We start from the raw sequence: 129,471 nt of genomic DNA on the forward strand, positions 1-129,471 counted from the left end.
AATAAATTACTAGTTACTAATTACATATTCAACAGTGTAATTAGATTACTGTACAAATTACTCTCTCCAAAGAGTATTTAATTACTTATTACTTTCTATATCTACATCAACCTTGATTAGTTAACTGATTCAAGGATAGACATGAAACGGCTCTTTTAATTCAGTCAAATAAATATTATAAAACTTTACATAAAGTACTCTTATTAACTGACCAAAGTATTACAAATGTGAGAATTATACATTAAAGCACGGATTCTAAAGTTATACTTTGAATTTTTATGTCAATTTCACTATTGCACACACATATATTACACACAGTATTTAGTTTAATTATTTCAGAAGTAACTGTAATTAAATTACAGAAAAAACTAGAGTTAATCCCTTACTTTACTTTTTCAAGGGAAAAGTAATTAAATTACAGTAACTAATTACTTGGTAACTAGTTACACCCAACACTGGTGATATCTAATCTAATTGCTAACTGCTAATGTTCATGGGAATTTGTAGGGAAGGGAACACTAATCTGGATTGAGAGTTCAGGATCAGTGTTTTATGTTAAACAGCAGGAGGCCGGCACTCAATCGCTAGACTTTGTGGATTTGGTCAATATTAGCCCTTGGAATGTGCTTTTCCACATTAACTATATCCAGGATTTAACTCAGACCCTTGGAAATATGTACAAGAATCTCCAACTAAATCACATGGATTATCGAGAAAAAACACGTGTGGAGAAATTCCTTTTCATTCACACACAGGCTTGACTGAATATAAACACTTGCTTTGTGCTTCTGCTGTGATCCTCAGGAAGTCACAATGAAATGCCTTTATGTTCATTTATTCTATAGACATAAGGTTATTTTTGTAAATATACTTATTTGACCAGTTTATTCATACCAACTGAAACATGTAGTCTGTGAAGGTACCAAAACCATACTGTGGATGCATATACAAAACTGGTTACCAAAAATGGTTTTGAGAGTTATTTTTAGCTTCTTATCACCTAAACCATCTTAAGCTAGTGTGAACATAAAGCGAAAACCGCTTAGAATTGATCTTTCACATGTCTGAACAAAATACTTCAGGTTAATTTTATCAAGTAGCCTAGCTGCTAGTTCAAAGCACTGTATGTAGTAAGAATAATGTCAATGTGCTAGTAGTAGGCCTATAAAAGGCTACTTGTAGTGTCCTGTTTCAATTATACTCTGTCAGAAATAGTGTCAAAAAATTACCCTATAGCTTGTCACTGGGGTATCCTTAAGGGTCATTTTAAATATATCTAAAAGGTATAATGAAAGTATTAGCACACATCGTGTTTCTCATATGGTTTATTCTTTTCACAGGTCAAGAGCGTTTCGGGAACATGACACGAGTGTATTATCGAGAGGCTGTGGGAGCCTTCATCGTTTTTGACGTCACGCGACCGTCGACGTTCGAAGCGGTGAAGAAATGGAAGGAAGATCTCGATGCCAAGTTGAATTTATCTAACGGCAAACACGTGACTGCGGTTCTGCTCGCCAACAAATGCGACGAGGGCAGAGACGTTCTGACCAACAACGGCATCCGTATGGAGCAGTTCTGCCAGGAAAATGGCTTCGTTGGATGTTTCGAAACTTCAGCCAAAGTACGGAGTAAAAATCTGGAGGGTTTTAAGCATCCTATAGAGAAGTATACTGATGGTGATGCGAGAATCGATTTAATGATTGACAACCATGATCAAAATTATAAGGAATTCTTCATTTAAATGAATATGACTTAATTTCTTTAGTTGAACTCAAACAAATCATTTTATGTTTACATTTTTCCTGTAGTCATATCTTTCGTCTTGAGACAGGCAAGAACCAATGACCCCCATATGTAAGAAATGATCCATTTGTTTTCAACATTCATATACATGACAAGAGCATGAATAAATTATAGCGAAGAGATTTTTTATATTTAAGGAAATTTTAAATGTTTGCTATTATAAAAAAATCGACTACAGTAACATAGTGATACTACAGCTACTGTACAGCTTTTTAACTCACTTAAAGTGATAGCTCACCTTAAAATTAAATTTTCATTTTCATTCAAAATGTCTTTCTTCAGTGGAACAAACGAAGGTATTTTGAGAAATGTCTTAGTGGTTTTCATACAATGGAAGTCAATGGGGTTCAACATTCTTCAAAATATCTTATTTTGTGTTCTGAAGCAGAAAGACATACAGGTTAGGAAATGACATGAGGACGAGTAAATGTTCACAAAAATGGTTACATTCCTTTCAATGCGAAATACAATTCATTATTTCAAAAAGCTCAAAAACACAATACATCTAAAGGACAAGAAATAACAGACACACACAGATACTGTGTTTATTCTCTTTTGTTGTGTGAGTCTAGACTGTACATCATTACTGACCTTAGGCTTTTTCATAGATAATTATTTGTTGTGTGTGTGCATGACTTGACAGGACGTAAGACAAGCAGGAAATGTTTCAAACACTTTCCGCTGAGTCACAGTTCTTTGGCGAGTTCATGAATATTCAAGAGCTCATTAATTCAGTCACAGCTCGAAACAAGGTGTGTGAACATTGACAGTAACCTAACCATGTTTCTCTCTCTCTTTAGGAGAATATTAATATAGATGAAGCGGCACAGTGTCTGGTGAAGCACATAATAGCAAATGAGAAAGATCTGCAGTCGGAGGTTTCAGACACCATCTCACCACAGCAAGAGTCCAGCCACGGAGGAACCTGCTCCATGTGCTTCACGTCCTGATGGACACAAACACAGATAAACACACACTCATATCCAGCCACCGTGGGCCAGCATCAAGCCAAATGTGATGTCTCGAAACACATTTTCTGCTGTCATCTCATTTGCTGTCATCTCATTTTCTCTCAGCTCAGCTCTTCTCTTATTGTCTTATCTCATGTTGTCTCATTTTCTTGTCTTGTCTTGTCTTATTTGATCTCGTTTTCTCTTCTTTCTCGTCTCACGCCGAAGACACTGCTCCGTTTCCATGGTAACAGATTTATCGAATACTCTGCAGAGCGGAAAATATTTTAAAAGGAAAAAAAAAGTTGCAAGAATTCTGTCAATGGTAATTCTTTTTCAATTCTTTCTCTTCATATTGGCGTTCTGTGAGAATCTCTGTGTCTTTTTGCCAAATCATCAAAATGCAAACAGAGAAACGACTAGAAAACCCAAATGGCCAATCTTTGGCCAATTCAATCTTTCAAACATGCAGACGGTGCATTTTAGTGTTCTTTGACTTCATTAAAGTCCATGATGTTTATTCATATTCTCTATTCAGTTTTCTATGCAGAAATTATTTATGCACAACAGACTTAAAGAAGTTAACATATATACGTGTACAACAGGTTTTTTTTTTCAAATGCTGCCAAAAGTCATGCTGCTCATGAATTATACAAACCAGCCTTAAAATATGAATGCATTAAAAAAACATGAGCGGAATACATATCTCTCAGTGCAATTGCTTTTGTAATTCTAATGCGGATGTTTTCTATATTTTTCAGATTTTTAACTGTTAAACATTGTTTTGGATTGTTTGTTGTTTCTTCAACATCATGAACGGGCAACATTTTTATTTATCATGTGGCTGTAAGATGGTGAAATATTTTTTATTACAGAATATAAGAAGATCCTGTGAATACCCCTGTATTTACCCAGACTGATGAGTTAATAAACTTAATCTTTAATAAAGCCTTTTGTCTAAATGCATTTCTCACAGCTCAAACTGGATTTAAATCCAACAAAAAATTAAGTCGCTTCGGATAAAAGCGTCTGCTAAATGAATAAATGTAAATGTGAAATATTACTGCATCTTCTCAGAATTGTTGGTCTGCCGGTTGGTGGAGAGATTTGAGCATCACAACCATCCCAAAGTCAGTTTCCATTCGATAAACCGAGAGACCGCAACTTGTCATAAATACATCCAACCTGTGGAAGACAGAGGAAGAAAACATTTGCATACAGTTATAGCAGAAGAATGAACAATCTGTAGATTGTGTTAGTATAATTTGCCATTGAAATGATGAGTGTGTTACAGTGATTTGCAGAACATTTCAGCGTATGTGATCGCTGCTTCACACCTCTTAATAAAATACATTTGTTCCAAGATATTCCAGGTCAATTTAACTCTGACCTGACACACGGGGTGGAGGATTCATTTCATATGAGAACTAGAGCATGACCAACAGGTCAATGAATAAAACATTCCCATTAACTCTCTCTTTCACTCTCTCTGCCATGCGGTGAGTTGATATGATACATGCTGTGAAAAAGAGTATTTTATCTCATTCAATTAATGATCATGATCTGATGGTTATGATAGCAGAATTAATTTCTCTTTCTCTGTTTCTTCACATACTTTACCTCACCCTTTCTTCCAAATTTACACTGAACTCTGCAAATACACCTTTTATTGACCTTAATACACGTGGCAGACGTCTTAATCCAGAGCAATGTATCGCTATGCTTTCTGTCGTACTGTCAATCTTCTTGTTGTCTTCAGTCACTTTTGACCAGGAAGACTATGAGTGTAACCTTTAAATGAAGAGGGTTAAATCCATTCAATGTCACGAAACAACATAGAAAATGTGACTGTAAAGTGTGCAAATCTACTTATTAACTTGAAAATGATTTGTTATGACAAGAACCATGATGCTCATAGTACTTAAACAAACCTACAAGTTTACATATTATACGTTATATTAAATATTATGATTTGGATTTAGAATCAGCACAGATTGTCTTCTATTTTCTATCTGTAGCCTGTTCAGTATGAATGCATCAACAGCAGTATGTGCTTGAAAAGACATGAATTTCTCCAATTGGAAAAGAATGGATTCATTTCTATTCTCAATTATCCTGAGACGTCCATCACTCATTTCAAGGCCCTTCCCTCATCAAACCCCTCTCTCTCTCTTTCTCAGCAGTTTTAAATGAGGAGGTGAAGTGAATTGTGGGTATGGTTGACATCACCTCAGACCTGCTGTGCTTTCACAGTCCACGGAAGAATAAGGTCTGGCTGTCACTTAGAAACAGTCGTCTTATTTTCCTCTTCCAAAAGGTTTTGACCTATTTTCCCTGTCTTCTTGTTTCTCTTTTTTAATTAGCAGAAAGTTTTGAGTGGTTGAACAAGTCCCAGAAGTCCTGAAACATCAAGAACATTCAGACAGATGGATTAACATAATATATATTTTTTCTGGACATCATATTAATCTTCATTATGCTGGAAATTTTATGTCCTCAGTGTAAAAAGAATTTAACCTAAAAATGTAATTTCATAAGCTGCCTTGAATTTAAATCAAATTGGCTTTACAAGTCATTTGAATTAAAATGACTTTAAACTGACTTAAATCAATATATATACATTTAAGCAGGATTTATAAAATAAAGTTATACGGAATACATCTATTTGTTAAAATCACAATCATTTAAATTCAAGTGACTTGCAACGCCTATTTGAATTAACTTAAAATTTTAAGTCAGCTTTTGAACTAAAGATTTTAAGAAGTTTGTTTGTGTTGTCAGTTAAATGGCCCGTGAACTTCCACACAATACAAACTGCAAAAATAGTACAGGTTCATAGTATAATATATTTTCCAAGCAAAATCATCCTACCAAATCAGGCATTATAGAGTGCATTTTCCCTTACTGTTTCTTTACATCTTCATTGATTTAAATAATTTAATAAAAGGTGAGAAAAAGTGCAGTGTAATGAAGATAATACAGAGAAACAAAAAGACAAAATGGCTAAATGTTTAATCAGTACGGTCATTATGAAAGTAGCTGATCTATAGATACACTGTATTCGCTGAATGAAAAAAGTAGAAAACACAGAAAAATTGCAGTTCAGCTCAAAATCTGCATTGCTTGACATATAATTAAAACTCACATGCATGAAAAGAGGAAGAAAGTTAACTGCAAATGATAATGTAATGCTTTTACCACTGCTGTAAATAATGCACTTTAATCATTTACAACAACAAAATTAAGACATAATTGCGATGCATGTTTGACAACATTCAAGGGTCAAACTCTGTACATAAATCTGTGTGTGTAAACATACAATAATAATTGTGGCAGGCGCAGTGTGTGTCGCAGTGGATGATCACTCATCTGCACTTCAAACATCTCTGACACTTGCAGTAATGAGAAAAACCTGCATCCGTGTGTGACATCCGTGAGTAATGACACGCGTGTATAAGGGACATCAGGAAATATGAACGACCCCCTGCAGAAACAGACAAAAGGTGGGAAGGAGACGAATTAATCTCACATTTTGTCCAAACCACTACTAACAGCCAGATTATAGATCCACAAGCAGCAAAATGTCAGTTTAACAACACACTTTCACAACATACAGTGTGTGTGTGCGATTGAGATCAATAGCTGGACTCAGTGGGGTTACACAGATTTTACAGCACAATCATAAATATTATTACTCAAATATTGCTCTTTCATAGCTCAGGAGCACTTGATAGAGTTCTTAGTTGTGTTTCGTATAAGTATCAACTTAATGTCAGATGTTTCTCCTAAAATTGCTCAGGCGAAATAAAAAGAGAAACAAGTGAGAGTGTAATTCTTGAAACAAACGAAGTGTATGGAGATGTGAGATGAATGTAGAGGAAAATGTGATGAGAAATGTTTCATATTGTGATCTTCAATAATATTGACTTTTGATTGCAGACTTGACAAATCTGAGCTCAGTTTGAGACATGTTGATTGCATCCCTCTCTGGGTGTTGGGTGTACAATCTCGGGATAGGTTCCACATTTATGGAATGATCTGCCCGCTGCTACAAGATCAGCAGATTCTGTAGCCATCTTTAAGAACCGTCTGAAAACACATCTCTTCCGTCAACACCTGGCTGATCACCTGACTTCTATCTCTTTTCTACTCTCTAAAAAAAAAAAGAAAAACCTTAGCTCTGTAGGCCTACACTGTGACCAATTTTCTTTTGTTGCACTTATGCTTTTTGTTGTCCTTATGTTGTTCCAATTGCTTCCATTGTTTCCTTCATCTGTAAGTCGCTTTGGATAAAAGCGTCTGCTAAATGACTAAATGTAAATAGAAATGTAAATGTACAAGGCATGTGGGCTTGGGTGGGGTGATGGTCGCCATGGAAACTCTGATTGAGTTGAGTAAAGATCAGAGATAGATCAAAGAAAGATCAGAAATCTCATGTTCTTTGGACAAACAAAGATTAAAAAGTATAGATGTTATCTCTTCATATTATGTACAGTACATTAATACATACAAAAAAATGTTGGGTAATTTCAACTCAACATTGGGTCAAAAAAAGTTAGGCTAAATTAACTCATCAAATGGTTTATATTTGATCCAACAATGGGTTCTAAAACAACCCGGAATTTAGGGTTGAAACATAGTTTAATTCATAACCCAACGGTTGGGTTTGTCCATTTTTGACCCAACGCTGGGTTGAAAATACCCCAACATTTTTATAGTGTACAGTTCAGAAACCACAGGACTATTTACCCCACTGCACGTATACAACCAAATATTGTACCATTGTACCAACAACGTTACAGCTCTGAAACAATGAAGTGATATCACACAGTTAAGTTCAATAGGGGAGTTTCAGATGAACAGACTGACAGACGAGAGAGCTGATGAAGAAAAGATTTAAAATGATCAGTGGATTGCAACAGCAGCAAGTAATCAAGCTTAAAAAAATCCATTCTTGTCAATGGTGAAAAATGAATTCCTTATGGTTTATGTTTATATTCTGTAATGTCAAAAAGAATAAAAATAACAAGTAACAATTTCTCTAACCTACATGGAAAAGTCTTCAAAGAGAGAGAGAGAGAAATGTTTGAGTACTAAATGTCTTGTTATCTCACTAAGTCATCTTGTAATGTGAATTGAACAGCACTTGTTGTGTTTTATATCATAGATTGTCGTTTTAATGAGGAAGGTTTACAGGATCTCATTAAAATCTCACAGCTTGTTTGGCCTACATGGGGTTCAATCAGTTTGCTACATGTTAATGATACTTTCAAACATAACAGTTTACCCCCGAGGATTCTGGGTAGTTCCAGCGGCACTAATACGCGAAAGTCCCAATTCTCTTATGACCCATTCTAAATCTCATGCAATCAAAGTAACAGCACATCTCTGTGCAATAAGCCACACAATTGAAAAAAAGTCTTCACCCTCATGTGAAACCTGTATGAGTTTCTTTCTTCTTCAGAACACAAAAGAAGATATTTTGAAGAATGTTGGTGACCAAACAACACTGAAGCACATTGACTTCCATTGTATGAACACAAAACCACTTCTCAAAATATCTTTTTTTTGTGTGTGTGTTTCACTGAAGAAAGAGTCACATACAGGTTTTGAACCACATGAGGGGGAATACTGTTATATTTTTACATTAATGTATTTCATTAACTCAACTCAACTTTATTTATATAGCGCTTTTTACAATTTTCATTGTTACAAAGCAGCTGTACATAAGACATATTGACTATAAGCAAAACAATTAAAGTTGTACCTGCAAAAACAAGAAAAAGTTGAAAACACAGAAGACAGACATACCCACATCCAAAACACTCCACACACACAATATGCACACGTACTAACACACATAGACATAGACACACACACGGAGGCGCACGCACACACACACACACACACACACACGTACACAGACAAGTACGCACACACAGTAAGTAAAGTAAAACTTTAAAATTCTAAAGCAGCCCCCCAAGGCTAAATAAAATAAATAAACTTACTAATAAGGTAAATTATAGTTTAAGATTATCATTAATAATCTAATAGCATTTGAAATTTTGTGGTGACGACGTGTCAGGTGACCACATCCTTCTTTATCCAATTCTACCATCTCAGCTCTTGTCAGGTCGCCGCTTCCCATTCTCCGCTCTACCATCAGGTCAGGCCATGAACTGCATCCTGCTCGCTGTGGTAACCTTGGAACAATGAGACAAGACTGGCTGAGAGCAGAGTACTGTTCTGCACTCTTTGATGCAACAAGTACATCAGTTGTGTTTTTGGTTCCGGTTGATCTAACTAATGCAGCCTAAACCCTCAGAGGATTTATATTATGGAAGAGTAGTGTATGCAAGATTAAAAAGATGCGTCTTTAGTCTAGATTTAAACTGACAGAGTGTGTCTGCCTCCCGGACAGTGCAGGGAAGACTATTCCAAAGTTTAGGCTCTAGATAGGAAAAGTATCTACTACCTGCACTTGATTTTGAAATTCTAGGTATTACCAACTGACAGGACGCCTGAGAGCGTAATGCACGTGAAGGACTGTAATACAAAAGGAGTTCATTCAAGTATTGAGGAGCTAAACCATGTAGGGCTTCATAGGTAATGAGCAAGATTTTAAAGTTAATGTGATGCTTTATAGGTAACCAGTGCAAGGTTGACAGAACTGGGCTAATATGTTCATACTTTTTTGTACGTGTAAGAACTCGAGCTGCCGCGTTTTGGACCAGTTGGAGTTTTTGTAATAAGCCTGCAGGGCAACCACCTAACAGTGCATTACAGTAATCTAGTCTTGATGTCATGAATGCATGAATGAACTTCTCTACATCTGACATTGACAGCATATGACGTAGTTTAGATATATTCTTAAGATGGAAAAACGCAATTTTACAGGTGTTGGCGACGTGGCTCTCAAATGACAGACTACTATCGAATAGAACGCCAAGATTCTTTGCTGACGACGAGGGTTTTATGGAACATCCGTCAATAGTTAAACAGTATTCTTGGTTGTTACTTATAGCAGTTTTCGGTCCAATAAGTAACACTTCTGTTTTGTCCGAGTTCAGTAATAAAAAGTTGTTACTCATCCAGTTTTTATATTGACTATGCATTCCATTATTCGATGGAACTTCTGTGTTTCATGAGGCTGAGGAAATATAAAGTTGAGTATCATCATCAGCATAACAGTGAAAGCTAACTCCGTGTTGCTTTATTATATCTCCTAGAGGTAGCATGTATAATGCGAAGAGCAGAGGCCCTAAGACTGAGCCCTGTGGTACACTGTACTGGACTTGTGATTTGCGTGACACCTCATTGTTTATTGCTACAAATTGAAAACGGTCGGATAAATAAGATTTAAACCATTTCAAAGCTATTCCTTTAATGCCGATGTAATTTTCAAGTCTATGTAGGAGTGTGCTGTGGTCAATGGTGTCAAATGCAGCACTAAGGTCTAGCAGCACCAATAACGAGATACAACCTCGGTCAGATGCCAGTAGCAGATCATTTGTAACTCTGATCAAAGCAGTCTCTGTACTGTGACATGCTCTAAATCCAGACTGAAATTCTTCATTGATGTCATTCCTTTGGAGGAAGGAGCATAATTGAGTTGAAACTACTTTTTCCAGAACTTTAGATATGAAAGGTAGATTCGATATAGGCCTGTAGTTCGCTAGTTCTCTAGGGTCAAGTTGGGGTTTTTTGACAAGGGGCCTTATAACAGCCACTTTATATGCTTTAGGCACATGTCCTAATGTCAGAGATGAGTTAATAATACCAAGAAGAGGATCTATAATTTCTGGGAGCATCTCTTTCAGTAGATTTGTAGGTATAGGGTCTAGTATGCATGTTGTTGATTTAGATGATCTAATAATTTTAGACAGCTCATCTTGATCTACGGTATAAAATAATTGCATTTTCTCCTTAAGGGCGCTGTAGTTAGCTTGTTCAGTGGGTTTCACTTCTGATTGCATTGTTATAATTTTTTCTCTAATATCTTGGATTTTATATGTGAAATAGTTCATAAATTCATCACTGCTATGCTGATATACAGGATCAGAAGTCACTGACGATTTATTTTTTGTTAATTTAGCCACTGTGTTAAATAAAAACCTAGGGTTGTGCTGGTTTTCTTCTATTAGTGATGAAAAGTAGGTGGATCTAGAAGTTTTTAGGGCTTTCCTGTATTTTCGAATACTATCCTTCTATGCTGTACGAAATACCTTTAATTTAGTTTTCTTAAAGTTGCGCTCCATTTTTCGGGCCGCTTTCTTTAGAGCCTGAGTGTGTTCATTATACCACGGTGTGGGGCTGCCATTTTTAATCTTCTTTAAACGTAGAGGAGCAACTGTGTCTAGCATTACCGAGAAGGTGGAATTAAAATTTTCAGTGGTAATCTCAAGATCTTTGTTATTTCTCATGCTAGCGATTTGAGACAATTCGGGCAGATTATCGAGAAACGCATCTTTGGTAGTTACTGTTCTACCATATTTGTAACAATGAGTTTTATTTGTAGCCGTAGGCCAGTGAAGCAAACATAAAACCAGATAATGATCCGAAATGTCTTCACACGGCTGAAGGATTTTAACATCGTCCACATTTATACCGTAAGACAGTATTAAATCTAAAGTATGATTACGAAGGTGAGTGGGTCCTGACACATGTTGACTAACGCCCATGGAGTTAAGAGTGTCTTTGAAAGCCATTCCTAAGGCATCTGTAACGTTATCTACTTGGATGTTAAAGTCACCAACGACAAGCAGTCTATCTGCGGCCAGTACTAGTTCTGATAAGAACCCACCAAATTCTTTAATAAAATCTGTGTGGTGCCCTGGAGGCCTATATACAATAGCTAGAATCAATTTAAAAAGTGTTTTATCTTTAGTATTAGGTGTTGAAACATGAAGAACCATGACTTCAAAAGAATTATATTTAGAGTTCGACTTCTGGGAAATGCTAAGAGAGTTATTGTAAAGTGCTGCGACACCTCCCCCTCTTGCCTTTTAGACGAGGCTCATATTTATAATAATAATCTTGGGGGACAGATTCATTTAAAGTAATATAATCATCTGGTTTTAGCCATGTTTCTGTCAAACAGAGCATGTCTATTTTATGATCTGTTATCATATCATTAACAAAAAGTGCTTTATTAGAGAGAGATCTAATATTTAGCAATCCGAGTCGTAACAGTTGATTATCTGTATTTTGTTCATATTTAGTTTGTTTAACGTTTATTAAATTACTTTCAAGAGGTTTACGCATTATTTTATGTTTGCTAATCCGGGGGACAGACACAGTCTCTATTTTGTGATGTTTGGGAGAACGGATTATTACATGTTGTACATTTTGTGTATTCTGCGACGTGAGACGGCAAGCAGACAGTTGGTTAAGCCATTCTGTCTGCTCCCTGACCTGGGCCCCAGCGAGTCAAGCTTTAGCATTAGCATTATTAATACTTTTTGCCATATTTCTAGACAGGATGGAAGCCCCAGCCCAGGAGGGATGGAGACCATCTCGTTTCAACAGGTCAGGTCTGCCCTCAAAACTCTTCCAGTTATTTATAAAAACTATATCATTCTGCAGGCACCACTCAGACAACCAGCCATTTAGTGATGATAATCTGCTATAAATCTCATCACCACGATAAGCAGTGAGGGGGTCCGAGAATATTACAGTGTCTGACATCTTGCTTGCGAGCTCACACACCTCTTTAATTTTATCTTTTGTGATCTCCAATTGACAGAGTCGAACATCATTTGTGCCGACGTGAATAACAATCTTACTGAATTTACCATTAGCCTTAGCCGGCACATTTAAATTTGACTTGATGTCAGGCGCTCTGGCTCCCGGTAAACATTTGACTATGGTGGCTGGTGCCTCTATGTTAATGTTCCGAACAAAAGAATCACTGATAACTAGGGCACTTTCAGCAGGTTTCTCAGTCGGTGCGTCACTGAGCGGGGCAAACCTGTTCGAGACTGTAATCGGAATGGTTGAGTGATGTTTTGTCCTGCAACTATGCCGTCTCACAGTCACTAAGTTTCCCAGCTGCGGGGGATTTTAACCGGAACCGAGCTGTGTGCGCTAATGTTGCTCGCATCCAACGTGTTTTCTATCGTCGTTAAACTCTTACTATCCTCAGATAAAGATTGGATGCGAGACTCTAATTCTAAGATCTTCTCTGTCAGCCTAACTATTTCCCTGCATTTATCGCATATAAAACCCTCGCAGCTGACAGAGAAGACTAAGCTAAACATATGACATGAAGTGCTAGTAACAATAATAGGAATAGAAGCCATAACTCACCAGATTTGAAGTGCAATTCCAACTTACCAAGGTTGCTCGATGAATCGTAGTATACTCGCTTAAAAAGAGAAACAGTTAGCACACAAGACAAACCAGAGGCAAGATGATATTCCACAGTGTAAACAGAAAGCAAGCTAACACGCTATTGCTATGCTAACGGCGTTAAGTTAACTATCACTTTTGGTTTAGAATCTTCAAGTAAATGATAAGAACAGGGTTATTGAGATATCAGGATAAGTTAGCAATGACAATAATAATTAATTAACGATAATAAAATACACTAATATTATAGCGAAGTGTAAGTGCACTGATACAAACAAGCCGCCGGCAGGAAACAGGACCAAGGACCATTAAACTAAGACACATTAGATAAATCACAATCCTTAATCATATCTCTTTGACTTTCTTGAAAGAACATTCAGAATATTATCATCGGCTCTGACATTTGGTCCTGAAGGACAGATGTGCACAGACATCCAGCACCTGTGTCACACATCTGTCCCAGCGTTCCCATGGGAACATCAAACGAGATGACACTAGGAGAGAACAGGAAGAGTCCAGAGTATCTCCTCTAGTGTCAAACAGCTGTCTGATCTATAAGAGCCATATGCTGTTGAACAAGTCTCTTTGCATCAAATTTCTCTTTCATCTCTCTTGCTTGGAGGTTTGAGGTATGAGCGATTTTTAATCAAACACACAGACGTGCATTTGATATTTATTCTATCATCATACGTCACTGGCACCAGAGGGACATCTCCATGGGTCTTTCATAGACAGATTTTATTTATTTGACTATTAAAACACTTTAATTGACTTCACTGTGACCATTTATCTTTCACATCTCGTTGTGAGCACATTGATGATATCATGACCAACTCCAGTGATTTTATTGGTCAGCTACATCGGTGAGCTCACACATCACTAATAATGTCACATAAATACTGTGTGCACACTGTAAGAAGTATTTCAAATGATCAACGAGACAAACACTTCTCTGCCTCTCCTAGAACAGTCAACATAACAAGATACTAAGATTGAGCAAAGTACTATTTTGATAAACATAACATAATGTGAACATACTGAAAGACCAAACATGTTTCAACGTTCCCAGCACACGCTTAGATCGACTCTAGATTCAATAGAAAGACCTCCACAGATTCAGCAGAGAAGTGTTTTAATTAAGAAAGTGAATCAGCGGTGATAAAGAAACGCTCACAGACGAGGGAGAGATAGACAGAATGAATGAACAGTTAATAAACAGAGGCAAAGCACACCGGGCAGATGGAGAAATTAAACGGCAAATCTACATGTAGATAATCATCAGAATCCTGTTTCAATCCTCACTGGAGCTGCAAGAGCATCTGGATGTTCATGAGAAATGATTTAAATAGACAGACAGACAGTCGAAAAGACAGACAGGCAAACATTAAGACAGAAAGATAGACATGTAAACACATAGACAGAAAGATACACAGGTAGTCAGACAAACTTACAGACAGACAGATAAACAGGCAATCAGACAAAGAAACAGACAGATAGGCGGACGGACGGACAGACAAACTTTTAGACAGACAGACATGCAAACATATAAACAGATAGACAGGCAGGCAGGCAGACAAAGAAACAAACAGACAGATAGGTAGATAGACAGGCAGACAGACAGACAGGCAGGCAGGCAGACAGACCGACAGACGAAGTATGTCTATTTGACCTTGTGTTTTTCATCAGCGCAGTGAGATGAATTTGTGAGAGATGATGATGAATCCATGCAGTCCGTCTGGAGGTGAGGTGATGATGAGCTGGACACAGATGTGTTTCTCTATTCAGTAATATGCCTGTGATGTCAGGTGAAAAAATCTCTCCTCCATCCCATAAACCTGTGTGATTACATCAGTAAAAAGACTAAAGACATGTCCTTAGTAAATCAAGTTATTAAAAGTATTTGTAAGTCTGTGATTTAGTATATGCTGTGACAAACAGCATACACTGTATAATTTGCATGTGTCTATTATTGGTAAATGTGGTAAAGTGTTGAGTATGTGACATTAACAATAATCCATACCGCTAATGATTCTCATTAAATTCTCAACATTAAAGTGATAGTTCACCCAAAAATGAAAATTCTGTCATCATTTACATTTCTCTTGTCATTTCTAACCTGTATGACTTTCTTTGTTCCGCAGAACACAAAAGAAGATATTTTGACGAATGTTGCTAACCAAACAGTGGTGGCACCCATTGACTTCCATTGAATGGACAATTTTTTTTGACAAATTAGCAAATGATAAAACTGTAGTTGAGCGTGTGTACACACTTACTTAAAGGGATAGTTCACCTAAAAATGAAAATGTTGTCATCAATTACTCGCCCTCAGGTTGATATTTGGAAGAATGTCAGTAACCAAACCACTCTCATCCCCATTGACTCCCGTAGTATTTATTTTCCCTACTATGGCAGTAAATGGGGGATGAGATCAGTTTGCTTACTGACATTGTTCCAAATATCTTCATTTGTGTTCGGCAGAACAAAGAAATTGATACAGGTTTGGAACAATCTGAGGATGAGTAAATGACAGAATTTTCATTTTTGGGTGAACTATCCATTTAACCTTCATTGCTTGTGTGTGTGGGGGGGGGGGGGGGTTGTGTGTGTGTGTGTTTTGTTTATTGACTGTTTATTGCTAAAACCGGTCATGTTCTGATCTCAGATGAATTGTCTCTCCGGGTTGTTGGGTCACAGTGAAACTGAACATCTTGAAATCAATTTATTCCATTAGGAGCTCAGAATGAAGGAGAAGAAAACTGACAGCCAGTTTCATGTGCTGTGACCATTAAGACAACAGACAATTGATGAAAAATGAAGCCAGATGCTGGCACGTGCAAGCCCTCTCAACACATTCACGCCCCCTTGTGGCCAAAACAATGGCTCAGTAAGAATAATAAACTTATTGACACATGTCTCTCTCTCTCAATACGCCCTTTTCACGTGACGTCACGCATCTTCCGTGCTGCCGCGAAGCAGTGTATCATTACTTCCGCTAGCACTTCAGTTCATAAGGTGGCGGTAATGCACCTGTAAGCTGATTTGCCAACCGCCAGTAAAACTCAAGAAGAAGAAGTTACTTCCGCTAGCGTCTCAGAATGGAGTTTACCAAGTGGCTTGCACATCTGCCACAAATACATCTAGATGATGTACAACGTCTTGCACACAAATTTTCGCTAACGACAAGATCAAAGCTAGAGAAAGGATACAAATTCTTCGTTGAACAGTACAGGTAAGTGTTTTGTTTTCTTTGTGTTAGCGAAGGTGCTAGGATAAGTACTTGAATACGTGTTCTGTCAGTTTTTTTTCTCACTGTTGTTAAATTCCAGCGCGACGGCAAAACTGAAGTTCTTCTTCTTCTTCTTCTTGTTTGTTGCAAGACGGATGTTATGATACACTGCTTTGCAAACAGGCGGAAGTTAAGTGACGTCATTGTGAAAAGGGCGTACACCGAAGAGCTATTGACAAACATACATATTGACTGCAGTGCTTCATTCCTCTCAAACAAAGACAAACAGCTGTTCACTAATGCACACAAAACGTTCTTAAAGGCCTATTATTTCTTACCTTTTTATATTCTAAAGAACTTTTTTCCACAACAAAGAACCTATGTCTGTTGAAAGTTAAAAGTTCTCCTATGGCATCATGAATATATTTTTAGTATAGTTTACCTATGAGCTCATCAGGGTTAAATAATAAAAACAAAGCTTACATAACAATGTGGAAATGAATAGTGTCAACACATGGCAACAAAAAAATTGTTAGCCAATAGTATGACCAACAGTAAAAAGCAGGGGGATATTTGAAATGGTGTTATGCAACCTAACTCAGAACACACAGATGACAGTGAAAGTAGCCAAGGCCTTGGCTAATTCATGACATGCCTTCTCATCACAATAAAAACAACTGATTTGATTTTGAACATTTTATTTATTTGAGGTAGAAATATATACATACATACAAATACAGTGTGTGCAGAACTATTAGGAAAGTGGATAATCCAACTCCAAATCTCTATATCATTTTTGGTTCATATTGGTAGATTTTCAGATTTTAGTATATTTTGCTTGTGTAACATGTCTTCTTTAACAGTGACACTATAAAAATGACAGTAAGTTCACGATAAAATGTGTGTTTTGTTACTCCTATCCTCTATTTGTCCTCATCTAATTGCGTATCTTTAGCAGCCGTTTTTTCAAAAAGATTTTTTTCAACATTCTGAACCAAAAATGTCAACTTGTGTAGCACTCACCTAAGCCATACTTTCCATGTTCATTCTTAGTTATATTCTGAAGGTTATTACAGAAGGATTTGTTAATACAATGTTTTTTAGCTGATTTACATACCATTTTTATATGGTGATAATTACATTTTATTTGTGTTCATAGTATTTGGATATTTCAAAATAAAAAAAGAGATATGAAATCTGTTCTGTAAAAATGTGTAACACTGATATGTTGTGAAAATGAAACAAAGGTTACAGGTATAACTATTTTCAGTGTCTAGATTTTTGCTTTTTAAATAAATGTAAATATGAGCATTTTTAATGATATCAGCTAATTTCCATATCAAAACATGTTTTGTCAGAAAACTTGCAATGCAAAAAAAGTTACAAATAATGTATTTAATTTATTGGTAAAATTTCAAGGTAATGTTTAAATAAAAAAAAATCCTATTCACTTGTAGTGTCTCGCCTTAATGTGGCAAAAACATTTAATTCAGATGTGCAACATTGTGTAGAGTTTTACTATAAGTGGGCAAAAAATAAAGAAAGACTTACCCGATGCTAGAAAGTCAAACATGATAAAATGTTTACCAGAAGAATTGAATACTCTGTAACTTTCCAAACTGTTCAAGTGAGACTATTGTACAATCAAGTGTTTTTTGTTATTATAGCCTGTTTGGTTTACTAGAACAGGTTTCAAAGATGACAATGATGGCCTGATGTCCTTCCTCACCTGATTTAAATGTAACAGAACGTGTAGGAGGCAAGTAAGTTTGGGAGCCACTGATAGCATTGTGTCTATTCAACAGTACTGTATAATAATGATGCACACACACTAAATAAGGTTCATCCAAAGTGACTTCAGAGATTTCTCACACAGAGGAAATAACATGAAACATGCTTTAGTAAGTTACCAGCTTTCAACCATGTCAGACAATCTAAAGAGACAGAGAGAAGAGTTAGTTGTTTTTTTATTATTTAAAGGACCAATCAGTAAAATCTAGCGGTATCTAGCACTGAGGTTGTGAACTGCAACCAATGGCTCACTCCACCCCTCCCGTTCAGAGCACAACAGAGGCTAATACAAGATGGCAAATTACATGGTATGTAGATAGAAAAGTAACGAGCCGACTGGACAGAAACAATCATCTAAAAATGTTTGCATTTGCAGGGCACACTTCATATGATTTAGGATTAAACAAACTTTTGTAGGTGGTGTCATGATGAGCAGAGGGAAAACAAAGGTGTGTGTACACCTTTGTGTACTTCATGGATTTAACATTAAACATCAATTACTGCAAGTGGATCCGCTCTTTGTTTTCCCTCTGCTCATCATGACACCACCTACAAAAGTTTGTTTAATCCTAAATCATATGAATCAGGTGTACTGTAAAGCCAGGCAGAGGAAACATGGGGAAAACTTACAACAATATACCCCAGACAACTGAACACAAGGGCTATATTTTTTTTTTAGATTTAGATTCAATTTATTGTCATTGCACATGTACAAGTACAAGGCAACCTCTGCATTTAACCCATCCAGAGAGTAGTGAACACACGTACACCCGGAGCAGTGGGCAGCTATCACTGCAGCGCCCGGGGAGCAAGTAGGGGTAAGGTGCCTTGCTCAAGGGCACCTCAGTTGTTACCCGCCGGCTCTGGGAATCGAACCGGCAACCTTCTGATCATGAGTCCGACTCTCTAACCATTAGGCCACAACTGCCCTATATATACACAGATGAAGGGACAGACAGGTAATGAGACACAGGTGAAACCAATACATGATAACGATAAAGCATGATGGGAACTGGAGTCCTTATAAAACAGACAGAGTGGTATGGCGCCCTCAGGTGGCGAACAGAGGCACCAGCACCAGGGAGTGACAGGTGGGTATTATGATTTGGGTGTGTCTAAAAATATCTCATGTAAACTTATGCCCACTTAATACGAAACTGGTAAAGTTATTTTTCATGTAACGTTAACTTTTTAGCACATATGCTATGTTAGCTAACTTTGTTAGTTATACAACTAGCATTTAATTAGCTACTGGGGACTAAAAATAGGAAACTATTGTCATCTCTTTTCCTTTAGTTGCCATAAGTGCATTAATAGAAAGGGAGAGGGAACAATGAAAAGACTAATGTTATATGTCAGGTGTGTGTTCAAGTGCGAACGTTTGCCACTGTTACAGTAGTACATGGGCATCTCATCTCATCTCATCTCATCTCATCTCATCTCATCTCATCTCATCTCATCTCATCTCATCTCAACTCAACTCAACTCAACTCAACTCAACTCAACTCAACTCAACTCAACTTTATTTATATAGCGCTTTTTACAATTTTCATTGTTACAAAGCAGCTGTACGTGAGACATATTGACTATAAGCAAAACAATTAAAGTTGTACCTGTAAAAACAAGAAAAAGGTGAAAACACAGAAGACAGACATACCCACATAAAAAACACCCCACACACACAATATGCACACGTACTAACACACATAGACATAGACACACACACGGACGTGCAGACACATGGACGCGCACACACACACACACACACACACAGACAAGCACGCACACACACAGACACGCACGCACACACACACACACACACACACAGACATGCACACAGACACGCACGCACGCACACACATACACACACAGACACGCACGCACAGTCAAAGCACACATTTAAGATAAAGGAGAGAGAAGCACAGGTCAAATATTAAACAGACTATAAATTCCTATATGCAATATTAATTAAGTAAAACTTTAAAATTCTAAAGCACAAGGCCAGGCAAATAGTGCAAAACAGTATGCAAATGGTGGCAAGGAACCCAAAACTCAGGAGAACCCAGGCCCAACCAGGGGATTCCAGTTCCCCTCTGGCAAAAGCTGCTGCCTCTGCACAAGCTCGACAGAGCTTGCACAACAAGGCTAAATAAAAATAAATAAACTTACTAATAAGGTAAATTATAGTTTTAAGATTATCATTAATAATCTAATAGCATTTGAAATTTTGTGGTGAAGACGTGTCAAGTGACCGCGTCCTTCTTTATCCAGCTCTATCATCTCAGCTCTTGTCAGGTCGGCGCTTTCCATTCTCTGCTCTACTATCAGGCCTGGCCATGAAACTGACAGAGTGTGTCTGCCTCCCGTACAGTGCAGGGAAGACTATTCCAAAGTTTAGGCGCTAGATAGGAAAAGGATCTACCACCTGCCCTTGATTTTGAAATTCTAGGTATTACCAACTGACAGGACGCCCGAGAGCGTAATGCACATGAAGGACTGTAATACAAGAGGAGTTCACTTAAGTACTGAGGAGCTAAACCATGTAGGGCTTTATAGGTAATAAGCAAGATTTTAAAGTTAACGCGATGCTTTATAGGTAACCAGTGCAAGGTTGACAGAACCGGGCTAATATGTTCATACTTTTTTGTACGTGTAAGAACTCGAGCTGCCGCGTTTTGGACCAGTTGGAGTTTTTGTAATAAGCCTGCCTTGATGTCATGAATGCATGAATTAACTTCTCTGCATCTGACATTGACAGCATATGACGTAGTTTAGATATATTCTTAAAATGGAAAAATGCAATTTTACAGGCAAATGACAGATTACTATCGAATAGGTCACCAAGATTCTTAGCTGACGACGAGGGTTTTATGGAACATCCGTCAATAGTTAAACAGTATTCTTGGTTGTTACTTATAGCAGTTTTCGGTCCAATAAGTAACACTTCTGTTTTGTCCGAGTTCAGTAATAAAAAGTTGTTACTCAACCAGTTTTGTTACTTTGTCACTCCGTGTCACTTTATTATATCTCCTAGAGGTAGCATGTATAATGCGAAGAGCAGAGGCCCTAAGACTGAGCCCTGTGGTACACCGTACTGGACTTGCGATTTGCGTGACACCTCATTGTTTATTGCTACAAATTGATAATGGTCGGATAAATAAGATTTAAACCATTTTGAAGCTATTCCCTTAATGCCAACGTAATTTTCGAGTCTATGTAGGAGTGTGCTGTGGTCAATGGTGTCGAATGCAGCACTAAGGTCTAGCAGCACCAATAACGAGATACAACCTCGGTCAGACGCCAATAGCAGATCATTTGTAACTCTGATCAAAGCAGTCTCTGTACTGTGACATGCTCTAAATCCAGACTGGAATTCTTCATTGATGTCATTCCTTTGGAGGAAGGAGCATAATTGAGTTGAAACTACTTTTTCTAGAACTTTAGATATGAAAGGTGGATTCGATATAGGCCTGTAGTTCCCCAGTTCTCTAGGGTCGAGTTTTTTTTTTTTTTACAAGGGGCCTTATAACTGCCACCTTATATGCTTTAGGCACATGTCCTAATGTCAGAGATGAGTTAATAATACTAAGAAGAGGATCTATAATTTCTGGGAACATCTCTTTCAGTAGATTTGTAGGTATAGGGTCTAGCATGCATGTTGTTGATTTAGATGATCTAATGATTTTAGACAGCTCATCGTGATCTACGGTAGAAAATAATTGCAATTTCTCCTTAGGGGCGCAGTAGTCAGTTTATTCAGCAGGTTTCACTTCTGGTTGTATTGTTATAATTTTTCCTCTAATATCTTTATTTGTGAAGTAGTTCATAAATTCATCACTGTTATGCTGATATCCAGAATCTGAAGTCGCTGACGATTTATTTTTTGTTAATTTAGCCACTGTGTTAAATAAAAACCTAGGGTTGTGCTGGTTTTCTTCTATTAGTGATGAAAAGTAGGATCTAGACGTTTTTGGGGTCTTTCTTGTATTTTCGAATACTATTCTTCCATGCTGTACGAAATACCTCTAATTTAGTTTTCTTAAAGATGCGCTCCATTTTTCGGGCCGGTTTCTTTAGAGCCTAAGTGTGTTCATTATACCACTGTGTTGGGCTGCCATTTTTAATCTTCTTTAAACGTAAAGGAGCAACTGTGTCTAGCGTTTCCGAGAAGGTGGAATTAAAATTTTCAGTGGTAATGTCAAGATCTTCAACGTTATTTCTCATGCTAGAGATTTGAGACAATTCAGGCAGATTATCGAGAAACGCATCTTTGGTAGTTGAAGTTATTGTTCTACCATACAGTATTTGTAACAAGGAGTTTTATTTGCAGCCGTAGGCCAGTGAAGCAAACATAATACCAGATAATGATCCGAAATGTCTTCACTCTGCTGAAGGATTTTAACGTCATCCACATTTACAGCGTAAGACAGTATTAAATCTAAAGCATGATTACGAAGGTGGGTGGGTCCTGACACATGTTGACTAACGCCCATGGAGTGTCTTTGAAAGCCATTCCTAAGCAGAGGTGGGTGGTAACATTACTACATTTACTTCGTTACATTTACTTGAGTAACATTTTGGAAAATATGTACTTTTTAAGTAAAATTAAAAGTGTGTACTTTTACTCTTACTTGAGTAAATTTTTAATAGAAAATCTGTACTTTTACTTCGTTACATAACTTACATTGCGTGACGTTCCTTCGTTCCTTCATTTTAAAATATGCTTTTTAAAACGCGTTGTTGATTTCAAGGTTGTCGTCTCTTTTTACGGGCATTCCCGAGTGATCGATTCTTTTGAGTCGATTCTTTTGAAAGCATTAATTGAACAATGGTTCATTTGAATAGGCTAATGAATCAGTTCAAATGATTTGTTCAGTTCGCAGCACGATCTGAATCATCTGAAGCAGGATTACTCACTCCTCGTAGCGCGAAACGTAAGAACACGCAGAACACAAAGAGCGTTGGATGAAGTGGATATTAATCTATATATATAATCAAAACTGCAAATGTGTCATATTGTTTGCCAGCAATGATAAATGCCCGCCTTATGCGCGCTCCCGCGCGACCTGTTCGTCAGACACAGCAACATGCGCGTTACCTGTCAGACACAGAGACGTGGGCTTGCAGAAATATACATTTGAAGAACAGAAGGAAGAAAACTCGTTGATGGGCGTGTGGTTCACTGTTTACTGTTTGTTTACAAGTAAGAGCGTTTCACAACACACACGTGACACAACACGAGAAAACATGAGCTTTGTTCAAAAATGTGTATTTCATTTAAGAGAGCACTGCAGATGTTCTAGATCAGTGGTCTTCACTATTTTTTTCATGAGAGCCACAATAATAGGACAAAGTCAATAGGGGAGCCACGGTTTTTTCCCCCGAGCCAAAATCCACGCGATCTCAAAAGAAGCCTCGGTTAAACGTTCAGCTGTATAAGTTGTCACGTGTATGAGCCTTTTTGTCCATAAAGAGAGGAAGAAAGCTGTTCTATTTTTCTTTTCCTTATTTCACTTCCAGGCGGGTAACTTTTATAGAAATTTGGATGCGTTATTTGGAAATGGCGCTCCAAATTACTACTGCGCTTGAAACCAGAGCGGGTTTGTTTGCATAGTAAACACAAAGGGTTCGATCCGTGGAGAACAAATAAAAATTCATCTGTCCACTTTTCTTGAAATTTTCTATGCTCATCTTGTATGACTCGTACCTTTCTCTTTTTAGCAGGTGCTGACTCGCCACAAACTCCGTCTCCGTCATCTTTCTGTTGATTTGCGGTTGTTGCATGCTCCGAATCTTTAGTTCCCTCTTTTGTCACCGTCACATTGCTTTGTTGCTGTCTACTTGGTGCACGACATTGTTTGATAAGAAATCGATCCATTTGTAGTCCGTGTATAACACAAGCTAACTAGCATGAAATGTTGGAAATAGCAGTAGCTAACGTCAAGTGTTAAGAGCTGGAAAGAGCGCCAAAAACCGGCAGCTGCGCAGTCAGTCAGTGTAACGTTAATGGACGTAACGGGAGAGAGGGTATCTTTTTTGACTATATTTTCATATTTTATTCCGCTTTTTTTTGGTACTTTTATATAAATGATTTGTTATAGAGCAGACACAGAATTTTCTAATGGGTTATGTCTCGCTTATTTTTTATGTTTTTTTATGAATTAACTATTTTGACTGCGTGATCATTTCACCATATTATTTACTGCCATACGAGCCATGAATTAAAGCTTGGCGAGCCGCAGGAGGCTCGCGAGCCGCGCAATGAGTAACACTGTTCTAGATCATCTTAGGAAATGCTCTGAGTTTAGTTAATGCATCTTAAACGCAAAACTCTGCAGGTTCACTTTAGTTTGACATGGTCTATTATTCTAAATAAATTGTGTAAACTACATTGACATCAGGACTAGATGAAATTTACAGAAATGCTTGTCTCTTTGTATGTTTATTCTTTAGTCTCTCTAGTATATTGCAAATATATCTGCTTATGATAATTAAAAATATTGATTAAAATGTAATATTAAAATATTGGCGTTAATATTAATTTATGTAGTAGGCCTATATAATCAGATACAAAGTAACTAAGTAACTAGCTACTTGAGTAGTTTTTTCATTGCATACTTTTTTACTTTTACTCAAGTAATTTTTAAAATAGTGACTTTTACTTTTGTAACAATTTCTCTGGTTACTTGTACTTTTACTTGAATAAAGATTTTGGCTACTCTACCCACCTCTGTTCCTAAGGCATCTGTATCGTTATCTACATGGATGTTAAAGTCAGTGCGGCCAGTAATAGTTCTGATAAGAACCCACCAAATTCTTTAATAAAATCTGTGTGGTGCCCTGGAGGTCTATATACAATAGCCAGAATAAATTAAAAAAATGTTTTATCCTTAGTATTAGGTGTTGAAACATGAAGTACCATGACTTCAAAAGAATTGTATTTAGAGTTAGACTTCTGGGAAATGCTAATAGAGTTATTGTAAATTTGTCATGGACGAGAAGGAACACGAGAACAAGGACCCAATCGCAGACAGCGGTTAAGGGGTAACAAGGACTTTAATACATGAACAAATGAGAAACAAAAAACCCACGAGGGGGTAACAAAACATAACAGCTAGGGTAGGAACGTGAACATAAACAGGACCATTGACTCACTACCCTAACTAGACTAGACTATATATTACATAAGACATAACTGCAATTAACTAGACTAGACTTACATACACTTCATGACATGGCGGGTGAGAAAGACACATGGCAAAACACTCCAAACAAACGACAATGATCAAGCACAAGACAGAAGACACAGGGGCATTAAATAAGGGGACAAATCAACAGGGATCAGCTGTGGGGGATGAAATCATTACAAGCAATAACGAGGTAATGAGAGGGCGGGAACAGAGACGGAGAGAGCATATGGAAGGCCAACAGGAGTCTGGAGTCGAAGGTCAGTTCTTTGCCCTTTTAGGTCGTATATGGCTTGTGTCCGTGTATCAATCTATGCAGCAGACTTGCAAGTGACCAGACTGTTTTCAGCTCGGCATCGTATCTGATGCACTCAAGGTCAGCAAGATCCGTGTCTCGTCCTGTTTACATAAACAAAAGAGATTCTCACAGTTTAGCCCACAGTACGTAACGTGCACACAAGACACACAATTTCAGCGTTTGTGTCTGTGTCTATGAATAGTGTTTCTTCAATGCTTTTATGAATCGTCAGCCGCCTGTTTAAAAAAATCCCGTGCCACGGCTTCATCCAGACGACCATCATTCAGTTTGATGAACTGCTCTAAAGACATGCAGGAATGATATTCATAGACCAGGACGACTTTTTTTCGGTTCTTCAAACCAGCAATGCAGCTGTATAATGTGCTGGTTTCTCTGTTCTCCTGACACCAGCACATTCAGAGCCACTTCTCTGTCGATGCACCTCCAGAAGCCAGGCTAGAGAAATGTTCAACATATGTTAGCTGACTATACAGACAATCTTTCAGTTCTATGATGCATTTGTATTCACATACAGTGGGGTCCAAACATCTGACAACTAATAAAAATACTTTCTAAAAAAATACAATTTTTATAAATACTATTATTATCAATGTATCAATTTGAGATAAAAAGTGCATGAAATGGAGAATTTGTTTATCTAGTATGTGGCATGAAATCCACAAGTTTGTGCAATATATAATCTTGTTATTCCAGAAACACTCATATGTAATAATTGTCATCTATAATTACAGAATTACATGAATGTTGTTATAACTAGTATTTTCACAAACTAAATTCATTTCCAGGTCTTCTCCAGATTTTCAATGTGACTTTTGGACCCCACTGTACGTAGATTACGTATATTTAGATCCTGTAATGTCTTTTCAACTTACACATGGAATATATCTTCTCTTTGGCTTTCTGGGCACAACTCTAATGTAGACCTGCAGAAAGAAAAGGTCTGTAAGCATTTGTAATAAACCTATGCTGGTGTATATTTTATAAATTTGTGGTGAATGCCAACAGCAGCTCACACCGCGCACAATACATGTAAAACCATTGTGGAAAATCACACTTACTTTTTGGCCATCAGCTTAGCGAGTCCTCACAAATTCTCCTTCACACAGCTTCTTTCCATCAAGGTCGTAAAAGTACTCAATTGGGACTAGAAACCATACCAAATGAAAATGTTAATATTTTAGATGTTGATTGTCCTTCATGAATTCCAGTGACAGTGTTGATATATCAAATAAATAAAAATACAATGATAATGTATCATTGACAGTAGACTCACCTCTAGTTGGCCCGGTTAAATTAACCTCATGTGTCCCAGATGAGGTGGCCCTGCTGGGACGGGTGACACCTGAGGTTTGCGCTGCACCGGACGCACATAATAACAGACACGTTTGTCTCGGTTAATAAACCAATCAAAACTTCTGAAGCTAAGGGGTTGGTTACCCTCACTTTGACGCTCAGCCAGAGGTGCAATCGTCTGTTCATTACATATTGCTAAGGAACAACATTTACAGGAACAACATTCTTTATGTGGAGTCCTTCAAGTAACGTAAGTCATGCTGGAGAAAAGTTTAGGCTGCAATGGAGCAAACACAGCGGAATGTCAACATGTGATTTTTAAAACGTCTTACAATTAAAACCACGTAAAACAAGAGGTTCTGTCATGATTCTGCCACTAGGTCAAGAAAAGCAAGACAAGATGGGGCAGAACCATGACACACAGGGGTATAAATACACAAACTAATGAGGGCTAACAAGACACACCTGGGAAACAATCAACTGGGAGCCAATGAACAAAAAGAACTACAACATAACACAGGAACTAAGGAATACAAAGTCCACAACAACCAGTGGAAACAAGAGACAGATACATGACAGTGGGATGTTATATGGCAAATGGCAATCATTAAATCCTATTGGAATAATGTCCAAAACACTACAAAAAAGAATTGTAATGGTTTTGTTAGAAAAAGCTTTATTTAATGGAAACCATTAGAATTTCTGTGATGGTTTCTATTGGGTGCGTTTTTTTCAGTAGGGGAGAAAAAGGCAGTACTTTCATACTATTTTCAATATATTTAGTTTCAGTTTCGTATTTGAGATTTTGTGCATACTGTTCTCACAAATATGTTTTGTATAAATCTGCTTTGCAACAATTCACGCTCGCAAACATGCATAGAAATTCAACTGAATTTAACAAAGTGAAAATGTCTCCAAACGCAGTCTGGATGTGTGTTAACATTCATTCAACACATTCATTTTTGTCATGGCTCTGCTTCCTTAGTCATGTTTTTCTTGGTCCTGTAGCAGAGCCATGACAAAGTCTTTGGTTATGTGTGGAGAGAAACATATTATTGTCCTTTTGACAATAATATGCGTTCTCTCCAGTGTCTCGTCATTGGCCCCGCTCCTCTCGTTTCCTTGTGATCTTTCCCTGAGTGTTTGATTAACCACACCTGCCCCATGTCGTTATCCCTCATTTGTGTTCCCTATATATACCCTCTTGTTTCTTTGTCCTGTGCTCGTGTATTACGTTGTGTTTGTGGATGTACCGTGTCGTGTGCCTTTGACCTTGTGTGCTACGTTACACTGTGGATTACCTGTTGTGGATACCCTTGTCTTGTCTCGCATCGCTTTTCATTTAGACGTTGTGTCGCTAGTTTGTTTGGTTATTTTTTGCTCCCCTGTGAGAAGTGTTTTGTTTTAATTTATGTTTTGTTATCTTATCCGTTTTTCCTCATCGTGGGTTTTTGTTTCGTTTTTGTGTTTAAGTAAATATCCTTTTTTTGTTAACCCCTTCATTGCCTGCCTGTGCTTGGGTTCTTCTCTCCACACCTCCATCCCTGACAGAATACACGAGCCAGAACTGAACCCAGCAGGCAGCATGACCACCCAACGATCTCGCCAGACTCACCTCCTCTGCAGCCATCGTCAGGGAGATGACAGTATCACGGATTACGTTGACCGCTTCCTAACGGCTGCAGAGGAGGCACTTTTTTCTGAGCAGGTGGTTTTTGGGGAGGCGGAACTCGCGGTCCTGTTCAACGGTGGCCTCAGGGACCCTCTGTCGCGGGCGGAGATGAGGATGCTGAGACCACTGGACTTCGAGTGCACGGTGAGATACGCCATGAACCGCCCGGAGTCCAGGGTCTCAGCCCATCCCTGTTACCCATCTTCCCTGCCCGCGATCCCGGAGGGTTGCGTCATGGAGATCGGGGTCATCGGCATGGCCGCACCGTCCGCCTCTCCCCCGGCAGCTCTTTCTCTGCCCATCAGCATCCGTGGCCGGCGCAGACGAAGGGAGTCGTGGGACTCCCCGTCTGACTCCTCCAGTACGGAGCTAACCGGGCTCCCCATCGCTTCTCAGCAACCGGCCACATGTCCTGTGGGCCGGTCAAGGAAGAAGAAGCCGAGGAGGGGGAAGTCCAGTCCGGTGCAGCCGGCGTCCAGTCCTGCGATCCAGCCGGCGTCCAGTCCTGCGATCCAGCCGGCGTCCAGTCCTGCGATCCAGCCGGCGTCCAGTCCGGCGATCCAGCCGGCGTCCAGTCCGGCGATCCAGCCGGCGTCCAGTCCGGCGATCCAGCGGGCCTTCCAGCCGGCGTCAAGCCCTGTCCAGCCGGCCTTCCAGCCGGCGTCAAGCCCTGTCCAGCCGGCCTTCCAGCAGGCGTCAAGCCCTGTCCAGCCGGCCTTCCAGCCGGCGTCAAGCCCTGTCCAGCCGGCCTTCCAGCCGGCGTCCAGTCCAGTGATCCAGCCTGCGTCCCAGCCGGCCATCCAGCCGGCGTCAAGCCCTGTCCAGCCGGCCTCCCAGCCGGCGTCTGGCCCTTTCCAGCCGGCCTTCCAGCCGGCGTCAGGCCCTTTCCAGCCGGCCTTCCAGCCGGCGCCCAGCCCTTTCCAGCCGGTCCCTGGGGGACTCCCAGGGTCGGAGACTATTCTCCCCAGGACTTATCCTAGGTCCCCCAGGACTCCGCGCCCTCGAGCGCAGCCGGGGACTGGGACTATTCCCCCCAACCAGTTTGGACTGCCCCCTATGAACTCGTGTTTTGCCCCACCCCCCTCCCATGTTTGTTATTTTTATTGTCGCACCCCAATCCCATTGTTATTTTGTCTTGTCTTCCACTGATTTTGTTTTCCATGTTTTGTCTGTTCTTGTCTTTGTCTCAGTCTGCCTTGTCTTGTCCGTCTACCCCTTGGTGAGCACCTGTAGGTGCTCATTAAAGGGGGGGCTTCTGTCATGGCTCTGCTTCCTTAGTCATGTTTTTCTTGGTCCTGTAGCAGAGCCATGACAAAGTCTTTGGTTATGTGTGGAGAGAAACATATTATTGTCCTTTTGACAATAATATGCGTTCTCTCCAGTGTCTCGTCATTGGCCCCGCTCCTCTCGTTTCCTTGTGATCTTTCCCTGAGTGTTTGATTAACCACACCTGCCCCATGTCGTTATCCCTCGTTTGTGTTCCCTATATATACCCTCTTGTTTCTTTGTCCTGTGCTCGTGTATTACGTTGTGTTTGTGGATGTACCGTGTCGTGTGCCTTTGACCTTGTGTGCTACGTTACACTGTGGATTACCTGTTGTGGATACCCTTGTCTCGTCTCGCATCGCTTTTCATTTAGATGTTGTGTCGCTAGTTTGTTTGGTTATTTTTTGCTCCCCTGTGAGAAGTGTTTTGTTTTAATTTATGTTTTGTTATCGTATCCGTTTTTCCCCATCGTGGGTTTTTGTTTCGTTTTTGTGTTTAAATAAATATCCTTTTTTTGTTAACCCCTTCATTGCCTGCCTGTGCTTGGGTTCTTCTCTCCACACCTCCATCCCTGACACATTTTAATACAGTGCATTTCTTTACAACAATTATTCACTAAGTGACACAGCCGCTATTAAATAACTAACTCTTGTAGGATGTAACTTCTCTCTGGACATAATACAGAAGAAATGGTGCTGATGACAAACTACCAAATGAAAACCCACACTGGCTTTGTCTTATTCTGTTTGTTACACAAGTGTTAAAAAATAAACTTAGGCCTACGTTATACAGTATCTAATAAGATCTCTCAGTTGTTTTCATGGCTTATTCATTTTCACTTGTGATAACACATATGGTTGTGTTTCTATATTTGATCAAAGTGGATTTATTGAGCTGGATCTTTTCTCACAGTGCTTTTGCTATTTTGTGTATCTCAACAATTGAGACAAAACTTCATTCATGGATGACTTGAGATTTTATGGAACAATACGAAAATCCTTTTTACAGCCCTCACAGACAGCGTGTGAGACATCTCACAGAAAGAAGTCATTGAGGACGATCCTGATGACATGTGTCAACACAGTCATTACTGAGCTTTGACTCTCTTCTCATCCCCCACAAGCCCTGTTTTTCTTTTTTTTTTTGGTTTGAACAGCAATCACAGTGAAAAAAGAAATCACTTTTCAGAACAGCCTCCCTTATTGACTGTGACATAGAATAACAAAAATCAAATAACAACATTTCTCAAATGCGGCTGCAAGTTTAGGGCGAGTGTATATTTACAACAAAAAACAAATGGACGCCTATGGATAGAAGCTGAGTTCCTGAAGAGCGTTACCATGGCGACAGACAACACATCGACATCAAAATGTCATTAACATCTGACATCTTTCACGTGGCCAGACGTTTGATCATCTGCATGTCTGATCCAGTAAGCCAGGGCTTCAGTCGTGCTCCTGGAGGGCTATTGTTCTACTGAGGTTACCTCCAACACTAATAAAACACAGCTGCCTCTGTTTTCTCAACATCTTTATGAGCTTGTTATTGTTCGTTTAGGGTTGGCACTGTACTCTACAGTCCAGTGGCCCAGCAGAAGGGAGATTAGACACCCCTGCACTATCAATCTTACTCTGAACTGCCCCCCATAGACGGGAAGAGAGACAAGAAAAGCAACCAGCCAGAGTCTATATACTGGTGTTTGCTTTCCTCCACATCTTTGTGGTATATTTTAGTATTAATGAACCATAGGGGAATTCCTTTACAATAGTCTTTTTAGACCCTATAATAGTAAATATTGAAGTACTTTACATAATAGTAAAGTCTACAACACTACACTATAGTTATATATATATACTACAATGTACTACAGTTTACTCTAGCAAATACTATAATATAACAGCATTTACTTCAGTTTATCAATTTAATTAATGTAATACTAATGGAACTACTATACTACTAGAGTATCCTGTACTAGTTAGTTTACTATGGTAAATACCAAAGCATACTGCAGTACTATACTATAATTATTATGCACTAAACTATACTGCAGTTGACTACAATATAGCAATTTACTAAATGTAGCACTTCATAATTTTATACTATTAATACTATAATACCACATTTAGCTAGAGTTTCCTATAGTAAATACTAATGCATAATACAGTATTTACCACAGTTTACGAAAGGTAAGCCATAATATTATACTTAAGTGTAATTATTATAATATACAACAGTATACTGCAATTGACTAGTTTACTAAATGCTAAAGTATACTACCGTATTAACCAGCTGTTTCAAAAACGATTCACTTTCATCAGGGATTTAACCAAAACTCCCTGTGTAACTCACAAAACCTTTCAATATAACGCTGTAAGAACTGAGGTGCAGTTAATTTAATCCTTCAGCACTCTATTTCATCTGGAAATTGAATAGACGACTGATTCAGTCTTTAAAAATGAGGTAGATTTATGATTTATTCATGTCTAATTTCTCGCTGCCGCACACCTGCAGTATGGATCTGATAATGGAGATGAGGTTTTAGAAACACTGAGATGGATATTACGGTGTAGTTGAGCACAGAAAAGCTTTGATGATTCCGTAGATGATTGTAATGACTCTCTGAGTCTGACCAGCCAATACATACAGCATGTAATCATTACACATAAACATTAAAAGTGTTAGATTTATTGAGACAATCAGTGTTACTGTAGGTTTGCATCATGTACATGCAGTAAATGAACCATCTGCAGTGTTCAGACACATGAACTGAGTAACACTGTCATCTAGAGGTGACTTCTACTCTTACTGGATCATTCTCGTACACATCAGGGTTCTAAATATGTGATTTAGCCATTGTGATTCTTGTCTCAATTGTGATTCCAAACTAAACGATGCAAGACATAAATATGAGATATGGTAAATGATGTTTGATTTATTATTTTGGTATGATTTGACAGCAGCACTTAAACAAAACCCGATGATCATGTTCTTCTAAAGAGCAACTTTTATTCTTTAATAGAAATCTGAACTTTTGTACAAAAGTTATAAGGTCAATTAATAAAGGGAAAGTTCACCCAAAAATGTAAATTCTCTCATTTCAAACCTGTACGGATTTTATTGTACCACTAAACACAAAAGAAGATATTTGGAAGAATGTTTGTAACCAAACAGTTCTTGGGCACCATTCATAGTAGGTAATGAAACTACTATGGTGGTCAATAGTGCCCCAGAAAGCTTTGGTTTCCTATATTTTTCTAAATATCTTCTTTTGTGTTCAACAGAACATTTATACAGATTTGAAACAAAATGAGGGTGAGTAAATGATGAGAGAACTTTCATTTTTGGTTGAACTATCCCTTTAACCTAGAAAGTCTTTATTTAACCATTTAACTTCTTTAACATTTTTCGAAAGCATTGTTTACACGTCTAAGGGTGTCGCAATACACCAGTATAGACAATAAATGAGTTCATATCAGTAGTACAGTACAGTCGTATCTGGATGACACTTGAGTATAATAGTTGGCAGTTTTACATCCGTTTAACATTTTGCAATTTAAAAGTTCAAGTAAAAAGAAATCAATCTCATTGATATTTACATGTGCTCATGTGCTTTAAACAGAACCAATACCAGTCTATTATTTGAAAGGCAGAGTTTGGACTATAAAGGTCATGAGAGCTAAAAAAGATTGAAAAAAAACAGAGTGAAGCAATCGAATGCCACTCTGAGGCCACAAGCTCTGGAGAGATGAAGGTCAAACTAAAGTCTGCGACCATACCCAAAAGATCATTTATCATGCACAAGATTTATGGAGACTGCGGTCAAACTCCAAGAAAGGAGCTGAATTCTAAAGCGCTGAGATTGTGGTCGCAGAACTGCAGAAACGTCTTGGCACAGCGATGAGGACGTAACATCCTGCGGAGCACAAGATGCACCGGTCGAGCTTCCCGATCGCTGAGAACGGCGTTAGCATCGGCGTCCAGTCGCTTAAAATATACTGTGAGGAAAGTGAGCGAGGGATGGAGGAGGGGCGTGGTGGTTGACAGAATGAGACACGGTGGGCGGAGAGGTGGAGACATGAGGCGGCTCCTCACGCGTCCTGAAAGACAAGATGATAAATAAACTTTACAATGCTCACGTCAGATGAACGCAGTGTTTACAGACTTCTGGACATCAGCTTAGTTTTTATTTCAGTGAATAAAATGCACACATGACAGCTTATGAAAGCTGTTGCAAATGCAAAGCAATACAATTTGAAGAGGTTTTAAATGAATGTCATGACGTAATACCTGATAACTCAAATAATAAATATCTGATGACTAATTATTATCAATCTATGTCTCTGACCTGTAAGACAGATACACGCAAGCACACATGTACACAGTAAATAAAAAAATTATATCTTAAAGAGTAAATATTTCTTGTTTTTTTAAGGTCCTATTTTGGTTTATGTCTAACAACAAGTTTACGTACATACAGGGTGTAAAAACAACATTATTTTGTTATATTAGGCAGTTATTATTACCTTACTTCTTGACTGACTCTCAGATGATTAGTTCGGCGAATCATTCGTCTAATCCCCTCCTTTCCGCCAGCCTACACTGATCTGATTGGTCAGATGGTCTAGTCTGCTATGACTGGTCTAACGCGGACGAGGCGCACGAGCTACAGTGTTTGTGGGAGAAGAGTGAAGTTTTGGCGGGCAAAACGTAGGGGGGGACTATATGTAGTGACGTAAATCTGCCGCGGTTCGCGAATTGGAAAAGTGCACGACTCGTTTGCATGATTTCAGAGTCGACTCCCTTTTTGTAAACCAATAACTTTGTTATTCATTCACCTTCGGCTTTACAACTTGGCAGGCTGCTTACATTCACACACGGCAACATTACACACTGCATGAAATGTAATTTACATGATCTCGTAATATGTACTCTTTAAATCAAATGTTTTAGGGAATGAAACCGACCTGAAAGAGATGTTGGTGACAGCATGAGTTTCCTGATGGCTACAGTCTGGCAACTGGTTTCTGTACACAAAAAATAAAAAACGAGCTTCGGACAATACTAATCTACACAAAAACACACACAAACATTGGGTTTCTGTGTTTTATGGGACCTTTTCATATACATATTGACTTTTATACTATACGAATTTTAGGTGCTATCCCATAAGCTAAAAATCTTCTTTTTACACATTAGTAAAAAACACAATGGACCACACTTACTAAATAGTGTACATCACAAACTTCTGCCATTTTAAATGCAGGTAATTATAAAAAAAATCTTTTTAGTGTTTTGACATCCAAAATGTCCCCAAAGAAAAACTGTGATGTACTGTTTTCTACATAAAATCCTCCATTAAATTCTATTAAAATATAGCTTTGATATCGTCAGTATTGACTGAGTGAAGTCATATGATAAAAACTAAAATCAATATTTTGGAAACCAACTACCAGTATATCTTGTGCAAGATAATAAAACCTAGTTTCACTAAAATAATTTCAGTATTTATAAATGTAAATGTGAATACTGTGTCGAAATCTATCATATAATCATTTACAGCAATAAACACACATTACCTATTTACACATTATTTCTATAGGTATGACCACTTTGATGCTCCTAACCTCATAATTAGATTAATAGTAATTAACCTCATAATTGATAATTACTTTAGACTGGTTTCACAGACAGGGTCCCATTAAGGTGCACACTCCATACCTGACAAAGGTGCCTGGTACAGGCCGTACCGAGTCCATTCTCACAACAGGTTTGTACCATCCATCTGCACTGCATTCTGGGACAAAACTTTTCTATGACCACTGACGGGACACATCAGCCAACAGAGACGCTCGCTCATGTTCACAACCTGCAAACACAAGGCGCATGATGTGATCAAATATAGTGAGTATAGCGGAGAAGAAAGGACTAGAGCAGCCCTGGTAGACTATTCTTAATAGAAAATGACTTAAAGGGACACTTCACCAAAACTAAAAAGTTCTGTTTAATTTATTCTCCCTCATGTGGTTGTAAACATGTGTGTGACTCTTTCCACTCTTCAGTGGAACACAAAAGAAGATGTTTTGAGAAATGTCTCAGTGGTGTGTGTTCATACAATGCAAGTCAATGGAGTTCAATGTTGTTTGGTTATCAACATTCTTCAAAATATCTTCTTTTGTGTTCTGCAAAAGGTTTGGAATGACATGAGGGTGCGTAAGGAAGTAAGGAACATTGACAACATGAAGGTAAGCCCACCGCTCACCAGTGCAGTTAGGTCGCAGGTGTAGGACAAAGCTTCCGCTGACAGGAACTCCATCTGGAGTTGAACACCAGCAGTAACCCGTCTGACCATGACACTGCACCTCAAGGTTTAAGATAAAAATTATGATTTTAAAGCTCAAAGATACCATTAAAATATTATGAATGCATCTTAATCCTTGATTTTTTTAACCCAGACCTTGCACCCCTGCATACGTTCATGGCGAAGGATTCAGAGGGACCGGTAGGCCCTCAGAGCTTGAGAGCGAGCCAGCTGACATTTAGACCTCGACACATCTGCTGACAGACACGACACAAACATGAACGCACAATGATGAGCTTTCTGTTTGATGAAAAGTCTTTCCAATGATCAGTCTGGTGCCCAACATGAACAAAAAGCTTACAAGCACAGTCAATGAAATATATCTCTAAAATATGATCACATTAAATCATATTAAGAAATCACAGTCCATTAATCCACAGAAAAACACAAAAGAAGATATTTTAATAATCAAACAACATTGAACCCCATTTACTTCCATTGTGTGAACACAAAACCACTGAGACATTTCTCAAAATATCTTCCTTTGTGTTGCACAGAAGAAAGAGTTACATCAAGGTTTACAAACACATAAGGATGAATAAATAATGATGAGTTTGGGTTCACTGTCACTTAATCCTGCTCTGTATCATGTATTTTGTCTGCATTCAGTTTTAAGCATGTACACCTGAGCAGAAAGACCCTGTGTCTGTCGACGCACTTGGCACGTTGGAAAGCACACAGCGTCTTATACAGTCGTCCGTTGCTGCCACAGACGACTCGATAGTGTCCTCTAGTGCAGTCCAGCACACACGCCCGAGACCACCGGCTCTCAACAGCTATAATGAGGTAGAGAGAGGTCTGTTTTTAAAATCTGGCTAAATGTGAAAGGCCTAGTTTGTCTGAAACTCTGGCTGGAGAACAGTAGAGTTTACTGTTATGAGAAAGCTGATGGGACACAGATACGTTCACAGCAAAACACCACATCACTTATTGCACTGCAGTGAAAATCTTGGTATAAAGTCATAAACTGCACCTAAAACATTAATACATGTATAAAACATTTTAAACACATTTCAACTTATTTTACATTCACTTATAAATATCTAGTGTGAATCAGCATCTCTGTTGACTCCCTTTCTAACATTTTTAATAGTTTTTGCATTTATATGCAATAATGTCTATTGCATTACATTAGTTTAATGTGAATTACATTGAATTCATATTATTCTGATTGTATGTGTTATCTGTGTGGCCAGCACTGTTCACTATGTGATTATCGACAGTAAATTTAACAACAAATGTTGATCTTGTAAATAGAGGGTATGGACGTGTCGTCACTTTACCACGTGAGCACGCCGGAGCGCGCCCCCGTGGGTGGCAAAACACTCAGCAAAATGACTGCTTAGTACTTACAGTATCAGGAAACGCAATTCCGCGCAACATTTCAGTGTCCAGGAACACCCGATTCCTTTGTAAGTCGTAGTGAAGCCGTAAGGATCATCGTCGAGTCCAGCTGCTTGTAAATTCAGCAAATAATTGGGTGTTTTAGTCCCGGTTTCTTTGTTTCTCCTATTATTCTCAGTCATTTTGCTTGGTGTTTTGCCACCCAGGGGAGCGTGTCCCGACATGTTCACGTGGGAAAGTGACGTCAATGCATACCCTCTATATAACAACACTTCACAATGAAGGCAGAAGGTCTTTAATTCTCATTCTAGTAGTGTTGACGCCGCCGCCATGTCGTGGAGACGCTGTGTGTTTCGTTGTGAAAGCAAATCGACATTGTTTGCCCTTCCAAAGGATGACACAACTAAAAATAAGTGGTTGAAGTTTATTTACAACACTGTTCCATTACAGTACAATCCAAATATTCTAGTGTGTGCAGCGCATTTTGCAGACGATTGCTTCCTGAACCTGGGAGAGTACAAGGCCGGCTGTGCACAAAGGCTATTTTTAAAAAGTAAGCCATTTCTAACCATTCCAACTTTGCAAGGACAGTCTGGCACTTCAGACCCAAAGCCTGTAAGTATATTTTCATTGTTAAAGAGTTTGCTACGGACTAACAAGAGTGTGCTTGTATCGCGTGTTGTTTGTAGCGCATGTTGTTTGTCGTTTCTGCGATCACAAATGCAGAAATGTGCGCAACGTGGGGAAAAAGGAATACTTTATGTTTCTAGGCAGCAACCGAAACAGCTGTACTGTCAGTCAAGGAATATAGCGCGAGCTCTCTAGTTGCTGTTAACTGTCATATTCGCAGAAACTTTAAAACGGGTACATGCATAGGGTGCTAGCTAGCTCTGACCTTGCTGGGTTAACCCGCGACACCCACCACAAGTTTATCCTCCATCATTGCAGTCTGTCATGAAAAATTCGGCCCCGTGTGAATTGTGTCTGCTTGGGACCCAATCTAGTAGGTAGTTGTAATGCCTGATCACAAAGTTGTTATCTCGATATGTTGTTGTTGTTTCATACCTTCTTACAGAATTTTTGGGGTAAATTATATAAAAGTGACTCCAGCGTTACTGACCCGTTTCGTGTTCTAAATTCTATTTCTTTAAGGAGAACTGTTAGTAATGATTTAAATTCTATATGTTCTAAGAAAATTTCATTGGAGGAAGTTAAGAAGGCAATTAATAACTTAAAGCACCAGGTAGTAACGGGCTGACTTCAAAACAATATTAAACTTTTTGTGACCCTTTATCTACATTTTTGTTGGCGGTTTACGAAGAAGCAGTTCGGTAATGGATGCCTTACATCATCAATGAGTTATTACTCTAATAGCCTACCAAAATCTCAAAAAGATCCTCTTTTGGTTTACAATTGGGGCCCAATTACATTATTAAATAATGAATGACTATAAAATATTGGCATCTATTCTGGCATTAAATATGGTCTGGATGACATGATTGATGAATGCCAATCTGAGTTTATAAAAGGTCGCCACATATCTAATAATATTAGGTTAAATTAAATAAAACAATATATATTTTTTTTTAAACCAAGTTATCTAATTTTGGAACCAAACTCTTCATATGGAACAAGGGTTGCCCTGTTTCCCCCTTTCTTTTTCTATTAGCTACTCAAATTTTAAATTTAATTGTAAACCAAAACAATGTGATTAGAGGTATTAGAATTCATGATAAAGAAATAAGTCTCTTGCAGACAATACCACTCTGTTTCTAAAAGATCATTCAGAAGTTCCTAAAGCATTTGAAATCATTAAAGATTTTTCTCAGGTGTCTGGCATCTCTCTCAATATTTCAAAATGCAAGATATTGTCTTTAAAGAATATTGATAAAACAGCAATTTGTTGAATTCAGATTAAAGATGTAATTCATTATTTGGGTGTAAAAGTATCTTTAAATTCAAATATGATTCCTGCAGAACTTAATCTCAATCCCATAAAAGACATTATTAGAAAAAAGTTCAGTGCATGGATAGCAAGAGACTTTTCTCTCACTGGTCGAGTCTTATTGTCAAAAGCAGAGGGTCTATCAAGAGTTTCGTAGATCTTCTCTGTAATAGATTGTCCTAAGTCCTCATGTGTCGCGTTAGATAAATTATTATATAACTTTATATGGAAAAAGAAATCCTACAAAATCAAAAAGGAAGTTCTAAGAAATAAGATCAGTGATGGTGGTCTGGGAGTTGTTGACTTTACCCTCTTTGACAATGTGATGAAAGTAAATTGGTATAATTGGACTCTATATGGAATGTATTTCCTAACTTGGAGGTATTGAATTTTTGTTACAGTGTCCCTTCTCATTTGGTAAATTACCCATTAAATTAGAAAAATTCCACCAACAGGTTTTATTATCATGGTTACTCATCTATAAACATAATTTCTCACCTCACCATTGCTTTATTTGGAATTATCAGAGTATTGTTTACAGAAATAAATCATTATTTTTTGAGAGATGATATTTGAATAACATTTTTTTTGTTTAATCAGTTGATGGATGATAATGATCGATTTTATTCCTTTTTAGAATTTTCTAAGAAGTTTGATTTTGGATTTTTGTTAAAGGGGTCATATGGCGCGAATATATGTGTTTTTTTGTGTCTTTGGTGTGTTATAAGTTGCCCATGCATGTATTAGACACGTAAAATGGTGTCAGAACAAAAGATGCATTCTATCTAAAAGCGAATTCTCACCCAGACCTGCCTGAAATGCCTCGTGTAACCACACCCCGACAAATCTACGTCAGTTCGTGGTATGACTTGACTAAGACCCTCCAAATGTATACGCAAGTGAGGTGGGCGTACCTGTCAGTACAAGTGCTTTGGAACCTGATGTTCCAAATATGGTAAGAGGCGTTACAGTTCCGTCACACGCTTGCAGTATTCGACCAATCGATACGCACTGGTTAACTGGCCAATCATAGCACACCTCTCTTTTCAGAGCGATGAGCTTTGTAAAGAAATCTGTGCGTTTCAGAGAGGCGGGGCAAAGAGGAGATACAAACATGCATGGTATGTGGAAAATACAATGTTTTTTAAACTTTAAATGTTGTATACACATTGCGTTACATCTAAAACAAACAATAATATTTGTATTAGCCGTGCAATATGACTCCTTTAACAAAGTACTAGCAACATAAAGCCACGGTCACATTTGACTTTTCGCTCCATTGACTTCCATTATACGTATGCGACAGACCGGAAACGCAAGCCCTTCCGAAGATATTTCGCTGTGTAGCAAAGTTCAAGTTTGGTGAACTCTGACCTTGAATTCGCGTCACGTGGGTGCGTGAGACCAATAGAAGATCAAAACGTAACATCGTGACCTCTCGCTAAAGAAATGTAAAAGATTGAGGAATCGATCCCGCCCATTTTCACAGCACCGTCCGAACGAATTTCACATGGTCAAACTCTAATCGTTTAATTAATCATAGTGTAATTTTGTAAGAATTGCAATCATGCACTAAAAAGAGTACCTATAAGAAGTTATTTAGGCAACAGAATCACGCAGGGTCCTAAAGGGGACCGATTTCGGAGGAGACTCGCACCGTTACTCAATATGCATTCCTCAGCGGCCTTGTGTCCTTGTGTTCTCGCTCTACGTCATCAATAACCGTCAAAGTACGGTTCCAATCCTCAAGAACAGAGAATGCATGAAGGTACCCAGATGTGTTCTCGATATCAAGGATGCATCGAATGCAGCCTTGCACGACTACGGAATCCACTTGAAGTCCCAGAAGTCACTGCGGCGCGTCCATCCAAGTTCGTTTTTACGAGGCTGCCTAGCAAGACCGGTCTACACAAGAACACAAGTCTGTTCTTTGCTTTCGTGGAATTGAGAAATGGCCTCGATTTGTCATGACACCGGACATTTCAAGCAACTGTAAAGTTCCATCACTACAACGGCGGCCCAACCTCTCCATTAATTCAATTGGACAAGAGCGCACAAGAAAGGCCGAAGCATGCGTTCATAGTCCACTGTGTCACCATTTTCAGGGCTCTCACCTCCAGTGATTAATTATGAGCTTGTTTCTCTCCCACTCATGCTCCGTATGATGTAGCCTATATGTTTGTTTATGAGTCAGAAGTAATCGTAACGACACCATTATTTGGTTTTTATATACAGTACAATCATGTAACTACTTGTTTTGCATGTTTGTTTTAGAGTACATCTCAGCAGGGTTACGGTTTAAAACAATTATTCGCTTCATCTCGAAGTCATGATGTTGGTTCTCAGACGGACAGTATTGAAACAATGCCTGCAGCGTCTCCAAAGACACGTTCAATTGGCACACAGCTGTCTTGGGGTACAGTGATGGAAAGGCACGTTCAGAGCAAAGGTATTTCACACGCAATAATGTTCATGTTCATGAATTCAACTATAAATGCATTACTTAGAGTTGTTTATTATTGTAAGACCGAATGTAACCTTCTAGAAAATCCAGTAAAATTAAGGGTTGCATGCGTAACGGTAGATGTTATATTTTGTTTAAATTATCATAATACTTTGATTAAAAATACACACTTTTTCCTTTCGGCTACAGTTTTTTCTTTAGATGTAGGTTCTGAAACTACTCCCAGCTTCCCTGTAATGCCATTTTCTTCAACTCTCATCAAAGCCGCTTCTTTCACACCACGCAAAAGGGCTTGTCATGCGTTGGATGAAGAAGAGGAAGAAACAGTTTCCGACGATTCCACGAACAACCCAGATGAATCTGTTGTTACAGAGAAGTCAGACATATGGTAATTTTTTAACCTTTTCATTTTTATGTTAATTTATTTTGGCAATTTGTAAACGTGACTTAAAATAATAAATGTTTTTGTTTGTCTTACTTTAGGCAGCAGACCGCATACAATGTCTCCAAATACATTGTTTTTGAAAGCTGCCTCCGAGAGCTATTTGACACATGCCCAATTTGCAAAACAAAGTGCGATGTGCACTTACGACGAATGGGCACCTATGTGTCGTACACTCAGCTTTGCCCAAAGTGCAGTTATTACAGAAAGTGGGAGAGTCAGCCTGTCATTGGAAGTACCCCTGTTGGAAACCTACTGGTGTCTGCAGCTATTTACTTTAGTGGTGCATCCTACTTTAAATTTGAAAAGGTGCTTTTATTACCCTTCTGATCATATTTCCGTTTCAGTCACGCTTCTATTAATATGTAGTTTATTATGGTTTTTATCATTTTTTTTAGATTTGCAACTCCATGCAGCTTCGGATCATCCACTATGATGCATTTAGGAGACATGCTAGGAACTACCTAGAGCCTGCTATAATACACAAGTGGAACGTGGATCAGAACAATCTTTTCAGGAAGCTGCAAGAAGGAAGAAAAGTTGCAGTTGCTGGAGATATGAGGGCTGTTTCACCGGGTAAGTTTATATTTAGAACTAATTATATGTTTATCTGGAGTCTTCTGATTATTATTTGGATAACCAAAAACAGCACAACATAACATGAGATAGTATTGGTGTGGGCACTATGTGGGGGAGAAAATTCAGTCTTACTTTTTTTCAGTGGACACAGCAAAGTTCGGCAGCTATACCTTGATGCACCTGGACAGCAATACCATTCTTGACATGCAGCTTGTTCAGGTAAACTTATTTTATATCTTAAACTCCACAATGTAACCATATAAGAAGTATTACTTTGTATGTTTACGCCTTTAAAATTTTATTTACACCCAGTGCAGCAAGGTAGGTGGTAGCTACCACATAGAGAAGGAGGGCTTGAAGCGTTGTCTAGACCATCTGTACTCTAATGGTTTAGCTGTGGAATACATCATAACGGGTCGTCATCCAAAGATCCAGAAGTTTCTTAGAAAGTGCAACATCGTACAGTTCTACGATGTGTGGCACTTTGAAAGAGGTGACTACTAAGCTTTGTGTATTATGTGACCAACAGTGCTCTGTAATGACAAACACTTTTTTCTGTTGTTGTTATGATTATTTTGTGATGTCAATCTATGTACCACTCATACACCACAATAATACTTTGTTACAGGTTTGTCTAAAAAGTTGGACAAACTTTCGCAAAAAAAGGGGTGCGAGATATTGAAGAAGTGGTTACCCAGCATCAAGAATCACGTATATTGGAGTGCTATGTCGTCTACATCTGGTCCAGAGAAGGTGGCAAAATATACTTCGATGCTTAACCACATCCAAAATGTACACATTCATGAGAACCCTGTATTCCCGAAATGTGCACATGCAGACAAAGTGACTATAGATCCCAAAAAATGGTTCCAACCAGGTATGCATGTGAATTTTAGATTATTTTATAATGTGAACAAGTTTTAAAAAAGCTTTCTACTATTAATATGAATTAAATTATTAATATGGTCTCTCTTTCTCATTCAAGGGTCAATGCCTCTCTACAAAGTGGAAAAGATCATGAACAATAAGCGAGTCCTGAAGGATGTGGAAAAGCTCAATCACCATTACCAGACTTCTTCACTAGAAGCCTTTCACAGTGTGATCCTGCGTTTTGCCCCCAAGAATGTTGATTTTCCTTTTGTTGGAATGTTGTGCAGGTATAATATATCATAATATGATATTAAAATAATGAATTTGCATGATTATCTTTGTTTATGCATTTTTTTACGTATATTTCATTATTGTACTGCAGGTTGTACCTTGCAGCAATGCACTACAATGAAAATGGAGACCGTGAGCAGGCAGTAACAACGTCAGGACAAGCAATGTACAAGATTGTTTTCCCTAAGTCAAAGAAGGGTGAAGCCACTGCAAAGCCACTAAAAACAGCCCCTTCATATGGTATGTTATATAATGTGTTTTATTGTCATACACTTACAAATACAATCTACACTTAGTAATGCATTTGATTGTAACAACAGTAATATATATACAATGAAATTTCCTTCTGTACCGTATATTTACAGACTATGTAACTGACTTGATGAAGCTCGTCTTTGAGGAGGTGTTTGCAGACCCCACACCATTTGTGGAGAAGCTGAAAAAAATCCCCATTCCTGAACCCCTGTCCTCTCAGTTTGAAAGGCCTTCGAAGGAGGAAGTTGTTCACCGGCACGTGTCACGCTTCAGTCGAAAGCCAACAAACTGTCCATCCGGATCGGGGAACTCCTGCCGAATGCGAAGCACAACGCAGGACGGGAGAACAACTCTGATGTTCTGTCCTAAGTAGCCCCAGCACCAGTTTACAGAGCTTCGATAGGCGAGATATCTGTACCGCCTGTAAAGACCGATGTTAACATTATAACTTTTTTATTTTAATCAAAAAATGTGTACATATTTACATTTGTATGACTTATTTTTTATAAACAGATATTTTGATGAACAACCTTCAATTTGATTTTATTTAAAAGGAATATTGGTGTGTGAAAAGGAATATTGGTGTAGTACCCAAATACAAGAAAATGACTTATCCCTTTTGTATTTCCAAGCAGTATACATTTTCAACTTTTTTATTACAGTTTTCACATTTGCACCTACACAGTAACAGAACACCAGTATGTTTTAAAACTTACCTTTTACATCCTGCTCAAGTCGTGCTGGCAAAGTTGATGTATCAGCTTGCTCATCTGCATTTTCAGTGTCAGATTCGGGCTCAAATTGATACTACTGATGACATTTTATCACCTGATAGTATCAGTACAATTGCTCTCGAAGCTGATGTTCCAAATATGGGAAGGGGCGTTACATTTACGTCACACTCTTGAGGCATTCGGCCAATCACAATGCACTGGTTAACTAGTTAATCGGAGCACACCGTGCTTTTCAGAGCGATGAGCTTTGTAACGAAGCGTTTCAGAGAGGCGGGGCAAAGAGGAGCAACCTTCAACCATGTATACACATTGCATTACACCAAATATGCTAAATAATTATCAGAAAAGGAGCTACGTCATATAACACCTTTAAAGTTACTCCTCCTTTCTTTCCGTATACATTTGGGTGGAATTATTCAAATCTTACCACACACTGACATAGATTTGTGGGGGCGTGTTTAAACGAAGCATTTTGGGCAGGTCTGGATGAGCCTCCGCTTTTAGATCGAAAGTATACTTGGTTTTGAGACTTTTATTTTTGCAGTTTTACACGTTTTATTTATGCATAACCAGCTTATAACACACCAAAGACAAAGAAAAACATGAAATTGCATCATAGGACCCCTTTAATAACTCCTGGACACTAATGGGCAATTCATCCATATGGACACACCTTCACAGTGCTGTTGTACAACAGGACAAGTAAAACATTGAAAGTGACATGAACACATTTGCCCATAAACCTGTTTCTGCCAGGTATTCAGTAACAAAAGCAGGAGACTGTAAAACCTCAATGACACCAGCTCTGTCAGAGAACAAGGCAGTTATGCAGACCAGAGACCTATCTGACAATTTTAACTTCAACTAAATGAAAATAAATACACACTGAGTGGACTCATATGGTTGGTTTAATACCGGATGAGATGCATGCAACCAACTTGTTGAAGGGTGTGCATATTTGAAACGAACGCTATTTTTTTCCGTAGCCGCCTAACATATTAGGCTTGTGTTTTGATGTAAAGAGATGTAGAAACACATTATCATTCAACTATGTACATTAAAATACCAGTAAAACCAAAAGTCAAATAAACACTCTAAACACTACTTATTTTTATCATGCAGAATTAAACAATGTTAAGCATTTAAGGTGCATTACTATGGAAGCATATTGGTAACAATTTTCAAATTGAAATGCAATTTGCAAAATGGCAATGCAATATGTAATATGACAATGCATTTATGTCTTTAAATATACAGGTACATTTAAAATAACATAGCCTATGCGCAACATTAGGTGCAAAATGAAAATTCAATAATACAATTTACATTTGTCAGTTCCTACACAACTTTTAATATGTAATTTAAATGCATATTTTAACGCTCTTTAAGTTGCAAAATTAAAATGCATTCCCCAGATTGATTATATATGTTTAAGATAGCCAAGCCAAGATAGCGTCATTGCGAAAAGGCAGAGCCATGTGATTATTAAATCGCATGCACACGAATTGGAGCACAAAGACAGACATGGCTTAAGTGTTTCTTAAGATTATTAGGTGTCTGTACTGTAGATGATAGAACTAGTAGCTACATTGACATTGTTAGAACATCTCGCAGAAAATTCTCTGCCTTATTAGGCGGTGAGGTCGCTATGCTGAACGTCTCATGTTGACTTTCTCATACGCGTTTTCATCATGAACACATTCAGTATTTTCAGTCATAATATCTTCACACAATTATTCAGAAATACACAAATGTACAGCCCAAACATGTCCCATCCATGTGGAAAAACCCAAGTACACTTGTCTGTGGTACTTTCGTGCTGGAGGCAGCGTAAGAGAGATTATGCACAAATATACGAAACATTGCCAAAGTGAAGATCTTGGTTTCTTATTCATCCGGGTGCCGCCGTTTGGGCTGTGACAGATCCACTGTAACTCGATTCCTGAAGTTACGGAAACGTTGCGCCACAAAAACAATTTCTGAATGATTAAGATATTGACTAAGACAACAACAACTGAATGTGTTGTTGATGAAAAATGTGCATGCGATTTAACGTGTTTCCAACACCTCAAAACAGCACATAACGACAAGCGATGCCGCAATGAAATGCATTTTCAAGTCCACATGGAATTTTGCAACACTCAGCACACTGTGTAAATCAAAATGCAATCCAAAATGTTCAACCTGTAAATGTTAATGCATTTAGGGAAAATAACATTTGAATGAACATTTTGCTACAGTTTTGCTTGGCTATCTTAAGCATATATAGTCAAATCCAGGGAATGCATTTTCATTTTACATTTACATTTATGCATTTGGCAGATGCTTTTATCCAAAGCAAATTACATTGCATTGTACTAAATATATATATATATATATATATATATAAAGTATGTGCAATGGCTGGGATCGAACCCATGACCTTGGCGTTGCTAGTGCCATGCTCTAACCACTAAGTCACAGGAAAGCTGAAATTTTTCATTTTCAACTTCGTGTTAAAATATGCATGTAAATAACATATTAAAAGTAGTGTAGGAACTGACAAATGTAAATTATTTATTGAATTTTCATTTTGCACCTGTTGCACATATCGTCGCTGTCGGGCAGAATCCTCGTATCCCCAAAACCATTATTTTTCAGGAAGTTAAAAAAACTGCATATTTTTTGAGTTATTAAACATTGTAGCGTTAAAGTTGGTATTATACCTTATATTGCTATCATATACTGTTGTGTACCAACATTAACACAACATTTCCCCAAAACCATGTTTAATCGGAGATACAAGGTTTATTACTTGGGAGCAGGGAGATACGAGATTATGCTGTCATTGATAAGAATGGTACGGACACAGACGTTGCTGCTGCCAGCAGTGTTCATCAAAGTCTGCGGTCGCGTTGAGCCTTTAGACAAAAGACGAGGCTTTAAGAGCTAATGAAAGCTAATGACTGTGGTTACATACATCTTCTTAAACTCTACTTTAAACGTTAGAGCTATGAGTGATGCAATACCAAAATAAAACGTTAAACATGCGGTCTTAATATAGGCCGAAATTAATCTGCACGCAAATAAAGTCGGCGGTCGCGTTGAGCCTCTTGACAAGAGAAAAGGCTTCAATTGTCAACCAAAGCTAACGACTGTGCTTACACACATCTTCCTAAACTCTATTTTAAAGGTTTAAGAACTATAAGTGATGTAATACAAAAAACAATGAGCTGACTAGGCTGTCTAATAGTCGGAAATTAGCCGAATCTGCTCGCAAATTTACCTTCGTGGCTCACGGACTTCCTTCTGCACCGAAGCATTACAGCTATCAATTTTTAACAAAACAGACCTACTCAAATGTATCTAACCTAACTATTTTCACTCGTTATTGTCTAAAAAACTTTCAATCAGGAGACGTAATGCCGAGAAGCTCCCACGGAGTGAAGAAGAGGTGGAGTTACGAGACTTCTCAGACAGCTGAAGTGTTCAATGGAGTTAAGAGATTTGCTCTCAAGCTATTTTCAACACTTTAGATTGGTTAATAATTTGTAAAAATAACAGACCCACATGGGGACTGACCAATAGCATCGATTTGTGAAAAAATATGAAATTGACCAAATTTGGACATAAGAGGTTTCCGCCCGACAGCGACGATATGCTATTTTAAATGTATATTTAAGGACATAAATGCATTGTCATTTTAAATACTGCATTGCCATTTTGCAAATTGCATTTCAATTTGAAAATTGCTACCAATATGCTTCCATACTATTACTTTAGGTTTAACTAGCAAAAATAATAGTAGCTACATTAATGCTGAAATTCTGATTGTTTTCTGCACAAAAAAAGTAATTAAGGTATATTGCTTTAAATTTTAAGATGAAAATATTTAATTCTAATCGCGCTCACTCAACCGTACTGTACGCTGTCGAGAGTTGCTACACTAGCCTTTAAAACATTAAGAAACTTCCCGTCATGTTACATTCGTATTAAACAACACAGCCGACAGCATAAATGTTAAATTAACACCTATAGGAGGTTATCTGCGTAAATTATGCTAAATACTGGCTATTTAAAAAATATCTTATTATAATAGATGTATGAAATATTTTATTAACTATATAATTACTTAAATTTCAATTGTGAAGTAGACATTGAGCACTATAAACAGCATTTACCTCACTATATTATACAGATTCCCTTGAAATTATTTTTTATGACTGACATTGAAAATGGCCTAAAAGACAAAGTTAGTAATTTCTATCAGATTTGTCTTATGCTAACCCATTTAACGTTTGGACTACACTTTCAAAACAATCTATTATTAAAAACCTTCCAAAACGTAATTAAAAAAATGGGGGACTTGTAGTTATTTTCTGTGTCAACTACACTTTGCCATCAATGCTATTGATACGACATCGTTCTTTAACCCCATCATTTGTCATTTTTGTTCTAAATTTTAAGCTTTTGCTTAATTCCAAGCAAGCAGGGACACAGACAAATCATTCCAAGTTGTAATGTTTTATAAGGAAACTTTATGTGTGCATGTGAAATTCACTTTTCATTTCAAGACAGAAAGCCATTTTTGCAAATTTCCAGTACAGCAGATAAGGTTTGATATTAAAGAGTATAAAAAGAAAAGAAATCTGACTCCAAATGCTTTTTCAACTTCGCAGACGTTAAGAGCAGGCTTTTGGTCCAAGTCTGCGGAAACCATCTGTCCAACCTCTCCTTTACGTTTACTTTGTTCTCACTTGCAGAAATCGAACGCTTTTGATTGCAAATCACCCCTGCCATTCATTATCGGGCATGGTTGCTATCTGACATATGATTGCATAGATTTATTCAACAGTAATTTAATTTTAATTAAGACATAATGGAATGTTCATCAAGACTTCAGCTCCCCCACTCCTTCTCAACCTCCAGAGCTGTACATTGGGTCCCTGCCCTTTTCCTGTAGAAAGAGAAAAACGAGCGTACACGGAAAGGAAAAGAAAAACGTGTGGGAGAAAGCGTATCATGCACCTGACAGGCACATTGCTTATTTCTAACTCAATAAAAACATTTTTTTCATTCAATAGCCGTGTCGTCATTGTAGAGGGGTCAGTACAAGGCTATGTTGCTCACATCATCACCGAAGCTCTTACATGGACATTCAGTAATATCTAAGAAAAAATTAGAGATGGTTGCCATTATTAGTTACAGGTAGATAAATCCATAAGGAACACGACTGGGTCTAGAATCAATGAGAGGATGCTGTATGGTCGACTGTGGGGAAAAAATGACACTTTTGTAACTTCATTCTTCAACCCCAAAATAAAATCAAACCAGTTCTGCGCAGGGGTGAAACTGCACATTTTACGAAACCTCTATCCTTATGAAGCCCTATGTAACCGCATGACAGTTTTGTGTACTGGAAAACAAGTATGTACAGCGTGGAATCCTGCTAACTCAAAATTGCTGGAGAGGAGAGAAATAAAAATAGGAGGAAAAAGCTGAGGTTAGATTTTCGAAGAGTTCCACTGATCCAGTACAATGGGTTAAGAGGGCATGTCGCAAAAATCTATATCAAAACTCTTTGACTCATTCTCTTCACTTTCCTACGATATGCAGCTTTGCTATCTGCCAAACAACATATCCCGAACCAAATATCCCTCCCCACCAACCCTAGCAAGAAAACAACCAAATTAAAACAAAGAAAATAGCATGTTAACTGGAAAAGCTTGTGCCCTCCCCGCCAGGGGTAGAGGGTGCAGGTTAAGAGTGCAGGCATAGACTGCAGCCAATGCCAATTCTTTAAACTCACTTTTAGTAGAGTCAAATTCAAAAATATCCTTTTTTATTCAAGTGGCCTAAAGAGAAAACGTTAAGTGTCTTTACATTACTGCTGGTGTAAAAAATTTCCTTGGGCACCTTCAATTGTATTATATACATCATACAAGATAATGGGGGAAAATGAAACATGTTTAAAGAGCCTGAGCGCCGGCAGCAATCCAAACCCGCACACCCTCACCCTTGACACTCTGAACCTGCAATAATCGTCTCTTATTCCTTCTCGCCTATATCTTTCATCTCCATTCCTTAAGCTCTCTAAGACTGACATGAGTTACACTGAATCAAAAGGTGTGGCAAGCTTCATCAACAGTTATTAGCTCCTCCCATAATGCCATGGTAACCCCTTCCCCTAAATCAATCCCCCTTCCCCTACATCAATCCCCCCTTCCCTCAGATGTGCTATTAAGTCCCATTTCCAACACTCTTAAATATCTTCCTCAGGAGCGCTGATCTCTTTAAGGACTAGATGGGTGAGAAAAAGGCGGCATCATCCAGTGTTCTCATCTATTTAGTCTGTGAGAAGATCAGCACAGGAGAGAGAGAGAGAGAGAGAAGGAGAGAGCGCTGTTCCGGAGTTCTGGAGTTGGCCCTTAGAGGTCGCTCTCTCCGTACAGGGCGGTGGAGAAGGACATGTAGTCAAGTGCACCCGGGATGCCGTCTGGGCCTGTATACGGTGCCATTCGGGCAATGCAGTATTCCGCCTGGTCGGGAGGAAGCTCACGCCTCAACTCTTCTGCTGTGATGTAGTTCTGAAAGAAGAACGGGTTAATAATGGTTTTAAACTAGGGATGCACCTATATGTCAATTTTGGTCAATAACCAATAATTCTTTAACATTGGAAGCCGATAACCCATATATTGGCCGATATACAGTATCTAAATATTCATATAAAATTCCCTAAGACTGAAACAAAAGGCAAAAAGTGGACAACTGCTTTTATTTGAAAACATTCAATGCAGAAAACAAGGTAACCATTAGTTCTCTTTTTTCCCCTGAAAATCATGTACCAAGCCTACTTTAAACTAGTTAACAATTCTTTAACCTTCAAACTTTTCTGGTATATTTTTTATTTAGTAAACAAATTATAGATGTTCTTCCAGAGCAACCCAGAAAAATGTTCTTAATAGCCACGAGTCTAACAGGTCTTCAGACAAAAAGCATTCCGACAGCAGTCAACATACTGTACCTACATCAACAATGTTTTGCTAATAGCAGTAAGTGAACGATCATGACAGAACTGTGAGCAGCGTACAGTTGAAGTGGTTTAACGAGAGGAAATGATTAATGATTTATCGGCTATAATATCAGGAGATAAATTTATTATCTATAACATTAAAAATGACCATTTATCGGCCGAAACCTATATGGCCAATAATTTATCGTGCATCCCTATCCCTATTTTAAACGTTTTTCTTTACATTGGACACATACTTGTATACTGATATAAATATTCTTACCTTGTCTCCAGCTAGGATCTTAAATGAGGCGATGACCTGGTCTGCGGTGTCTGTATCAGTCGTTTCCCTCGACATGAAGTCAATAAACGCTTGGAAGGTCACTGCACCGCTGTTGTTGGGGTCAACGATGCCCATAATACGAGCAAATTCAGCATCACCCTGAACACCAAAGGTAAGAGGTTAACCCAGATAAACCACAGAGACCACGGGTACAAACTTTTGGGATATTATTTGTGGGCTTTGCTCACAGTAGACATTGTATTTTATGTAAATATTTGATAACATTGATAAACTATTTACAATAAACGCTGCAATATTTCATGAAAAAATAGGCATTGTAATTTTTTTTTCACTGGCACTTTAACCAATAGGATTAAACATTATATAAAACAATTGCTATACCTCTATGATACATATCCTAATATCTGGCATCACGATATGTCATGCCACAATATTTCTTTACACTCCTACAATGACACAACAATAAAAACTACTGAACAGACACATATCCATCTGATTTACACTTATAAAGATCAATAAACATTTTCAAATCAAACTAAGAGAAAAAAGCCTGGGCAACAAACATTTTGAGAAAACATAATAAACAAAAGCAAAAGTGGGGATTTTGGGTAAATTGCATAGCAATAAATAAAAGAGGTAGCAGTACCAGGCTGTTCCCAGTGGAAATAAGCAGAGCGCGGAAATCGTCGCTGTCCATTATCCCTGTGCGCTTCTATGGAACGCAAGGTGTAGGATAAGCAGATAGGAAAAGAACAGGTGGACAGCAGAGAAATTGAGGATAAAGAATCAGAGGAAGTTTGAAAAGTCAAAATTGTGTGAAGTTATGTCAGGGAAAGTGAAAAAAGAAAAGGGAAGCATTGAAAATAGTTAAAACCAAGCAATAACCTCAGCTGACCTGCAGAGGGCACCCTTTGCCAAGCAATAGCACAGGTGAGTGAGCGAGCGAGTTCGTGAATGATAGAACTAATTAGCGACACAAACACACACAACATGCACCCTAAAGCTTCTCCTCTTCGTGTGTTCATACCTGCTTGTTGTTTTCTACGTCGTAACCAAGACTGATCAAACAAGCCTTGAACTCCTCAGCTGCTAAGACGCCACTGTGGTCCTGTATAGCACGCAATGAACGGCAGTGGACGGAAGAATCAGAGCATGCAGATGAAGATCGGTGGTAGCGAAACACATTGACATGACGGCATGTTTGGGATGGAGGTGGATGCATAACATAAAGAGATGGAGACAAAACATTGACGATGTCAGACAATGACGTGGACTGATGGCAAACAAAGATCTAACATAACTGAACAGAAATGTCTACTTTAATATTCTGAGAGCACTACATTTGCTGTTCCTTCTCTTAACTAAACCTATGTCTAACGCCTCACTTTTTTATGCATTTGGCAGACGCTTAAAAACAACTTGCATTGCATTGTACTATACATCTGTTTCGGACTATGTCCAATCCCCTGGGATCGAACCCATGACCTTGGCGTTGTTAAAGCCATGCTCTAACCACTGAGCCACAGGAAAGCATTAACTCACTTCCACCAGACTATACAGGTGATACATTTCAGGTCAGAGGTGTTTGACGCTATGTATATTTCAAGAGATGTTTTCCTTCCCATTAGTGTCAGAACAAATAGAGAAAATGAAGCAAGGGAGAAGGTATTAAAACAAGTCCAACCAAAACTTTAAACAGATCTATTTTTATCATGCATCAATCATGCTGAAATTAAACACAACCTTGACATGAGCAGTATGCGCTACATTTACTGCGTTCATCTTTATATGAACATCCTTTTGTCTGTCTCGACAGTCTAAAATTACTCTGTTCTAATGGTATTAAAGGAAAAGTTAAGCAAAACTTCTCGGGTTTCACAAAAGAACTCCCAACTAAACAAAAATTTAAATATCACAGTGAAACTCCAGAAATTGTATATTTTTACTCAAATATTCTTTTAATACACTGACGGTAAATGACTTTAACTGTCTTAGAAAATAAATGGTTTTGAGTCCCTGACCTTGTCGAAGTGATTGAAGGATGTGCGGTACTCGTGAAGCTGCTCCTGACTGATGCCTTTAGCGTCACGAGTGAGAATCTGGTTCTCGATCTCGTTGATGGTGCGAGCGATCGTAGTGAGGAGTTGCTCCCAGCCAACACGCAGGTGCTAGAGAAACAAAGTAAAGTAGATGAAGTTGGTCTTACAACAGTAATTTTCTCTGTGAAAATGTTGGCGTTTCTTGGAGATACATACCTCCATTGTATAAGTGGTGTATTTGTTGTCAAATATAAGGGCTTCCTGAATGAGCTGATGGTCTCCCTCCAGTTGATCAATGTTGGGTTTGTATTCAATGATACTTTGCTCATACTGACGCAGATGGGTTAGCTGATCCTCCAACGTTCCGTTCATTTCGATTGATATCCGGCCGATCTCCTACACAAACACCAAGACACAATATGAATTATCGAGCATTTATTCTTTCCAAAAACAAAAAAAATCAGAGAGACTTGAAGAGTAACTATACCTCCATCTTGTTTTGTACCCATGGTCCGATCATGTTGGCCTGGTTGGCGAACTGGCGTCTGAGATGGTCATTAGACTGCTGGCGAGAGAGTTCTTCCTGAAGAGCCTGATCACGCTGTGGTACCAGTTTCTGCACCTATGTGTGGATAAAAGGGAGACCAGCACTACATCAATATCTGCAAACTCAACTGTGCTGGAAGGGCAGAAGTGCAGGCAGCTATTCGCAATCTTACCTTGTCCCACTTGCTGTCAATGCTCTGAGGGGTGATAGTGGTGTAGGGATTGTTTCCAGCCAGTTTGATGCCATTGTACTGAGCGATTTTCTGAACTTCAGCATGGATGGCCTGGATAGCTTCACGCTCTTTATTCGCCTCTGGAAGAGTGGACTTGAACTGTTCGTGAGCTGTTATCAGTCCCTACAGAAAGAAAAGAGCAAAAATGCATTCTGTTATTCCATTCATCCCATTCTTAAAAGAGAGTAACCACAGATCCCAGCGATGATTTACAAAGGCCTTTAAAGCAAAGATAATAATATTAACAAGATGCGCCACTGCCGTTAAAATGAATGGCGAGGAATGCAACACTCAATATGGCCGCTTCAGCAAAGGAAGTTCCGCCTTCCAGAAAAACGAGCCAATCGTCAATCAATAAAGACTGACGATTCTTTGGGGTGGGGCTCTCGTGAGGTGCTTGCCAGCCTGTGCGCAGTAGATGAGGCGACATCGAAAAAGGTGTTTTTTTTGCACAATTTAAGCTTAGCAAACCAAAGTTATGAGACAGTTCATGCCATGTTTAATTATTGATCGGAAATATGCCGTTTAATTGTGGTTTTTGCCAGTGAACTTGCTATGACATAAATAGCTGCCCAGAGGCGTTGCAAACATGGCCGCCGAATGGCACGACATCAGTAAACGGACTTCGTTTAAAGTAAACAAAAAAGACATTCACAACCTAAATTACTTCGGTAAAAAGTGATAACTTTTAACGTTAAATGTTCCCTTTCATTCCAAACACTGTTAGTGTTGTACCTGGATCTCCTCTATGTTGTGTACAATGAACATGTCTTGAAGATCCTCCATGGCTCCTTCCATCCAGTTGTTGAATGGCGCTGCTCTCTTGGCGTACTCCAGATAGAGTTCATCAATGGACTCCAGCTGTTTCTCCGTCCTCTGCACACAACATATACACACACAGAGTGATGAAGAGCACACGTATAAATGTGTCAGAAAGAGTCTCTTCTAAAAAGCGAACATACCTCAAGAGACTCTCTACGGCTCTGTGTGAGAGAACCCAGAGCATCCCACTGCTCACAGATGTTCTGACAGCGCGCATTAACACTTGGAGAGTCATAATAGTCCAGCTCACTAGAACATAAGCATAAACCTGTTATTCTTTTTCAATATCGCGAAACATACATTTTTTGATTTTCAGGCTTTTCTTAACTTTCAGCACTTAAATTCTGTTCATTTCGTTCATAAATTCTCATTTTGCTGGCTTTGTTTTTGCCATGTTCTCACTTGAGCTCCTGTGCGATGGCGGCAATCTGCTCCACTCGGTCCTGGTGAGCGGCGAGGTCGCTCTCAAACGCCTCATGCTTCTTCAGAAGAGCTTTGATCTCAGATAGAGTCGCAGTCTCATAATCGTTCTGTGTTAGCATGACCTCTTTACCTACAAACAATCACAGATATTCAAGTAATCGTATGTCTGAACGATGAACACTTCTTGATTGACAATTGTAGGAATTAAACAACCCTAAAGGGAAATAGAAAATGTGTCTTGCTGAAGGTGAATTTGAGCATGAGGTCAAACATAAGTTAGTGATCTTTGCGTATGAAGGTATGGTTTCTGCAAGCATACCATCTGTCCAGCTCTCGTGGATGGCTGCTTTCTGGCGGAATTTTTCTGCGAGATGGTCAAGCCTCTCCAAACGACGGATTTCATTCAGTAGCCACTCTTCATAGCCTTTCTCTGCGCCTTCCAGTTTATGCCATGCCCCATTAATGTCCTAGAAAAAAAACTAAATCTTATCAGCCAAATGTTTTACTTTAACAGTTAATGTCAGATAAGTGGGTTAAGAGTAAACATTACAGGGTGGGTTGTCAACCATTTCTTACCGACACCATGCGTCCTTCAGATGGCATAAAGGCAGGTCGGTTGCTCAGACGAAGTTTGGTCTGCAATGTGTTGAAGTTGATCTCTAGCTGACACTTCTCCTGAACTTTGGGTGGTTTGTGAACGCGCCGATAGTCACGGAAATCTTCCAGTTTCTGCTGCATTTCGGTCATGGTCTTTTCTGGAGCACGGTTTTCCAACCATGGAATTGTCCTGCGTATCCACTCCAACAACTAAAGAAAATGAACGATGGGTAGAATGAGAAACTGAAACACAAACCAACTACAGGATCTTAAACAGCACAAACAACTTTGTGAACTTACATCACTAGCCAGCTTTTCATAGTCTTCCATCAGGTGCTCGTTCTCTTGATTGACCGCCAATACCTTGCAGATACGATTGGCTGCTGTCTCAGCCTATCACAGAACATCACTTATTAAACCGTATTAAAATTGAAATCGCTGAAATGCTTTCCATACATCCCGGGTCTAAAGAATACATCAAACCGCATACAGTGTACTACAAAAGTATATAGTGTATACTGCATGTCGCATGATACAGTATACTTCAATAAGTAATCCGTTTTTAGTTGCCTCTTGAATAAACTAAGGATTATTATGATTTTGGTTTAGCTAAATGTGCTTTATATTTACATTCAAACACACGAAAATGGCTTATTGATCACACCCCGAAACAAAAGTGTTGTCAGTTAATATTGTGCTACAAAACATTCACATGCATTAAAAATAGCCAAATAAAACGAAGAACCATCTTAACATAAACATTACACATTGCTAATTCTTTTGCTAATTGACGTTCCATGCAAACACCAAACTTGGTTAGTTTTGAAAACGTGTAATCTAACTGCAAAATACACATGCCATTTTCCAAATCAAATCTGCATTCTCAATTTTTATACCAGTGCTGGAGGATCTCACCAGGGTTCTTTACAGCATTAACTAACGCTGAAACAGAAAGTGTTCATATTGCTCACGTAAAATGCTAAAGCACATTAAAACAAATAGTAAGAATAAAATGGCTGAAATTTCCTTTTGCCATTTGTTTGCTTTAATGAATTTAGCTGCAATTGAGTCCATGTAAACAAAATGTTAAACTACGCAAAATGTTTCTCTGGACTTGAATAACATATATTACAGTGGTTCAGTATATCCGTGTAAAGACAGACCCAACAGTAAGCCCAGTATTTTTTAATAGAATTCGTTTTTGTAAACGGCATTATGATTTTCCTATTTACACTCAATGTTGGTCACAGTTTGCCTTCAGTTTTGTGACCTCACAAACATGTGCATCAATGAGTGCAAATACGAAAAGCTAAACTTTTAATCTCAACAGCATTTAAAGAAGGTTGTGATAGACTGGTAAACCCAAATAAGCATGTTAACCAGAAAGAAAAACTGTGTATGTAAAGAAGATGTGCAGGCAGTGGGTTTAGGAATAGTGAAGCCCAAAGCTGTAATGACCAGCCAGTGGCCTCTACTCTTAATCTGCTTTCACACCTGGTTTGTTTTCATTAAGTCCTGATGTCTTCACACTAGATTATATATGTGTATCATAACCTTTATATTATGTTGTAAGTAGTAATAAATGACCAGATGTTTAAGACTTAATCTATAACATACTGTGCCTTTGAATCAAAGTGGATCATGAGAACAATGGGGAAGTTGTTCATCATGATGTGGTTCTATTTCACGACCAACAGGTTTCGAACACGCCTCTAGACACACAGTCACATGCCACTTTAAGCCAGATATGAAAAGCAATGCAGATAAGAGATTTAGCTGATTTTCAATGCATCTAAAATCCCTCAAAATGGCCTTGAACAAACCAGGTCTGAAAGCACCTTAAAGAGGGGCAAACATCAGGGGTCAAAGGTTTCTCACCTTCTGAGCACCCGAGAAGGCGTGATAGAAACAGGAGACGTAGGTCATAATAGCCTTCTCATCCGGTCGCAGAGTGCCCACGATATCTATAGCAAAGCCAGCAGAAAGAGAGAGACAGCGGTGAAGCGAAGCGACCCAAAGCTTGTGAGTTCCCATTGAGTGAGCAAGTGGGTGACTGGGGGTCAGTCGATTATGCAGAGACAATTTATGGGCTCCCCCACTGAAAGGAATACGGGGTTTGGAGTCCGGCGTTATAACCATGGCAACCCATGTAGAGAGACAGAGAGCAAATCCGCTGTTGAGAGAAAGAGTCTGTAGTATGCCAGAGGAAGGTGAGTCGAGACACGCACGCATTGCGGCTAAACGCCGCATGCATGGACGTGTGTCTTCAACCAGCGCCCCCCTTGGGTTATTCCAGTACTGGTGGAAAAAGCCATGCTGAAGAGGAGCTGGGGTCACAGAGGTCAAGGGTTAGGGGTCACGGGAGGGGGCAGGGTACCTTCTGGGCTCCAGAAAATGCATGGTAGAAACTGGACACATAGGTCATTATGGCTTTCTCATCTGGACGTGCAGTGTTCACTATGTCTGCAGGGAAATAAGAGTTATACACACCCGCACATACTGTTGGACATAACTGCACGTACACAACAGACACGTGCAGACAATAGCAATTACACACTCAAAAACACACATACATGACATGGAAAGGACGACAGTGGCTTCATTTCAATTCACAAACTTATGTAACTTTTTTCAGGTTATACAAAAAAAAAAACGCATATAGAAAATTGCATTTGACTTTAATATAATTTACATCCAAGATGTACACTGACAAGATGTAAGCGTAAGGGTGATCGGTCTTTAGTAGTAGCAGCATCAAAGAGATGGAATAGTCTTCCTACCCATATTACACTTGCCCCAACGCTAAACTGTTTTAAAAGGTGGCTGAAGGCTTATCTTCTCTGTATAGCCTACGAGACCGAAGGGTGTTGAGTTGTGTCATTGTATTGATTGTTGTTTTATCGTCTTAATATCTGAATAACTTATTGTCTGTACAGCACTTTGGTGCAACGTCCTGTTTTTTTAATAGTGCTTTATAAATATAAACGAAACAAATCAATTGCTTCAGCATTTATGCATTAAATTACCTTAAAATTAACATTTTATTATATAATATTATTATATATTATTTTTGTTCAGTGCCACTAATGGTGGTCCAGAAATTATGTGTGTCATCTCTAAAGTCAACACTCATGAATAACATTCATGCCACTTACTTCATAGTTGCGAACTGAATTAAAATATAGTTAAATTTCATCACCTTGTTGAGCACACCATCTTTAAAGTACTGGGGTTGAAGCGATACTTCACAAAAAAATGAAAATTCTGTCATCATTCTTCCAAATATCTTTCTTTGTGTTCACCAGAACAAAGAAATTTATACAGATTTGGAACAACTCGAAGGTGAGTAAATTTTGACAGAATTTTCATTTTTGAATAAAACACATGCACGTATACATACAGCACCAAAAAAGCTTTGGTGCAACAGGTGAATCCTGGAGACATCATTTTCGAGGGAGAAACAACAATGCTCGGGGGGGGGGGGGGTTACCATGGTGACACACTGTTTGTGGAACCCATTAGGTGTGGGTGTTTGCAATATCTGTGTGTCTGAGACCAGGAACAACTCCTGGAAATACAGGGCATGTACTGACAAGCACAAACACACTATTACACACCAACTCATTCACTCTCTCACACTCAGAACATAATATAAAAACATACTTGCAGACACACGCACACTAAAGAACAGAACAGGTTTTACCCTCGGCATCCAACATTTTTGGGATATCGAGGTATCGCTCTGCGACTTCAAAAGCATTGTTCAGATTGGTCACTGGGTCATCCTGTTAACATACAGAAAATCAATTATACATATCTGTATTAAAAGACACAGAGTCCTCCTCAGTATCGTTGTCTGCATCTTTAAAGAAACATCAGGAGATTTCCATAGAAGACTTCTAGAAGTATTTTTCCCATTCATATTTCTATATACTATGGAGCCCGTCTGGTCACCCATCGGAGAAAAAAAACAAGACCCACAAATCCGTGGCCACAGTTTTGTAATTCGTTCCCTCAGTTTAAAAAAACGTACTCACAGATTCTAAAACTGTTCTCACAGTTTACAAAACTGTGCTCTCGGATTAATAAACTGTACCCACAAGTTTCCAATCCGTGCTCTCGGTTTTGTAAACCGTCCCTTCAGTTTTTGAAATTTGTTCCCACGCTTTCGCAATCCGTTCGCACAGTTTTGCAAACTGTACTTGTTGAATTGAAGCCTCTGTCATAAGAACAGAACAAGCTCCTGCAGGAACATTAAAGAATATTGTATACGGTTTTATTTTAGATTATATTATAAATTGTCTAAATGTGTTTACACACGCACGCGTTTACAATGCGGATAAAGCATTGCCATTTAACTGGCATAAAGTTGGTTTGACATGAAACGTTCAATATTCTTGAATTTAGGAACCATCTCTGAAGTTACATACACATTAAAATACATGTTTCCAACTTCAATGGCATTTAAACCCACAAAACTAACTGTACAGTGTTCATGTGTTTGTCAACTATAATGCACACCTTTTAGATTATTGATATTTATTAAAACTGTGCGAACGGCTTGCAAAAGCATGGGCACAGATCATGCATTCGTGGGAACAAATTTCAAAAACCGAGGGCCGTGAGCACGGATTGGAAACTCGTGGGTACAGTTTATTAATCCGAGAGTACGGTTTTGTAAACTGTGGGAACAGTTTTAGAATCTGTGAGTACTGTTTTTTAAACTGAGGGAACAATTACAAAACTGTGGCCACAGATTTGTGGGTCTTGTTTTTTTTTTTCCGATGGGTGACTAGACGGGCTCCATAATATACCTATTTTAAGCTTAAAGTAAATTATTTAGATTCAATTTCGCTATACAAATCCATGCCCTTTTGTATTTTTGATTTTGTAAACATCCATTTAGTCTGTTTTTTTCATCATATACTCACCTTTCTCAGTTTGTCATAATCAATGAGCTCTGGTCTGTGTCTATGGATCAGAGCATTGAAGGCAAGACCATCCTTCCAGCTGTACAGAGAGAAAAACACACAGTCAAATAAACAGATGATACATATTTTTCACATTTGTCCAGCAGAGGGCAACAGTAATGTGTTTCTGAACTAATGTGATGGTTGGACTCTACCATAGTTTGCCAAACTTTCTTTATTTTAAAGGAACTGTTTTATACTGTCCAGTTAACAGTAAATGTAGTTTGAACGCAAGAGTGATTTTATTTAAAATCACTCTGTAGCTTGTTAATTTGCTTATTCAAATAAAGCAATGTCCATAACAATGATTTATGCAAACTAGCTTTAACACTCCCTGGATCTGAGAATCTATGAATAAACATCAGTCAAATAAAGAGTCAGAAGTTAACATGAGTCTGGTCCAGACCTGATATGGAAGTTCTGAACGTTGACATTCTTGTAAGGAGCAGTCTTTCTCTGACACCAGAGCAACAACCCTTCTTTAGCCGAGGTTTCTGTGGAGTGAAGAAAATTCATAAACAGACCATAACTGGGAATTTATTTTTTGTCCTCCAAAGCACATTTAATTACGCCGTGCAAAATTCTTCAGAAAATTTCTGGAGGCCAAAAATTATACCCTCCACTGAGATGTCCTGGATGGCAAAGCGGAGGATGATGGTCCAAATCATTCCCAGAGTCATCTTGGCGTTTCCATCCACAATTTCTACAAATGCACACAAAGACACAAAACCGTCAATGAAAAGGAACAGCCTCTTAAGACAGCTGCCGAAAAGGACAATTTGTTTGCCACTTTGATGCTGTCATGACTAGTTCTGGCTGTTTACGAGAACCAACACATAGCATGACACTGTCTTTACCGCATAAAGCCAGCTACAGATGCTGAAACAGATAAAAGACAGATGAACCAATTCACCATGCCGATAGATGTTATAAAGAAAAATTGGTAAACTTTACTTAAAGGCGGGGTAACCGATTTCCAAATTACGCTTTAGACAGCCGAGTCGGGCCGAGTACCAAAACAACCTTGTAGTCAATCAGCAGTAAGGTGCACAGTGCACAGGACAAACATTAGCCGAGCAGAGCGCTGACGAAAGCGAAAGATGGGGGTAGGGGTGTGTTTGTTTTGGTGATTTGAACATCAACAATGGCTAAGAGAAATCGGACACCCCACCTTTAAAGCATATATGCATAATGCATTATAAAAGTGGTTTTAATGTATTAATTATGCCTTGTAATGCACCTTATAATGCATTGTAATGTCTCATGAATAATTGTAACTACAGTAAATACATTATAACACTTTTGAATTTGGTTATAATTCTTTACAATAACATTTAATGTTTTACAACACACATTATGAACAATTATAATGCATCATACACTTTAATAACCCTTTATGATGCTTATACATAAAGGCTTTAAGTAAAGTGTTACCGGCAAATCTATAATCAGCCTCATCAAAATGATCTCAAATTATCTACAAAACGTCCATATAAAGTGGTTCCGGCTAAATTAGTTACAGAAGTTTAGAGATTTGTGCCTTGTAATTACATAAGAAAAACAGCCTCAGTCTCTCAACCACTGCATCAATATGGAGGAGGATCAGAAAGGTCACAATTTCCCGAACGCACACAAACATGCATGTGTCTTTATATACGCTGTGGGATTTTCACTTGGCAGGAAAGGCAGTGAAACGTCTGTCAATAAATGGCCTTTGGATTTCTGGTCACCATTGTATACACACAAACACGTTGAAAGGATTTCAGCGCAGGAATGCTTTTGTACCTTCTGCACCAATCGACACCAGTTTGACTCCTTTGCTGGCGATGAAGTCCAGCGCTTTGTTGACATTGTTGATCTTGTGCACTCTCATCTTGCCTCTTTCAGGTTTTGGTAATCTCTCCCCTACACAAACACACACACAAACAATTAGTTGTCAAAACTCCCCGATGACACATTTTCCATCAGCATTCTAAAGAGCCTGGTCACATTCTTCTCTGATAAACATCATAGACTCTTTTTTTCTCTAGACAACAAAAGAAGATATTTTGAGAAATTAAGTCAATGGGGGTCATGTTGTTTGGTTATCAACCTTCCTCAAAATATCCCTAGTTGTGTTCTGCAGAAGAAAGAGAGTCATGACATGTGGGTGAAGGTGAATGATGAAAGAATTTTCTTTTCGGAGAAAAAAAATATCTTTTTAAGAACAGAGGTATAAAACCGACGCATGAGCAACAGTCTGTCACACTATGGGATGTAGGTGTGGTGAATGAATGAACGAATGCAGAACAGCCCACACAGATGAGTCCGATTACAATCTATTCCATAACATGGTGTCAGGTGAAACGGCTGAAGCTCACAGACCTGAGATGACCTCTAGGAGCAGCATTAGTTTGAGTCCATCTCTGAAATCCTCCTCGATGTTGTCGATTTGCGTTCCAGACTTCCTCAGGTGAGAGTTGCACCAAGCCGTGAAAGTCTAGAACAAACAGGAAGTTACGTCAGAGGCAGGGGCGTAGCAAGCTTTTCAAAAGTGCGGGGGATGGATGTAGTTTGTTTGTTAACAATAAAAAACGATGACTACAATGACAGAAGGGTACAAAAGGTATAACATACAAGATATAAAAAGCTTCCCATTTAAATGAGCGATACTAGAAAAGTATAAAAACACACTCGGTGGTAGGCTTGATAGTGACATGGGTCTGACAGGACTGTGAATGAGACTGCTAAATTTGGCTTACTTGCACCTTGAAAAGGGGAGATAAAAAACAACAAAAAGAAGAAAAAAACGCCCACACAAAGCTTTTTCTCTGGTGGTATAAATAATGTAACAATTTACTGTTTTTAAACATTAAAATAATATACACTTTTCTTTCATAGTTCTTCAACAGGTATGCAAACAATGACATCATTTCTCACTTTTTTCACCTCAACAGGTACAATCAAACACAACAGGTAAGTATCCACAAAAGTATTCAGCTAATCAACAAACAATGCTCAAAATATCTAAATCAATTGCACTGGCAATAAACCCATAAATACACTGCTTAACAATGACAATGTGTCCCTCCTCCTCGTCAATTTCCTGCCTTCTTCATCACAGTTACTTTATACATTACATGCCACATACATAACCGAATTTAGCTAGCTGCTGAACAATATCCCAATTAGCAATTAGCATTAGTCTAAAAAACGAAATATAATACAGAAAACACTCGACATGTCAACAAAACATAAACAGAACATCTTCCCAAACATATATCAAGCTTATTTAAAAACCTCGAAAGCATAAACACTCATTCAAAGTACCTGGGAAAGGGAGATGTAAATAACGATAAGCATAAGTTCCCGCCTCCTCAGCACGAGCTGACCGATAAATCTAACACACCAAGAGAGGCGGGACTTAAGGCAGAACAGCCAATCATCAGCCGGTCACATTCAAAGCCAGTGTCATGTTTGAGAGGGAGGGGAGAGCAGGCAGTCGCAGCGAGCTCAGACACAGAGCGGCCAGAGAAACGGAGGAGCGACTGCTGTAAGGCGTTTGTGCAAAACTGCGGAAAAACTGCAGAAAAAGTGTGGGTGTTGAACCCTCTCACCGGGAAAAGTGTGGGTGTTAAAACACCCACATCCCCCACGGGTGCGACGCGCCTGGTCAGAGGAAGCGAGGCCATACAGTCCGGTAAACAGGAAATGGGTTTGCGTTCTGCTGCACGCTGGAATGTTCAAGATGTTTTCGCAGGAAAATCAATGTGGGCATTTATATTTCACCATCTATTTCCAAGCCCAAAATTCCACTCTTCTGAAAGTTTGCCATGAGAAATCTGCGTTTCACTGTGCTTTAATACAATCTAGAGGAGTGAGAGCTTAAACTCAAAACAACTCGACATGAACAAGCATTTATAAACACAAAGACCAGCATCACGTCACGCTAGGAAAAGGGTCTCTGGGCCTGCCGCCTCTCTCGCTCTCTCTAATACAATGATTCCATTGAGTTTAGTGGATAATGAGCCCCTTCACCAACCCCCCCCTCCCCTCGTACGACATCCACCTACCAGGGACAGGACAGCCAGAAAAACAATTCAGCATTCACACGCACGCACGCACGCACACGCACGCACGCACGCACGCACGCACACACACACACACACACACACACGCACGCACGCACGCACGCACGCACACACACGTGGACGGATATCCACACTGTAAACAAATGCCATTTGACAGGGTCTGAAAATACCTCTGCTCAAACAGGGGACTCGGTGTGTGTGCACGTCTATACGTGCGGGTAGGGAAAGCCAAGCGGGACGTCTGTGATTAGTTGGGTGTGGGTGACATCATTCCATCACGCCACGTTGCAAGAATTACAGAGAAAGACCCACTTTCCCAAACATGCGCTCTTTAGGCCAGATTCATACTACATACAACTACATGTTTGCCCAACACACTAAATGCACACACACCCTTAACTCAGTGAGAAATGTGGATGATAACTGCTATTGTCATACTCTACCTGTGTCCGCTAAAATGCAGTCAAGTCCACCCTAAATGTAAGACATGATTACTCATTGGTTTTGGAAACAAAGTCAATAAATGGATAAATTATAAATAATTATATTATAAAAAAACAATTATATATGTTTGTGTCAGTACCAAAGTGTACCATCGATGGATAATAGCCAAATGATCACCCTAAAAATGCCCATTAGCATTGACCAATAAAACAGTTTGTTCGCCAGCAAATTCCAACAGCAGTAAAACGATTGGAAAACTTTGACGTTAGATTGGTGGGTGTGATCAGATGACATCACTGAGTTTCGGAAATGAAATAAAATTCTCGGTTAAAACGAACTGCCGCTCCCTTCACAAGAACACATACGCAAGACAGAACTAGGCTACATCCTTCCACAAACACACTTCCCTGAAGCACGTGTGAATGGCGCACGTGTGAATGGCGCACACGCGATTGACAGGTGTGGGTGTGGTGCCACCTACAGGTATGAAGTCAACGCACACAATGGGATTCCACAACTGCCTGGCCAGCTCAGCATGCATGGTAGTTCAATTCACTTGTATATCAATTCATATTCAGGCTTAACAACATTTTTACTACCATATTTTACCACGAGTTATTCATTCAGCAACATTAAACTACAAATACATAATTGACTCGAGTAATATATAAATTGATTATCAAAATACAAAAACATGTAGCTGCAGATCTTGGCAAACAAACAGGCACAGAGGTTCTGCTTTTATCTAACGTTAATCCTGGACACGCCTCTATCGAAGCACACAAAAATACGTTTTACATGACTATGAGAATTGTGATGGACACTTGCACCTTTATTTTAAATCCAGATTTTACTTTTCAAAAGTGTAAAGTGCATTACCAATCAATAATGTATGTAACCAATCAATATTTAATAAAAAAATGACAATGGTTTCAAAATAATGACCATAGCACCTCTAGATAAGGGTTTGATTGTGAGACATACAAATAAAATATCTTAGACTGCAGCTTCTCAATAAAATCGTTTGTGTATACATGATCCTAAGGCAAACTTTTCCATGAATATTCAATAACTAGTTTCTAAAATGAGTTTTCATCTGCAAGATCATCATTAGCATTCATCTCTAAAGAGGGTTGGGTACAGCATGTCGGCTCGGACAGGACGATGGAAAAATGTGTCCTTTACACATTCTAAACAAAATAAAACTTTAGCACAAGCTCAGTTTAAACGAAACAAATGCACAGTTTGAAGCAGTGACATTTTTAACACCAGTTGGAAACATTTCTTTCTGTTAAACAGACCTCCATTGTTTTTAATACAAGCCCTACAACAAAGGGGGAGCTCTGGAGAACGGTCATCACCTTACCAAAACATCACAAGAGATCAAATTGAGGCAGATGCTTTATTCACATATCAGAAAACAATGTTAAATGTTTCTCAATGAAACGTTCCAGTAATCTACAAAAAACAAAACTCAACAATTGCCAAAATAAAAAGCCTCATGATGCTTAAAAAAAGAAATAACCAAATCACCCAAAACCTAACAAAGGGGCTCATTTCTGAAGTATTTCTGGGTAAGCGCTCTTGTAAAATCATCCTTTAGTAAACTCTTTTACAAATCACTTACACAGATCATGTTCAAAGTTTGTTACTCAACCAATATTTCAAATCTGAGCAGTCAACCCTGACATAACAGAAGCAATATTAAATCAACAGAACAGTAAGATGAAGAGAAGAGAGGACAGGAAAAGAGAGAGGGAAGGCGACGGGGGTGTTGTCTTTAGCCCTATTCGCACGGGATTAGTATTACCTGGGGACCTCTGGTCATTTGTAATAATTGCAGAGATTGTCTGTGATCATGTAGCGCATTCGCACGGGATAAGTGAAGCCTGTGATTTTACTCAAATTTACTGACTTATTTCCCGGATGTGATGGCAAGGCTTTGCATATAGTTTGAATAGCCTATTGTTGCATGGTGTTTAATGATATATGACCTGTCAGCATTTGAGACCCGCGATCGCGGTGATCTTCTGTCCGGTGCGCGATCACGGGTCTCAAATGCTGACAATGTTAAATCCCCATTCACACAGCCCGCTGATCCTGGAAAATTGCCAAAAAATTGCCATAGTGCCTTCTGTGTGAACGCAAACGCATCCTGGATAGATCCGAAAAATGATTCTGGAAAGGGGACCTATAACATTAACGGGAACAGTCCCGGAATGCGCCCTGTGTGAACAAAAGGCAGAAACAATGCAGTAAAAGCCATGTAGTGATGGCACACATCTATAATAAATCGTAAATAATTTGGCTATGAAAACAAATATAGTTAAGCGATTATTTTTTATCGTTTGTAAATCAAAAACTACTATTTGTCTTTAGCTTAAGCATGGATAAATGCAAGAGTCCTAATCACCAAACATAAAGTCAGATTAGGGTTGGGAATCGAAAATCAATTCCAATTTGGAATCGGAATCGAAAGGCTAGGAATCGGATCGGAATCGAAAGGCTAGGAATCGGATCGGAATCGAAAGGAATAGGAATCGGATACTTGAGATTAAAATTTGAATTCCTCTTATCAATTCCTGTGTGCATATTTTCAGAAAAGTACATGCGTTGCATGATCTGCTGATATCTCAATAAAAGCCCTTATGAAAATTAGCGATATTTTTTACTATAGTGAGCATAGTTTAGCTATAGAATTTGCATTCAAGCACAGGAATCACAAATTAACCATAGTTGCATTATAGTAACTGCAGTTTAACCATGATGTAGTTCAACTATGAAAATACAAATTGTAATAAATCAGAAAAGGTGTGTTTCTACGTGTAAATATACACAAAACGGTGCTCATAAATATATATATATATTTTGCAAACAAGTCAATAAGCAGGCTAAATGACCATACAGGTTGATATCTAAATATTTTACTTTAACTGTGGAATCGAAACTGGGAATCGATAAGAATCGAAATCGATAAGCAGAATCGGAATTGGAATCGGAATCGATAAAATTGAAACGATTCCCAACCCTAGGTCAGATGCGAGAAAAGAGTTGTCTGCTTCTAAACGCTGTTTAAACTTGAAATTACTTCTATCAAAAATATTAACACGAAAATACACAGAGCTTCAATAAACTTGATCGCTTACCAACCTTAAAAATGGCTGTGTGCACCTTCCGTGCTCGTGCTGCGGAGAAGCCCGTGTGTTTCTGTGCAAAATTGGAAATATCGCATAAAACATTTGCGAATAAGAACCGTTTCCATCCAACTAGTCAGCCGTCACTGTCCTAATAAACTGCCACTAAATATCAGTAAGAATAGTAAGAGAAGCCACTGAATATTATAATTTTCATATATAATAATACTTGCGCAAGCAGACGATTACGAAACACAATAAATGCAAGATCAGTACTCTTGTTAGTCAGGTTTCGCCGTCTCATAGTGCAGTTACGTGACTTTTTGGAGGAATTTATTCGGCAAATGCGTTTTCATCTCCCATTATTCGCATTAACTCTTTTTCGAAAAATGAAAAACCACCTCAAGCGAGCGTAAAAGCTTTTTTTTTGCGAATTAAAGGTTTTTAATTCGAAATTTGGTGTTTCCATCACTCGTTTCTGATGCGAAACTTCAAAATGCGAATAAAACCAGAGTGATGGATACCCGCTTGTTAACATACTAACTCCAAACTATCACCCGAATATTTATGTGCTTGTTTTTCTCAACAAAAACATTATAAATATAATTTATAAACATCATGATCATATACCGACCTTAGTGTTTATTTGTGGTTTTTATAGAATTATGTGCAATATGCTTTAGGTCCTATTAGCGGGTTTTTCATTCGATCTGCATGATCTTATTCCGAAATGGTTACAAAATCTAAATGCTCAAAAACTTTTCTCAAACTTTGTTTTAAAAAACGATAAACTTATCTTTAAACTCACATTGCTGTACATCATATTACTGAAAAAATATTATACCGTGCCTTTTGTATTGCATTAGGCTATGTTGCAAAAATACTGGCTCATTTTAACTTCGCAGGATTCCGTTAGATTAGTTTTATTAAGGTTGTGTAAATTTGCACTGCACAATACTGAACAATTTGCATTCATATGTTTTCATATGACATTTTATATTTAGCTTATATTTAGCTTAATCTCGTTGGGCTATAGCCTACCTTGCGTTCTTGTGCCTCTTCGTTGTTCTGCATTTACCAATAAAAATATAAATACAAAAGTTTTTTTTTTAAATTGACATCTCGAAAAGGCAACAATACATGCTACAAAATAATAACCAAAAAAAGAGATTATTAATTAGGCCTAAATAAAATAGGCCTAATTAATAAAGGAAAGGCAGTAATAATAACAAACAGCGCTATTTAGCCACCTAAAAACACAAGTATCGTTCACAGTTATCAACCCTCATTTCACGACCAAAAAATGCACATGACATAACTTTGCAGTATATTACGCCCTGTATCTTTATGGGATCTTCACGGAATGTGTGTGAACGCACGCACAGATTCCAGAAAATCACTGGCAGTGTGAATGAACAAAATCTAACGATCCCGGGACAAATTACCAGACACATTTTCCGTGTATTTTCTGGGATCTCTATGTGAAAAGTGCTTTTACAAGCGTTTCCAAGATAAATAAATAAACGGAAGACTCCCGGTCAAAACAACAGTTTTGACAATGTGTGGAAATGAATCCGCAACCAAATTAATATCAAAACAGCCTCCATTATTAGCAAACGGTGGATAAACCTTGAAAAATGATATATGAGCACGCCAAATCACAGAGATGCCGATTCGCACTGGACTAATATTATCACTGGACCTTGGTGTTCGTCAAAATATGGTAGGTAATTTGTGGGGGAATTTTTACTTTACAAATTACAGACATGGCCGATTCGCACGGGATTAAGATCACAGACAATCTCTGCTATTATTACAAATGACCAGAGGTCCCCAGGTAATACTAATCCCGTGCGAATAGGGCTTTTGACTTCCATGCTCTACAGGAGTTGCTTTGATGGATGCCATGTTTATTTGTTGATTTATTTATAGTATTTCCTCCCTTTGTGAGACTCTCAGCAGTGTCCGACGGGGTCGGGGGTCGTGAACTTTCACCCTCAAAGGATAAAATGGACTCATTTCAAACCCCACAAATGCAACACAAAGCGAGCGAACAGAAGCTAATAAAGATACAGATAAACACATGAAAGAATGTTAGACAGGAGTGGCTGACCCAGGGAGAGTCTGTGCAGGAATGAAAGACATCCCAATAATCGCACAAGAGTGATTTTAAGAATGCTAGACATGCATATCATATTCAGAGAAAGACTGCAAGAACAAGCGTGTTGGTTTTAGAGTCTGAGAGTGAAAACACTAACGGTCATGTCAGAAGTGAAGAGACAACAATGTAAAGTGTCTGGTACATTTGCATTTCATTCTCAAGACCAAAAGCATTCGCCCAAAAAACACATGCGATGATAATCTTAGTTTTGTGTTTCAGATTTGACAAAATGCATCTAGAGTCTAAAGTCGACCTCACTAACAAACTAGTCGGCCATCTTGATCCCTCCCAAGTGGAAAACATGTTTTTACACATCGATCCGTGCTTGGTAGAGGACGTTCATAACTATCCCATAATCGGACCATCAAGATGAATTCACCTTAAAGTGATAGTGTACTCAAAAATGAAAATTCTGTCATCATTTACTCACCCTCTTGACATTTCAAACCTTTATGATAGGGATGCACCGAAATGAAAATTCTTGGCCGAAGCCGAATATGATGTGAAACACTTGGTCGAAGGCCAAATAATACCGAACACGTTTTTTTGCATTTCTTCTATTCATTAAGCTATTTTTTTCACTATTGCACAAATTGAATAGTCAAAATGTACTTTTTATAATTTGTCTTGCTTTTCAATACAATACAATACAACTTAATATAAAATTGAGCAAAACAAAGTAAATTCAAACAAAAAATTGAGCCCTCTCCCTTCATGAATAGCCACTATTAATTAGGCCTATAACTGACTGCTAAAAGAATGTAATGTAAGTTACTCTGTACTCCTACAACAAAACAGTTCATTAAAAACTGTCATTCCACATTAGGCCTATAAGATAAAAATACGAATAAACTAAAACTATTGGATTATTATAGGCTACATTGCAAAATGATTTGAGAAAAAAAAACATCCAATGCAAGCAATTCTGACGGATGCTGACTAACAACCATTTCAGTTCCCGTCTCTCCTCCAAACTCCGCCCACAAAGGCTGACTGTTCTCTCAGAAGGTGCACAGAACATACTTTGACAAGTTGTTTAGTACAGGGAACTGTGTGCACGCGACCACTGTATGATGTCAAAGGATGTCGCGAGCGGCGGGGCTACTACTAAGTGAGCTCGCTCCCGACTGAAGTAAAGTTACCGTCCGGTAAAGACGCTTTCATTCGGAAATTTACTTCCGTGCTGTGTCTTTCTCTGACACTTTAAAATGCTCTACGCACACATACTGCCAAAATGTTTTGGCAGTGCCAAAACATTCGGTGCATCCCTACTTTATAACTTTCTTTCTTCCACATAACTCAAAAGATGATATTTTGAAGACTGGACCCCATTCATTTATATTGTATGGACTGAAAACCAATGCAAGTCAGTGGGGGCTGTTAACAACATTCTTCAAATTATCAAACAGGTTTGAAATGACAAGAGGGTAAGTAATTGATGACAGATTTGTTTTGTGGGCGAACGATCACTTTAAATGTAATGTGTATGGTTTTATTACGGATTGTGATACAGGAAACGTTTCTTTAGCCAATACAAAATCTGTCTGGTATCAGGGATTAAAACGTGAGCTGACCCTTGAGCCACAAAAAAGAAACCCAACAAAACAAACAATTTCACAAGAGATCATTCTGAAATCATTCCTGGGATTAATGTCCGAGTCACGGAAAGGGGCAGGACTCCAGGTGTAATGACATCATAACTATACCCTTCACACGGGGATGGAAGGAGGGTCCTCTCTAGGGGTGTAACGATACACTCGGCTCACGATTCGGTACAAATCTCGATGCTGGGTTCACAATATGATACACATCTCAATATTTTGAACAAAATTATTATTTTGTTGCACATACTTAATAAAAAACTTAATAATAAAAAAAACATTTTAAGGCTTAACTGAACCTTCTGTACTGACTGTTTGTCACTGAGTGTCAATTTTGACAGCAAATTTTGATTTAGGTTTAGTCAGCCTTAAAGACTAAAATGCAATATAGTTAGTCATCGACATCGTTTTATTCGACAAAATCTACATTATATCTAGTCTACTAAAATCTATCTGGTTTAACTAATTTAAATGGTGTAATTAAATGTTCCATACAAATATTTATCTGTTTTGACATAATTACCACGTCATTACTCTCTCACATCTTAAAGGAAATGCCTTGTCAGCCACAGAATGATTTAAGTATATAGATGGATTCGTCTACACCAGTGGTTCTCAACTCTGGCCTGCGAAATCCATTTTCCTGCCGAGCTTAGCCCCAACTCTGATAAAACACCTGAAGAAGCTAATTAGCGACTTCAGGAACAGACGCGCTCAACTTAATGTGGGGCTGCGCAGAGTGATTCAAATGCGTATGGAGCAATCTGCACTTGAATCGCTATCGCGGTACTTACGCTGTTAGATTTGCACAGAGCCGCATTAAGTTGAACGCATCTATTCCTAAAGACGCTGATTAGCTTGTTCAGGTTTTTTTATATCAGAGTTGGGGCTAAACTCGGCAGGAAAATGGATCTCGCGGGCCAGAGTTGAGAACCACTGATCTACACAATCACAACCAGGAACAACATCCCCACCCCTTTACCTGACTGGATGACCCAAAGTAGAGATCCTCACTGAGATGTGTGTGACAACACAAACAACAATGCACACCAAAACAATTCAATTGTATTAAGAAGTTGAATGGGCAGCAAGGCCGCTTGAGTCTTCCTGTAAGCTGGTGAAGGTCTTTCCCGTTTCACAGACCCAACGGTTATCTGGCAGCCGATATGCCCATTTCCCTAAGTGATTCCCTCAGCGAAGGCTTTTATTAGCACAGTACTTGTTTTGCACGTTACGTCTTTGCCTGCAGAGTGGCACTTCACCAGCGCTGACTCACGGTTGGAGCGGGACTTTCTCAGGCCTGCTTTCACTGAGGAAAGCAAGTCGGGTCGGATTAAACAGAGGCCTCATGTGGACACTGGAAATTCAGTCTGCCAATACGGTCATGCGACACACAGCCAAAGTCACTGCTCTGATCACCAACCCACCTGAAGTTAAAGACTGAATATCAGACCCATTGAAAAACTCACTCGGTGGGTTTGACAGGATGCTCAGAACTAAATTAACAAAAGTGGCTTAACTTATTAGGTTCAACAAGAACGTAAGGGAAGTAAAAAGGCCATCAAGCCATGGCTAAGAATAAAACAGCAGAACTGATGAAACCACAAAGGCAGTTTCTATATGTCAAGAAACTCGCAATCAAGAAATCAGAAACTAAACAAAACTTCAGTTCTAGAACTGCAAGATATTTTGACCTGGCCCACATTCTCTGACACTGGCTCAACCAAGCGAGCATGTCAGCAAACCACAGATCAGATCTTTTCTCTCTGGAAGGATCCAATTACTTGTTTGGTGACAGGAAAATACATTGTGTCTCTATTTCAGGGATTCACCGCCCTGGATGTTGGATGTTATTTTTCAGTGAAACCAACTCACTCAACTATAACCTAATTTAAAAAGTTAGGGGTAAAACTAAAGAAACCTCTGACAATCTGTAACTTATGCACTAAGGCAAAAGGTAGCAAAAAAAAGGGCTTGACTAAATAGCATGAAATTAACTCCATAATTGGACCTAAATGCTATATGGTAAAAATAAAGCAATAAATAGTATCAAGAATGGCTGGGCGAAAATATATTTTTTAAATGCGGTCGATTCAATATCGATTATATTTCCGCAAGCACTGAACATTCATTAACGTGAATGTTATTGCTACTACTATCCACTAGTAGGGATGCACCGATCTGATACTCTGGGTCAGAATTGGGGTCGATATGGGTCTTTTTTTGCTGGATCGGGGTATTGGACTGACGGGTTCCATTCAAATCCGATCCCTTAGGTTACCCGTAGATGTTACTCTTAAGCTTCAAAATGTACCAACTATCAGTAAACCACCGTAAATGTTTTCATGCACTATATTCCACGTCATGTATTTCGATAGCTTTATGCGGGGAATAAACCAATATAGCATAATTAAGAAACTCTGACCTCCGCTGGTGCTCTCATCTGTCAATCTCTATCTAGCATGCATGTGTCTGGTAACAGTCAGGACGTTACTCGTTCCAATGTTTTCATTATTCTTCATAATTACTAGATAATAATCTACGGTTTTGTTTAAAATGCATTTTGCCAGAGACGGTACTCGCCGAGTGTAATAGATCAAAGCACTGGAAGCGATCTATTCATACACATTTTTTTTTACTGTTGGATGGATGCAATGCGTTAAACACATAATGTATCTCTTCTCTCTGTTTTGAACATTTTCGACATCAGAAGGATCATCATCAGGATGCATTATGCGTTCGGGATGCTCGTGAGTAAAGCGGGTGCATTAAGCGCATCATTCTGCGTCCGAAATGCGCATGACTATAAATAACGTAGAAGCGCATGTATTAAGCGCATCATTCTGTGTCCAGGATGCGCATGAGCTAGTCTGTTCCACTCTGCATTGGAGACTTTTATACGGTGATAGTTTTGTGCAATAAACAGAGATACTTTTTAAGTATCTGTACTTTATGAGACCACATTGTAAAGCATATATCATACTCCAATTTATAAATACATTTGTATATGTTTTTTACTTTTAATACAGTACTTAACTACATTTAAAAAAATCCTACTTTTCTACTTTTAAAAGTAAAAATACAGATAAAAATAAAAGTAAAAGAAAGCGGTAGATTTTAACGTACTCAGGGATTAAAAGGTTAAAAACTACATTTATTTATGAAATGTAGTGGAGTAAAAAGTATGATGTTCTTTGTAATGTGTTCCAAAGTAAAAACACTCTGATAAAGTACAGATATTTTAAAATGTACTTTACACCTCTGGCAATAAAATATAAAATTATATGCAATTATACGTTGATCAAGAAAAACAGTGCTAGTATCTGATCAGGATCATTATTGGCCGATACTCAGAATTCAGGTATCGGAATCGGATCGGCAAAGGAAAAAGTGGTATCGGTGCATCCCTATCCACTAGATGACTAGATTTTCTTTTTACAACGGGTGGATATTACAACAGGGAGCATATCGTGCATTCATTGCTTAATTAACATTGCAGATGGGGATGTGTCGTCAAATTTAACATCACCTTCACATAAAAGGCAGCGGTTCATATGATTGCAGACCCTCTTTATAGCTAACTTTGTGAAATTGTCAAATGGCTTTTTTGCTTAAACTAACCAATAAAAGTGCACATCACTGGAGAACATGGGACACTGAGCTCTGTGGATATTCATTCCACACATTCCCCCACGAAAAGAGAGAGACAGAAGCCCTCAGAACTCTCCCTCAGAGAGAGAGAGAGAGAGAGAGAGAGAGAGAGAGAGAGAGAGAGAGAGAGACAGAGAGACAGAGAGAGAGAGAGAGACAGAGACAGGACAGAGACAGAGACAGAAAGACAGAGAGAGAGAGAGAGAGAGAGAGAGAGAGAGAGAGAGAGAGAGAGAGAGAGAGAGAGAGAGAGAGAGAGAGAGAGAATGAAGCTCAACAGGTCGGTCCAGTCAGCCCTGTCTCCTGGTATTGTCACTTATAACCGCCTCTTCCTGCGTCTCTTGTAATGCTCACTTTCCCTTATAAGGCAACACACACTCAGTATTGCGTGACGCAACGGTCTGCACTTGGCCCCACCCCCTTTCCCCCCACAAATGCATACAAAAGAAACACACACAGTTGCACCTGATCAAAGACACCACACCTTTTCCTGCTTTGCAGTCCCGACCGACACCCAAAGCGAGTCTCAAAAAAGTAATTTGTCGAATATTGAAAAGTATGCATGCTCATTTATGTTTGTTTGTCCTTGGGGGGTTCAAAACTGCTGCATCTGTGCTGTTCACAAACTTCAACCCCACTTCCTGTTCCTGTGAGAGCACATCAGCAGCGGCCTGTTCAGGACAACACAAGAGGTGTGTGTGTGTGCACTGTGTGTTGTAGTGAAGTGTTGCTTGAGCTGTTCACAGTCACTTTAGTAAAACCGTTTGCGCTTCTCCACACGCACACACACACACACTTATTCCTCCACGCCTCGCATCCTTTCAAACATTCCAGAGGTAATGAAGTCACACTATGCCACTGCTTAATCTGTCTGACACACACAGATAAAAAGATAAAAGTCTGAAGTACACACACACACACCATCTTTCACAATAGGTGTGGCAAGGCTTTAAATGAACCAACAGTCTCTCTCTCTCTTTCTCTCTCTTACACAGTGTGTAAGTGTGTGTGATGTGGTAACTAGTATAGAAAAAAACGGGTTGGCATGACAGTTGGTGATACCAAACCAACAAAGCTTCATAACCCTCAATAGCAATTTCAATACGACTGCAAAAACTGTGTAAAATAAATGAACAATTATTGTATTGGTAAAGTACAAAAACATTCAAAGCTGAGGCCAGTAGTTGCATTGCTTTTATTTGTTCTTCTGTTTGTTTGTGACTTGGTAAGATCTCTAGAAAACAATCTGGCAAAATCACATCCCGAAACGACCTGCACAATCACTCATCAGACATCAATGACCTGAGATTGAGGTGTTATATGTGTAACCCATCCGAGAAGCACACATCCCCCTTCCCAGACCCCCCAGGACAACCAGGAACCAGAAGAACCGCACACTTAAATGCCTGAGAACATCCTGACCACGAGCACTCCAGCATGAAACCAAACCCCCGAGCGGAGATGTTTCGAAGCATGTGCAGTCAACAATCAAGAGATGAAACCAGCATCTTTTCATCTTTTTCGCTGGAGAATTACAGACGTTCATTTAAAAGATGCAAAACAAACTGGCTGCAGGCCAGCGCGGTGTCATCACTACTACCCCGTGTAGTGTACCAGAGGAACACAGCGGATCTGGAGCCAACACACACATCAAGACAGGCTCAAGTGAACAATTGCACAATCTGATGCTTTTCACACATTGAGATCACACACGTCGACTCTCAAAAAAAGTGTCTGTGGAATATTTTAGCAGCAAGGTGGAAAATGAGTCAAAAAAGCACGCCGTCTCCCCCACGTAGCAGACAGTGCTGTCTACAGGCAGAAAAACTGTTCAAATTGAGATTATTTGACTAATTCAAATCACCCGTTTATACTGAAAGCTAACAGAAAAAAACATATTGGTGAAATTATAGATAAACTGGATTCTGTGAATTTTATGCCTTATGCGTCGCGTTCATAATAAACAACTGCCAAAAAGTTAACATAAAATAAGTTAACAACTAACATGAAATGAATATTTAATGAAATATGAAGAATGTTCACATATAAATTAAAATCAGTTCAAGTTTCATACGAAAACATGTGCTACCAATGTAAAACCAAAAAATTTAGATAAACACAGAATAAGGAATGCTGTAAAAAAAGTTAAATAATAGACAGTTTATGATACCTACATAAACCTGCATAAATTAATGCTAATAAATTGAAATATTATAAAGCGTTACAGCCGGAAACTGGTTTGTCATGAGCATATGAGCATTACTGAATATAAAAATAGTCAAAATCATAATTTATTCTGTGTTCGATCATATCTTAGCGTCTACCATAAAAAACACGAAAACTGTGACTGTACAACAACTGACCGGATATCTATAACAAAAATGCATTCAAGGTTACAGAGAGCGCACACACAAAAAAAACACCTCACAAGCCCGGTGACCAAGTCATTGATTTCATTTGAACACTAGTTTCCCATGAGGCAGCTGGTGCTCAGGGTCACATGTTTCCTTACACATGAATGCTCCGAGTTCACGCCATAAGAGGTAACAAAACATAAACCACAGCAACCACAACTTCCTCCTGTTAACAAGAGTATGACAGAGACATGAGCAGAAGACCTGAACATCTCTGCTGGGACTGTGCACTTCAACACACGTCAATACAGGTCAACACCACTGTTATGTAAAAATGCTGTTTCCTCAAATGCAATTTCATTTCATTACGACTCCTAAAACAAAAGTGCTGATCTAAAGTAAAGGTAAGCGCGCATCTGCAGTAGGGCTGTCACGATTATTAAATAATCGTCTCATCGCGATTGTTTGACCTCATCGCGATGATTTCGGATCATCGCAATTATCGCACATCTCTATAGAAGACACTAGGGGGAGCTGTGGTGTATCTGCATATTGCATATTTTAGTGTATACATTGTTACTAAAGCATGGTAATACTTGTAAAATGTACCACCACAACACAATCACTTTAAAAAAACTAAAACATATACAAATTACCTGCAGTACAATTTAATATTATTTAAGCAAATCTCAGTGTGAAAACCAGTCTACCAAAATTTCATTAACACACAAGTAAAATTTTACTGTAGTCTTGCAAGTGAGAAAAAAACTGACTAGAAGCTTTTCTATGACCGACAGCATTTTAATGGTGGCTTCAATTCACTCCTGATCAATTTACTTCATTTACAAGTATTTGGTGGTTGTATTATTGACAGGTAAAACCCTAAACCTTAAATATATGATGACCCAATTTTTTTCCGATGTATTTCCAAGAAAAAAACATAGTCTTGTATTCAGAACAATATGGTCGTTTCAATTGCTGAATCAAAAATGTATGAGAATTAAATGTCAAAGCTCAAAAACAGACAATTAATCGTCATAATCGCCAAAGCCCTAAAACAGACAATTAATCGCCATAATCGCAATGATTTATTAGACAATTAATCGTCAATCAAATTTCATAATCGTGACAGCCCTAATCTGCAGCAAAACCAAGGTTTGCAGGGAGCGCAATAACATGCAGCCGCAAACCAAACCATATGCCACGTTGGAGGGGTCAAAGGTGACGGTTTTATAGCCTCTGAGCAAAACTCTGTTTAAAAGAGCTGACAAACTGCTTGTCCCGGCCTCTACGTACAGAAAACATCTACTTAAATGACTGTGGCAAAAAAAAAAAGATCAGAACATCTGAATGAAGACATTTAAGACCTGATCAGATCAAATACTCCACGAAATATTTTAATCACACCTAGAAAAAAATGCATGCACTACAGAACTTTAGAATTCTCCAAAATCTAGGTTATTCGTGCCTGTGGGAATCCATTTTTCTACATTTTCTGCTAATTTATTTGATGTTGCCAGTACAACTCTTTTCTGAATTACTTTATTGCTTGCGAGTCTACCACAGTATTAGCCAGCCGTAAATGTCACGTCAGATGTCAAACAAAACAAATTCGATTTTACATATCAATCAGGCGGTCTTTTCCTGTCGTAAGAGGGTGGTCTCTGACAAGATTAAACTGAAGACGGGATCACGCCAATTCTGATGTCTGTCTTTACAATACAACAGAGACAAACTCACAATAGATAATGATGCCCTCGGGGGAACAGCTCACCCAATAAACAGCCATCCTCACACACTTTATTGGTGTGCATCAGCTGAGTGTGTCTTTGCGAATTTTATGATGGGTAACGTCACTCGACGTGTACCTCTCGTCCAAAAAAGAACAAGAAGGTTTAAGACGTTCCACTCAACCACACAAAGACTGAAAGAATCAAAAGAGTCGTGATAAAAATGTACAGTGCTCTCTTTTGTCCGAGATGTTAAACTTGATGAGAGATCGGACAAAGGGAAACCCTGGACTCCCCCCAGTGTGCTAACTACAAAAATATTAACACTTACAATTGTAGTACAGTGAATTATGAGGCAGAAACTTCAACTCTCATTTGTAACATGCTTTGGATAAAAGCATCAGCTAAATGAATAAATGTAAGTGAACCATAACTAGGGGGAAATGTGCCGTAATATTGTCAAAAAAATACACAAATTGTAAATGGCACTAAATTTGTTGAGCAAAATGCTTTTTTTTTCTCATTCTTTTTCCATGTTTTCTGGTGAAAAGTTACATTGTGTTAAGATTAGGGTTGGGAATCATTTCAATTTTATCAATTCTGATTCCAATTCTGCTTATCGATTTCGATTCTTATCGATTCCCAGTTTCGATTCCACAGTTGAAGTAAAACATTCAGATTTCAACCTGTATGGTCATTTAGCCTGCTTATTGACTTGTTTGCAATATATATATATATATATATATATATTTATGAGCACCGTTTTGTTACACTATTGTTACACATAGATCACACCTTTTCTGATTTATTACAATTTGTATTATCATGGTTGAACTACATCATGGTTAAACTGCAGTTACTATAATGCAACTATGGTTAATTTGTGATTCCTGTGCTTGAATGCAAATTCTATAGCAAAACTATGCTTACTATAGTAAAAAATATCGATAATTTTCATAAGGGCTTTTATTGAGATATCAGCAGATCATGCAACGCATGTATTTTTCTGAAAATATGCACACAGGAATTGATAAGAGGAATTCAAATTTTAATCTCAAGTATCCGATTCCTATTACTTTCGATTCCGATCCGATTCCTAGCCTTTCGATTCCGATTCCAAATTGGAACCCATCCCAACCCTAGTTAAGATTGTGTAAGCATGTTTTTGACATTGTTCTCATCATGTGAATTTGGACCAAAGACTGTTCAGACAGACATAAAGAGTCACATTACGATCACACAGTTTATCAAAACACTTTATGACAAACTACACACCTCCATGACCAAACAACAGCAACTTCAGGCAAGACCTCATCAGCAGGTTGGTTACGTGTGCTGACGTGATCACTTAACTACATAACTGATGTCGTTACAGATGCCTTTGATTTCCGGTTGGGTGACTCGGATTAGGAAAATGGGCATTATAATGACTCAGGGCAATTTAATTTGAATTAGTTATAGAGATTCTAGATCACAGAACCGTACAATACTAGATTACAGCTACTTTACTGAAAGTCCATCCACAAACAATATCATTATTATCATTGATAAGAAAGATATAAAACAGATTTTTTTTCATGCTGCTTGAAAATGAGTGAAAAACAAGCTTACAAAAAATAGATTTCTAAAGAACTATTGCAAGAAAAATTCCACATTCCTTGTATTTAGTATACTGAGAAATCATAAGTCATTATTAATGATTAGAAATATTAGTCATTTGAAAATCCTTGCTGTTGACACAACTTTACCTCTCTCAGATAAAACACAGGGCTGACAGTCCCTGAAAGTAAGTGTGAACAGATTTAAAAGAACAAAGATTTTATTTCTGATAGTATTTAGAGAAGTGTTTCTTTGGCTGGGTGTGATTGAAGCAAGTCAGGTGACGTAACACGTCCCCATAATGCCTCGTAGCATGACTGTCGGTATCAGTCGCTCCTACTCGCTGTTTTCAATGGAACACATCTGAACTCTGTCCAAACATCTACTAGAACAAACCAGAATTGGACTTGCTGAGCAATTCAATTCATGTTGATGTGTGAACAATTATTTAGTGACCAAATCATCCACATTTTCTTCTAGTGAGCCAAGTTGGCCAACGTTATCATAAAAGACAATCTCGTGGTTTTAACAAGCAAGAAATATCCGCTTTAATACCTGCTGACAGTCTTGTCAATAAACTGTTTCAATATGATTTTGTGACTCTGTAATTTATCATCAAATAAATATGCACAGTACATGTGTGTCATCAGTAATCATGGCAACTCAGGAAGAACACAACCATATGACCTTTCAGAAAAACGTCAACGCCGAATAAACAGAGGTGACTGTCAATAGAAATGATCTGCAAACCTTGCACCTCATGTGGCAGGAAAACAGATGTTATAATTCATTGACTGGAGGCTGGCACACAGCGGAAGTTTCATTTAATGATGTAGTTTGTCATAACCAACATACAAAAAAATAAACTAATATCTACAACAATGACTATGTTTACATGCACCCTCATAATGCGATTATAATAGGATTTTGGCAATACTGCGATTACACTTTACCTTATGTAAACGCAATCATTCGATTTAAATAATGTGATTAAGATCATAATCGCAGTAAGCATAATCGAAGTAACATATGTGGCGTACGCCGGTTTTATTCGCAATATGAAGGCATGAAAACACCTTATTCGCATTTATACGGTTCTGATCAAGCGCAAATTCATGGTAAACATGACAGTCTGAAGTTTAACCGTCAACACAACTTGCTGAGACTGTCAGCAGTGTCTGTTCCTTACATTCATACAGAAACAGTGCGAACGCGATGAGCGTACACCACGGTTGCGGAGACATTTTCCATCATATTTCTATATTCAACACGGCACCGAAAAACCATAAAATACATCCACATAACGGTGTTTCGCTTTTGACGCGATTCACGCTAATATATAAAAACGATAAAACTCCAGTAACACACACCTACTGTACCCGAGAGCATAGTTTGTGCTGTGTATTATAGCAAATAATCAGACTAATAAAACTTCCATGTAAACAGGAGCAAAGAGATGTTCTCATGTCATGTAAATATGTTACTGCGATTAAGTCCTTATTATTATTATTATTGGAAATAATCGCATTATTGATGCGCATGTAAACGTAATCAATAACTCCTGAACACTTTAATCTTAGCAGAAGCTCACACATACAGAGGTCCAACTGACACGCACATCCTCATGCCAACTCCATAGTTAACACAACATGGTGTGAAAAAAACAAGTTAACGTCTGAGACTAAACCACAGTAAAACTGACACACAGTACGAGTACAAAATATCACTAAACCAAGTGTTACGCTCTACAGGAATAAACGCAGTAACGAAAAACAGCATTATTTTCAGAAAATGATGTATGGTTCTGGTAATTTAACCTGGTCGTGTCGTGTACCATCAGAGGCACAGAATACAGAAAGTTACACTCTTAGTGTCCTGCACTAAAACAGTGTGTCCATTCAGTTCCAGCTCCTCACATGAATAACTGAATCCTCATTTGCATAACCGAGTCCTAATTGCTCCTGTAGTCTGTCTGTCAGTTTCACTGATGTTGTGTTTGCATGTGTAACACTAAACGCCCGGAACTCATCGCATGGTTTAAAAGAAAAACTCAGTGACCACAAACACGAAAGGATTACTCTATTCGCTGTATGAAACTGTAAAGTTAACATTAACTGTATCGACCTGTTAATGCAAATTGCAGATGAAAAGTAGTTATTGTTACTAATTCTGGCATATTTACATGGTGTATTCTTACAAAACAATGTTCATGAATATGCATTGTCCCTATTAAATAAATCAATAAATTAAAAAATTGTAATAAATTGCATTCTATAACTTGTCTCTATATCGCCATCTATGTTTGAAACATAAAATTGCAGGTAACTTTACATTCATATCTTAACGCATGCGTGTTGAAGTCAAATAAAACTGACATTTTCCACAAAATTGTACCTGAAAGTGCAACTTAAAGTGGAGGTAACATGCTATTTCATGCATTCTGACGTCTTTACACTGTAAAATGTGCTGGCTTCTCAAGCTTAACATGGTCAACTTGTCAAAAAAACAAGTTGAACGTATGACGTAGTATTTCTGTGCTCGATTCACTCTGCCAGGGTTCGATATGGCCCTAAAACTCTATCACGATAATTCTTGGTATTTCTTGCGATAACGATAAAAATGACGATATATCCATAACGCCATCGACCGCTGTTTTTTTGTGTCAAGTGATAGTAGCTGCATGTAGTCTAGACCCTCAGAAAAACAAATATTATCAAAAAGTAAAACTTACCCCAAATCAAACAGCTCCTAAAATATACCTACAGTATTTTTGTAAATATAAAATATAATAGTGAGATTCGACTTCAAAAGGTTGTAGTAAAGAAAAGTTAAATGAACTAAAGCTCAATAAACACATCATGTCATACCTAAAACTGTATATATTCTATTGTTGGGTGGAAACGATCGATCGCATCACGCTGTCAATCACTCTCTCTTGAACTGTGTGAACCTTCTCTTCTCACAGCAACATACACTGAATCGGTCTATGACTCGCGCTACAGAAAGAGAACAGAAAAATGCGGATAAAAGAAATCTAATTAAATAATCCATGCTTTTATACGCTCATAAACGTATTTAAAATAACGTAATACAAACTCGCATTTGTACTGTATGTAAACAGGCAGCAGTGCTGTGCGCGTTGTGTCGCTATGAAAGCACATGTGGGCGCGAGCTGTGCACGGGACGCTCCGTTCATCCTGTATATAACAGGCAAGAAATCATATTAAACAATTTGCGCACGCGCGCATAACATCTAACGAATGTTTAAATAAATACTTTTAGCCAAACTAAATGTTGTGGTGTAACGCATTATGACTATCAACGAATACTTAAACAAATTAAATAAAACGAAAGTGAAACTAAACATTAACTCAGATGCATCTACAGTGCCAATCTAAACGAGATTTAGAGCTCGTCTTTTAGTGCAAACTCTTTCTCAGCTTCACTTCCGCCCTCCGATATACCCGTTTTCGCTTCACATATGAGCTGTGAATGGGTCTCACAAAGAAATACGTCATCAACTAGAATTTATCGTTTATATCGCGGGAAGACTAATTCCTATCGTGTGGGGAATTTCTACCGGTATATCGCAAACGATATAATATCGCCCATCCCTATCGTACAGGTTTCGGAAAGTTTTTTTCCAACACGGATTCCCGTTTCGTAACAAGGGGTCTTAGTCCCTTATTGGACAATTCTCCCGGAAAAGCACACCCAAGCGTCATCCAGTGAGCGAAAGAGCATGCCCACGTGCGAGCGTTAGAGAAAGAGCATGCCCACGTGTCAACCAACCAGCCAGCATTGTTTGTTTGCTCACTGCATTTCGGTGATGAATGTTATATAAACAGTGGATATGATGCTGGATTTGGAGATAGATGGAGCGGTCCCAGCGCTAAAAGATGCCGGACATGAACCGCACGCGGCGGTAAGTCAAACTAAATCATATGTCTGTGTTTTGTTGGCATTCGGCGTGTACGTGCATGATGTAAACAACACAAACTTATAGTGAATCAATGTGATGATGTATTGTGTGCTCGTGCTGTAGTTATTGCTGTAGTAAATTATTATAAGCTTAAAGAGGACATAACTAGGGATTTTTAAGGTCCTACTTTTATGGTTTATGGAGTGTCCAACAACAAGTTTATGTACATAGGTGTAATAACACTATTATTTCATAATAATAGGCAGTTATTCTTACCTTACTTCTCGACTGACTCTCAAATGATTCATTCCGCAATTCATCTGTCTAATCCCCTCCTTTCTGCTAGCCTAGTCTGATGTGATTGGTCCAATGGTCTAGCTACAGTGTTTGGGGGAGAAGAGTGAAGTTTTCGCGCGCAGTCCTAGCAAAACGTAGGCGGGGACTATATGTAGTGACGTAAATCCTCGGCAGTTCGCAAATTCGACTAGGGATGACTCGTTTGTGTGATTCAGAGTCGACTCCCTTTTTCCAAGCCAATAACTTTGTTATTCATTCACCTTCGGATTTACAACTTGGCAGACTGCTTACTTTCAAACACGGCAACATTAAACACTGCATGAAATGTAATTTTCATGATCTCATGTTATGTACTCTTTAACATTATGAATCAGGGTAAGGTAAGGAGACTTTGAATGACAATGAACTTTTGTGTACTTGCTCAGTAACTGATTTCTGTTTATTTTTAACCAAAAAAAAGTGATGGACTGCAGTTTTAAGACCGTCCATTTACAAGAACACATAGTAACATCCATACACATTTACATTTATGCATTTGGCAGACGCTTTTATCCAAAGCGACTTACATTGTATTAAACTATACACTATACATTTGTTTCCAAGTATGTGCAATCCCTGGAATCCCATGACCTTGGCGTTGCGTGCTACACACACCCTTCTAGTGCTAACTAAGCAGGTAGCAGTTTGTTATTTATATTATAAGAATTTATATTATACAGCTCTTTTTCCTTACTGACTACCGATTACCTATGGTGCTTTTCCACTGCATAGTACTACACGGTACAGCTCACTTTTGGGGGGGTTTCCACTGGGTACAGTACCTAGAACCTGATACTTTTTTAGTACCTTAAAGCAACCTTAGAGAACTTTTGCTTATGGTTCCCCCATGTGGTTGATAAGCGCAATTGTTTGTCTGTTATCAGTCTTGTAAATACTGTCGCTGTATATAAGCCTCCCCGTTGCCAACTCAAAACACACATGAATTTGTTGACTAAGCAGAAACCGCTGTTACATCATGTCACTTCATTAACTGTGCATGTACTAAAGCACTTTTTTGGCTCCCGCGGGGTATACTACTGGGCTATACTAATAGCTCAAACTAGACTATGAGGTAGCAGCTGGTTGTTAGCCGTTAGCGCATAGCATGCTAGCTACATAACGCACGTTTGCAGTCAACCAAAACACAACGCATGGACGTGAATGTGTTTAGTAACCAACGAAAATAATTTTCTGAAGTTATATTTTTGGAAACACACTCACGACCAGGTGTTGTGCTTTGTGTAATAGGTGCAATCACTAACTTACACTAAACTCGCTATGGGAATAGTGCCTAGCATAGAAACTATGGATACCGATAACATTAGTCTATGTGCATGAACTAAGGAATCAGCAACTTTTGACCATAAAACATTTATTGAGGTTTGGCAGTCATCGTTTACAAGCATAACACAAAATTTGTGACGAGGCACGAACATGCTACATAAGCTATTGAGACCAGGTGTTTTGTCGAAGTCTGTTCCCCCTATGTTTCCTCCTATTAGAGTTGTTCCTCATAGCGCCCGCCCTCTACACGCTGTTTGCGTAGCGGGCGCTATGAGGACAGACTTCGACAAAACACCGGCAACATTACATCACTTCTAGTCTACCTTACGGTTATAAATTGTGAACCAGTAACGTTAGTGCGCCAATAAACAACCTGAGCACAGCCTAATAACTAATAAGCTCAAAAGTACAGGACAGTAAGAAAAAATGTACATATAAGACTTTCAAATCCAGTAGCAGGAAGGCTAGGTCTCCATCCATTTTGCAACCCATTGCCTCTTGCAGCTCGCACCACCGAGTGCAAGTCCGTCAGATATTGATTCATGTTCAGGCTCGTGTCCGATCACTCGCTCCATTTTCCTCTGTTTTTTTGCTGGCTCTGCCATGATGATGGTTTGGAGACTTGCATTGCGTTTCGCCTTATTGTTAGCTGTTGGATAACTTCACCCAGGCTACGAGTAAAACGTGACGTATGCCGTAAAGCAGGTGATTGGGCGGGGCTTGTGAACCAAAGTTTGTGGCTTGTACACCAAAGTTACAAGTGTGATTTCAGCCGATAGAGGTCTGCTTGGGTAGAAGCGGCAGTAAAATTCGTCCAGCTAAAAGGTGTCCTACCACTAAAATAATTTTAGAGAGATTATTTTAAGGTAAAAAAAACTCTAGTGTTGCCTCAATACGTAATATTGGCATTTCGTTAAATTCTTTGTGACAGTAATATAGAGATTGAGACCCTTAACGCAATGTTAAATGCTACATTAACTTACCCTCGTGTATTTTGTTTTGCTGCCATCCGCCATCGATATGCTCCATTACTCATGTGTTGTGCATGTGTTTATGTCACGTTCACAATGATGCTACGGCAGCAGAGGTGGCGCAACTATGACGATAAGATTATAATCCCCACTAGGCATGGGACGAATACCGGTTTCAAGGTATACCGCAGTTGAGAAAAGTCACGGTTTTAAAACCACTAAAAGTTTCTGTTATACCGTTCCAAATGTATAAGCTGTTTTGTGCAGGAATTCATCAGGTTCTGTGCTATATTTTGTTTATGCTTAATTAGTTGTTTGCTCATCTGCATTTAATTAATTTATGTATATGTATATATGCATGTATGAATGCATGTAAGTTTAATTACTGGAAATGCATTTAAAAGAAGACTAGAAAGGGGTGCAATGCTTTCAAAATGTTGGGGAAGCACTGATTTACTGACATACTATTCATGTTTACTACGGTTCCAAATATTTTGCGTTGCTTAAAAATCAAATCTATTGTGTTCAATGTTTTTTACTCAGACATTTAAAATAACACATTTTAAAGCTGCAACCGCAATACCACGAAACCGTGATAGTTTGTCTTAAGGTTACCATACCGGCCCATGCCTAATCCCTACCCACTTTGAAGTGGTACTAAACTGCTGTGGAAAAGCAAACTGAGCCGAAGTGAGTCTGTTTCGTCTGTTCACTTAAGACATAACCTACTATGTTTGTTAAGATTAGGGCTGTCACGATTATGAAATTTGGCTGACGATTAATTGTCTAATAAATCATTGCGATTATGACGATTAATTGTCTGTTTTAGAGCTTTGACTTTTAATTCTCATACATTTTTTATTCAGCTTTGAAACGACCATATTGTTCTGAATATAAAGACTATGTTCTTTTTCTTGGAAATACATCGGAAAAAATTGGGTCATCATACTGAAGGTTTAGGTTTTTACCTGTCAATAATAATACAACCGCCAAATACTTGTAAATGAAGTAAATTGATCAGGAGTGAATTGAAGCCACCATTAAAATGCTATCAATCATAGAAAAGCTTCTAGTCTGTTTTTTTCTCACTTGCAAGACTAGAATAAAAGTTTACTTCTATGTTAATGAGATTTTGGTAGACTGGTTTTCACACTGAAATAATATTAAATTGTACTGCAGGTTATTTTTATGGTATATGCTTTAGTTTTTTTTAAAGTGATTGTGTTGTGGTGGTACATTTTACAAGTATTACCATGCTTTAGTTACAATATATATAATAAAATATGCAATATGCAGATGCACTACAGCTCCCCCTAGTGTCTTCTATAGAGATGTGCAATAATTGCGATGATCTGAAACCATCGCGATGAGGTCAAACAATCGCAATGAGACGATTATTTAATAATCGTGACAGCCCTAGTTAAGATACTCGACAAGAGGGGCATGTTGACCTACTTCGTGTGTGAATTTGTCCGTTTAAGTGCTTCAAAGACAACTCAATATTTGCGCCATGTCTGAGACTTTCCTTATGCGCGGTTCGGATCTTCTCACAGCGCGCAAGCGAGTTTTCTTGTGCATCATCTTGCACTTAAATGTTTAAATTGGCAAGGCTTGAATGAGTGTAGTTTAAACAGCAACATGTGCTGTTCAGGTCTCACCTGCACTCGCGCGCTCACAACACCCGAGTGATGAAAGCATAAATGACTGTACAGCATACGTCAATCCTATTGAAATTTGTCTACGTTATTTGATTTGTTGTAGGTATTAAATGTGTATCCATCGACAAACATACATTAGCTGAACTTTGTCTGTTTTACGCATTATAATTTTTAACGAACCACATTATAAATGCATCGTCAGATTTAAGATGAGCCAAATGCGTTGGACCGCGTGCCAAACCGTTGGTGGAGAACCGTGCGGTTCAAATTTTTACCGAGAACCGTTACACCACTAGTAATTTTCCTTATGGCAGTGAAACTATGCAGTTTATACATTTCAGAAAAGGTTTCGAATAGCTAATCGGGACCAAGGGACGACTGCCCATTAAAAAAACACATGCTCTAATCATATAAAGCCAAGATAAAAACCTTACCTCTGTTAACACAATATACACAATACACATGTTGACTCAAATACTTGTTGACCGGACGCGACAGCGACCCTGAAGCAAGGCTACCGTGATACCGCAAGACGCTAAACCTCATCAAATATAGCAATGTGAAGATGTGAAACAGATGAAACGTAAATAAAGCATGTGCATCATGTAGAACTAAAAAAGAAAGACTGTCTTTGTACATTCAAGAAGCCTTTAGCTGCGGTGATCATTTCACTCCTGCAACACTTTAAACAGGCCGGAGTTAAGAAAGAGCGAGAGAAACACAGATAGAGAGAGAGAGACCTTTAAACACAGCTACTAAATCAACTGTACTCTACAAACACCAACCTTCCATGCAAGCCCTGATGTCTGAAGAATTTTTATGACGGTCTATATTAGTTGTTGACTGGAATACTTATCAGGTTCAAACAACAAAACAATAAAGCAATAAGGCACCCGAGGCCGTGCGTTACAGTGATTTGACCAAGGATGGCATAAACCACCTTATATGTGATAAAATCTCTATCACACACACATTCTTTTAAAAATGTCTACAAGAACAGTTTATAATACTGATACAATAAGATTTAGAAAATATGACTTGTGCACATCCCCAATACAATACGCTGAAAACATCAAGTGTGATACAATGATAGAACACAAAAAACAACTTTCTTAGAGTCATTAATAATCTGCAGGGCCCGTATTCATGAAAAATCTTAGCGCAAAGAGTTGCTCCTAGTGACAAAATTCTAAGAAAATTCCTAGAAATGTGGGCGTTTCCCCTTAAAATTACAGAAAAGACTCTAGTAAAGAAAAAATAAATTCATAAAGCATCTTAACCCTTAAAAGAGCTCTTAAAGGTGCCATGAATTAAAATCACAATTTTAACCCGAGCTTTTGTTATATAAGAGGGAATCGTATTCACATGAACATTATGTAAGTGTCAAAACTGAAAACGCCCTTGTTACTGAGATTGCATCTGTTATTGACACCAGGCCCAGCGAACGGCAGGTTCTGGAATGCACCTATCTATGACGACATTGATAGGTTGAACCCCACCTCCAAAGAAAAATATCAACGACTACTTCTCCAGCCCCGCCCACTGGTTCACGCATGACAGAACCAGTGGCGCGGAACCAGATAGAGCTAGCAAGCAATAAACAAACATGTCGTTAAAGATAGCTAAATATTGTGCCATCCCAGGTTGTGTAAGAATACAGTCACTGCATAACCTTCCTTCGGATTCTGATATTAGGAATGCAGGGTTAAAGTTTATTTTTAAAGACGTTCCAGCTCATGTGGGAAAAACATGGAAGGTTTGTTCGTTTCATTTCTCCAAGGATTCCTTCGTGAACAAGGCACTGAATTTGTGGAGACTGGAGAGACTAAAATTAAAAAGCAGTGCTGTGCCGTCCATATTGGATCCGATATTGGCGCAGCAATCTTATGTGAGTAAAACATTTTTGTACTATGCGTCACTATTGCTTTGTTATTGATCTATGCAGAGGCTGTCTGTGATCTTAAGCCTGTGCGAATCGGGATCTCTGTGATTTGGCGGGCTCATATATCATTTTTCAAGGTTTTATCCACCGTTTGCGAATAATGGAGGCTGTTTGAAGTGTTTTGGTATTATTTCGGGTGCTGGGTGATATCCATAAGTTACCGGGAGTCTCCTGTTTGTTTATTTATCATGGAAACTCGTAACATTTGAGACCCGCGATCGCGGTGATCTTTTGCCCGGTTCGCGATCACGGGTCTCAAATGCTGACAGGTACGGTCATATATCATTAAACGCAATACAACTATAGGCTATACAAACAAAGCCTTGCCATCACATCCGCGAATGCGTCACATGAAATACTGATGTGGGGAGGTAATTTATAAATCACAGGAGGTCTCCAGATAATACTAATGCCCTGCGAAAACTGTGAATGGTGCTAATGTGTAACCTAACGTTACGTCTCGAACCAAATTCACAGAAGGCTCCAACTACGCAAACTGCTATCCAATCAAAGCGGTGGGTGTTTACTTATAAAGTCTTCAATGCGGCACGCCCATTAAAACCGAGTGTTTTCAGAGCTGGCCTCAAAACCTGGGTAGAAAATAGCCTATTACTTATTGATTTTGATGATTTTTAATGTAAAAACCACGCGAAAGCAATTTCAAACTAATGACCCTAAACTTAAAAGCGCTCTTTTTTTTGTCTTGGCCAAGCAACCAATCACAGTCTTCAAAAGACATAGCAACGGGGTCAGCCCCGCCTCCTCACTAAGATAAAAGTTTTTGTCTTTTCCTTGCTCAGAGTTGCTCTCAGATTTATCCTGAATCACGTTTAAGCTAAGACTCCTACGTCGAAGTTTTTAAGATAAATTAAGAGCTTTCTTAGAGGATTAAAAGCCAGCGAAACCACTGTCTTTTATTTCAATGCGCATCTGCCCAGCTTTTCAATCCAAACAGGTTGTTTAATGGAGACAGAGACACTTGAAAGACCTTTTAGGCATTTTGGGTGGAGCAGAGAGGCAAGTCTTAGCCGGTCACAGGGCGTTTTGCATTTGTTGGGGAGTAATTTCACGTCTGTCACTGTTAAGGGGTATGACTGAGGAATAATCACACACACCTTGTTTGACGTGACGTGAAATTGGGTAACGTTGTCATGAAACTCGATGGGGTTTGAACGGGAGATAAAGAAGATTTAAAACACATTGGTTTAGTAATCATGAGTGAACTTCAGCCTGTCTGTGAATATCCACCCACATGCAATAGAAATTCTGCAGTTAAAACGTCACTTTACTATCAAAGACTGAAAGAACATTCACTACACACATACATTTTATACATAGAAAATGTATAAGATTCAAATGTATTTATTCTACTTGCACCATCATACAGATGCCATCTAAGCTGACATACATAGTCTAAAAACACTATTTTAATTTCATATGGACTTTAACTGTGTTTAAGAAATTGCTGAACTCAAGCACACGCCCATTCTCCGAACCCCCGCCCTCCAAAGCCATATCAGCAAACCGGACGTTAGCAATCCCTACTATAAAATGACTGACAGATAGAAAACTACTTGTTGGCTTTTCAGTTAACTTTCATTGCCGTTTACAAAGCCTAATGCCGTCACAGACACTAATGTGATCTGCGGTGATGCGTGTCAGGTAATAGGGTCGATGCATTTTTAAATATATTGCTTTCGAAATGTACAGTGTCCGTGCACTCGTGTCAAATAAATGTCTCGTTTATGGTCTCTCTCACAGACTGTGTAAAATGTGGAGTTCGGGGCTCGAGTGGGTTAATCATTGACTCTCGGTTTTTCTCCTGACCAAACTTTGACCTCCAAACTCTGTAAAACCGTCCCCAGCTCGAATACACCTTGTCCCGCTGAGAAACGCTGTTGTGCCCCAAAGGGCACACACCCAAAAAATGTCATTCAACCCTGAAGCATTCCTCTATGTTCCTCAATCACATTCACGCGTGTATTAAACACCAGGGCACATTCATAAATATTGCTGCTAAAACACAGCAGACTCAAATGAAAGGATTTTTCTTCTTTTATCTTTTTTAAGGTTATCTTACACCCACAGAACTGCAGATAAACTCCAGAAACATTATTTCAGTGGCTATTTTAGGCTCTAAAATCTACAGCCATTTTAAATCCGGATGTCTGCTGACCGTAATGAAACTGAGACGAAGAAAATAACCAGTAGCGAATGAAACTGGCGCTAGTAAAACAGGTTCAGCCGTTACAATGTGTCTCTCTCACGCACGCACTAGTCTGAAACATTGTAACGTGCGCTTCCGTTTAAACACACACTCACTAACACACACACGCTCACTAACACACACACGCTCACTAACACACACACGCTCACTAACACACACACGCTCACTAACACACACACACACGCACACACACACACAAACAATGCCCAACTAGTAATAAATCACACAATGCATACTGCAAAATACAATTAAGACAAATCTCTAATCCTTTCCACCCGGGCTCCTCTAACCCCTCACAGGCCCCTGCGGCGATCCGCGATCTTTCCAGAATCCCCAAACCCGTCCGAACACTTACCTTCCTTTGCTGTCTCTCCCAGGCCGGGTCGAGCAGCAGGTCTCGGTCCCAGTCGTTCTCTTGCTCCATGTAGGTCTGTTGCCCGCCCGACGAATATTGGACTGGATTATTAGTAGCGGCGTGATAATCTACCATGTCAGAAACCTGAGTGCACCTCAAGGATTCTTCCTGAAAGGAAAACGAACCGAAAAACTTGTGCGCGTCGCCTTCGAAGCCTTTTGTCGCTCGGTGTGAAGTATGCTATCCGCTGCGTGGACTGACAGTATCCCCGCCGAGAGTGCGTTCTCCACCCGTCTGACAAAAATGGAGTAGGAGAGGGACGCGCCGCTCCCACTGAGGAGGAGGTAGGCCTAGAGACTCATGAATATTTAATTAACGTCGTAATTTATTCATGAGATATCCGATCGTAGCTCCGCCCACCGAACGGCTGGGATGGTGTCGTTATATTTTGAAAATATCAAATATGAAAATGTTTACGGTGAGGTCTGAAAGAACACATTGGAAATCTGAGATTTAAAATAATAATCAAATAATCAACATTTTAATATATGACAAATTAAAACCTGTAGCTCAGAAAATATTTTTGCCTATATATTAAATGACAACAAATGACATTATTTTATATGCATTTGAAAATATGTAAAATAATAATTGTTAATATATTTCAATATAAGTTTAAATTAACTAAAATTATTATATATGAATATTTGTTCATTATTATTACTGTTGTTCATTGTTATTTAGTTATACTTAGTTAGTAATTAAAACAAGACATTTGTTTGTTTTTGTCATGTTAATCAGTGTAACATATCTTCTGTTCTTACACACGCAGGCACACACATACACACGCACACTGACAAACAGGAAGAGTTCATCTATTATTTATGCACTTTCCACCAAACACTCACCAGCCACTTGCATTGTTTCTTTAACTTTGGTCTAAATGTCACACTTTTAGGTTTAATAACACGCATAGATTTTTGACAATGCACAAACACGGATGGCTTGATTTTATTGTGGTTTGAAAGGGACGGACTCTGAGCCAGATATAAGATGCTTAATCCTAACATTAAAATTTCATGGTGTCTGTCAGACGGAACGTGAAGTGGGTCAGCATCAGTCAGATGGGCGCAGTGAGCATATTCTGTTTACATTGTTTTTATTTAACAACAAACCTAAGAATAGAACCTCTGGGTCATTTTCTCATAATAAACACATGCTGAATTATTTATTAGATGGTTATTTATAGAGAACCTATTATATTATCTGTTGATCTAAATGCAAATGTTTTAGTGATTTATTGTTTTGCAATTCAAACTAGCAGCGATGCTTACAATCACAACATGGATATTTTACAGATCCAATGCTTACAGACAATTCAAGAACTGCATAGTTTTCAAGATGTTTTATTGTTTGTCATCATTTTCAGTCATATATGCTGTGAAAATGGATTCAGAACAGGCCACCGGCACAGACGAGGAGGGAAACGTTATGAAATAAATCACAATTGTGTAAATGGCATGAATTAGAAACATTTGGTTAAATCTGAAGCAATAAAAACTGATGTCAACATGCAGAAACGAGAAATGTTAAGGACGCCTAATTTTCATAGTAAAATGATTCAGTGAAGCACATTCATGACGTGTCTTTCATCTTCTGTGTGATATACTGTAGACCCTGACATGTAAACTAAGGTTAATAGTCGGACTCTTCGGGGGGCTGGAACAAGAACAGATGAAGATGTTGTGAACAGTAGCTCCACACGAGATCCCACAGCTGGTATGAGTTCAGTTGTACATGGTCATAGTCAAGAACTACAAATTAAAAGGAAAGATATCATGAATATTTTAAAGATCACATTTTACATACGATACATCTGTTCTGCTTCAAAACTCAATGTTGTCATGTCACACAATCACTTATGAAGAATTATAGGGGCTGGATTACACACATCAAAGAGCTTTAAAGGATGAAATATTGAGTTTTTAACCTGATGGCATTTGATTGTAATCATTCCCACCCCCACGATATCAAAGGACCGAAAATTACCTGAAAAAGACAAACAAAACACAGTATATACAGCGGCCACATAAATGGAATCCTAATTTTAAACAGTATATCATTTGTTTGTATTATTTGAAATTTGTGTTGAAATATTTGACACTTTGTATAATATATGACAGAAGTTGGATGTATGCTTTGAACAGTATGTTCTGTAGCTATGTATATTTGTTAAATTTTGGCACATTACGTCTAACAAAAACATCTTTACAGTTGTGCAGTTAGTGCTTACTGTGATGTGTGTTTGTTCTCTTACTGATCATGCAGTCCAGTTTGAGGAGCTGGGGCCCGTATCAATAAGGAGGTTAAACCAACCCTAGGTTAAACCTTGAACTCAGAGTTGGTTTACTTAGAAATGAGAAACTTTGAGTTTTTGGTTTCAGAACAGCTGATTTGAGTTAGTTCAATTTACTCTGGGTAGGCTTACCCTGGGTTAAGCATGTGCACCACGAATATAAAAAGACATCATCAATGGAGCTCCGATATTATGATTCACCATGGCAACGGCACCAAAAAAAGCAACATGGCGGCAGACAGCACTTGAGAGTGAGGCACACTTTACGCTCTGCATACAGTGGATTTACTGATGTCCTGAAAATGACTTAAGTTTAAATTAATAAATAGATAAATGTACCAATAAACAAACAACTTAATCATTAAATGAATGAAACAGAAATAATAAAAAAAATCGTATGTTCTCACTCGCCATGACTGCTCTAGTTACGCAAATGAGACGACATGGTGTATAGGACACCTGTAGGGCATCAGACTCTCGGGCAAAATTAGACTGATCGTCGGTTCGAACCCTGCTCTGAACAGATTTCAGTTATAATGGCTGCACGTCTAAATTACTTGTTTATTACCTTTATCGCTTCATGTCTGCATGTATGTCTGTATTTATTAATTTCTTTATTCATGCACTTTATTTACACACTTATTACGTCATTTCTCATCGTCTGTAGAAAATGATGTAATACACGTACGGTGGCTGATGTTATTGATGTAAGGATGGATGAGATATATTTTGATATATCTAATTCACTGTAAAGAAAAGCGGTACAGTTTTAATAAAAATGCAAAGGGAAATGACAAAATTCCACTCGGGTCCTAAATTGCTGAAATCAAGGTACATCCCAATGAATTAATGCAGCCTCTTCATGAATCCTCTATAAAAGCGCATATGACATATAAGTCACTGAGATGGTCTCTGTGTGATCAAAATGTGTGCCATGAATGACTGTATTAATGAATGAATGAATGAGTTACACCACTTGCACTTTAAAAGGGGGATGAGATCAAAATAAACTCTGGGTTTACCAAAGAAAACCTGGTTAGGTTAGAGTAAGTTACTATGGTTACTGACTCTGAGTATAAGTTACCTCTCCTTTAGAAACGTGCTTGAGTTACCCCGCTTTCTCGGGTTTGACATACCTCACATTCTGAAACGGAAAACCCTCATTTCAGGGTCAATATACTCAGAGTTTTCACTAAACCTCCTTTCTGAAACGGGCCCCAGGAAGAGAAATCCTGGGAAATTGATGGTCAGATCTGGCTCTGTGTAACGCAGGCTGATCAGCTGCGGTACGAAATCATCCACCTTTATGCCTAGACCAGAGCAGACGATCACAGAAAAACACAACACATGAATGAACCGACGTCTGACAGCTGGGTGTGTTAACTCAAAAACAAAACAGATTCACTAGCCTGATATCATTGTATGATGATACCCATCACTTCATGTGAAATTCTGAAGAAATTAACTGTTATGTCATTGTGTGTGTGTGGACAAAGGGTGTGTGTGTGTGTACATTTATATGAATGTGTCAGTTTCACCTGCTGCTGTCAGAGCCTGTGTGATTTCTTGGTACTCCAGTGTGTGATTCTTGTTTTTGTCGAATGTCATGAAAATACCCTAGAAAACAAACAGACGGGTGCAACCATCATTTGCTCTAAAGCTCTCTAAAGCCATCTCAATGTATATGCTTCTTTATGACTGTTGACAGATGATTCAAATGAAAATGTCTTTTTTATATACAGTATATAATATGAAGTAATGTGTAGTTTATTTCTTTCTCCATCAGGTCACAGCAGAGCAGCAGGTCAGAGGTCAAAGGTGAAGCAATGGTTTTGGGTTTACTCAACACACAACATCACAGCCTTTAACAATCCTAAGCAAAACCCAATTACTTTATTTCTCCAAACAGAGAGAAATAACTGTCTGAGTTTTTCCCACAATGCCTGGAATTCCATCCAGTCAAGGTGATCCGTTCCTTTGCTCTGATTGGTGCAGTAAAGGTGACATACCGATCTCCACCCAATCTGTTCAAAAGCACCATAAACCAGCACACCCACACTCACACGCCTCACGCAACTGAGATAAGACACTGGCTATATTCCAAATGCATTACCACACAGTATCAAATATTGCTTACTACCCTTTATCACAATAATGTGAATGTGTTGAGGAACAATTAGCACGTCACATTATTAAGCTATGTTGTATTTAAACAGATGGTTGACCTAAAAATAAAACTACTTACCCCAATGCCATTTCAAACCTGTTTGACTTTCTGTCTTATACAGAATACAAAAGAAAATATTTTGAAGAATGTTGATCACCAAACAACATTGAGCGCGTTTACATGCACATGTCTTACACGATTATGCTTAATAAGCTGATAACAAGTAAGGTCATGTAATCGTGTAAAACGGTTTTCTTTTATCGGGGAAAGGTCATAAACGGCTTAAGCAAAAACCGATCGGCTGAGGTAGTTTTTTGCCCATTACTCCGATTTCGCGCTGCATGTAAACGCCTTTACCGGTTTTCTCTCAGTTTTGTTTATGTGCGCATTTCTGAAAGGGCAGCAGTAAAAGTCCCAAACGGAAGTAATAGTAAAATAACCTCTAAAAGTCCGCTCTCGAATCATGCAGTTGATGTAGAAACGTCAAAATGAAGAACTATTGTTGCATATGCAGGTACTGCGGACATGAGAAGAGATATAAAAATACAGGTTCTGACCGTTTTCCCACTGCATTTTAATTACAACAACAAACTATCGATGATGACGTCACTGCACACGAGAAACCCGGCAAGTCTCAAACTTCCGTGTAAGTTTTCTGCGTAGCCGGTTTATAACTATGCATGTAAACACGTGAAAACAGGTTTCTTTTTAAGCTGATTTTTGATAGATATGTGTTTATTTTGTGCATGTAAACGTACTCGTTGACTTCTAACATATGGGCACAAAACCATTTCTCAAAATCTATTCTTTTGTGTTTTACAGAAGAAAGAGTCATATACAGGTTTTGAACAACATGAGGGTGAATGAACGATAACAGAATTTGTTTAGGTACACTATCCCTTTAAATCTATAACAAGTTTAAATTGAGGAAGCAAACCTAATTATTAACTGTGAAAATCAACACTACGCTGTCAAGTACACTTGGACATAGCGTGCAGGATACGTCCATGAGCACCACAAAGCTCTTGCAGATCTCCAAACTCAATTTCTTCTCACTGCCTGCAAAGACTGACCCAAAAGAAAAAAGAGACTGTCACAAAACTTCCTCACTGGTTAGCGCTTCACGTCCTGTGAAGTTTTCATCAGTTATCGCTAAACAAACGCTTGCATTAACTGTAAGCAGAACTGTAAACCTGACTTCTCTCGCCAACGGCTTCATGCGTTAACATGCAAATCTGGTGAAAAGCATTACAGAGATGAAAAACACATTAAAAAAGTGTTCAATGAAAACATGTTCTCACCTCCATTTGCGATGGCTTCCGTCAGCAGATTATACAAATCCAGTGGCCTACAGAAAAATCCCCACAGACACACATGTACAAACCATAAACACTGTAAATATACACATGCAACATGCAGATGAGTAACATGTTTTTACCTTCGTACAGTGTTTCATGAAGAGATCTTTAGCTTCAGTAATAGACCTGAACAGACGTGGACACAATGGCTACATACAATTTTTTTTGAATGAAACGGGTGTATGATAAAAATAAATCATCAAAACGGTAATGCCATATGAATTTTGACATTTTTACCACAGAGAGTGAGATTTCATCTGTTAAAGGCTTCTCGACAGGCCTGGAAACACACATTCATCAACATATAGGTAAAGTGAATGTGAAGTGTGTTTTTGATGTCGTAACATGAAGAAGCAACAATAACTAAACCATTAGAAACATCAGAAATCAAAGCACACATTTTCATTTACACCCTCATGGAAAATGTTATTGCTCAGATGTTGCTCTTTCATAGCTCAGGAGATTTGATTAGTTAGTTATCTGTCAGGATCGTGGTGCAGAGAACCCAGATGCAGGCAGGCGGTGGGTAAGGGGTTAACAAAAATACTTTATTATACAAAAACACAAAACAAAACACCCTCGATGGGGGAAAAACAGAAACAGAACTAAGATCTAAACATGAAACAAAAACTTCCCACAATGGGGCAGAACAAGAACTAAAAAATCCAAAACTTAAACTCACAAACATTGGCAAGACAAGGCAGGAAACTCGAGGAATAATACACGCAGAATTACAGGACATACAGAACGCAATGAACAGAGTACAATCCAACAGCACAAGACAAAGAAACATGAGGGTATAAATAGGGAGAGACAAACGAGGGATAACGACACGGGGCAGATGTGGGTAATTAAACACTCAGGGAAGGATAACAAGGAAACGAGAGGAGCGGGGCCAATGACGAGACACTGGAGAGAACGTATATTATTGTCAAAAGGACAATAATATGTTTCTCTCCACACATAACCAAAGGCTTTGTCATGGCTCTGCTACAGGACCAAGAAAGACATGACTAAATGAAGCAGAGCCATGACAGTTATCAGTTGAGTTTCGTTTAGCTATCAACTTAGATGTTCTTCTAAAATGACTCAAGAGAAACAACATCAAGTGAGAGAGAAATAACTGAGATAATAAAGAGATCTCATCTGTGATTCTTATAAATGCTTTTCATTCGATCTCACTGAGACTACAGCGATGTGAGTGTGAGCGTCTCCTACACGGTGTAGTTTCTTTTTTCCGTCAGAACTCTCAAGAGAAATTCTCCCGTCCTATTGGTCTCTGAGGTGGCAGGAATGATGATGTAATGACCCGGTGCCAGGCGTTCGCGCAACACAACCTCTAGGAAATGGTCGTTAGTGAACTGGATCACAGGTCTCATGTGAAACAGATCCCGAGAGGACACAAATTCACCCTCAGATCTATGGGATTCCTTTTGTGCCAATAAGAATGAACGCAAACTTTTAAAAACCGAACAAAAATATACAATGAGAAAGAAAATAAACACTTTGATAATGAAAACAATAAACTCAATTGCAAGAATGTGACATGATTTTCAAATAAACTGCTATTTTTCTTAACAATTTTCTAAGTTTCGTTTTTGCAAATAATAGTTTTGAATTCGCTGCTAGATTTTTCATTTGCGCTTTCCGAGTTTTCGTTTACGCTTCTCAATTTTTCGTTCGCCTTTCTGGCACAAATCTCACGTGTGGGCGGGATTTATGGCCACTTTACTCTCATTGGTTAGTGAGATTTGGATTGACAGCTCCCTGACCAGGAAGTCGACACTGAAGACAGTGCAGCGGATTAGAGAGCAATCTGCTTGCGGTTTTCTGTATAGTATTGTTTTAGTGTTTGTAATTAAATTACTTTCTTATTTTGTTAGTATATTAGCAGGGTTGCCAACTTTCACGCACTTAAAAGTAGGACACGCTTCCAGGCTCTATCACGCCGTAACAACAAGCTAACGTCGAGTAAAGACAGGATAGATAACGATAGCCATATTCACATGCAGGTTTTACAACTACATGGGTTTAGAGGCCGTCAAGACAGCAGTCTATAATTTATAATTACAATGATATCAGGAAAACGAGATGCCTAGTGAGTTTTGAGGACATAAAGTGCTTCAAGTTCATATTTCTAATTTATACATTATAATCGTGGTGGCATTTTATGTATTGTTTCTATCTTTAAATGTTTGTTTATAGTTTAAGAAGTCTCTCTTCTGTTTTTCTTTAACCTGTTTTATGTAGGTGTGTAAATACATAATGAAATTGTTGTTTGCAAGAGGCAGACTAAATTAATAAAACATTCTGAAGGCCTCTAATTGTGTCACCTTATGAATGTGTTTTGTTGTAGCGTTTAAAAAACATAAATGTCATTTGAATGTATTGGTACTGTTTTATGAGGTGTACTTTCTGTGAATGTAAAGAAAGGGGTATAATACTGTACATTCACCATGAGTTTAAAAAGAAAGATACAGTACTTGACTTATAAGTGGACTTAATTCTTTAAAAGGAAACTATATGCAAGAGCGACATCGTCATCCTCCTCCTCAGCTGGACACAAGTCACCCTCAGGTACATTTATGTAACCGAGATAATAAAATCGCTAAAAGTTTTAATGTCTGTACAGTAACTATGCAGCAATGTTTTCATTTAGCACGTTAATTTCTCACAACCCAATAATCTGTAACGTGTCTTTATTGGATGTTATAATGCAAGTTGTTCGTTCCTTTTTAAGAAAATAATCTTACAGTCCATAAAATAATACCTGACAGAAAGTATAAAGCACTCAATGAACGAGCTAAGTAAAGACAGAATTGCTACTGTACAGGAATACAACTTTTAGCGATTTTCTTTATTATCTGAATTACATTTATTTACCTGAGGATGAGGAGGACGCTTGGATCCACACCGCGCATGATTTACCAACTTCAAATACCAATTACTAATATACTAACTAAATAAGAAAGTAGTACAAACAATAAAGATAACAGCATGCAGATTGTTCTCTAAGATTCGTTGCACTGTACTGTCTTCAGTATCGACTTCCTTGTCAGGGAGCTGTCAATCAAAAACTCACTAACCAATCAGCGTAAAGCGGCCATAAATCCCGCCCACACGCGAGTTTGTGCCAGAAAGGCGAACGAAAAATTGAGAAGCGTAAACGAAAACTCGGAAAGTGCAAATGAAAAATCCAGCAGCGAATTCAAAACTATTATTTGCAAAAACGAAACTTAGAAAATTGTTAAGAAAAATAGCAGTTTATTTGAAAATCATGTCACTTTCTTGCAATTGAGTTTATTGTTTTCATTATCAAAGTGTTTTTTTTTCTTTCTCATTGTATATTTTTGTTCGTTTTTTAAAAGTTTGCGTTCATTCTTATTGGCACAAAAGGAATCCCATACAGATCCCACCTGATCACAAACACACACGTTTGAGAAAGCGCATTCCATTTTTGAAAGCATCGTCTGAGATAATAATAATAATATATACAAAACATAAACAAATACACACATGTACCTTGTATACCCGCAAATCTACACGCATCAATAGGTTACGATGTTGTTTTTGCATGAGCGCCAACAGGAAAGAGCACATTAGCTCGGGGTCACTGGGGTCATTGTCCTCCTCCAGCAGCGTGAGCTTGTACTGCAGTGGATCTGCACACACACACGCGCATTAATTATATGTCTATGTGTTAGTTTGTGTATGTGTACATACACATCGTTATGTACCTTGAAAAGGGATCCATTTTCTGTGATACGATGTGCAGTGCCAAAAGCCGCTTGATGGCTACCGCCTACACTCAAAGTGTCATCACTCAAGTCCATTTCCTCAAAGTTGTGCTGGAAGTCAGACAGAGCCATCCTGATGAAAAGAGAGAGAGAGAGAAAACCATATGTAAACCAATCATAAAATGGCCCGAATTTGGCTTAGTCTCACCAAAATTCCCCATCCTCCAGATTTTTTCTCTGCACTCGGTTCTGCTCTTCCTTGTTCACCATAAACCACTCAATCCTACACACAAATACACAACCTCAATACAAACACATACAAAGATACAACTAAAGCGGAGTACACTGACGTACATATGATTGAATACACACAAATAAACAAAAAATAAACTAATACCCATATTTGTCACTCCAGGGCCCCTCCCACTCAGAGTGACCCCACGGGTTGTAAATCCGCACCAGATCAACAGGACCAGTTTTAGTTTGTATCTAAAACGCACAAATCAAACGTTGAATGAGATGCTGCAGTGTGTTGCCCAGTAGAGGGCGCCGATCACACATACTCAATTCTTTCAAAAATAAAGGCACAGAAAATGTCCAATCGTTAAAAATGATTTAAAATCAACACTGGAAATGGAAGTCCGTGAATCAAGCACGATGCAATGTGAGATACAGTTCCACCAGTTTCTACATACAGCAAATTTTAGCAAATGTAAAAGATCATCCAGCTATTCTATGCATTTGAGATAGCACACCCTCTGTTTCTTTATTTCATGGCGCCCTCTGCTGGAGTTATGGGTGTGAAGGAGGGGAGAACGAGAGGTATTTGTCTCACTCCAGAGACCCGTGACAGAATAGTCTGAACAGAATCCCAAAGCCATTCACTTCCCCAAAAGCTCCCTACACAAGCGAAACAGAGCAGAGATAACAGATCAAAATATCTGGATTTCCTGGAACACAGATGAAGTCCTTTAACAAGTAAAACATGAAGACATGCACATAATGTGTAACCTTACATCAGGAGCTTCATATTTTAAACCTAGCACAGATGTTATCTTTGAAGTGTGCAGTGAAGTGCACATTATTTTTTTATAAATCCTAATGTGTGCATGGACAGTTGCTTACATTTGGATGCCTCTATTGTGCATATGCAATGTTTATAGCCTACATCAGGCTCTTCTAACAGATGGGCTAGAAAATGAAAAGCTTGACTACGAACTAGAATTATTCTGCTTCAATCAGACTGCACATGAAAATTAACATTAACATGGTTGTCAAAACACATTTGACTGTGCGTGTTCATGAACTGAAATAAAAATAGTTCAACATACTGTATATAGCAACATAAAAAGTAAAAAAATTAACATTGAAACTAAAATATAAAGCACAACATAAACTATAACTGTAAAAAATTCTGTAGAAATGACAGTATTGCTGGCAGCAGTTTGCCTGTAACTTACTGTAGATTTACATTTATGTAATTTACCCATACAGAAAATTTATATATGGAAATATATATATAAAAAAAAATGGTCCACAAAATTTAATGTTTGTATATATAATTTGTCATACATGTCTTAAACAAACAGTGGAATTTGGAATATGTACATATATGTTCACATATATAAACTGTAGTTGTATATATATGTTCATATATGGCCATATATCAGATTTGCGTATGGGTAGAAAGGGTACTTTAAACTCAACTGAACAAAAAATATTTTGAACGCTTAAACTGCTGACCGTCTGATGTTTTGTGCCAGACTGCGTTAAGGGCTCTTTGTCCACCCCTGTCTCGTGCTCCAGTGGTTTCAGTCCACACCTGTAACAGAAGAACACAAATACAGTTATTTGATATGTCCAGCATCACATAGTTTACAGCACAAATGAGTACTCTACATGCTGTCAATTTAATGTCAAACAATTCAAAAATGCATCACCTCACAATAACAGAATTATTAGTTGACAAGTACAGTAGGGCTGCAGCTATCGATTCTTTTACTAATCGAGTATTCTACTGATTTTTCCATCGATTAATCGGGTATTCGGATAATAAGTACTTTTTCTTTATTAAAGAGCAATACTAATTATACAAGAGAAAATAAGACAGGTCTCTTAAAATGAGTAAAACAACTAATTTGTTTCCTTTTTAGAACAATTAGTTTTTATTGCTGAAATAGCATACATTAATATCTGTGAAAACTAAACCCATTTAGTACATTCCATTGCCATATTAAATTCAAAATGCAATATAATACAAATATATAAATAAGAAACATGAATAAAAATGGAAATAATAATTTCAAACAATAGCCTATGACTTTTATTTTGGCAGGTTGTCAGAAGACGCTTATTTTTTAGTATGTCTGTTTCTTCACTCAAACAATAACATGTTTGTGAAATAAACTCTCAGAGCAACTCTGGAGGTGAAGTTCATGTCATCATTCAGCGCAGACGCAGACAAATTCATGAGCATCACGCGTGTAGCACGTTAAACTGTGCAGTTCATTCACTCAGACACGCAGACCAGACAGATGAAATGTGTTTTAACAGGATTCGGTGTCCACTAGTCCGCATCTAGTTTGATGGACTCAATGCAGCCGGAAAACAAGTTTCACTCGTAAAATAGACTAAAACTAAGTAAAATATCAGTTCACCATGTCAATAAGCTATTAGGGCTGTGACGGTGGCAGTTTTCTTACCACCGCGGTGGTAATAGACAAATCGACCGCGGTGGTGCGGTGGTTGAGAAATATATATTATTTATATAAATAATATTTATATTATTATATTTGCGTGTAGCAACCACACGACGAGTGGAAGAGAAATATAGACCTTATTTAAATACTTGAAATTGTTAAATAATTGAAATATGATATCTGAAATAAATGAGGATGAAACATCCGTCAATGTTTAACACGCAAATCCATCAGTGAAACGGCAGACTACAGCATATAAAACATTTAAATAAACATCAGTAAATAATGAAAACTTAAATGATTAAAGTTAAATAAAAAAATCTCTTGTTGCAGTGACTTCAGTCAGTGGCGTATTACAGTCCTTAACAATTCCATTTGAAACAAACGGTTTAAACCTACATTGGCTTTCCTATTCAGATTGCCATAAAAACTTTACTTTTTCCGACTCGTTGATGTGAAATTTACTTGTTGACATTGTCCAGATTAAAATGTGTACAGCTGCACTAAATGCGCGTTCAGAAGATGTGCACAGGAGCGCAAATGAAGAGATGTCTCTCCGCAACTGCGGCAAAACCTGCGCGCGCTCCGACACTAAGCAAGCGGGTCATAGCCAGTTTTGATTTTACGTATCTGTTCATTTCGCAACAAGATCCATTGCAGAAGCCGCAGAATAACCTAGGTTTCGCTGCAGGCCTGCGCTCTTACGCACCAACGGAAACGTATGCCAATAATTTCTGTTAATTTAAAATCTTTTAAATAAAACCATCCACAACTGAAAGGCTACAACTAGCAAATTATCGCAACTCTCATATTTATTACACCTATATTTGTCAGATTGACGTGCACTACCGCCGGTGGCAGTTCACCACCGTCATGGCACTTTACCATCGCTGTGGTGCGGTTGTTACGGCAACCGTCACAGCCCTATAAACTATCAGTTATTTATCAGCATGAGAAACACGTGTGAGCGTGTTAACAGACTCAAATGCGTGTGTCTCGCGGTGAATGCATGAGACTTGAGAGCCCTGTAACATGAATAGAGTTTAGCGGGCTGTGCGTCAGTAATAACGGTCCGTGGGGAAACGCAGCGCTCCGTGTGTACTGTAGTTAAATGGATTAAACGAGGCTTCGAGGCAGCAAAAATTGCCTCGATGATTTTTTGTATTCGAATAACTCGAGTTACTCGAGGAATCGTTTCAGCCCTAGAATGCGTATAACCAAACAGATTTTGCCCCCCATTGACTCCCATAGTAGGAAAAATTACTTTATAATTTTTTTGTTCTGTTGAACACAAAAGAAGACATTTTGAAGAATGTAGGACAGCAAACAGTTCTGGGGCACTTTTGACTATCATTGTATTTTTTCCTACTATGGGAGTCAATGGGGGGAAAACTCTGTCTGGTTATAAGCATTCTTCCAAATATCTTTCTCTGTGTTCATCAGAACAAAGAAATTTATACAGATTTGGAACAACTCGAATGTGAGTAAATGATGACAGAATTTTCATTCTTGGGTGAAGTATCCCTTTAAGCATGTAAATGGTTAATTATTTAAAGTCGGGAATTTTCCCGTCTTATTAGATATAGAGTGAGTTACGTTCATTTTCATTACAGTAGNACCCTTACAGTCCTTAACAATTCCATTTGAAACAAACTGTTTAAACCTACATTGGCTTTCCTATTCAGATTGCCATAAAAACTTTACTTTTTCCGACTCGTCGTTGATGTGAAAGTTACTTGTTGACATTGTCCAGATTAAAATGTGTACAGCTGCACTAAATGCGCGTTCAGAAGATGTGCACAGGAGCGCAAATGAAGAGATGTCTCTCCGCAACCGCGGCAAAACCTGCGCGCGACTCCGAACTAAGCAAGCGGGTCATAGCCAGTTTTGATTTTACGTATCTGTTCATTTCACAACAAGATCCATTGCAGAAACCCGCAGAATAACCTAGGTTTCTGCCGTACAGGCTCTGCGCTCTGAACGCACCAACGGAAACGTATGCCAATAATTTCTGTTAATTTAAAATCTTTTAAATAAAACCATCCACAACTGAAAGGCTACAACTAGAATGTTATCGACTCATCATATATTCACCGTATATTTGTATTGTAACGTGCATACCGCCGGTGGAGTTTCCACCGTCTGCACTTTACCATCGTGTGGTGGGTTGTTACGGACGTACAGCCTATAAGCGTATAGTTATTTACAGCATGCGAACAGTGTGAGGTGTGACATACTAAATGCGTGTGTCTCACGGTGAACGCATGAGACTTGAGAGCCCTGTAACATGAACAGAGTTTAGCGGGCTGTGCGTCAGTAATAACGGTCCGTGGGGAAACGCAGTGCTCCGTGTGTACTGTAGTTAAATGGATTAAACGAGGCTTCGAGGCAACAAAAATTGCCTCGATGATTTTTTGTATTCGAATAACTCGAGTTACTCGAGGAATCGTTTCAGCCCTAGTCTAGAGGCAAGCGCTGCATAGCCTCCTGTAGTCGTGACAAGAGTCTCTCTACAAGCAGCCTTGACACTGCCTGTGAATATACAATTAAAGCAATTAATTATTTGTACCTAGACCGAAATCCTCAAAACGGGCATAATTCACAAAGCAAACAACACCTTTCACCCACTAATAAATCATTAAAAGCTAATTACCTGAGATTGTCCGGCATTTGCCTGCTGATGCTGATTATCCATCTTCACACGCCTGCCACGACACGAGTCGCATTGGAGTGACGTCACCTCCCCCTTCGACGGATTGGCTAGAGGAGCAGCTGTCAGTCTAGAACTAGTAGACCAATGGTGACGCTGAAGCCCGCCCTGAGCCCGACCTAAGTTACATGAAACTCTAACCGCAACATTTGGAAACGCGAGCGCAGAACGTGGAAACGAGAGCAAAGGGGAAAAGACCGTAAGCACACAAAAAAAAATATGAGCGGGAAACCTGATTTTGTTTGTGATTTGGAAAATGTTGAATTCATGTTTCAGTTTTGTGCAATATAATTTTAAACGTGTTTACATTTTTGATTCACGCTTATTACTTTTCGATCCGTGACCGCGTTGTTTGTTATTCATTTTTTTTTTGCATTTGTTTTTCAGGTTTTTGCGCTATTATTTTACACGTGCTTTTATTTTTTTATTTACGCTTATTATTTTTCAAACCATGACCACAATAGTTGTGGCGGGAATCTGATCCCATACCTTATCCCCTATGAAGTACACTACAGTAGGGCTGAAACGATTCCTCGAGTAACTCGAGTTATTCGAATACAAAAAATCAGCCTCGTTTAATCCATTTAACTACAGTACACACGGAGCACTGCGTTTCCCCACGGACCGTTATTACTGACGCACAGCCCGCTAAACTCTATTCATGTTACAGGGCTCTCAAGTCTCACGCATTCACCGCGAGACACACGCATTTTAATCTGCTCACACGTATATCTCATGCTGATACATAAGTGATAGCTTATTGAAATGGTGAACTGCTATTTTACTTGGTTTTAGTCTATTTTGCGAGTGAAACTTGCTTTCCGGCTGCATTGAATCCATAAAACTAGATGCGGACTAGTGGATGCCGAATCATGTTATTTACACATGTTATCTGTCTGTTCTGCGTGAAGGAACTGCACAGTTTAACGTGCTACACGCGTGATGCTCATAAATTTGTCTGCGTCTGTGCTGAATGAGGACATGAAAACATGAACTTCACCCCCAGATTTTCTCTGAGAACATTTTATGGAGTGAAGCTAACGCACTAAAAAATAAGCGTCTTCCCACGACCTGCCAAAATAAAAGTCCGGGTAACTCGGTATTTTTATGTAATATATTACTATGTAAAATTAAAAACTAAAACTAATTTAGATAAACTAAATGCATCATGCATAAGCTGAAGTTAGTTGTTTACCTTTGAAATTATTCTTTCTATTTTTAGTAAAAAATAAGCGTCTTCCCACGACCTGCCAAAATAAAAGTCCGGGTAACTCGGTATTTTTATGTAATATATTACTATTTAAAATTAAAAACTAAAACTAATTTAGATAAACTAAATGCATCATGCATAAGCTGAAGTTAGTTGTTTACCTTTGAAATTATTCTTTCTATTTTTATTAATGTTTCATATTTATACATTTGTATTAGGCCTATATTGCATTTTGAATGTAATATGGCAATGGAATGTACTAAATGGGTTTAGTTTTCACAGATATTAATGTATGCAATTTCAGCAATAAATATGTTAATTTTTCTAAAAAGGAAACAAATTAGTTGTTCATTTTAAGAGACCTGTCTTATTTTCTCCTGTATATTTAGTATTGCGCTTTAATAAAGAAAACGTACTTATTATCCGAATACCCGATAATCGATGGAAAAATCAGTAGAATACTCGATTGCTAAAATAATCGATAGCTGCAGCCCTACACTACAGTATATGCCATTCACTGTATAAAAAAAATTGTAAATGTGTGAACAAGTGAATGATTTCAGATGCCGCTTCAAGCTTTTTTATTGCTGCTTGTCTAATTTCCTCCACATGATTGAAGTCTGGCTGGATTTCTGGTGCATCTCCATTAACGAACTGCAGTGCAAACATAACAAAAAGAATTGTAATAAACAGCATTTGCTAAATTGAGGCTATTAATCAAAACTATTAACTGATATCAAAAAGTATTATTTTTAAGACAGTTTTAAAAGAGCATTGAAACTGTTGGTCAGAGAACAAAACCTTTCCAACTAAGATGCTCCAGATTTAGCTCTGATAGGCTAAAAATAACACCTCTGAAATGGATTATGATTCCTAAAAATACAAGAAAAATAATTTTAAGTACCACTTCTGCAAACACTTAAGCACTTATAAATCAAGACATTGTGTTTAACTCACTGAGATACAGGAGCTGCTGTTGCTGTGGCAGGTGGCTTGGTGGATGTTTTGTCTCCACCCCACCCCTTTTGTGCAGAACCTACAAATCAGGGTAGATAAATGACACACACGTTCATACAATGATTTGTACGAAATTTTACCACAATTTAGGATTTTCAAACAGTTTCAAAAAATAAAAAGTGCATTGAAACTGTTGGACAAAGAGAACAAATTGCAACCCAACTTACCAAAAACAGCAGACATTTGGTGCTCTGGAAAGCTCCAGTAACGCCTCTGAAAGGAGCTTGAGGCGGGAGCAGGATTCCTAATAATACAAGAGAAAGTACTTCATGTACCATTTCTGCAAACATTTGAACACTTCTACATCAAGACATTTTGTTTAACTCACTGAGGAGCTGGAGCTACAGGAGCTGGAGCTACAGGAGCTGGTTCCTGTTTTTTAAACAGCCCCATGGCAGGAGAGCGATGCCTAAAAATAGAAAAATGAGTACTTTATAAGTACCATTTTTTGTACAGACATCTTGAACACTTATACATCAAGACATTTTGTTTAACTCACTGAGGATGGAGCTACAGAGCGAGACAGGAGCTGTATCCTGTCTTTGTAAACGCCCCTGGCCAGGAGACGCGATGCTAAAAATAGAAAAAGTACTTTTAAAGTACCATTCTTTTGAAACATTTGATACATTATAAATCAAGACATTTGTTATAATCATTGAGGGCAGCTGAGCTGGACAGAGAGGGTTCCTGTTTTTTAAAGAGCCACGTGGGAGGCCGAAGCCTTAAAATTTTAAAAAGTACTTTTAAGTACCATTTTTTCTGCAGACATTTGAACACTTATACACTGAGACATTATGTTTAACTCACTGAGGAGCTGATGCTACAGGAGGTGGTGTGACAGGGGATTCCTGCTTTTTAAAGAGCCCTCTGGCAGGAGGACGACGCCTACAAATAGAAAAAAGTCATTTTAAGTACCATTTTTTCTTTAAACATTTGAACATCTTATGCATGAGACATTGTTGTTTAATCACTGAGCGAGCTGGACAGAGTGACTGGTGCTACAGGGGTTCCTCGTTTGTTAAACAGCCCCGTTTGGCAGGAGTACGATGCACTAAAAACGAAAAAAACGTTTAAACAAAAAATCTTCTAAACAATTCAAGCACTTACAAGTTGAGACATTGTGTTTAACTCACTGAGATACAGGAGCTGCTGTTGCTGTGGCAGGTGGCTTGGTGATGTTTTGTCTCCACCCCACCCTTTGTTGCAGAACCTGGAGAGAACAAATCAGAGTAGATAAATGAACACACACGTTCATTACAATGATTTGTACGAATTTTACCACAATTTAGGAATTTCAAAACTGTTTCAAAAATAAAAAGGGATTGAAACTGTTGGACAAAGAGAACAAATTGCAACCCAACTTACCAAAAACAGCAGACATTTGGTGCTCTGGAAAGCTCCAGTAACGCCTCTGAAAGGAGCTTGAGGCGGGAGCAGGATTCCTAATAATACAAGAGAAAGTACTTCATGTACCATTTCTGCAAACATTTGAACACTTCTACATCAAGACATTTTGTTTAACTCACTGAGGAGCTGGAGCTACAGGAGCTGGAGCTACAGGAGCTGGTTCCTGTTTTTTAAACAGCCCCATGGCAGGAGAGCGATGCCTAAAAATAGAAAAAAGTACTTTAAAGTACCATTTTTTGTACAGACATTTGAACACTTATAAATCAAGACATTTTGTTTAACTCACTGAGGAGCTGGAGCTACAGGAGCTGATGTGACTGGGGTCTCCTGGTTTTGACCAGACCTTGTGGCAGGAGATGGATGCCTCCTACAAATACAAGAAAAAGTAATTTTAAGTACTATTTTTTCTGCAATCATCGACACACTTATTAATTGAGAGAACTTGCTCAACTCACTCAGGTACATGAGCTGGTGTTGGTCTTACGGGTGGAGTGCTGGACAGATACACTCCACTCAGTAGCCCGCACAACTCCTCAACACAGGAGTCACTGGTTTCTCTCTGCCTATGTGCAGGATCTGTTGAGAACAAATCAGAGCAAATAAATGCACACATGCTAATATTGAGGCTGACAAATGCTTCCACAATAATGTTGTAGGCAATGAAGAGATTATTGCAAGGACAAGTAATTAAAAATAGATTTTCAGAAACAAAAGGCATTGCAACTGTTGGTCAGTCAGAGAGAACAAAATGTCAGCTTACCAAATGTTGAAGGCAATTTAACTTAAACTTCGACATCAGGTGAAGTCTGAGGCAGGAGAACGACGCCTAAAATTCAAGAAAATATTCTTTAATACAGCTTCTGCAAACATTTGAACACTTATAATTAGAGAATGTGTTCAACTCACTGAGATGGAGAGCTGGAGCATTGTGGTAGGAGGCTTGTAGCAGTTCTTCCCCCCCAGTCTTATTTGTGCAAGCTGTTAAGAAACAACAGAGTAGATAAATATAAAACTGTTCTATAAAAATAGACCAAAATTAGGATTTTCAAACCGTTTTAAAATAAAAGGCATTGACTGTTGGTCAGAGAACAAATGAACCAACTTACCAAAGCGACATGTGTTGAAAGTCCGTACGCTCAGGAGTTGAGGCAGGATTCCTAAAATACAAGAAAAGTATTTAGTACATTTCTGCAAACATTATGCACTTTAATCAGACATTTGTTTAACTCCAGAGCTGGGCTAAGGGTGGGACAGGACGACTGGTTCCTGTTTAAAAGCCATGGTGGAGAGCGAGCCTAAAAATAAAAAAGTACTTTTAAGTACCATTTTTTTCAGACATTTGAACACTATACATAGACATTTGTTTAACTCACTGAGGAGCTGGAGCTACAGGAGGTGTGACTGGGGTCTCCTGGTTTTGACCAGACCTTGTGGCAGGAGATGGATGCCTCCTACAAATACAAGAAAAAGTAATTTTAAGTACTATTTTTTCTGCAATCATCGACACACTTATTAATTGAGAGAACTTGCTCAACTCACTCAGGTACATGAGCTGGTGTTGGTCTTACGGGTGGAGTGCTGGACAGATACACTCCACTCAGTAGCCCGCACAACTCCTCAACACAGGAGTCACTGGTTTCTCTCTGCCTATGTGCAGGATCTGTTGAGAACAAATCAGAGCAAATAAATGACACACATGCTAATGATTGCAGGGCTCGACATTAATGCTTGTCCGGGACAAGTGAATGTTTTGTATGGGCAAGTGAGAGAGAATTTTACTTGCCCAACCGGACAAGTAACTTGAAAAATACGATTTTCGAGAAACAAAAGCGCATTGCAACTGTTGGTCAGTCAGAGAGAACAAAATGTCAGCTTACCAAATGTTGAAGGCAATTTAAACTTAAACTTCGCCACATCAGGTGCAAAGTCTGAGGCAGGAGAACGACGCCTAAAATTCAAGAAAATATTCTTTAAATACAGCTTCTGCAAACATTTGAACACTTATAAGTATAGAGAATGTGTTCAACTCACTGAGATGGAGCAGCTGGAGCAGTTGTGGTAGGAGGCTCTGTAGCAGTCTCTTCTCCCCCCAATGTCTTATTTGGTGCAAAAGCTGTTAAGAAAACAAACCAGAGTAGATAAATAATAAAACTGTTCATATAAAAAATTAGACCAAAATTGAGGATTTTCAAACCGTTTTGAGAAATAAAAGAGCATTGACATTGTTGGTCAGAGACAAGAGAATGTAACTCAACTTACCAAATGTCCGAGGCAATGTGAATTGAAATGTCCTCACATCAGGTGGAGGAGGATGACACCTAAAATACAAGAAAAATATTTTAGTATTTTAAGTACAATTTCTGCAAACATTCATGCACTTATAAATCGAGACATTCTGTTTAACTCATTGAGATGGAGCAGCTGGTGGGACAAGGGGTTCCTGTTTTTTAAAGAGCCACGTGGGAGGCCGAAGCCTTAAAATTTTAAAAAGTACTTTTAAGTACCATTTTTTCTGCAGACATTTGAACACTTATACACTGAGACATTATGTTTAACTCACTGAGGAGCTGATGCTACAGGAGGTGGTGTGACAGGGGATTCCTGCTTTTTAAAGAGCCCTCTGGCAGGAGGACGACGCCTACAAATAGAAAAAAGTCATTTTAAGTACCATTTTTTCTTTAAACATTTGAACACTTATGCATTGAGACATTTTGTTTAACTCACTGAGGAGCTGGCGTGACAGGGTGTTCCTGGTTTTGACCAGACCTTGTGGCAGGGTGTGGATGCCTTCTACAAATACAAGAAAATTTGCTTTAGGTACCACCTTTTTCTGCAATCACAGACACACTTATAAATTGAGAGAATTTGCACAACTCACTCAGGTACAGGAACGGGTGTTGGTCTTACGGTGGGCGTGCTGGATAGATGCACTCCACCCAACAGCCCGCACAACTCCTCAACACAGGAGTCACTGGTTTGGCTCTGCCTCTGTGCAGGATCTGTTAAGAACAAATCAGAGCAGATAAATGTCACACATGCTCATCCAATGATTGATTTTTAAAAATAAACAGATTAAGTACATTAATAGTGTTGGGCAGATTGGAAACGAATGTATTAACTTACACTTTCTATGCCTCCTCTTCTTTTTGCCTTTCTTCTGAGACGCTCCAGATGGAAAGGACACGTCTGCAGGATCCTCGGCCAGGTTCACATTCTGTCGGCTCACTCGGGATGGGATGGAGGAGCTCACAGGAGAATGATAACCCCTAAAAATACATGTATCGAAGTACTGTTTCCACAAACATTCAAGCTGTGTATATATCATGAATATTTGCTCAACTCACTCAAACGGAGAAGGTGCTGCTGATGTCAGCCACACAACAGAGTTGACCCCCCGTCCAAACTCTCTGTGTGCACGAGCTGCTGAGAACAAATCAGAGTAACCGTTTCAGTGAAATCTATAGTTCAATAATATTTTGATTTAATACATTGAATTTTAGGACAATTAATGGTTTTGTTAATGTAGTTTTTATGCGACAATAACAAAGAAGGGAAAGATAGTAATCAGACATCACTTATTTTGTGCTTTTTCCAATTTCATACGGCACACTACCATTTTAGGACCCTTTAGCCTTTTCAGAAAACGTCTATGATATTTTCACATTAAAAAGTGTGACCCTGTCAGTGAAATCCAGGCTAATGTCTCAATATCTAACATTAGGAGCATCAAAACCATAGCGATGAAATTACGAAATTAGTAATGGGTGTTTATGGCTATAAATGATATATACAGTATAGGATATCAAAATGTAAACAAAACAACATTCTGTGAAAATATGACGTACACCACTTTATATAGAAAAAGGTAAACATTACAAAAACGTTACTTAAACTGGGTTTTCAAGAGGCACGGTCAAGCATTTAAGAGCATCGATTGTGTTTGTCAAGTACAAAAATGTATAACTCACGAGTCTCTTCTCCTGTCGCTGGTTGTGGTGTGTGCTGTGGATCTCTAGCCTCCACGGTAGGATCCACGGCAGCCCAAGACGGTAACTTTATGTCCAGGGGGCCGATGGACGCCTCCGCTAAGGCATCTTCAACTAGATCACCCCACGATAGCATGGCCTGATGATCGTCGAAAATGTCGAAAGCTTCAGCAGGTCGACAAACAACTGGTGAATCCATGACGAGATCTCCAACGGTCGAATTCAACGCAGTCGCCGACGGTAAACTGTGGTAGTTTTGCTAACGATCGGAGAGGAGTCAACGAAAGTACCTTTCGGCTACGCTTCGGTCTCAACTTCTTCACGTAACAACAACTAACCAGCAGAAAACACGAAAACAAGCAGAAAACAAGCAAAAAAAACACGCCAAAAACACAAGATCAAAACACGCCGTGCTCGCCTACAAACAACCCACACCGACTACTGAGATGGATCGCTTTATATAGACTCAGATGGAACGCGCTGCAACACGTCATAATCATAACTAGGTCAGGAAGCCAAGCCGTAACCTTGGTGACCTTATTAACGTTAGTTGCACAAAATGGCGTCGGTGAGCAGAGGAGGCCGAGTAATTTACGGTCGTATAACACTATCGAGTTGTTTTGGCTTAATGAAGTGCTCAGCAATGTGAAGAGGATCTGTCACATCGCGTATATATTTTTTTAATCTAAAAAACACCCTATTTTCAGGTCAAAATTCCTCCTTTTCCCATAAGGTGTTATACAACCGGAAATTACTCTGCCGGCCCAAATGCCCACCGGCGCCATCTTGTCAGTGCAACTAGCGAATTACAATGAAAATATTACTATTATGAATATAAAAAATACTATAAGAAACCACAAACCTTGTTTTCCTAAATAAAACTATAACATTTAATTTTAAAGCATATTTTTTAATCATACATGGTTATAGTGCCAATGTGCCACGTCTTGAACCAGAAAATATAATGCACATTCACTTTGTGTCCTTCATATATTATTATTGAGCACACTCACTTTGAGTCCTTCATATTGTTACAGCAACAATAACAATCACATGTATATAATAATAATAATACATGTATTACATAATGTAATATTACAATAATATTACAACATTACTGCGTAACGAGACTGCAGAATTCACGTGTACACAACAGGCAAAAAAACGAGTGAACACAACAGGCAAAAAAACGAGTGAATGAGTTTAATGAGTTTAAAACACGGAAATGTGTCAAAGTCATCATTGTTCGCTGTCTTTAATGGCCATTGAATGCAGTCTTGTAAGGCAGCTGGATTTGGATTACGTTGTCGAAGAGTTTTCACAGAGGAAATCACGAAAGATGCCTCTCAGATACGTTAAAACCAACTTTTTTTTATTAAGCTAAATGCTTTGTTGGTTGATATTGATGTGTAATGCATGGACTGCTAAATGCTCATTTCTAAATGTAGAAATGTAAATTATGCAAGAAATATATTTCCATATAGCCTAATATGATTTGGAGAGGTCAGAATCTTTTTTTAGATGTTGAGTAAAGTTACACTGTTGTGGTAAAATATGTGATGCCAGGGGGGCCTTTGAAACGCCTGTGCACATCAAAGTCATAATCCGTCCCTGTGCTGAGTTATTTACAGTATTATGATGTTCTAAATATCAACGCCATATCAGTAAACATAGTTAATAGTATACAATTATTGTCAGTGGAAGCTTAAAATTACAGCAAATAATGCTTATAGAATGTATAATCAAAGTTAAAATTTAAGATGTATAAATCTTAAGAAGCAATGTCAGCAGGCGTCAGTGGCAAGGAACCAAAACTCCACTGGTGTAAATGTGAAGTCAAAAACCAAGAGAGAAACCAGACTTAAAGGAATTGTCAACCCAAAAATGAAAATTCTGTCATCATTTACTCACCCTCAGATTGTTCCAAACTTGTATAAATTTCTTTGTTTTGCTAAGAAAGCCCTCTGGTGTCCTTAGGAGCCCAGGGATGGGAAATGAAAGACAAAACAAACTGATATTAACATAGAGACTGCTCACTAACAGTGTAAGGTTACAGAGTAAGATGGAGGTGTGTGTGTGTGCCTCTCTTCTGACTAAGCGAAGTACAGTATATTGCATAAACTAGTTATATGCAGTTATTGTCTATACCAGTATTTTGTGTGATGCTCCTATTTTCTTCATTAAGATAACTTCCACTGTCAAGAACCATATCTCAGTTTACCCTCTCACAAATAGCATTTTACCTGTTTTACACTATGAGGCGCCGTATAGGGTTTAAATCAACTGCGCTTATGAATACATACAGTATATAAAAGCGTGCATACACACATATACATTGCTCACATATACATGTATACTATTGGATGTTGAAGCAAACACATGTGAAAAACATGTGCTCATTAATGTGAAATCTATACCAATACATCTTATATTAGTAATGCATGCATGTATGTACACTTTTTCGCGCATACATATAAACTAAATGCGTGCAAACACACCTATACAATACTCGCACATAAATACAAACTCTGCGTACATACACATCTATGAAACACTCGCACATACAAACTCTGCGTACATACACATGTATAAAACACATACATACAAGAGTGATTCATAATTACGGGTACATACCATGTCCATGGGGTGTATTTATCAATTTGACTAAATATTAATTTCAAGCAATGACCAATTTTATATTAGGTGATATTTCTCTTTCTTTTAATAAAGAAAGTTAGCAAGTTCTTTAATTTATTTAGCAAAAAATGCAAATTATATACGGGAATTTGCAGTTTTTGTGCTGTCCGATTTCATGCATTTCAAGTTTGCTCTTCAAAATTAACCCTAGAAGACATGTTTGTGTATATTATTTTCAGCATTATTTGTTCAAAATAATCATTAAAACATGATAAAGGTGTTTTTAAAACTATTTGAATCCTTAATAAACATAAAATTATTCACTTTGTGTGTGTCCGAGAAATCTTTGTCAACTATGTTACCCATTTATATAACCCCTATAAATCAGCAATGGTTTGCTCCAAATTCAAATAATCAACAATGTGTGATGCCACGCCCTTTTTGGCAGGAATTCTGAAGACAGTGTGGTAATTTTCAACTCCTCCTCTTCAATATTTCATCAAAATGATTGTCTGCATATGGAGTGGATTAATTGTTCATCAACTATGTTATCAACATTTTCTTGTGTATTTATCTTAGATGTTATAATCAACAAAATGTGAAGAAAGTACATAGAAATATAAGTTGATCAAGGTCATATGGTGACATGTTTAAGGTCTGTAGGGCCTAAAATGGAGGAAATGTCAACTATGTTACCTGTCAACTATGTTACCCATCAAGTGTAACACAGTTGACAGGGATAACACGGTTGACAATGTTGTAAGGGTTTACTGGGTTTATGCTTATTAAGTCCATTGTTAAAAACATTAACTTGATTAAATTGATACTACACAGAAATTAAATTATAATATATAAAATGTAATAAGGTAGTTATTACATAAATGCATGATTTGAGTTATACTTATCAGGGAAGAAGTCAGCTGATCTGAAACCATTTTTTAATTATTGTTATTAAAATTTTGAATGATACAGGGATTAACTCAACAATATTATCCATACACTGAATAAATTTTATACTCTAGCTAGACTTAACGACATCATTATAGATATTTTCCATTCTACCCCTATAGCCTACTCATATTAACAAACAATAATTTCATGGATCATTTTGATATGTTTCAGTGATTTGAAATGACAGTTTCCTGATGACATATGTAATTTTAGCCCTATCAATTATGCTATACACTATTTCAAAACAGAGTAATTTCTGGTCTGTCATGGTCCTGCCTTCTTGTTTATGATTTTCTAGTCTTGTGGCAGGATCGTGACAGATCCCTTATGTTTAGTGTGAGAAAGTCATGGTTTGTTTATCATTGACATGCCATGTGCTTTCTCGTGTCTCGTCATTGGCCCCGCCCCTCTCGTTTCCCGTATTGCTTCCCTGCCGTGTCTCACGTTCCTCACCTGCCCCTCGTTTATTATCCTTTGTTTGTCTCCCTATAAAATATCCTCGTGTTCATTGTCCTGTCCTGTGCTCGATCGTTGTTCTTGTACCTACCTGGTTGTAGATGGCGGTGTGTTTTGCTCGTGTCCTTGATTCCTTGCCTTGCCTGTGAAGNAAGAACAAAATGTACAACTTACCAAAGTTGGAGGCAATTTAAACTTCGAATTCAGCTGTCTAGGAGGAGAAGGATACACCTAAAAATCAAGAAAAAGTACTTTAAGTACAGTTTCTGAAACATTAACACTTATAAATCAGAGAATTTGTTCAACTACTGAGGAGGAGCTGGAGCATTGTGGTAGGAGGCTCTGTGCATGTTCTTTCCCCCCAATGTCTTATTTTGTGCAAAGCTGTTAAGAAAACAAACAGAGAGATAAATAAAAACTGTCATCTATATAAAATTAGACCAAAATTTTGGATTTTCAAAACAGTTTGAAAAATAAAAAGGCATTGAAACTGTTGGACAAAGAGAACAAATTGCAACCCAACTTACCAAAAACAGCAGACATTTGGTGCTCTGGAAAGCTCCAGTAACGCCTCTGAAAGGAGCTTGAGGCGGGAGCAGGATTCCTAATAATACAAGAGAAAGTACTTCATGTACCATTTCTGCAAACATTTGAACACTTCTACATCAAGACATTTTGTTTAACTCACTGAGGAGCTGGAGCTACAGGAGCTGGAGCTACAGGAGCTGGTTCCTGTTTTTTAAACAGCCCCATGGCAGGAGAGCGATGCCTAAAAATAGAAAAAAGTACTTTAAAGTACCATTTTTTGTACAGACATTTGAACACTTATAAATCAAGACATTTTGTTTAACTCACTGAGGAGCTGGAGCTACAGGAGCTGATGTGACTGGGGTCTCCTGGTTTTGACCAGACCTTGTGGCAGGAGATGGATGCCTCCTACAAATACAAGAAAAAGTAATTTTAAGTACTATTTTTTCTGCAATCATCGACACACTTATTAATTGAGAGAACTTGCTCAACTCACTCAGGTACATGAGCTGGTGTTGGTCTTACGGGTGGAGTGCTGGACAGATACACTCCACTCAGTAGCCCGCACAACTCCTCAACACAGGAGTCACTGGTTTCTCTCTGCCTATGTGCAGGATCTGTTGAGAACAAATCAGAGCAAATAAATGACACACATGCTAATGATTGCAGGGCTCGACATTAATGCTTGTCCGGGACAAGTGAATGTTTTGTATGGGCAAGTGAGAGAGAATTTTACTTGCCCAACCGGACAAGTAACTTGAAAAATACGATTTTCGAGAAACAAAAGCGCATTGCAACTGTTGGTCAGTCAGAGAGAACAAAATGTCAGCTTACCAAATGTTGAAGGCAATTTAAACTTAAACTTCGCCACATCAGGTGCAAAGTCTGAGGCAGGAGAACGACGCCTAAAATTCAAGAAAATATTCTTTAAATACAGCTTCTGCAAACATTTGAACACTTATAAGTATAGAGAATGTGTTCAACTCACTGAGATGGAGCAGCTGGAGCAGTTGTGGTAGGAGGCTCTGTAGCAGTCTCTTCTCCCCCCAATGTCTTATTTGGTGCAAAAGCTGTTAAGAAAACAAACCAGAGTAGATAAATAATAAAACTGTTCATATAAAAAATTAGACCAAAATTGAGGATTTTCAAACCGTTTTGAGAAATAAAAGAGCATTGACATTGTTGGTCAGAGACAAGAGAATGTAACTCAACTTACCAAATGTCCGAGGCAATGTGAATTGAAATGTCCTCACATCAGGTGGAGGAGGATGACACCTAAAATACAAGAAAAATATTTTAGTATTTTAAGTACAATTTCTGCAAACATTCATGCACTTATAAATCGAGACATTCTGTTTAACTCATTGAGATGGAGCAGCTGGTGGGACAAGGGGTTCCTGTTTTTTAAAGAGCCACGTGGGAGGCCGAAGCCTTAAAATTTTAAAAAGTACTTTTAAGTACCATTTTTTCTGCAGACATTTGAACACTTATACACTGAGACATTATGTTTAACTCACTGAGGAGCTGATGCTACAGGAGGTGGTGTGACAGGGGATTCCTGCTTTTTAAAGAGCCCTCTGGCAGGAGGACGACGCCTACAAATAGAAAAAAGTCATTTTAAGTACCATTTTTTCTTTAAACATTTGAACACTTATGCATTGAGACATTTTGTTTAACTCACTGAGGAGCTGGCGTGACAGGGTGTTCCTGGTTTTGACCAGACCTTGTGGCAGGGTGTGGATGCCTTCTACAAATACAAGAAAATTTGCTTTAGGTACCACCTTTTTCTGCAATCACAGACACACTTATAAATTGAGAGAATTTGCACAACTCACTCAGGTACAGGAACGGGTGTTGGTCTTACGGTGGGCGTGCTGGATAGATGCACTCCACCCAACAGCCCGCACAACTCCTCAACACAGGAGTCACTGGTTTGGCTCTGCCTCTGTGCAGGATCTGTTAAGAACAAATCAGAGCAGATAAATGTCACACATGCTCATCCAATGATTGATTTTTAAAAATAAACAGATTAAGTACATTAATAGTGTTGGGCAGATTGGAAACGAATGTATTAACTTACACTTTCTATGCCTCCTCTTCTTTTTGCCTTTCTTCTGAGACGCTCCAGATGGAAAGGACACGTCTGCAGGATCCTCGGCCAGGTTCACATTCTGTCGGCTCACTCGGGATGGGATGGAGGAGCTCACAGGAGAATGATAACCCCTAAAAATACATGTATCGAAGTACTGTTTCCACAAACATTCAAGCTGTGTATATATCATGAATATTTGCTCAACTCACTCAAACGGAGAAGGTGCTGCTGATGTCAGCCACACAACAGAGTTGACCCCCCGTCCAAACTCTCTGTGTGCACGAGCTGCTGAGAACAAATCAGAGTAACCGTTTCAGTGAAATCTATAGTTCAATAATATTTTGATTTAATACATTGAATTTTAGGACAATTAATGGTTTTGTTAATGTAGTTTTTATGCGACAATAACAAAGAAGGGAAAGATAGTAATCAGACATCACTTATTTTGTGCTTTTTCCAATTTCATACGGCACACTACCATTTTAGGACCCTTTAGCCTTTTCAGAAAACGTCTATGATATTTTCACATTAAAAAGTGTGACCCTGTCAGTGAAATCCAGGCTAATGTCTCAATATCTAACATTAGGAGCATCAAAACCATAGCGATGAAATTACGAAATTAGTAATGGGTGTTTATGGCTATAAATGATATATACAGTATAGGATATCAAAATGTAAACAAAACAACATTCTGTGAAAATATGACGTACACCACTTTATATAGAAAAAGGTAAACATTACAAAAACGTTACTTAAACTGGGTTTTCAAGAGGCACGGTCAAGCATTTAAGAGCATCGATTGTGTTTGTCAAGTACAAAAATGTATAACTCACGAGTCTCTTCTCCTGTCGCTGGTTGTGGTGTGTGCTGTGGATCTCTAGCCTCCACGGTAGGATCCACGGCAGCCCAAGACGGTAACTTTATGTCCAGGGGGCCGATGGACGCCTCCGCTAAGGCATCTTCAACTAGATCACCCCACGATAGCATGGCCTGATGATCGTCGAAAATGTCGAAAGCTTCAGCAGGTCGACAAACAACTGGTGAATCCATGACGAGATCTCCAACGGTCGAATTCAACGCAGTCGCCGACGGTAAACTGTGGTAGTTTTGCTAACGATCGGAGAGGAGTCAACGAAAGTACCTTTCGGCTACGCTTCGGTCTCAACTTCTTCACGTAACAACAACTAACCAGCAGAAAACACGAAAACAAGCAGAAAACAAGCAAAAAAAACACGCCAAAAACACAAGATCAAAACACGCCGTGCTCGCCTACAAACAACCCACACCGACTACTGAGATGGATCGCTTTATATAGACTCAGATGGAACGCGCTGCAACACGTCATAATCATAACTAGGTCAGGAAGCCAAGCCGTAACCTTGGTGACCTTATTAACGTTAGTTGCACAAAATGGCGTCGGTGAGCAGAGGAGGCCGAGTAATTTACGGTCGTATAACACTATCGAGTTGTTTTGGCTTAATGAAGTGCTCAGCAATGTGAAGAGGATCTGTCACATCGCGTATATATTTTTTTAATCTAAAAAACACCCTATTTTCAGGTCAAAATTCCTCCTTTTCCCATAAGGTGTTATACAACCGGAAATTACTCTGCCGGCCCAAATGCCCACCGGCGCCATCTTGTCAGTGCAACTAGCGAATTACAATGAAAATATTACTATTATGAATATAAAAAATACTATAAGAAACCACAAACCTTGTTTTCCTAAATAAAACTATAACATTTAATTTTAAAGCATATTTTTTAATCATACATGGTTATAGTGCCAATGTGCCACGTCTTGAACCAGAAAATATAATGCACATTCACTTTGTGTCCTTCATATATTATTATTGAGCACACTCACTTTGAGTCCTTCATATTGTTACAGCAACAATAACAATCACATGTATATAATAATAATAATACATGTATTACATAATGTAATATTACAATAATATTACAACATTACTGCGTAACGAGACTGCAGAATTCACGTGTACACAACAGGCAAAAAAACGAGTGAACACAACAGGCAAAAAAACGAGTGAATGAGTTTAATGAGTTTAAAACACGGAAATGTGTCAAAGTCATCATTGTTCGCTGTCTTTAATGGCCATTGAATGCAGTCTTGTAAGGCAGCTGGATTTGGATTACGTTGTCGAAGAGTTTTCACAGAGGAAATCACGAAAGATGCCTCTCAGATACGTTAAAACCAACTTTTTTTTATTAAGCTAAATGCTTTGTTGGTTGATATTGATGTGTAATGCATGGACTGCTAAATGCTCATTTCTAAATGTAGAAATGTAAATTATGCAAGAAATATATTTCCATATAGCCTAATATGATTTGGAGAGGTCAGAATCTTTTTTTAGATGTTGAGTAAAGTTACACTGTTGTGGTAAAATATGTGATGCCAGGGGGGCCTTTGAAACGCCTGTGCACATCAAAGTCATAATCCGTCCCTGTGCTGAGTTATTTACAGTATTATGATGTTCTAAATATCAACGCCATATCAGTAAACATAGTTAATAGTATACAATTATTGTCAGTGGAAGCTTAAAATTACAGCAAATAATGCTTATAGAATGTATAATCAAAGTTAAAATTTAAGATGTATAAATCTTAAGAAGCAATGTCAGCAGGCGTCAGTGGCAAGGAACCAAAACTCCACTGGTGTAAATGTGAAGTCAAAAACCAAGAGAGAAACCAGACTTAAAGGAATTGTCAACCCAAAAATGAAAATTCTGTCATCATTTACTCACCCTCAGATTGTTCCAAACTTGTATAAATTTCTTTGTTTTGCTAAGAAAGCCCTCTGGTGTCCTTAGGAGCCCAGGGATGGGAAATGAAAGACAAAACAAACTGATATTAACATAGAGACTGCTCACTAACAGTGTAAGGTTACAGAGTAAGATGGAGGTGTGTGTGTGTGCCTCTCTTCTGACTAAGCGAAGTACAGTATATTGCATAAACTAGTTATATGCAGTTATTGTCTATACCAGTATTTTGTGTGATGCTCCTATTTTCTTCATTAAGATAACTTCCACTGTCAAGAACCATATCTCAGTTTACCCTCTCACAAATAGCATTTTACCTGTTTTACACTATGAGGCGCCGTATAGGGTTTAAATCAACTGCGCTTATGAATACATACAGTATATAAAAGCGTGCATACACACATATACATTGCTCACATATACATGTATACTATTGGATGTTGAAGCAAACACATGTGAAAAACATGTGCTCATTAATGTGAAATCTATACCAATACATCTTATATTAGTAATGCATGCATGTATGTACACTTTTTCGCGCATACATATAAACTAAATGCGTGCAAACACACCTATACAATACTCGCACATAAATACAAACTCTGCGTACATACACATCTATGAAACACTCGCACATACAAACTCTGCGTACATACACATGTATAAAACACATACATACAAGAGTGATTCATAATTACGGGTACATACCATGTCCATGGGGTGTATTTATCAATTTGACTAAATATTAATTTCAAGCAATGACCAATTTTATATTAGGTGATATTTCTCTTTCTTTTAATAAAGAAAGTTAGCAAGTTCTTTAATTTATTTAGCAAAAAATGCAAATTATATACGGGAATTTGCAGTTTTTGTGCTGTCCGATTTCATGCATTTCAAGTTTGCTCTTCAAAATTAACCCTAGAAGACATGTTTGTGTATATTATTTTCAGCATTATTTGTTCAAAATAATCATTAAAACATGATAAAGGTGTTTTTAAAACTATTTGAATCCTTAATAAACATAAAATTATTCACTTTGTGTGTGTCCGAGAAATCTTTGTCAACTATGTTACCCATTTATATAACCCCTATAAATCAGCAATGGTTTGCTCCAAATTCAAATAACAACAATGTGTGATGCCACGCCCTTTTTGGCAGGAATTCTGAAGACAGTGTGGTAATTTTCAACTCCTCCTCTTCAATATTTCATCAAAATGATTGTCTGCATATGGAGTGGATTAATTGTTCATCAACTATGTTATCAACATTTTCTTGTGTATTTATCTTAGATGTTATAATCAACAAAATGTGAAGAAAGTACATAGAAATATAAGTTGATCAAGGTCATATGGTGACATGTTTAAGGTCTGTAGGGCCTAAAATGGAGGAAATGTCAACTATGTTACCTGTCAACTATGTTACCCATCAAGTGTAACACAGTTGACAGGGATAACACGGTTGACAATGTTGTAAGGGTTTACTGGGTTTATGCTTATTAAGTCCATTGATTAAAAACATTAACTTGATTAAATTGATACTACACAGAAATTAAATTATAATATATAAAATTGTAATAAGGTAGTAATTACATAAATGCATGATTTGAGTTATACTTATCAGGGAAGAAGTCAGCTGATCTGAAACCATTTTTTAATTATTGTTATTAAAATTTTGAATGATACAGGGATTAACTCAACAATATTATCCATACACTGAATAAATCCTTATACTCTAGCTAGACTTAACGACATCATTATAGATATTTTCCATTCTACCCCTATAGCCTACTCATATTAACAAACAATAATTTCATGGATCATTTTGATATGTTTCAGTGATTTGAAATGACAGTTTCCTGATGACATATGTAATTTTAG

At 38.3% G+C, this 129,471-nt stretch overlaps 3 protein-coding genes, 1 long non-coding RNA gene and 1 pseudogene across 10 annotated transcripts in view; 2 read left to right on the top strand and 3 right to left on the bottom strand.

The window, feature by feature from the left end:
- rab38a (RAB38a, member RAS oncogene family) overlaps positions 1-3,673 on the top strand; it is a 5,264-nt gene extending 1,591 nt beyond the window's left edge. The window contains exons 2-4 of one of the 3 annotated variants that reach the window (XM_057326534.1): positions 1,341-1,628; positions 1,809-1,854; positions 2,604-2,728. In XM_057326534.1, coding sequence (XP_057182517.1) covers positions 1,341-1,628; positions 1,809-1,854; positions 2,604-2,619 — 350 coding nt within the window. In that variant the 3' untranslated portion in view covers positions 2,620-2,728. Of the gene's footprint in view, positions 1-1,340; positions 1,666-1,808; positions 1,855-2,603 lie in introns of all 3 variants that reach the window. The other 2 variants (XM_057326533.1, XM_057326532.1) reach the window with 2 other exon arrangements.
- Positions 3,674-32,442: 28,769 nt separating this feature from the next.
- Positions 32,443-37,142, bottom strand: LOC130549338 (SPARC-related modular calcium-binding protein 1-like; annotated as a pseudogene).
- Positions 37,143-37,575: 433 nt separating this feature from the next.
- Positions 37,576-51,474, top strand: LOC130549346 (uncharacterized). 2 transcript variants are annotated; one of them, XM_057326540.1, is made up of 11 exons: positions 37,576-38,177; positions 41,782-41,956; positions 42,161-42,359; positions 42,455-42,722; positions 42,812-42,989; positions 43,135-43,211; positions 43,305-43,485; positions 43,621-43,869; positions 43,978-44,149; positions 44,245-44,393; positions 44,519-51,474. In XM_057326540.1, exons 1-11 carry the CDS (start codon positions 37,893-37,895, stop codon positions 44,779-44,781), a joined length of 2,196 nt encoding a protein of 731 aa, XP_057182523.1. In that variant the 5' UTR covers positions 37,576-37,892; the 3' UTR covers positions 44,782-51,474. The 2 variants fall into 2 exon arrangements, with proteins under 2 accessions (XP_057182523.1, XP_057182524.1); XM_057326541.1 differs by having other exon boundaries at positions 42,236-42,359.
- On the bottom strand, positions 49,630-95,824 carry actn4 (actinin, alpha 4). Of its 4 annotated transcripts, none has more exons than XM_057326539.1 (21): positions 95,507-95,824; positions 64,432-64,546; positions 63,853-63,972; positions 62,684-62,770; positions 62,474-62,561; positions 62,029-62,107; positions 60,801-60,882; positions 58,976-59,061; positions 57,398-57,490; positions 57,077-57,307; positions 56,820-56,967; positions 56,480-56,630; positions 56,218-56,326; positions 55,991-56,131; positions 55,196-55,378; positions 54,964-55,098; positions 54,693-54,872; positions 54,459-54,605; positions 53,084-53,149; positions 52,417-52,575; positions 49,630-51,708 (listed from the first exon to the last, which is right to left on the bottom strand). In XM_057326539.1, the coding sequence occupies exons 1-21, from the start codon at positions 95,639-95,641 to the stop codon at positions 51,550-51,552; spliced, it is 2,694 nt and encodes an 897-aa protein (XP_057182522.1). In that variant the 5' UTR covers positions 95,642-95,824; the 3' UTR covers positions 49,630-51,549. The 4 variants fall into 4 exon arrangements, with proteins under 4 accessions (XP_057182522.1, XP_057182520.1, XP_057182521.1 ...); XM_057326537.1 differs by lacking the exon at positions 53,084-53,149 and adding an exon at positions 53,465-53,545; XM_057326538.1 differs by lacking the exon at positions 58,976-59,061 and adding an exon at positions 59,475-59,560.
- Positions 95,825-96,950: 1,126 nt separating this feature from the next.
- Positions 96,951-101,473, bottom strand: LOC130549344 (uncharacterized). Its single transcript, XR_008962168.1, has 5 exons — positions 101,331-101,473; positions 99,401-99,479; positions 97,824-99,172; positions 97,497-97,555; positions 96,951-97,320 (listed from the first exon to the last, which is right to left on the bottom strand). It is a non-coding gene; the product is annotated as an uncharacterized LOC130549344 (long non-coding RNA).
- Positions 101,474-129,471: the final 27,998 nt, after the last annotated feature.

The sequence above is a fragment of the Triplophysa rosa genome, unplaced genomic scaffold, assembly GCF_024868665.1.
Source record: "Triplophysa rosa unplaced genomic scaffold, Trosa_1v2 scaffold101_ERROPOS1711261, whole genome shotgun sequence".
Taxonomy (NCBI): Eukaryota; Metazoa; Chordata; class Actinopteri; order Cypriniformes; family Nemacheilidae; genus Triplophysa; species Triplophysa rosa.

Excerpts from the sequence above, each read along its gene's own strand:
- LOC130549346 (XM_057326540.1), top strand. The coding sequence starts at position 37,893 with ATGTCGTGGAGACGCTGTGTGTTTCGTTGTGAAAGCAAATCGACATTG. Across the intron at positions 41,957-42,160 it reads AAGGCACGTTCAGAGCAAAG|TTTTTTCTTTAGATGTAGGT; the intron begins GTATTTCACACG and ends TTTCGGCTACAG. Across the intron at positions 44,394-44,518 it reads AAAAACAGCCCCTTCATATG|ACTATGTAACTGACTTGATG; the intron begins GTATGTTATATA and ends GTATATTTACAG.
- actn4 (XM_057326537.1), bottom strand. The coding sequence starts at position 95,641 with ATGGTAGATTATCACGCCGCTACTAATAATCCAGTCCAATATTCGTCG. Across the intron at positions 59,062-60,800 it reads AAAAATGTTGGATGCCGAGG|ATATCGTGGGCACTCTGCGA; the intron begins GTAAAACCTGTT and ends GCTTTGCTATAG. Across the intron at positions 57,308-57,397 it reads ATGAAAAGCTGGCTAGTGAT|TTGTTGGAGTGGATACGCAG; the intron begins GTAAGTTCACAA and ends CATTTTCTTTAG.